Source organism: Leopardus geoffroyi, chromosome E2 (assembly GCF_018350155.1).
Source record: "Leopardus geoffroyi isolate Oge1 chromosome E2, O.geoffroyi_Oge1_pat1.0, whole genome shotgun sequence".
In the NCBI taxonomy this organism is placed as follows: Eukaryota; Metazoa; Chordata; class Mammalia; order Carnivora; family Felidae; genus Leopardus; species Leopardus geoffroyi.
The window spans coordinates 2485476-2589774 of record NC_059335.1 but is presented as its reverse complement, the minus strand read 5'-3'; the positions used below and the strand labels follow the sequence as shown (position 1 = coordinate 2589774).

Here is a 104299-nt window from a genome sequence, read left to right as displayed (position 1 = left end):
GGGCTCAGATCTTTGGAGAAACAGTCTCCTCTGAGCCCGCAGGTGTTAAATAAACCTCCGATCTACCAAAGTGTCCAAGTGACGCTTGATTTTTCCGCCAGCGTTCCAGCCTCGTTCCGTAACAATTCTACCCTCTTAAAAACCCCTCGTCCCCTTGGCTCGCACTTCTCCAGCTGGCTTCTCCTCTTCCTTCTCTGCCTCACATCCCCCTTTTGTCCCAGATTTCTAAATAGTGGCATACCTTTGTTACGGGTAAAAAAAAAAAAAAAAAAAAAAAAAAAAAAAAATATATATATATATATATATATATATCTGTATATATATATATATCTCAGGTTGTTAGAATGAAAAAAATATTTCATTAGGTTGTGCACACACAATGGAGTAATTATAAAACATAGAGACGATAAAAGAAACACTTTTAAAAACCTTACTGGGTGACTTAGCTCAGCATTCCGACTCTTGATGTCGGCTCAGGTCATGACCTCACAGCTCTGTGAGATCGAGCCCTGCATCCATCAGGCTCAGAGCGGAGGGAATCCTGCTTGGGATTCTCTCTCTGCCCCTCCCTCACTCACACACGCTCTCTTAAAATAAATAAACTTTAAGAAAAAAGGCTGCTTCCAATATCCAGAGATATTAGTTGTTAGTATGCTCTGTTTCTTACCTTTTAATAATTTAATTTTATTTGCAACTCGCAGAATTGTATTGACACTATTATAATTTTTTTTTAATTTTTTTTAACCTTTATTTATTTTTGAGAGAGAGAGAGACAGAGCACGAGCAGGGGAGGGGAAGAGAGAGAGGGAGACACAGAATCTGAAGCAGGCTCCAGGCTCCAAGCTGTCAGCACACAGCCTGACGCGGGGCTCGAACCCACAAACTGTGAGATCATGTCCTAAATTGGACACTTAACCGACTGAGCCACCCAGGCACCCCATGAACATTTTATTTTTTTTAACTTTATTTAGTTATGTAAGTAACCTATACCTAGTGTGGGGCTCAAACTCATGACCCCGAAATCAAGAGTCACACACTCTTCTGACTGAGCCAGCCAGGTCCCCCATTTTGAACACTTAAAAGAATTTCCCTTTTTTTTTTTTAAGTTTATTTACTTATTTTGAGAGAGAGAGAGAGAGAGAGAGAGAAAACATGAGCTGGGAAGGGGCAGAGGGACAGAGAGAATCCCAAGCAATCCCAATGTGAGGCTCGAACTCATGAACCATGAGATCACGGCCTGAACCAAACTCGAGTCAGATGTTTAACCGATTGAGCCACCCAGGTGCCTCTGAACATTTTAAATTCTAAAATAATTGATTTTAGGGCTAATTTGTATATTTTTTGTGACAACGTCCAGTAGATGGCAGCAAAGACCTCCCACCAGGTTGTGTTCGCTGGTTCTTCCACCAACGTTTCCAATAACCAGTGTTTCCACCGGAAAATAGTTTTCTACCAACGAATGAGTAGCTCTTAAAAAAGTAAATCTTTCTGCTGTTAGTGTGGGGCTAAATTTGATCCTTCATATGGTAGTTCACATGATTTGCAGTTTTTTCCCTTTACTAGAATTGCGTATTTAAAATTTTTCGTGAAATATTTTGTTATACAGTTTTTATTAATCCCAAAGTATTACACAGAGATAAAATTGTGATTACTGATAATGATCTTCTAATTCGACTATAACCTATTTTATTTGTTAATGCAATTTTATCAGATTGAAACTGTCATTTCCCATATTTTATTTATTTATTATTTATTTATTTATTTATTTAAATTTGAGACAGAGCACACACACACAGAGGAGGGGGAGGGGCAGAAGGAGAAAGGGAATCTTAAAAAAAATTTTTTTTTTTTAATGTTTATTTATATTTGAGAGAGAGAGACAGAGAGAGACAGAGTGCTATCAGGGGAGGGGCAGAGAGAGGGAGACACAGAATCCGAAGCAGGCTCCAGGCTCCGAGCTGTCAGCACAGAGCCCCACGCAGGGCTCGAACTCACAGACTGTGAGATCATGACCTGAGCTGAAGTTGGACGCTTAACCAACCGAGCCACCCCAGGCGTCCCTATGTCTTTTATTACCTTTTATTTACAATGACATCCCCAGATGCTAGCACAGAGCCCAGCGATAGCCCCGTAAACATTGTGTAGTCATTGAGAAAGAATAAGATAGATCTTTGTCTACTGCTCTGGCAAAATGTCCATCACAAACTGGTAACTGGAGAAAAAAGGAAGCGGGTTACTTCACTACAGACTTGATGGGTTCTGCATTTGCATATTGGAAACTGGGAACAGGTGTGTGCATCCATGCAGGCAAGTAAAAGGACTACAGCAAACTGCCAACAGGGTTAAGGTGAAGAGGGGAAAAAGGAGAGGAACGGGCAAGGAGATTTGAACTTTCTCTGTATTTCTAAAGCTGCTCTTTGGAAACAGTTAAGGTACTTTTATTTTAGTGTAAAAGCTTTCGGTGACTCTGTAGTGAAAAAGTACACAAACTTGTGTCTCACTTGAGACTCCAAAAATGTAAATGTTGAGCCCGAGTGTCGTCGAGATCCTGTTGGGAACCTGGGAGGTGGGGATCAGGGAAGCGAAAGGTGTGACTTGGAGAAAAGTTTGTCCTCTGGCCACAGAGAATAACACCCCACCCCCTTCCAGCAACTCCTGCCCTCACGCAAACTGGGAAAACAAAAACAGCCTCAGCATTCACAGGTGGCTTCTGCCTGATTGCAGCCTGATGTAACTCTCCTCTTGCTATTTCAAAGTTTTAATTCCCTCACAAGTGTTTAAATTTATTTATTCCCAAAGTTCTCTTGCCTGTGGCCCAAGAGGTTTTCCCTCTGGCATCTCAACGCCGCCCTCCTGCCCCCGAAAACAAGAAAGCTGTTTTTCCTGCCAGTCCCACGTTGGGTTGAGTGGATTTTAATTACCTAGCTGGCAGCAATGATGAAGAACACAGCCTCCCCTACTTTCAGGGTCCCTGTGAGGGTTGTTAGGGCGATTTTAATGAGCCCCAGAGCACGAGGCTCACTTTCTGCCTGTCGTGGCGCTAAATTGCCATCAGAAAGTTCACTCTGAAGTTCTGGAAAACATTGTTGATTGCCAGCCTCCAGGGTGGCCTGCTTCCTTTCAATGGCTTATTTTAAAAACAGTGATCATTGTCTGCTTCTGACCATAAAGATAATATACATATGTTTATCGAATACATTTTAAATACACGGGGAAAGAGTAATGGAGAATAAGCCGCCCATAATCCCATCCTGTAGAGACAGGTGGATTTGATATTTAGAGTGTGTCCTTCTGATATTTTTTCTATGTGTGTGTGTAATAGACACATTTATAGATACATGTATACATCATATATGTGTGTGTAATAGACACATTTATAGATACATGTATACATCATATATGTGTGTGTAATAGACACATGTATGGATACATGTATACATCATATATGTGTGTGTAATAGACACATGTATGGATACATGTATACATCATATATGTGTGTGTAATAGACACATGTATGGATACATGTATACATCATATGTGTGTTTAATAGACACATTTATGGATACATGTATACATCATATATGTGTGTGTAATAGACACATTTATAGATACGTGTATACATCATATATGTGTAATAGACACATTTATAGATACATGTATACATCATATATGTGTGTGTTTAATAGAAACATTTATAGATATATGTATACATCATATGTGTGTGTAATAGACACATTTATAGATACATGTATACATCATATATCTGTGTGTAATAGACACATGTATGGATACATATATACATCATATGTGTGTTTAATAGACACATTTATGGATACATGTATACATCATATATGTGTGTTTAATAGACACATTTATGGATACATGTATACATCATATATGTGTGTGTAATAGACACATTTATAGATACATGTATACATCATATATGTGTGTGTAATAGACACATGTATGGATACATGTATACATCATATGTGTGTTTAATAGACACATTTATGGATACATGTATACATCATATATGTGTGTGTAATCGACACATTTATAGATACATGTATACATCATATATGTGTGTGTAATCGACACATGTATAGATACATGTATACATCATGTGTGTGTGTAATAGACACATGTATAGATACATGTATACATCATATATGTGTGTATAATAGAAACATTTATAGATATATGTATACATCATATGTGTGTGTAATAGACGCCTTTATAGATACATATATACATCATATATCTGTGTGTTTAATAGACACATTTATGGATACGTATATACATCATATATGTGTGTGTAATAGACACATGTATGGATACATATATACATCATATGTGTGTGTAATAGACACATTTATAGATACTTGTCCATATCATATATGTGTGTGTAATAGACACATTTATAGATACATGTACACATCATATATGTGTGTGTAATCGACACATTTATAGATACATGTATACATCATACACACACACACGTGTAGCAACCCACATGAAAGGATACATGCACTATGTAAATATCAGCAGGTGTCATGATGGCCCATCTGTACCAGATGGTAAAGAAAAGCAAACCAGTTGCTTTGGGGGTTCCGCCCAAAAGGAAACACGAGATGAGCAACGGGTCTGAAGGCGGAAATTAAGTGCTCACCGTTAGCAGTCCGTGAGGTCTGTGGGGCGTCCAGGGAGACGCTTGGGGTCCACGGGATACTGAGGCATAGGGCCCAGGAGTGCACCCCAGACTCGGCCATCCACTCCGGAGGGGTTCATGAGCCCAGATAACTGAGAGTGTGGGGATCAGGTACCAGAGGAAGGACAAAGGGAAGGAAAAGCAAGGCCCAGGGGGACGGTGGGGGTGGCTGGGTCAGGACAGCACAGCAGAGTTTTGAGGGATGCTGAGGCGTGACAGTTCCTGGAAGCAGGTGACTCCTCGGGGCTGGAGGACACTGGAGAAGAAGCCAAGGGCTGATCTCCATGTTCTCAGGAGAAGTTATGGGAAGGACACGGAAGGCTTGTTTCTGGGACATGGACTGCGGAGTCCCTCCAGTACTGGACAGATGGCTGGTGTGCAGAAACTAGACGCCCTCCGTGCTCACCTGACTGGCAACGGGCCGCCTCTCACCCTGGTCCCTTCCGACTGTCCCCATCTGATCTTGCTGGACACAGGCCTGGGAGGACCCGCAAACCTCAGGCAGGCTTCAAGAACCTTGCCCCACCTCTCCCCCCTGGTGCTGTCCCTAGGGAGTTACAGGGGTGCCGTTTTGCATCAGTGAAGCCCACCCTTCCCATAAGCCCTCGTCCAGCCACCCGTATGGCCTAGACTCGTGTGCACACTGTGGGGACTGACAGACTGACAGAAATCAGAGTTCCCGCCCATGAAGACCTTGCCGTCTATGGAACGGAGGCCAGGGACACACAAACACATCCGCTTTGTGTCTCGAGGACGGTCATGGCACTCTCTCCCATCTCATGTGCTCTAAACTAGCCGGTTCCTGGTGGAGAAATGGATCCGATTTCCTTTTCCTTGTGTCTGAGGGTGGCGGAGGGGTCGGGAGGCGATTAGCTTGCACTCAACAGAAAGTGGCAGCAAGGATAATTCCCCCTGTTCCTTATTTGCACAGAAGGCCCAAGCTGGCCTCCCTTGTCCCGTTGCCCTGAGGCTGCCATGTTGTGACAAAGACCCAACTAGCCCATTCCACGCTGGAGACGCCCTGGACAACATGGAGAGAGAGAGGTGGCCGCCAACCGCCTGTCACTGGTACTTCTGGCTCCAGTCACCCTGTGAGAGAGCCTGAGCCAGACCACCCAGTGGGGTCCTCCCTGAATTCCTGACCTTCAGAAGCCACGAGAGGTACCTCGTTGCTGATTTGAGTCACTGAGTTTTGGGGTGACCCGTTCCTCCGTGACAGGTAACTGGAGCAGTGTTACATCTTCCCACCCTGCACTTCTGACCCCGCCCTGCCCCTGCTTTGTCCTCCAACGGTCCCCCCAAGGGTGTTCATCTGCACAGTCCAGAGGACATTCTCTTTCGGATCTGGTCTCTGTTTATTCCAGGCTCTCCTCTATCCTTCCTCGAATCTGCCCTCTGCCCTTCCTGCCTGTGAGAAGAACACATAAAATGCACGAAGCCCTGTGAGTTCCAAATTTTAGCGCCTGAAAATTCACACGTCTGAGGGGCTTTTTCAAAGTGTCTTTGTAAGGATTTTCATATTTGGGATTTGGGGTGTGTGCCCAAAGTGGAGGATGGGTTCAGATCCTGCCTCCCTCACCTACTGGCTTGATGACTTTGGATCATAAAATATCATAAATAAATATGAATATAAACAAATATTACAAAATGGTATTTTAGGCCTTTTTAAGTTTTTTAAAGAATCCTGTCACCTCCTATCTGCTCCGAAGGCACAGACGTTGTTCTGCTGGAAGAAAGTTTTTATTTATTTATTTTTTCTTTTTTCTCTCTCTCTCTCTTTTTTTTTTTTAAACGTTTATTTATTTTTGAGACAGAGACAGAGCATGAACGGGGGAGGGGCAGAGAGAGAGGGAGACACAGAATCAGAAGCAGGCTCCAGGCTCTGAGCCATCAGCCCAGAGCCCGACGTGGGGCTTGAACTCACGGACCGTGAGATCGTGACCTGAGCTGAAGTCGGACGTTCAACTGACTGAGCCACCCAGGCGCCCCTGGAAGAAAGTTTTTAAATTGTAGCTTCAAAAACTGGTAGACTTTGGGGGCACCTGGGTGGCTCAGTGGTTAGGCGTTTGACTCTTGGTTTTGGCTCAGGTCATGATCTCACAGTTTGTGAGATCGAGTCCTGAGTCGGGCTCTGCGCTGACAGTGTGGATCTGTCTCTCTCTGTCTCTCTGTCTCTCTCTGCCCCTCCCCTGCTCAAATGTGGTCCTTCTCTCTCAAAATAAATAAATAAAGGTGAAAAAAAACCCTTGTAGTTTAAAAAAAAAATTATTTCCATCAGCAGTTAAGGAAACAAATACATGTAAACAAAAATAAATCTTTAGAATATTTTCCACCAGTCTTTGGCTCTTGATTTAATTCATTTGTGGTTGGTAGAAACGAGCAATACTATGAAGAACTTTGCCCTTTCTGATCTGCTGTGGGCAAATATTTCTAAAATGCATCATTTGGACATAGCGTCCTGCAGAAGAGACGCTAGGGGCTAATGGAAACGCGTGGGTTTCTATGTCATGTGTGTCCTTCACGTTCTTCCCACTCTTTTCTGCCTCAGGGCCTTTGCACAAGCTGTATCCAAGATACTCCTGCCCCAGACCATCACCCATTCAGACCTAAACCCGAGGCACCACCGTGGTGAGGCCTTCCCGGAAAACCTCCCTCTGACGGAGCATCTCAATGCCCTCACTCTCTGCCACATGACCGTATTTTATTGACTTTCTTTGCAGCAATGACCAGGACCCAAGTCATATTATCGTTTGTCTTCTTACCCTAGAACATAAACTCTTTAGAGCCAGACATGGTGCATCCCCAATACCGAGACTACTTGGTGCATGATTTTGTGTTGACCTTACACTTTCTAGGCCTTAGTTTCGTCATCTATAAAGTGGGACCCATACCAGTTCCTATCTTGTAGGGTTGTAGGAGTTACTAGGTGACAAGACCCTTAGAAGGGTGTCAGGCTTGTAGTCAATGCTGTAAAATGCATTAGCTATTCCTGTGATGCTTCCATTCCTACTTCTCGGGAAATTGAGGACCAAAAAGGAAAAATAATATGTCCAAATTCACAGACCAGGAGGTGGAGGAGTTGAGGCTTGGTCCTACGGCTTTCTGATTCCACAGTTTGGCTCATTCCCATTACACAGTGCAAGCCCCTCCGGGCAAATCTCTTAAGCTCATCATTCCCTCGTATGTTCAGTGGTGGGGGGGGGACAAGAGAGTCCAATGGACCCTCCATCCAGGATAGGTGTGTGGGAACTGAGCAGAGAGCCAGCCCGAGCCTAGGAAGTGGGTTGTCGATGGCAGGACCTAGCCGTTGGCTTGAGATTCTTTGGAAGTTGGGGTAAGGAGGCCAGACTGCCCGGTGACAGAAGCAGGTCACACTAGCTGATGTGACCACCCGTGTGGGTGTAGTCTGTGGGAGTAACGGCCCCTGTGATGGGGACACAGTGTGCATCCCTCCCACCGTGACCAAGCTCTGGGATTGCTTCAGGAACTGCATGGAAGGATTGAGCTGTTTTCATTAATTTCCCTGTAAAGAGCTGGGGTGGGGTGGGGGGGGGCTGCTGCTGCTGCTGATTGAATTTTTAAATTGGGTTAGTTTTTTTTATGTTTATTTTTATATATATATATATATATATATATATATATATATATTTTTTTTTTTTTTTTTTTTTTTTTTTTTTTTCCCAAACGTTTTTATTTATTTTTGGGACAGAGACAGACAGAGCATGAACGGGGGAGGGGCAGAGAGAGAGGGAGACACAGAATCGGAAACAGGCTCCAGGCTCTGAGCCATCAGCCCAGAGCCCGACACGGGGCTCGAACTCACGGACCGCGAGATCGTGACCTGGCTGAAGTCGGACGCTTAACCGACTGCGCCACCCAGGCGCCCCTGTTTATTTATATTTTTGAGAGAGAGACAGAGCGTGAGCGGGTAGGGGCAGAGGGAGAAGGGGACAGGGGATCGAACTCACAAACCATGAGATCGTGACCTGAGTGGAAGTCGGACGATTGATGGACTGAATCACTCAGGCAGCCCCTAAATTGGGTTAGCTTTAACATGAGCAGTCACTAGGCCTGCACTTTTTTTTTTTTGTAATACAGGATTATATTTGGTTGCTATTTTGAGAAATTTTTAATGTATTTTCCCACACTTAAAATGTTCTTTTTAAGTTTATTTATTCTTTTGAGAGAGAGAGAGAGAGGGAGGGAGAGCAAGTGGGGGAGGGGCAGAAAGAGAGGGAGACAGAATCCCAAGCAGGCTCTGTGCTGTCAGCGCGGAGCCCAATGCAGGGCTTGAACCCACGAACCATGAGATCATGACCTGAGCTGAAGTCAAGAATCAGTCGCTTCCAGGTGCCTCTATGACAAAAACTTTTAAGTTTTGCCTGTAAAACTTTGCAGTTGATGAATATTTGAAGCCTTGGAGAAATGCTCAGTTTACAATGTGCATGTATAATAAAGTACTTTAAATACTTTATGCACGACATGATCACTTCTTAAGATCTGCATGCATAAGATACCACATATATCATGTATTAAATGTATGTACAATCATGATATGTCCATATATTGCATTCTTTTTTAATGTTTATTTATTTATTTAGAGAGAAAAAGAAAGAGAGGGGGAGAGGGGCAGAGAGAGAGAAGGAGACACAGAATCCAAATCAGGCTTCAGGCTCTGAGCTGTCAGCACAGAGCCCAATGCAGGGCTTGAACTCACGGACCGCAAGATCATGACCTGAGCAGAAGTCGGACGCTTAGCCGTCTGAGACACCCAGATGCCCCTGCATTCTTGATATACATACAGAGACACTATATGCACTGTTCCATGTGTTTTATAGATATATACACAATTAAGCTTTTCAGCAACCTACGAGATTGGAAATACCATTACCCCCATTTTATAGATGAGAAAACTGAGGCACAAAGGGGTTAAGTAACTTGTGCAGGGTACATAGCTAGTAAGTGTTTGGAACACGTATATGCCCAAGAATGTGAAAATAATATTTACCTCTGATCAGAAGTATGACAGGCGTTTTTGCTTGGTTTTCTGAAAATTACAATTTGTCTAGGACAGGGTTTCAAACTTTTCAGTGAAGAATCCAGTAGCAAATATTTTAGGGTTTGTGGGTCAGACGGTCTCTGTCACCGCTACTCAGCTCTGCCATTGGAGCAGGACAGTCCTCCTGCAGTATCTAAATAAGTGGGCTGTGTTCCAATAAAACGTTCTTTCTGGATGCTAGAATTCCCAATCCACACAGTTTTCACTTGTCATGAAATATTCTTTTGTCTCCCCTTCCACCACCCCCAACCACTTAAAAATATAAAAGAACACTTAGCTCATGGGCCCCATGATAACAGGAGACAGGCAGGATTTGGCCTTGCGGGGCATGGGATAGCAAGCAGGATGCCCAGCATTTTATCTAGATTGTTGCTTTAAGATAAGTAAGCAATGTGGGCAGGAAGAGCAGCACCTACGTCAGCAGCTGGCGGCAGGGGCCCAGGTGTGGGTACTTGCCAGCCTCCGGGCCAGCTGGAGGGCATGTGTGGGCAGTTAGCTTTGCCCTGGGAGTCTGGGAGGACAGCGGGTGACCAGAGTTCCTGTTTGCCTTGGAAGGAGAACGTCCGCCCCAAATCCCACCCCACGATGCGCAGATCCGAGCTGGTTCTGAGGATGCCCTTGCTGATTCTGCTTTTCCTGGGACTGGCAGAAGCCTGCATTCCCCGTGAAGGTGATGCCTGCACCCACTCCCCGTCTCCTCTCCATTTCTGCTTACAGTGGACAGGTTCTGTGGCTGGCTCTGGATAGCTTCCTGCGGTCCAGCCAGACTCGCTGCTTCAGGTGTTAGCATCCCTTCTCTCTCTTCCTGGGTGGAGATGGTCGGTGCCTGAGTCCTGGGTACCGACCGTAGCCCTGCCTCGGAGACAGACTTGCATGTGAATCCTGGCTTCCTCAGGGACTCTTGGTGGCTTTGGGGTTGAGACATTGCCTGAATACGCCTGACTGTCCTCATTGAACCAATGGGCATCATGAAAATCTCCAGTCCATTGGATTTCTGTGTGTCATTGATAAGGTTACATTTGCATAGTGCCTGGGAGTTGACATTATCATGGTTATGGAGTTGTACCGAGACCACAGATCTTTTTATTTTTTTAAGTTTTTATTTATTTATTTTGAAAGAGAGAGAAAGCTGGGGCGCCTGGGTGGCGCAGTCGGTTAAGCGTCCGACTTCAGCCAGGTCACGATCTCGTGGTCCGTGAGTTCGAGCCCCGCGTCAGGCTCTGGGCTGATGGCTCAGAGCCTGGAGCCTGTTTCCGATTCTGTGTCTCCCTCTCTCTCTGCCCCTCCCCCGTTCATGCTCTGTCTCTCTCTGTCCCAAAAATAAATAAACGTTGAAAAAAAAATTAAAAAAAAAAAAAAAAAGAAAGAGAAAGAAAGCATGAGCAGGGGAGGGGCAGAGAGAGGGAGGATAGAGTGAGAATCCCAAGAAGGCTCTGCCCTTCCATCCCCAGTGCAGGGCTCAAACCCACAAAATGTGAGATCACGACCTGAGCCAAAGTCGGACGCTTAACCAACTGAGCTACCCAGGTGCACCAAGACCCCAGATCTTTACAATATAAAGACACCATATGTTAGAAAGAGGACTTGAGAGTCTTGTCACAAAGCTGAGTTCCTATTGCCTCATTTGTCCGGCAAATAGTCGTTGAGTTCCTGGTTCGTTCCCTGTGCTCAATGCTGGGAACGCAGTGGGTGAAAAAGACAGACATAGTCTCATCTTCATGGAATTTGCATGTTACATGAATAAGCACATCACAGTGTGGCCGCTGGGAGAAGTCCTCTTTGGATAAGTGACATTTGAGGCAAGACGCTGATGGTGGGTGGGAGCTAACATCAGAGTTAGGGAGATGGTTCAGGGTGGGGGAATTGGCACGTGCAAAGGTCCTGGGGCAGGAGGACACTGGGTCCATTCCTGGATCTAAGAGAAGCCAGTGTGTCTGGAGCAAGGTGGACAGGGAGAGGTGCATGGTGGGTGGGGATTGTTACACATAAGAGTGGAGAGAAGGCAGAAACTAGCACACACGGGGTCTTGTGAGTCAGATCAGGGATGTGGATATTATAAGTGCCACAGGAAGCTGCTGAAAGGCTTTCAGAAAGGGAATGTCATATTTAGGTGTGTGTGTGTGTGTGTGTGTGTCTGTGTGTGTGTGTGTTTAAATGATCAGTGTTGGTCCTGAAGAACAGATTGGTCGGGAACCAGAACGGAAGCAAGGACACCAGGTAGGAGATGGTTGCAATCCTCAGTGCGGAGGTGAAGGAATCGGAGGTATCTAGGAGCAAGGGTATATAAGACTGAATGATAGATGAGGCTGGAGGTTAGGGAAAGAGAGAAGAAAGACTGCAATAATTTCATTCGTTCGTTCGTTCGTTTGTTCGTTCATTCATTCATTCATTCAGTTTCGCAGTTAGATAATTGAGGCTACCCGTAACCAAGATGTACCACAACTGATTGTTTTTAATGTTTTATTTATTCTTGAGAGAGAGAGACAGACAGACAGACAGACAGAGCATGAGCAAGGGAAGGGCAGAGAGAGAGAGGGAGACACAGAAATGGAAGCAGGCTCCAGGCTCTGAGCTGTCAACACAGAGCCCGACGTGGGGCTCGAACCCATGAGCTGTGAGATCATGACCTGAGCCGAAGTCAGATGCTCAACCAACTGAGCCACCCAGGCGCCCCTACAACTGATTTTTTTAACTTTATTTTGAAGTAATTTTAAGGTATTTTTTTTTTAATTTATCTATTTTTGAGAGAGGGAGAGACAGAGCATGAACAGGGGAGGGTCAGAGAGAGGGAGACACAGAATCTGAAACAGGCTCCGGGCTCTGAGCTGTCAGCACAGAGCCCGACGCGGGGCTCGAACTCACGGACCGTGAGATCATGACCTGAGCCGAAGTCGGCCGCTTAACCGACTGAGCCACCCAGGCGCCCCTGAAGTAATTTTAGACGTAGAGAAAAGTCACACAACTAGAGTTCCTAAACAGCCTTCTCCCAACCTCCCTTAATGTTACCATCTTACCCAACCTAGTATAGTGATCAAAGCCAGGAGCTCAACACCACTGCAAAACTACTACCTAAATTATAGACTGTATTCAAATTTCACTAGTTTGCCCACAAGTGAGGATCCAGTCCAGGAGCCCACATCTCACTAAGTCATGACGTCTCCCCAATCTCGCCTTTAGTCCTTAGAACTCGTGGCTGACTTGGCCAATCTTTCGTGACCTTGACCCTTCCCAAGAAGAGTCTTGGTCAGACACTCTGAAGAATGTCCCGTTCTGAGCTTGTCCGAGGTTATCTCACGATCACATGGAGGTTATGCAGTTTGGGCAGGAAAGTCCCAGAAGTGGTGCTATGCCCTTCTGTGTGCATTTCTTCAAGGATGTTGATGTGTGTCATTACCTGCGATGTTAACCTTGATCACTTGGTTGAGGTGGTGTCTGCCAGGGTTCTCCACAGTCCAGTAACTATTTCCCTCATTGTAATTAATGAACATCGCGGGGGGCGGGGATAGTGGGAGACTACGCACAATATCCTGTTTCTCCTCAAACGTTTGCCCACCAATTATAGCATCCACCTGTGGACCTTGCCAGCAAAAATGATCATGGTGGTAGTTGCTCTGTGCTGATTTTCTATTTCCGGTATTCCTTCTACATGTATTAATTGGAATTCTTGTGTAAGAAAGAGCTGACCCATATGTTCTCTTTATCTATTCGAGTAGTTACTTATATCATTGTGAACACATAGATATTTAATTAACAAAAAATAACATCACTTTTTGATGGGCGGGAGGGTGATGACCACAAGTTCTCTTTGGGACACGCTATGTGGGAAGAGTCTGTAGGAAGTTCAAGAAATCCACGGGGCGCCTGGGTGGCGCAGTCGGTTAAGCGTCCGACTTCGGCTCAGGTCATGATCTCGGGGTCCGTAAGTTCGAGCCCCGCGTCGGGCTCTGTGCTGACGGCTCAGAGCCTGGAGCCTGTTTCAGATTCTGTGTCTCCCTCTCTCTCTGGCCCTCCCCCGTTCATGCTCTGTCTCTCTCTGTCTCAAAAATAAAATAAATGTTAAAAAAAAAAAAAAAAGAAATCCATAGGTCACGAGTTCTGTGAGAGCAGGGCTTGAGATATCTTAACTCTGGACCAACACCTCTCTCCCCAGGCGGTGCTGCAAATGCCTACAGGGCAGGGGCGGAGTCTGAGTCACCCACATCACCAACACCAAGCATATGGCAGTGGTCAGAGTCTGTGCCAAATAAGTGTTGGTTGGGTGAATGATGGATGGATGGTGGGTAGACCTGAGTAGTGGATGGGTTATCTGTCCTCTTGATCGTGACAGTGATCTAACACCAAATTCTCTCCCTCCTTCCTGCTCCTGTTGGCATGCGGATGGCTGACACTTTTGCATCCAGTGGCCATTGAAGAAAAAAGTAAGAACTGTGTGAACCCCCAAGTTTGTATTCCCACAGCTAACTAACTCCTCTCAGATTCCTTCCTATGTCAAGACCCCTCAGGGAATGCTGGGGAAAGGTGGGACTCGGTCTGCCACACAGGCTTTGTCTTGGGGGCAGGGCATGACTCTAAGTGGTAAAGGCAGATAAATGCTCCAAGAAGGAATAAATAAATTAACTGAGATAAGTGATGTTAGCATTAACCCTATTCTCTCCCTTGCTTTTATTTTCCATGTCAATTCACCGATTCCTGGTTCTGTTGCCTTTCTAGTCAAACGTAAGTAAGTCCCATCTCCTTCTCCCTACCTCACTAGGGAGCCCTTCAACCCAGAGAAGGGGGCAAAAGGAAGAGACAAAAGTTCTGACCACCACATTCAACCAAGGCAGATTCTGGGAGATGCTCTCAGTCCCAACTCAAGCTCCAAACCCAGAATCTGCATATCCAAGGGGGCAAATAGATGGACTTCAGAGAGCCTTTGTAATCTTGCATAAAACTGAGTGAGAGAGAGAGAGAGAGAGAGAGAGAGAGAGAGAAAGAGGGCAGGGAACTGGTGTGGTTTTCTGGGAATATGGAATTCATAGATTTGATCAGATTTTCAGTAGGATCAGTGACATGCTCCAAAAAGTACAACCGAATTGGGTTGGATTGCATGTTTTAATTTGGTGGGTTTTAGACAAGAAAAATATGGTGTAGGGTGGCCAGGCTTCCCTCTTTCCCAAGTATTAACACTCCTGGTCTCCAGTTGAAAAGTGGGGATGATAATTGGTTCCTTCAGCCAACCTCCCAAAACTCAGATGGATGGGGAGAATTTGGATGCCCCAGGCAGCTGGGATCCCTGGGGGGTTTTGACTTTGGGGTAAATGTGTCTCCAAAGGGGTCCAGGACTCTTAGAATGGGTCACAGCTTCTCTTTCTGGTTCCTTATCCCGTCTTGGGACCTATGGGGTGCCATGAGGTACACAGGACGACTTGATTGATTTTGTATTCTCTCTGAACCTTTATTGGGAAAATGACCCCTGCCGGCCACCATCGGACCTCTCCTTCCCGCTGCTTGAACATCAACAGTGCTGAAAGGTAAGACTCTTGTTCCAGCTCTCTCAGTTCGGTTTGATTGCCCGTGTCAGAGGGAGGGTAATTTCTGCTGTCTTTCTTCTCCTGGCTGCAGCCCGGCTCCCAATCTAGAAACATAACAACTCCAGTACTAGATAGAATATCTTGAAAACAAAATACCATATCCCTTCCTCCCCTCTCCCAACCACACACACACACACACACACACACACACACACACACACACAATCATCTCTAAATACAAATGCAATTATTATTATCACTTACAACATATTACTATTTCTAACATGCCTTGGGCCAGGAATTAGGTTAAGTTCCATGACCCCTCTGTATGCATTCTTCCTTCATTGTTGCCACAGCTCCAAAGGGGACATAATATCTGCATTTTGCAGAGGCATTGTGAGTTCAGTGAGCGGCCCAGGATCACCCGGTTAGTAACACATATAACCAGGATGTCACATTCAACTCCCATGCCAATACTCCTGACGACAAGTTACTACCTGATTACTTTAAGTGATATGGAGGGTCATTTTGTGAATACAGAATACAGAAGCCTCCCCCAACAAACAGCAGAAGCCCTTGGTATGTACGAAACCTCACCCCAACCCCACAATGGGTGTTAACATCCCCATTTTGCAGATGAGGATGTAGGGGTTTACAGAGGAGGTCGGAGAGCTCTGAGGTTGAATTCTTGCACTCACTTACCAGCTGCATGAGGTGTCAAAAGTCCCATGATTTCTCCTGAGCGATCTTCACAGGCAACATGGGGCCAACGGTCTGATCTGAGGGGGGTGGCATGAAGTCACCGGAAGTAAAGACTGGGCACTTCTGGAGTCAGTAACGGCTTGTTCCCCCATCTCTTCCTACCATGGTGGGGGAATGGTCCCTCCCCTCCCCAGCTCACTGAAGCTCCCTCCAAAATCAAATGCAGAGACTCCAGCATCTCACAGAGGTCTGGGTCTCAGCCTCTAACCGCCCACCACGACCCATGGTTGACCCTGCTCCCCAGCCCGTTCCTGACCCTCAGTATCTCATCTTATGTTTGGTCTGTGGCGCCATCTCCGCGATCCCGCCATTCTGTACCGCGTCTGTGACCTTGGCTGCCAACTCCTCTTCTGCATGGGCTGCTGCCAGGAATCCTCGGTAAATACCATGCCACATTCGTGATGGCTTTGGACTGTGAACTTTGGTGGGCGAACCTTGAGCATGAATTTCTAAGCATCAACTATGAGCCTGGACCCATCCTTGGGTGATGGGAACCCAGAGATGGATCAGAGATGCTCGTCCTTGAGAAACTCAGATGCTGGTAGAGAAGAGACGCAAATAAACAGATTATATTTGACATGCAGGCTAGTGAAGATGGGGAAAAGGGACAGTGGTGGGTATTGGGGGACACCCTAAATCATGCCTGAGCCACCGTAGCCATACTTCCCAAAGAAGAGAGGTTGTTACATCTGTTGAGTTGGAGAAATCCATTAATTAGGAATATTTCTTTGTCTTGTACTTGCATACCATGTGGTATATCTTCTTCTTCAGGTATGATGAGCAGGTTGTCAACGGACGGTAAGTAGGGAGCCTATATCCTTAGGGTGTTTCTCTTGTCTACAAGGACACGCAGACTTAACAGAGTCATTGAGGTTATTTATTTACTTAAAATAAGTGTGTAATTATCAATTTGTTTATTTTATGTCCTATTCATTTGGGAAGAACCATTCAGAGAGCATCCAGTCCCATTTTGTTTCTCTGAGTTTTAAGGTGATAGAAATTTTTCTTGCCGTATGGCACAGTTGGAACTTTCCCTGGTAATTGTTATGCTGTAGATTTATATAAAAAAAAAATAGTATATGCATGTGTAAGAAGTTGAGGGGACATAAAATAAAAGTCAGAATCTCCTCATCCTGTCCCAGGTCTGTCTAGAAACAGCTATGAGTAGTCTCTGGTTTATTCTTAACCAGAAAGAGTAACACATATGTATGGATATCCTCAACCGTCTGGGTTAAAGAGGGTATGCATTTCAGTGGCAGAACTCATCTCTTTCCTTCAGATACCTGAATGATATTTCACTGACTCACGTCATTTAATGGGTCTTTTCTGTTTACGGGACTTTTGTTTACCTCTTATTTTCGTTTCAGTTTTGCTTCAGTTCATGTTTATGCCATTGTGAGCAGTGCTACAACAATATCCTTGCACTTTTTGGATTTTCTCATGTTTGCATGTACTTATGTGTGAGATACACTCCTAACAGGGAAACGACTGGGTCAAAGGGCAATGGCATTTAAAATATGGACAAAGGAGGGGCGCCTGGGTAGCTGAGTTGGTTGAGCGTCCAACTCTTGGTTTCAGCTCAGGTCATGATCTCATGGTTCGTGGGTTCAAGCTCGCGTTTGGCTCTGCGCTCACAGCTCGGAGCCTGGAGCCTACTTCGGATTCTGTCTGTCTGTCTGTCTGTCTCTCTCTCTCTCTGCCCCTCCTCTGCTTGTGCTGTCTCTCTCTCAAAAATAAATACACAAATAAGCATTAAAATAGAATAGAATAGAATTAAAATAAAATAAAATAAAATAAAATAAAATAAGACACTTGGACAGAGGATAAACAGATTTACACTCCCATCAACAGCCAACAAGAATGCTTATGTCTCCACACGTTTGGTCACACAGGGAATTATATAACTTTTTGATTTTTCAGTGGTGGGATGGCTGAAAGAAAATGGGTCCCCATTTTGTACAAATGGAGAGACTGGACATCAGTGGGGGTTCTTTCCCTCTCTCCTTCCCTTCCTCCTGCATTGCCTGCGGGGCAAATAATTCAGCTCTCCCTGACTCCCGTCCTCAGATAATCCATTCACATCAGCCCTCTGTGGACCAGACCACCCTCCTTGGAAGGGCAGCTGCACTTTGTAAAAAAGTAAAATGTGTTTCTTCTTCCAAGTGCCAAGCACCTGTCGGGAAGCAGAAGATCAATGTGATAAAGCCATTATTAGGTGTAATACCCTCAATCTGAGTCATAGGCTCACGGGGCTGGAGATCATGTGACCCAGTATACAGCTGGGGAAACTGAGGTCCACAAAGACGTAGACTATCAGGAGTAAAGTGGCAACTAACAAAAGTTTCATTAAGCACCTTAACAAAGCCAGTGTGTGTTTAGGGCTCCGCATGCATTGTTTCTTTAGCTCTTAGAACAGAGGTAGACGCCATCATCATCTAAAGTGACCCTGTTTGCCCAGGACATTCCTGGTTTTAGCATGAAAACACTCTCTGCTGGGAACCCCTCCGGTCCCGGGCAAGCCTGAATGCCTGGTCATCCTGTTAGAATTCCATTTTTACGACAAGGACATTGAGGCACAGAGAGGTGAGGTAAGTTGCCAAAGATCACAAAGCTAGTGTTTGTACAGCCGAGATTTGGACACGTGTCCAAGCCTTTCAGTGCTGCATGGCTGTTCTCAGGATGAAGTCTGAGGGCTTTCAAATCGCCTACAAGGCTCTGCTCCAGATACACTTGTGCCGTGGTCATCTTATATCATCGTGTCCCTATGTGAGTGTGTGTGTGTGTGGGTCTCTCGCTATCATTCCAAAGCCCTGGGCTCCTCCTCACCCAGGACCATGCCCATGCTGTTCCCTCTGCCTGGATGCTTTTCTCTCCCTGCTTCCAAGCGTCGTCACATGGTTAACCCCAATCACGTTTCAGGTTTCAGGCACAGCAGCGATGCCTCCAGGGCGTTTTCCCTGGCACCCCCACAAGGTCAGCCACCACCACCGGCTTACAGGCTCCCCCTGCCCCCTGCAGGTTTACCCAAACACACTCACCCTGCTTGTACCCCATAGATGACCCTTGTCACTGCTTCCCTGAGCATAAGGACCTTTCCCGCTTTGCTGTTCGTGTGTCCTCACATAGTAGATGCTCCTCCAAGATTTGTGGGGGAGATGGGGCGCCTGGGTGGCTCAGTCGGTTGAGCGCCGACTTCCGCTCAGGTCATGACCTCACGGTTTGTGAGTTCGAGCCCTGCATCGGGCTCTGTGGTGATGGCTCGGATCCTGGAGCCTGCTTTGGATTCTGTGTCTCCCTCTCTCTCTGCCTCTCCCCTGCTCGCTCTCTGTCTTTCAAAAATAAATAAACATAAAAAAAGAAAAAAAAGATTTGTGGGAGGGAATGATGGAGCAAACGGTGGAGTCTGAGTCTTCATCTGTCTCATCCCCAGTGGTCTTTCCACCACTGCTCTCTTCTGACCAGTCAGGGACACTCCTTTGCTGGTGTTTAGGATCCCAGTCTTTTTTTTTTAATGTTTATTATTCCTTGAGAGAGAGACAGAGCATGAGCAGGGGAGGGGCAGAGAGAGAGGGAGACACAGAATCCGAAGCAGGCTCCAGGCTCTGAGCTGTCAGCACAGAGCCCGATGTGGGGCTCGAACCCACGAACCGTGAGATCGTGACCTGTGCCAAAGTCAGACGCTTAACCGACTGAGCCACCCAGGCGCCCCTAGGATCCCACTCTTAATGCCTATGTCTCTCTCTACCCTACACCTCCCTCGGAACCTGGCTGCCTGCATTCTCCCCTCCAGATAGGACAGAAGAAGAAAGTGAGTACTGTGACCATTTTGACTTTGTGTCCTTGAGATCATACTCGTAACTTTCTGTGGGCAAGGGTGGGTGCAGACCCTGGTGTTTAGATATTGGCCTGGGGTCAGGAGCATAATCAGTACAGGCAGATTCCACCGAAGGATCTAAGCTGCAGTGTCCCGGCAGATGTTTAGCAACTGCCTCTTGGGGAGAAGGACAGGTGGGAAAGGGTACATGTCTCCTGCTCCTCCGAGGCAAAGACTTGCCCTAGAAGAAAGGTCTGGGACACAGTTGGGCTACACAAATGTTTCTTAAAGGAAAAGAATGTTCCCTACAACTGCTAATGCATGGTACTTTTGCTCATTGGAAGGAGTCAAAGAGAAATAATATTGGAGCATCTATCTCTGTCTCATAACGGCACTGTGAGCCAGATGAAGCCTAGGTTAGAAGACGTGGTTCCCCAAACAAGCGATAATCAGAAACTTGAAAGAACAAAACACAAATTTCTGTATTCCACCTGCAATTTTGGCATGAGAATACCAAAGAAAGGGATCTTGAAATCTGTTCTTTCAAAAGGTTTCTCAGGTGATGTGATTCAGATGGTTTGGGAACCAATGAACTAGAGTAGCAGTTGGCAAACTACCACCTGGCCCGCTGCCTTTGGTTTTTTTTTTTTTTAATAAAGTTTTATTGACACCTAGTCACACACATTCGTTTATGTATCCTCTATGGCTGGTTTCTGGTTGGCAAAGCAGTTGAGTAGTCATACTCAGATTGTGTGGCCTGCAAAGCCTAAAATAGATACTATCTGGCCCTTTACAGAAGATGTTTGTTGACCTCTGAGACTTTGATTAAAATTAAGAGCCCATCTCAGATCTACCTAACGAATCAGGACATCTGGGGTGGAGCTTAAGGCTCCTTGTTTGTAATAAGCTTCCCAGGTGTTGATTCTTAATACACATATGGACCCACCAACTTCAACTCAACAAGCAGATTGTTTAGGTGGGGCCCATCATGATTTATGGGGGTGAAGTGGACAAATAAAGTAGTGCTCCCCCCTTCATCTCCAGTATCAGCCTCAAGTCCCGCTTCTACTCGCCCCTTGAGAATGAGAGGTGGGGATTCACTGGTACCCACCTGCATTGGGTCACTGTCTGGCTCTCCTAGAGACCCCTAGGAACTGTATGAATCTCCCTTCTTTCACTTATAGAGCAAGGTAATGATATCCTTATTATTTTAAGATAGCTTCCCTATGACCGTGAGATAGCTAGGTATTTCATAAAATACAATTAAAACAAAAGGGAGTACACACACACACACACACACACACACACAAAACCCCTGATGAAATCTGAGTATGTTCTACAGTCCAGTTACTGGTATTGTGCCAATGTTAACTTACTGGTTTTGATACAGTACTACGGTCATGTAAGATGCCACCATTGGGAGAAGTTGGATGGTGGTTACACAGGACCCCTCTGTACTATTTTTGCAATACTTTGTGAGTCTATAAATAGTACACAATAAAAAGTTAAACGCAACTTTAAGATTACTTAATGAAGGAATAATGGAGTGTACTTGGGGAGGTATTAATGTTATCCTACTGTCTTGCTCTCTCTTTTCCATATTGATGTCCTGACTTCTGGTTCTGCGGTGCCCTACAGTGAAAGGTAAGTTAGTTTTCCCTTTTCTAGGGGTAACTGGGATGTATTTGGGTGCTATGAAGTATAGAAAACAAGAATGAGAAGGGGATCTTTGTTCTCTTTGATTCAGCGACCAGGTTGAGAGACACCCTCTGCTAAGGGAGGTCACAATCCACTGCCCCACAATCCACTGCCCCACCCCTACGGGACGAACTGTAGGGGTCCACATGACCCCTGAGGCTGCAGGGAAAACTGAGAGAGGGTGTCTGGGACTCAGGTGGGTTGAGGCTGCAGGTGTGACTGGGTATGGAAGCACATATGCATATAAGGTCCCCAGATTTGATCAGACTCTCAAAAGCCAACGACCACTGCCATAGAATACAAGGATGTATTGAGTTTTGTGTATGTGTGCAAAGAGCTGCTGGATAAAGAGATCTTGAGAGTGTAGCCTACTCTTTCCTCCACCTGTCTCTCACCTGACCCTCAGGAGATAGATGAGATAAAAAATGGGTCAAGGGGATCCTTTGCTGTTAATCCTCTTAATTTCTGGGGGATGAATCCCCAAGGAAAATGGTACCCAGGGATTCTAGCCACCTGGATAAATGTGTCTCCAAAGGGGATAAGTGTAAGTCAAAGCAACCCACCCTGGTCCCCACAGCATCCCATGAAATCTGGGGGATACCCTCCTTTCCCTCCTATGGGCGGGCCTCTTTTGAGAACCATCAGGGTGGGGTGAGCTAAGAAGGAACCATTAACACCTTCTTCGTCTTCTCTGTTTCTGTCGTCTTCTCTGTTTCTGTCGCTGCCCAATGACCCCTTCTGGATTCTCTCCTTGCTGCTCACATCGCAACAGTATTGAAACGTAAGATTCTTATTTCACATTGCTCCCCCATCCTCCACTTTGTTCCCTTTCTTATCTCTGCTAAAGGGTCCCTTCCTAGCCAGGGATCATCTCTTGGATAATTTTTTTTTTAACCCAGGGACTTGAAAAACTAGCTGTAATACTTTGACTTTCAAAAAGGTGGGGTATCCTCTGGGAACCAAATCAGGGCTCCCCACAACTTGTTCACAAAGTAGGCATTATTCACCCAAAGTGTGCAAGGTGCCGACAACATGGGGACACTAAACACATGGAGAGGGATGGTGGCTGCCTGCCCAGCCTAACCCTGACCCAATGCAAGTCCCTTAAGCCATTTGATTTCCTCTCTGACCCAGACAACGAGGCTTTCAAAGGTCTCCCCTGCTCACTGCTAAGTCCTAACTGATCACCACAAGCCACCTGGGCTCTGTCCTCATGCGTTCCCAGTCTCCCCATCTTCTTATCTGGTGATTTGTTTCCTCTTTATGGCCTCCTCGCTCATGACCCCATGGACTCAACACTCTGGACCTTGTCTGCCACCATGGTCTTGCCTCCTGGGACCACCCTTTTACCTGGATGGGTGACCTCAGAGATCCTAGGTAAGAATCTCACTCCATGCATGCCCTGGGATTTTGGTGAGAATATCTTGTCTAGTGAGAATATTCTTCGACACTTCAGTATATGCCAAGACCATGCAGGGCGGTGGGAACCCCAAAGATGAATCTGACATGCTCAGACTTGTACATGAGCTCATAGTCTACTGGGGGACAGGTGGTTATTATGCAATATGGATCAACGTCCTGCCCACGGTGGCAAGGAGAAAAGGTGCCCGCAACCCAGCAGGGCTTCTCGGAGGAGAGCTAGCTTGTGGCGAGCCTGTTGAACCTGTTGACCCGAGAGCACTTGTCATGCTGCTTTTTGTAATTCAGTCTGTGTGTTGTCTTCCTTAGGTTTGCTGAGCCTCCAGGTGCTAAGCGGTAAGTAGTGGCTGTGCTGTTTGGGTCCCACTATTTGTTCTCACTCCTGTGCACAGAAACACAGAGCTCTTTGCTTTTTTAATTAGTGTTGGAAGAGCCTTTAGATATCACCAAACCCTACGCTCTCTCCTCATCGTTACCATCATAAATGGTTTAACATTTTTGTCATTCATCCAACAAATGCTGGTTAATATTATCTCCTCTGTGCTAAGTCCTGTTCTAGGCGTTGGGGAGATAGCAGGGGACGAAACAGACAGAAATCTGTGCCTGGATGGACCTTGCATTCCAGGGAGAAGAGAAAGAAAACAAATAAATAGGGTAGTTCAGTCAGTTAAGTGTCCGACTTCGGCTCAGGTCATGATCTCACGGTTTGTGGGTTCAAGCCCCGCATGGGGCTCTGTGCTGACAGATCGGAGCCCGGAGCCTGCTTCCGTTCTGTGTCTCCCTCTCTCTGCCCCTCCCCTGCTCGTGCTCTGCCTCTCAAAAATAGACGTTAAAAAAGAAAAAAAAAGAAGGGGGTTAAGAGTCTGTTGGATGTTGATGAGTCTTAGGAAAACACTGGAGAAAGGAAGAGGGAAATAGAGCTGGGACACGTTGACAGGCGTTTAGAGGGTGATGATGGAAAGTGACATTTCAGCAAAGACCTGAAGGAGGGAGCCAGTCGAGTGCACAAGAGTGCTCCAGGCACAGGGAACAGCACGTGCACAGGCCACAAAGGAGGAGAGTGCCTAGGAACAGTGCAGGGAACAGCGTGAGGGAGGAGAGTGGCTGGGAACCGAGGGACAGCAAGGAGACCAAGGAGGTCACTGCATCCCCCTCCCTCCCCAGGCACTAGAAGCCCTTATCCATCCATCTCAAGCTCCCTTACTGATTTCCTCTCCTCCTCCTCCATGTTCATCTTTAGAAGAAACAAATGATTGCAAGGAAGCAGGTAAGTCATGGATCCGCTAAAATCCAACAGCCCCATGGAGAAGACCCCAGGTAACCGCGGGCACAGCTCCAGTACCTGCGAAGGCGTCCTTCTGAAGGGCATCCAAAGCCTTCTGTTCCTTTGTGCCACTCGTGGGTGCCAAGGAGGCCCCACCCACTGAGGTAGGTGTGGGAAACATTCCTGTTCCCCCTGGAAATAACACGTAAGTCCCGAGCGTCAGGGCTGCGTGGCCAAAAAACCAAGAGAGGGGAAACCAGGCAATAAGAGCGAGCCTCCAGGGGACCCAGAGTTTGGCCATAAGCACTTTAAAAAAGCTTATGATTATTAAGTTCACAAAAATAGATGAGTCATTTCACCAGAGAGTTATAATTTGTTTTAAAAAAAAAAAAAGTCAAATGGCCATTCTAGAATTGAAAATATGTAACTGAAATGAAGAGTTCAGGGGTTGGGCTTAGCAGAAAGCACGATTAGTGAGCTAGAAAATGGGTCAAGAGAAATTATTCTAAGTGCAGAACAATGCACTTAGAATAGAATAGAAAAGTACAGAAAAGGGGCGTCTAGGTGGCTCAGTAGGTTAAGCGTCTGACTCTTGATTTGGGCTCAGGTCATGATCTCACGGTTCCTGAGTTCGAGCCCCATGCAGGGCTCTGCACTGACATTGTGGAGCCTGCTTGGGATTCTCCGTCTCTCTCTCTCTCTGCTCCTGCCCAGCTCTCTCTCTCTCTCTCTCTCTCTCTCTCTCTCTCTCTCTCTCTCGTTCTCTCTCCAAATAAATAAACAGTTTTAAAAAAATTAAAGAAAATAGAAAAAAGCATAAAATAAGAGACTTATGAGAACTGGTGAAAATTTGTAACACATGTGAAATGAGAATTTAAGAAGGAAAAGCAAGAGAAAATGAAGCTCAAGTGATAGCTCAAGAGTTAATGGGTAAGAATTTTGTGTCCTGATAAAAAAATAACCATCAAGCAACAGATTTTAAAAGCTCTGAGAATGCCAAAGGAAATGAATATAAAGAAAACCACTTCTAGGAACACTGCCACAAAATAGTTTAAAACCACACAGGGAACATTTTTTTTTTTTTTAATGTTTATTTAGTCTTGAGAGCGAGAGAGAGAGAGAGACAGAGCATGAGCAGGGGATGGGCAGAGAGGGAGGGAGACACAGAATCCGAAGCAGGCTCCAGGCTCTGAGCTGTCAGCACAGAGTCTGATGTGGGGCTCGAACCCACAAACTGCGAGATCATGACCTGAGCCGAAGTTGGACATTTAACTGACCGAGCCATCCAGGTACCCCTGGAATCCCCACCTTATTAATATAAAGAGGGAAAAAAATCATATTATCATCTCAACAGATACAGGAAAAAAAAAGATAAAATCCAACAGTCATTCCTGGTTACAAAATAAAATCCCAGCACACCAGGGATGGAGAGAACATCTCCATATGACAGAGAGAAGCCCCCCGCAAACTCACAGGGAACAACCTGTTCGATGCGGACATCGTGACAGATTTCCCAGCCCCCAGCTCGTGAATGGACGGCTTTCCGGGTCACCACTTCTATTGCCCATCGTACTGGGTGTTCCATCCTGTTCACGTCCTATCCAGGCAAGAGAAAGGACCTGGAAGTCAGAAAGGAAACTCATTTTACATAGATGTTACTTTGCACCTACAGGGTCCTAAAAGGCTTATTGCAAAAATTTGGGGCTCTCTGTATGTAATACTTGAACAAGATGTTTCGGATGACAAGGGCAGGGAAGGACGTTGGGGAGGTGAAAATCACATTAGGTCTGAAGCGGGGAGGCCGCATGCTCATATCTGGGTGTTAGAAAGACCCTCCTGGCACCCTCATGGAGGCCGGAGGAGGCTTGAGGGACAGAAAGGTGAGCAGGAGGCTGGTGAGGAATCGGGGAGGACAGCACGTGTAGCTGGCTGCTTGTCGGGTGGACAGGAGGGATGGGAACCGGCAGCAGGAGACCAAAATTTCAGTTCAGGGCATCAGGTGGAGATGTGGGGCAGAGAGGTCAGGAGGGGACTTGTGCTGGGAACAGAGATTTCGGAAGGGCAGGGATTTCTGGATGGGGACGGGCATATCCTCAGCGTGCATCCTTCCCACCGGCTTCTCCCAGGGAAGATTTCCCTAGCCACTGCCACCTCCACCAAGAAACCACCCACGAAACGGGCCAGATGGAACTTGTTGAAATGCACTTATATGATGGTCACCTTCCTGTTTGTGTCCTACAACAAAGGAGACTGGGTAAGAAGGAGCCTGTTACCTTTGAGGGGGGAGGAGGAAGGGGGCAGGGAGGAGGGAGGGGAAGGGAGGAGGGAGGGGGGCAGGGAGGAGGGAGTGGGGGCAGGAAAGAGGGAGGAGGGGGACCAGGGAGGGGGGAGGGACAAAGAGGAGGGAGGAGGAAGGGGGCAGGAAGGAGGGGGACCAGGGAGGAGGGAGGAGCAGGGAGAAGGGAGGGGGTAGGGAGGAGGGAAAAGGGAAGAAGGATGGCAGAGACAGAGACGGAGGGCACAGAGAAGGGAGGGAGTGAAGGAGGTGCCAAGCAAGGGAAGGGGTAGGAAGGAAGACCCCCCCACTCTGTAAATCGAATCACCCCTCCCTCACTGTCTCTCTCCACTCCCTGCCTCCATCCCTCCATCACCAGGCTTGGCTAGGAGACACTCCCTTCTGCACTAACACGGCCTCAGAGACTCCTCTGAAATACTACCATTCATTCTCTCTCTCTCCCTCTCTCTCTCTCTCTCTCTCTCTCTCTCCATGTAAATAAGGTAGGTTCTTAAGGACCAAGTCATTTACCAAGCAGTAAGTAGAGGTCTGGGGGTAGAGGTTAGGGGGGCGGAGGCATGGGAGTATTACCTGCAAGAAATGGCCAGTAATCATTCATTTCATCCGCAAACTCAAATGTTTACACATGCAGCAGGTCCCTTGCTGGATGCCGGGACTACAAGACCCCACAAGGTCCCTGGACCCCACAAGCTCACAGGATAGGGGCAGGACAGAAACAAAACAGTGAGCTCCAGGAAAGGGAGCGAATCAGGGGATCTGTCAGAGCAGGCAAAGCGGTGGGCTGCTTTACTGGAAAAGGCGAGCTGAGCTGGCGGAAGCAGCCTGCCTTGAGAGCTGCAGGGACAGCCGTCCTGGGCAAAGGGAACATGCAAGGCAAAGACCCCGAGGCTGAACTGCACTGTGGGCCTCTGAGGGACCAAAGGAAAGTCTGCATGAGTTGGGAGAGCCAGAGGGCGTCCAGGTCACAAAGGGGCCCCATAGACCATGGCGAGAAGGAAGTTTTATTCTAAGTTTGGTGGAGAGCCATCCGCAAGATGTGACGTCAAGTAGGAAAGGGTCAGTCTGGGTGCTGAATGAGGACAGGGCAAGAGCGGAAGCAGAGAGAGGAGAGAATGAGGGCCGAGTGGCCGGCAGAATACCTGGTGATGAGGTAGTGGAGATGAGGAAGACCACCTCTATAAGAAGTGCTAATGGGGGGCGCCTGGGTGGCTCAGTCCTTTGAGCGTCAGTATTCAGCTCAGGTCATGACTTCATGCCTCATGGCTCTTGAGTTCGAGCCCCTGAGCCCCTCGTAGGGCTCTGTGCTGACAGCTCAGCTCAGAGCCTGGAGCCTGCTTCGGATTCTGTGTCTCCCTCTCTCTCTCTCTCTCTGCCCCTCCCCTGCTCACGCTCTGTCTCTCTCTGAAAAATAAAATAAAAATGCTAGGATTGCATGTGAGGGACGAGGAAAATGGCACCAACGAGATGAGCCTCAGGCTTAGACTTGGGCCCTTGGTTAGACCGGTGGTTCTCCAGTGGGGTAACCTTGCCCCCCAGAGGGCACAGCAGCATCTGGGGATACTGTTGGCTGTCATGACTGGGGACGGGGTGCTACTGGCCTTTAGTGGGAGGAGGCCAGGGATCCTGCTCAGCATCCTGCGTTGCATAGGCCAGCTACCCCCAAACAAACAGTGATCCAGCTCAGAATGTCAGTAGCGATCAAGCTGAGAAACCCCAGGGGAGAGGACGGCGTTACTGATGAGGATGGGAAGAGCTGGCTGGAAGATGGGACAGAAGGTGGGAGGCGAGGGCGATAGACCAGCAGGCCCTCAGGGTGTCACAACAACAGGGAAGGGGAGAAAGCCAGGGGAGGAACTTGACCTACCTCACCCCTCCTGTTTCTTTCTCTGTTTCCGGTTCACTTCCTCGTCAACCACCCAAGTGTTACTGTCACTCCTGCAGCACGGCAGTGGACATCAGGTACGTGACGGCCAGAAGGGCATTTTCTCCTCCCAGCCCCTGGTAACCACCACTCAACTCTCTGTGTCCGCGTGGCTTGGCCGGTTCTGGACGGATAGAGTCATAGACGTGGAACCACACACCAAGTGGCCCGTGTCACGCTTTGCGCTTTCCAGGTTCATCCAGGAGGTGGCAGGGGTCACGTGTCCGTTCTTACGGTGGCCGAGCAGTCTGGGTACACCTCATCGGCCGGCGAGACCACATTTCGTTATACGTCCCCCAGAAGGGCATTTGGGGTGTCTTCTGCCTTTTGACAGTTGTGAATAGGGCTGCTGTGGACATCTGTGTCCAGGCCTCTGTCTGAACACTTGTTTTCGGTTCTTCCGGGTACACACTTGGCCGCGGGGTTGCTGCTGTTGAACTTGATTGGGGAGCTCAGCAAGCTTTTGTTGAGTGACGATTCTATGGTGGATCCTTGAGTAGCTAAAACGGCTAAATGGTGAATTTTATGCCATGTGGATTTTACCTGTTTTAAAAACCTATAAAAAGTGGGGGAGGCTGTAGTTTGAGGACCCCCGCACTGCGCTGTGAGACCCTCTGGGAGCAAGTCCTCCGGACGGATGTACCCCGGGGACCCCAGCACGCACAGCAGACCCTGTACACTCGCTCCCTGCCCCAACCTGGCGAGGTTCCAGTGTGCCAGGCTGGGGGTACCGGAGCCGGGGGCGCGGTGCTGCAGGGGGCACGGAGGGGCCGGGGGCGCAGAGCGGCCGGGGTCACGGAGAAGCGGGGTCACGGAGGGGCGGGGTCTCAGAGGGGCGGGCGCCCCGAGGGGCCGGGGTCATCAAGGGGCGGAGTCACAGAGGGGAGGGCGCACAGAGCTGCTGGGATCACGGAGGGGCTGGGTCACGGAAGGGCCCGGGGTCACGGAGAGGCGGGGGTCTTCGAGGGGCGAGCACACCGAGGGGCCGGGGTCACGGAGGGGCGAGCACCTCGAGGGGTCGGGGTCACGGAGGGCCGGGGTCACCGAGCTGCCGGGGCACAGACGGGCTGCGGCGGGGGAGGTCCTCGAGGTCCCGGAGAGCGCCCTCTGGAGGGTGACTGGCAATCAGGTGAGTGTCCTGGAAGGCCGGACGGTGACAGACGGAACTGGAGGGGCGGCCTCCTCCCTCCGCGTGGTCGCAGGAACCCTTCGGAGGGGGAGGCACCTGCTGGGAGTGACCAGGTGGAGCCCCCTCAGCTCAGACCCCGGGACGCGCGCGCGTTCCAGTCGGTGGAACCATCGAGCGGCGGCGCAGAGCGAGGCACATCTACCTTTCTCCCCGCCCTCTTCCCTCCCCCAGGAACGACCCCTGCTGCTCTTTCTAGCGACCCTGCTCCGTCCCCTCTGGGCGGTCGCCAGTCCTTCATCTGCCCGCTAGTCTCTCCTCCAAGAACCCTGTCTGCCCGGGACCGCCAGTTTGGAGAGTGACGGACTGGGTCCTCTGAGGGGTGACACCTGTCTCTGCAGGAAAGTGTCCCTGAGGGTCCTGAGGAGGTGGACCCAGGGCGAGCGAGGGCCCTTAAGGGGCTTTCCACACCGCTGTCCCTGGCCTCTTCCCACCTCCCCCCCCCCCCCCACTGTTTCACTAATTAAATGTACACTAATTGAGACCGTGAGGGCTCAGTTCTTCCATTCATGCGACACTGAGAATTAATACCTTGGGGGGGGGAGGGGCCAAGAATCATGTATACCCCTTAATTCTGGCAATCACCCCATGAAGAATTCTGTTATGCTGTCCCTGTTACAGGTGAAGAAACTATAGCCCAGAGGGATCGATAACTTGTCCAAGGTCACACAGATGACAGGTTTGACTCATTCCAAAGTCTTTGTGTGTGTGTGTGTGTGTGTGTGTGTGTGTGTGTGTGTGTGTAAAGATTTAGGTCTCCCAAATGAAGAAATAGGCATCTGAAGATGTAGTGATCTCGAGACTAGGCTATGTCCCAACTGTCCCACCTGCGTGGACTTTTGCCCATGTTTGAGGATGTCCATCGTCCTGGTTGAGAGCTTGGGCTCTAACGAGGAGACGGGTCTCTTGAGTACAGATCCCGGTGCCACCCCGTACTGGATTGTGACCTTGGGGAAGTTATTGTCTCTCGGTACCTCATTTTGTCATCTGCAAAATGGGGGTACTGACAGAGTAGAAGCCCTCTTATTATCATGATCAGAACCGGTCATTTGTTCATCACAAAGTTCATTAAAATGGCTAATGAAAACTACTTTAAGGGGCGCTAGGGTGGCTCAGTTGGTTAAGCGTCTGACTCTTGATTTCGGCTCAGGTCAGGATCTCACTGTTCATAGCATCAAGCCCCAGATTGGGCTCCATGCTGATAGCGGGGAGGCTGCTTGGAATTCTCTCTCTCTTCTCTCTCTGCCCCTTCCCCATTCATGCTATCTCTCTCAAAATAAATGAACAAACATTAAAAAAAAAAACTACTTTGAGACATACAAATGTACACTCATTTGGTCTGATGGAACCGAAGTTTTGTTTTTATTTTTATTTTTTATTTTTTTTGTTTTGTTGTTAGTATGTGTCTACAGACCTACAGTGTTCAATTTGTCCTTTCAAGGAGGAGCAAAACGACAAGCATTCTTGCAGAGTGGTTGGAAGGTAGAAATTTTCTAGACTAAAACAAGTGAAAAAGTCCATTCTTACAGCTGTCTAACCCATTCGAATTTAATACATTTTTGTCGTTCTGCTATTTTTTTAAGATTTTATTTTATTTTAAGGAATCTCTACACCCAACATGGGGCTCAAACTGACAACCCTGAGATCAAGAGTCACACACTCCACTGACTGAGCCAGCCAGGAGCCCTGGTTTAGGCATTTTAGAAAGCACTGTGCCTGCCATGGGCTTTCCGAAGCCCTGGACACCAGCCATGCTTCTGAGAGAGAGGATGGGGAACATCACTTAAAACTCGTGTCTGCTGGGGCACCTGGGTTGCTCAGTCAGCTAAGTGTCCAACTCAGCTCAGGTCATGATCTCACGGTTCGTGGGTTTGTGGGTCCGAGCCCCACATCTGGCTTTGTGCTGAGAGCTCAGAGCCTGGAGCCTGCTTCCATTCTGTGTCTCCCTCTCTCTCTGCCCCTAACCTGCTCACATGCTCTCTCTATCAAAAATAAACATTAAAAAAAAAATGGCATCTGATTGGGGTGCCTGGGTGGCTCAGTCCATTAAGCACCAGACTCTTGATCTTGGCTCAGGTCATGATCTCACGGTCAGTTGGGGCTTGTCCAGTATGATGAGACACTTGCCAGCAGGCCAGTCTGAGGACCCAGATGGGGTCCTCCAGGACCAGCCAAGAGGGTCCTTGGCTGCGCACAGGATAGAAACTAAATGTGAGCTGGCAGGCTGTGAGAGCAGACTTTATTGAAGGTAGAGAGAGAGTGTAGGTATAGACACAGTGTGCAGGAGACTCAGGAAGGTGAGAGCCTCGGTTTTGCTTGAGGTTCGGGGTTTTTTATTGAGGATTGTGGTCTGGACTACAGGTCCTCTCAGGCATCCAGGAACTGGTTAGAGCAAAGACCAGGGCTCAGGTGTTATTCCCTGGAGGCAGATCTGGGCGTGGAGTGGTTTAGCCCCAGTGGTAGAGGTCTAGAATGCGCATATGACGGCTTTATTGGGTCATTTTCCCCTGGTCCTTCATTAGATTTTGCCAGTTCCAAAGAAGTGATTAACTCCTTGTCCCCTACAAGGAGGACATACATTATTTGCAATACGAAGCATGTGTGAAGTTGGGGGTGCAGGCCCTAGCAAGAATAGAAAAGGGGCAAGCAGCAGGTTTTTATGGAGTTCTTCGGTTTCTCTATCTCAAAATGTGATTATGTTTGTTCTTGGCAAATAGGATGCCACCTTTCCCGTCCCCCTCGTGGGAAATCCACTTAAAGGAAGAGTGGGAAGGCAGTCAATAAGGAAACAAAGGCTTGACTATACTCTTCAGAGGGTGATTGCACACACTGAGGGTAATTTCACATGCTTGAGCCCCAGTGACTACTTGAGCATGTAAAACTAGTTTTCCAAGTCAACTAAAATCCTGAATTAAAGGGGGTGGGGGTTTCACTGGGTTGGCACAACTGTGTCTGAGCTCAAGGAAGCTGTCATCATTTCTTACAGCAATTTGCATATGGACCGGGTTGCTACTTTAATAAAAAGAACGCGTATCTTTATGACCTTTGTACATCCAGTCACCTTCCCGTCTTAAAAAAATTTTTTTTAACATTTATTTATTTTTAAGAGACAGAGCACAAGCAGGGGAGGGGCAGAGAGAGGGGGAGACACTGAATCCCAAGCAGGCTCCAGGCTGTCAGCACAGAGGTTGATGTGGGGCTCGAACTCACGAACTGCAAGATCATGACTTGAGCTGAAGTCACTTAACTGACTGAGCCACCTGGGCGCCCCCAATCACCTTCCCTTTGATGGTAGTGCTGGTGGTGGTGAAGTGGGGCTCTCTTAAACTTTATCTAAAACTGAGTTTTGTTAATATGCCAGCTCATCTCAGCAATCAATGTCAGATCCCCCCCCCCCCAAGTTTTACTGAGGTATAATTGACATATAACATTCTATTAGTTTCAGGTGTACAACATGATTTGGTATTTGTATATATTGAAAAATGATCACTGCAATAAGTTTACTTAACCTCCATCACCACATGTGTTACATAATTTTTTTCTTGTGATGAGAACCTTAAAGATCCACTCTGGTAGCAACCCTCAAATACCCAGACATCAGATTTTAATCACCTGGTGAGAGTTTATGAGGTGCCCAAGTTATGTGAAAATAGGACCAGTGCTTGGAAAAACCCCTTAATTTCTTTTTTAATGTTTATGTATTTTTGAGAGAGAGACACACAAACAGAATGCAAGCAGGGGAGGGACAGAGAGAGAGGGAGTCACAGAATCTGAAGCAAGCTCCAGGCCCTTGAGTTGTCAGCACAGAGCCTGACGTGGGGCTCAAACTCACAAATCATGAGATTATGACCTGAGCCAAAGTCAGATGCTTATACAACTGGCCACCCAGGTGCCCCTAGGAAATCCCCTTAAAAAGCAGTGGTTCTTCAGCGGGGCTGAGTTTGCCTCCGAGGGGACATTTGGCTGTGTCTGGAGACCTTTTTTGTTGTCAAGATTGCTGGGAGGGCTGAGGCTGTTGCTCTTGGCCTCTAGTGGGCAGAGGGATGCTGCTCAACACCCTACAATGCACAGGACAGCCCCCACCCCAAGGAATAATCAGACCCAAATGTCAATTATACCGAGGTTGAAAAACATGGGTTCACTTCTTTCTCTACTTGCTCAGAACATGAAGTCTGCGGCCAGCTCCCTGTTTGGTCATAGCTGTCTCCCTGGCACTAGCATTTATCAGACACTTAATAACGACCTGTTAGATGAATCAACGGATAGCACGAACCTGTCATCAAGGCCCAGAGCAGGCAGGGGGAGGTGGGATGCTCCTGAGAGCTCAAAGGGACCTAGTTTGCCTGGAGGCAGGCTTGACATGGAAAGTCTAGGTTTCCAACCAGTGCGGAGCAAACAAAACAAATGGGGAGCAAGTAAAAACGAGTGAACGACCTGCAGCGAAGTCTCTGAGCACTTTCTGAAAAGAAAGCACCCGGGGCACCTGGGTGGCTCAGTTGGTTAAGCGACTGACTTCAGCTCAGGTCATGATCTCATGGCTCATGAGTTCCAGTCCCATGTCAGGCTCTGTGCTGACAGCTCAGAGCCTGGAGTCTGCTTTGGATTCTGTGTCTCCCTCTCTCTGCCCTTCCCTTGCTCACTCTCTGCCTCTCTCTCAAAAATAAATAAACATTAAAAAAAAAAAATCTTTCAAAACTATAAAAAAAAAAGAAAGAAAAGAAAGCACCCTAAACTGACCAGTCAGAGGAGTCCCTTCCGCCCCGCTCCCCGGCTCCGCCCCGCTCCCCGGCTCCGCCCCGCTCCCCGGCTCCGCCCCGCTCCCCGGCTCCGCCCCGCTCCCCGGCTCCGCCCCGCTCCCCGGCTCCGCCCCGCTCCCCGGCTCCGCCCCGCCCCCCGGCTCCGCCCACCGCTCAACCTCACGCCTCCCATCTCAGGCGCATGCGCCCACTGCCTTCCCTCAGGGCTCGGCGCGTGACGTCACCACGCAAGGGGCGGGCGGCGAGCCAGAGGTATTACCATGGCGACCGCGGCCAGCTCAGCTATGCCCGCTGTGAGGGCAGAGCCCTCTGCAACCGACCCCAAAGCTCGCGAACGGGTCGGCCACTGTGCCAGGACCTGGCAAGCTGGGCCAGGGAAAGGAGGCGGGGACGCCTGAGTCGGAGACCTTTGTCACTCCCAGGCACCTCCTGTTTCTCTGCCCCTTTGAGTCTACGACACCCAGAAGTTTCTGGGCCTCGCTTTCCTAGGCCGTCAGTCTGATGGTCGCCCTGGAGACAGCCAGACGCCGGAAGCTTGACGCATAAGGCGGGGCCAGGCTGGAAGGAGGATTCCGACTGGCAGAGATGCCACACCGCAGGCTTTGAACGACAGGTCGGGGGCGCACATGCGCGTTGAGTTGGCCGCGCGCATTCGCGGTCCGTGGTGTCCAGGGGTCCGCGAGCCTCGGTCGCCTGGGCAGTGTCGCAGGTCGCGCTGGTGGAGGGACGCCGAGTCTGCGCAGGCGGGGCCCCCGCTCCGGGCCTCGGTCACGAGTCCAGAAGTGCCGGCTCCAAAGAAGTGCCTCCGGAGGTGAGTGCGACCCCTGGTTATCCCCGGGTTTCCGAATGCAATGCCCAAGCTCCTAGTAACAGCCCCCACTCACCGACATGTGACGTCATAGCTCCCATCCAGGGGGAGAGGGCAAATTTGAAGGTGTCGTAGATTCTGAGTCGCCCACTTGTACCCCCCCCCACCCCCTCTGCGACGGGGAGTTTGGGTTGGGACCCTTTCGTCCTCTGTAGGCCTCAGTTTCCCCTTTTGTGAAATGATCTTTGGAGTTACTCTGCCCCTTACTAGCTCTGAGACCCCGGGCGAGGTGCACACACTCTGTGCCTCGGTTTCCCCCAAATTGAGGGGGATGATAGAATTTGACTCTCTAATGGAACCTTAGGACAGTGCCCCGCACACCGTGACCTCTCAAGTGTTAGTGTCTGATTGTCATCGTCGTCATCTTTGGTTTGGGGATTTGGACAAGTCCCTCGCCTACTCTGGAGTCTCGGTGTGTTGATTTGGGAAATGGACGTAGTGGGTTTTGTGAACGTTAATCTTGCTTCTCAGCACACAGCCAATGACTGTCTAACCGGAGGGATGCTACGGGGTTTGGTGGTAGGACCCTGTAATTCCAGAAATCTGCCCTTGTCACCTCCGCTGCTGCACGACCCTGGTCAGTTCTCGTCCTTGAGGAGCTCTGAGTTTCCTCAAGTGGAAAATTATGGGGACGGACTTCTTTTTTTTTTTTTTTTAATTTTTTTTTTCAACGTTTATTTATTTTTGGGACAGAGAGAGACAGAGCATGAATGGGGGAGGGGCAGAGAGAGAGGGAGACACAGAATCGGAAACAGGCTCCAGGCTCTGAGCCATCAGCTCAGAGCCTGACGCGGGGCTCGAACTCACGGACCGCGAGATCGTGACCTGGCTGAAGTCGGACGCTGGGGACGGACTTCTAATTCTCACTCTGGTCCAAGCACTGGCCCTAACTTTGCTTGGGCAAGCTGTTCTGTCCATCTTCGCGTCATCTGTAAAATAACCAGGGGGAGCTCAGTTGACTTGGAGGTCACTTTGAATTACAGTCAGAAGATCTGGTGTCCCTCTCCTCACCCCACCTTACCCTCCCTTTGTATCCAGCATCTTATTCTTAGTCTCAGATATGCCTTCATTGCCTTTCTTTTAATGTTTATTTTTTAATGTTTATTTATTTTTTTATAACTTTTATTTTTTTTTAAATATATGAAACTTATTGTCAAATTGGTTTCCATACAACACCCAGTGCTCATCCCAAAAGGTGCCCTCCTCTATACCCACCACCCACCCTCCCCTCCCTCCCACCCCCCCCTCCCTCCCACCCCCCATCAGCCCTCAGTTCCTTCTCAGTTTTTAAGAGTCTCTTATGCTTTGGCTCTCTCCCACTCTAACCTCTTTTTTTTCCTTCCCCTCCCCCGTGGGTTTCTGTTAAGTTTCTCAGGATCCACATAAGAGTGAAAACATATGGTATCTGTCTTTCTCTGTATGGCTTATTTCACTTAGCGTAACACTCTCCAGTTCCATCCACGTTGCTACAAAGGGCCATATTTCATTCTTTCTCATTGCCACGTAGTACTCCATTGTGTATATAAACCACAATTTCTTTATCCATTCATCAGTTGATGGACATTTAGGCTCTTTCCATAATTTGGCTATTGTTGAGAGTGCTGCTATAAACATTGGGGTACAAGTGCCCCTATGCTTCAGTACTCCTGTATCCCTTGGGTAAATTCCTAGCAGTGCTACTGCTGGGTCATAGGGTCGGTCTATTTTTAATTTTTTGAGGAACCTCCACACTGTTTTCCAGAGTGGCTGCACCATAATGTTTGTTTATTTTTGAGAGAGAGACAGAGACAGAGCGTGATTGGGGGAGGGGCAGAGAGATGGAAACACAGAATCTGAAGCAGGCTCCAGGCTCTGAGCTGTTAGCACAGAGCCTGTCGTGGGGCTTGAACTCACGAACCATGAGATCATGACCTGAGCTGACGTCAGATGCTTAACCGACTGAGCCACCCAGGCGTCCCTAATGTTTATCTATTCTTGAGAAAGACAGAGTGTGAGTCTGGGGTGTCCCAGACTCTGGGGTGTCCCAGAGTGTGTGTCCCAGTGTGGGTCTGGGACAGTGACAGAGGGAGACACAGAATCCAAAGCAGGCTCCAGGCTCTGAGCTGTCAGCACAGAGCCTGACACCAGGTTCGAACCCACATACCTCCAGATCATTACCTGAGACGAAGTCTGATGCTCAACCGACTGAACCAACCAGACGCTCCAGTTTTGTTTTTTTTTAATTGTCTAGCAAAATTGGGCTAAATCAGGTTTCCCTTGCCCTGTCTCTGAAATCAGGGTTTAACTAGGTCAGTGCCCCCCTCATAACCTCTGGAAGCCCAAATCCTGTGGTCAGGAAGTTATTTTTTCATTTCTCTTTCAGGCTTTCTCAGTGAAGAGGTAAGTTTATCTGTAGCAGCTTAATGCTTACCAATCCCTTTTATCAGGTTATATCTGTTTTCGTTGTATTTACTGTTAGGACTATCTTTAGGGCAGGTGATACTGGGTTTCCATTTGGGGCAGTATATGTTCATCTTAAAAATGAACTTAGGGGGCGCCTGGGTGGCTCGGTCGGTTGGGCGTCCGACTTCGGCTCAGGTCATGATCTCACGGTCCGTGGGTTCGAGCCCCATGTCGGGCTCTGTGCTGACTGCTCAAAGCCTGGAGCCTGTTTCAGATTCTGTGTCTCCCTCTCTCTGTGACCCTCCCCCGTTCATGCTCTGTCTCTCTCTGTCTCAAAAATAAATAAACGTTAAAAAAAAAAATTAAAAAAAAAATGAACTTAGTACACAGGGACACCTAGGTGGCTCAGTGGGTTAAGCATCCAGCTTTAGCTCAGGTCATGATCTTGTGGTTTGTGAGTTCACACTTGATCTTAGCCAAAAGGCCGAGAAGCGATTGTGGTTTGTGAGTTCAAGTCCCGTGTTTGGCTCTGTGCTGACAGCTCAGAGCCTGGAGCCTGCTTCGGATTTTGTGTCTCCCTCTCTCTTTTCCCCTCCCCCTCTCTCCTCTGTCTCTCTCTCTCAAAAAAAAAAAAAAAAATGTTAAAAAGATTTTTTTAAAAGATTTTAAAAACAAACAGTACAGGGTGACTGGCTGGCTCAGTTGGTGGAGCATGTGACTCTTGTTCTTGGGGTTGTGAGTTTGAGCCCCATGTTGGGTGTAGAGAGCACTTAAAAATAAAATCTTCGGGGCGCCTGGGTGGCTCAGTCGGTTAAGCATCCGACTTTGGCTCAGGTCATGATCTCATGGTTCGTGAGTTTGAGCCCCGCGTCGGGCTCTGTGCTGACAGCTCAGAGCCTGGAGCCTACTTCACATTCTGTGTCTCCCTCTCTCTCTGCCCCTTTCCTACTCATGCTGTGTCTCTGTCTCAAAAATAAACATTAAAAAAAAGTTTTTTTTAAATAAAAAAAAATCTTCAAAAAAACCACAACTTTGTACATTCATTGGTTCTCAGTCTTGGTTTTACATCAGAGCCATTTGGGAGCTGTTAAAGAACATAATATTGTGTGGGGCGTCTGGGTGGCTCAGTTGGTTAAGTGTCCAACTTCAGTTTAGGTCATGATCTCACAGTTCATGAGTTCGAGCCCTGCATCAGGCTCCATGATGGCAGTACAGGGCCTGTTTGTGATTCTGTCTGTCCCTCTCTCTGTCTCTCCTGCACACACACACTGTGTGTGTGTGTCTCTCTCTCTGTCTCAAAATAATAAATTTTAAAAAATAATACTGTGCTCAGATCCACCTCTGGAGATGAGTTCAAATTGTGGTGGTTGTGACCCAGTACACTGTGTTTTAAAACTCCTGGGGCGCCTGGGTGGCGCAGTCGGTTGGGCGTCCGACTTCAGCCAGGTCACGATCTCGCGGTCCGGGAGTTCGAGCCCCGCGTCGGGCTCTGGGCTGACGGCTCAGAGCCTGGAGCCTGTTTCCGATTCTGTGTCTCCCTCTCTCTCTGCCCCTCCCCCGTTCATGCTCTGTCTCTCTCTGTCCCAAAAATAAATAAACGTTGAAAAAAAAAATAAAAAAAAAAAAAAACTCCTCAGAAGATTCTAACGTGTTAGGTTGGAGAAACACTGACCAGGTCATCTATAAAGGTCTGTTGTGCTCTAACTCTCATTCATGTTTTCATTCCTAAGTCCTAAAGAGGTCTTTGTCTACTTTGGCTTCCTTCATTCAGTAACTAACCCCTTCATCTAAATAATTGTGAAGGTGTTCCTTGCAAGGCTCCCCAAAAGGTGCCAGTTTGGCATGTGGACTATTTTGAGTTGAAGGCAGTCAAGACCCTGCAGGCTCAGGAGAAACTTACCCCTCCCTTAACTGCCTAGAAGAATCTAAATTGGGGGTCTTTCCAGAATAAGCGTTATTACCAGAGATAAATATTACCTGAGTGACCCATCTGTATGGCAGGGTAAACATCTTCTTACCAAACATCTGTTCTTATTGCCCTGCTCCCCTTTGAAGCCCCAGCCCCCGATCCCACTCCTTAGCTCAGGATGGCATGGCTACCTCATCTTACCTTTCTGTCTTGAAACCTCTCTCTTTTATGTATGTGGGGATCCCGTGTGTTCAAAATTAAATTGTTTTTCTCCTATTAATCTATCTCATGTCAGTTTAATTCTTAGACCAGCCAGAAAAACCTTTGAAGGGTAAAGGAAATTTTGTCTTCCCCAAGATATTTTTTATAATAAAACTGTAACTGTAAGTATGGTGCTTTCCTGAGTTCTGGGAGTCCACTAGCCCCATACTAGTGGGACCCTCTGAATTTGTAGCCAACTTGTGCAGAAGCCAGGAGCCCTGATGTGGGGCTGTGTTGTGCCTTCAACCTATGACCCCCAACCCCAAATAATCTAGTTCCCTCTAATGCTGTTATGATTTATCCCCACCCCCCATTAGGTCTGATCTAGAATTAGGCTGGTAGTGTTCCAACTACAGCACTCCTGTGGAGGGTGGGCTGGGGAAGGTATTGGAAGAGCCTGTTGTTACCCGCCCCTCCCCCCCCCCCCCCCCCCCCCACTTGGGCAAGAAGTCATTTGATAATGATTGGGCTGCCTTTTTTTTTTTTTTTTTTTTTTTTTTTGAGAGAGGATGCAAGCAGGGGAGGGGCAGAGAGAGGGGACAGAGGATCTGAAGCAGGCTCTTCGCTGACAGCAGAGAGCCCTAAGTGTGGCTCGAACTGACAGACCACCGGATCATTACCTGAGCCAAAGTCAGATGCTCAACCAACAGAGCTACCCATGTACCCCAATAATAGCTGGGCTGCTTAAAAAAAACAAACTGACCAGTGATCTGGACCATGCTCCTGCTTTATTAATGCTGATGTGAGCTGCCATTTGGAGTGTTTCTCATAGACCAAACAAAATACCGAGACCTGGACCTCACTTCGCTCCCAGGCGGAACCTCCCCTGTAGGTTCTTTGGCTGGTCTAATAATTAAATTGATATAAGACAGATTAACAGGAGGAAAACAAAAGCTTAATAACATACACACCTCCTGTGCACACGGGAGAGACGCAGGGAAACAGTAACTGCGAAATGGTGGAAGCCATTGCCTTCAATATCATCTTCAACTGAAGACAAAAGATTTTCCTGGGCGTTAGTTACGGGAGGGCACCAGGGAAAGCACAATAAGCAAGAGTGGGTTGTAGTGCAGACTGAAGTCCAGCCTTTCCCATTGGTCCAGGGTTTCCTAGAGATTAAAAAGGGGTAGCCTCGGGGCGCCTGGGTGGCTCAGTCGGTTAAGCGTCCGACTTCAGCTCAGGTCACGATCTCGCCGTCCGTGAGTTCGAGCCCCGCGTCGGGCTCTGGGCTGATGGCTCAGAGCCTGGAGCCTGCTTCCGATTCTGTGTCTCCCTCTCTCTCTGCCCCTCCCCCGTTCATGCTCTGTCTCTCTCTGTCTCAAAAATAAATAAAGGTTAAAAAAAATTTAAAAAAAAAAAAGGGGTAGCCTCTACTCTGTTTTTAGAGCTTGTCTTGCGTCTGCCGTGTCAAGGAGGCACACCTGGAAGTGGCGTCCTTTACCCCCTTCTGTGCTGTCTTTCCCCTCCTGCCGCTTGATCTGATGCATCCTGTTGTGAGTCCACACAGTGCTTGCCGACCTGCGTCAGGATCTTGGCTCTGTGGCTACCTGGCTACGGAGGTGATGGCGAGCAGTCCTCCTGTTCAGGACGGTGGGTTATGTCACCTCCCGGGATTATCACAGAGTAAACAGGCTAATAACTACAGCTCTTAAAAACAGTGCCCGCCACACGAGTCCAATAACCGTTGGTGGTGGTTTCAGTTGTTTTTCTTCTGATAGTAAATGTGAAGTGGCTGGCGCCTAATTGCTTACCAAGATGACACATAGTATCTGTTTAATACAATTCATATTGCTAGTAGTAGCTGCCATGTACTGAATATTCACACTATGTGCCAAAGTGGGTAAAGCACTTACGTTACCGCACCTTCGCTGTAGCCCCACGAATGTAGTTTACTCTCGACAATCCCCGTTTCATCAGCAAGAAAATCCAGCCCAGAGCGGGCTGTCCCACTTGGGCAGGGCCACAAAACAAGTGTATAGCCTGCTCATCTGCTGAATGTCAGAACCTCCTGTTAGCCTTGCTGTTTTCTACCTCCGATGTTACAGTGATTACATAGCGATATACATGTGTGATTTATAATAAGAAATAATTTATTTGGTCTTCATCCCCATTTCTGGCACAGATCTCCTAAAACCTTGGAATTTCCTTGGAATTGAGTGATGAAGGTGCCTTGAACATGTTCATGAGGTGACTTTCTGAAAGCACGTAGGGATGGGACTGGTTGCCAAGAGAACTGACCAAGTCCTGGAGGGTTGGAACTTCCAGCCCCCACCCCCCTGATCTCTGGGAGGGGAGAGGAGTTGGTGGTTGGATCAAACACCAATGGCCAGTGATTTAATTGATCATGCCTATATAATGGAGCCGCCCTAAACCCCCAAAAGCATGGGGTTCTGGAAGCTTTCAGGTTGGTGAACGTGTGGAGATGTGGGAGAGACCCAGACACCCTTTCTCTGTACCTGGTCCCGAGCATCCCTTACATCTGGCTGTTCTTGAGTTCTGTGCTTTTATCATAAATCACTAATCTAGTGAGTAAAATGTTTCTCTGGATTCTGTGAACTGCTCTAGCAAATTCATTGAACCTGAGGAGGGCGTCGTGGGAACCTCTGATTGACAGCCGGTTGGCCAGAAGCACGGGCCAGTCTTTTGGACTGAGCCCTTCACTGTGGGATGTCACGCTATTTCTGGTAAGGTGTTAGAATTGAGTTGAATTGGGGGCGCCTGGGCGGCTCAATCGGTTGGGCGTCTGACTTCGGCTCAGGTCATGATCTCGTGGTCTGAGTTTGAGCCCCGCGTCGGGCTCTCTGCTGACAGCTCAGAGCCTGGAGCCTGTTTCAGATTCTGTGTCTCCCTCTCTCTGCCCCTCCCCTGTTCATGCTCTGTCTCTCTCTGTCTCAAAAATAAATTAACGTTAAAAAAAAAAATTAAAAAAAAAAAAAAAAAGAGTTGAAATCGTAGGACCCCCAGCTGGTGTCAGAGAACTGCTTGTGGTGGCAAGTGGCGAAAAAAAACCAAAAGGCATTACAATTGGTGTCGTTTGGAACATGTAACCCCATTCTAGATTCCTGGGGCCCCATTCCCCCAAGAAAGATCCCTTCTTTCTTTTGACTCTAACAAGACCTTGACAGAACAACCAAGGGTCTGCACAGCACCCTTATAACATTCCCTTTACCTCATGCAGTTTGGAATCACGTGGGGGGCTCCATCCCAGACACTGGGCTTCATTTGGCCCCAGGTGGTGCTGCTCCAATTTTTTATTTTTATTTATTTATTTATTTATTTATTTATTTATTTTAAATAAAAAAAAAATTTTTTTTTAATGTTTATTTATTTTTGAGACAGGGAGAGACAGAGCATGAATGGGCGAGGGTCAGAGAGAGAGGGAGACACAGAATCTGAAACAGGCTCCAGGCTCTGAGCCGTCAGCCCAGAGCCCGACGCGGGGCTTGAACTCACGGACCGCGAGATCATGACCTGAGCCAAAGTCGGACGCTTAACCGACTGAGCCACCCAGGCGCCCCCCCAATTCTTTAAAGAAATGGTATTTGTGTGACTGGATGGAGGTGTTAGCTAACAGTGGTGTTAACCATTTTGCAGTATAATTGTATCCAGTCAACACACTGTGCACCTTAAACTTACACAGTATCATGTGCCAGTGATAATCAAGCTGGAAAGAAGAAAGAGTTCCTCAGGTGCTCAGTCCAGATTGGGAACCACAGGGGTAGAGATTCTTCTACCCCAAGAAGAATTTCCTCGTTCGTTCCTGCACCTCAGAGTCCTTTGGGGTGAGGTGGTGTGGGCAGAGGTTGGGCAGACAAACGAATGGGCAGCCGTGAGTGTGAAAAGCTCTGAGATGAGGAAAAGTATAGGATCCTGAGGGACCACAAGCTAATAAATGCTTCCTCCACCCAAGCGGGGAGAGGGGAGGCAGAGGGGGGGTTACCCCAGGGAGGATTTCTGGGAGGAAGTGCAGTGCAATCTAAAGGAAGGGAGAGATCGGATGAAAGTGGGCATAAAGGGGATACATCACTCTGCCTGTGTTCCATTAACACCGGCTGTGAGGGAGGCTAAGAAGGGTAGCCTTGACTCAGGGTGGCTGTGGACCAGCTCAATGTCAGGGTTCCTTCACTGTTGGGAGCAACCAGCAGAACTGACGGTCAGATGCATCTGCTAATAATAACCAAGCAACTGTGGTAATAATATAGCAACTAAGTGCCATTTGCCAAGCACACACTGTGCAGCAGAAGTTAGGCTGAACGTTTGACACCCAGTATGGCCTTGAACCCTTGTGGCCACCCAGAGAGATGCTTTGTCCGGTCTTATAAATGGGGCCTCTCTCTGAGCCTCAGTCCCCCCCCCCCCCGCCACCATATAGGAGGCACAACTCCCTATGTACACTTGTGAGGATTTAAGGAACTCACATCTGATGCTCCCAGCACACAGTAGGAACTCAGCAGATGGTAGTTGCTTTTCCTAAAGCTATCGAGTGCCATCTAGTGGTTGAGCAGCACACAGCCACGGTGCCACCTGGTGGCCACATCCCGCAATTGCTCGGCCGGGCTGAGGGGTATTGCTTGCACGCAGGCGTTCTCAAACTAGGCTCCCCGTGCGGGGCAGGCAAATGCTGCAAGTGAGGGGTGCTGGCAGGGTGTGAGACATAGAGAGCGATGGGGATAGTTGTGGACGGAATCCATCCCACATCTCCAGCAGAGTGCTGCTATGTGGGGATGCAGACTTACCTAGAATTCCCCTAAATTGTGATTTTTTTTCACCCCAAGGAACGCCAATTCATGTGGAAGGCGTCTCTATTTTTAGAGATGGGCACTAATAGAAATTGTTTTGCAAACACTGTGTTGGCCAGACACATCCGGAGTCTGACTATAGCCCATGACCCATCATTTTTGTGACATCTAGTTATATGGTCATGTATGACTTTTAAAATAAATCTTAACCTCACCCCCATTTTTGGTGATTGTGGTGGTTAATTTTATGTGTCAACTTGACTGGATCATGGGCTGCTCAGATACTTGGTTAGAGATGATTTCTGAGGGGCGCCTGACTGGCTCAGCACTGGAGTATGTGACTCTTGGTCTCGGGGTTGTGACTTCAAGCCCCACGTTGGGTGGAGATTACTTAAAAATAAACTCTGGAAAAAAAAAAAAAGGTGATTTCTGTGAGTCTGTGAGGGTGTTTGCGGAAGATCTTAGCATTTGAATCAGTAGACTGAGTAAAGCCAAAGACCCTACCTTCGCGGTTTCGATTACCCAATCCACTGTGGGCCTGAATAAAACAAAAAAAGGCTGAGGGAAGGGGCAAATTCTGTCTCAGGCTGACCCCTTGGTGTGGAATTTACAACACTGGCTTTCATGGGTCTCCAGCCAGCAGATGGCAAGCTGTGGGTCTTCTCAGACCCCATAAACACATGAGCCGATTGGTCCTAAGAAGCACTGTGTGTTGTATGTAAGCAATGAATCATGGGAATCTACTCCCAAAACCAAGAGCACACTGTATGTTAGCCAATTTGACAATAAATTATATTTTAAAAAAAGAAAAAAAAGAAATCTCTTTATATATATCCTATTGGTCTGTTTCTCCAGAGAATCTTAAGTTGTAGTGGTTTTTTATTAATTGCCTATTATGTGCCCCATGCTTTACCTGCATTATTGTCGTATAATTTTCCCTGCAACTTAAAGGATAGTGATTATTAGCTCAACTTTAAAATCATCAGTTTATAATAGGAACCTTTATTTAGCTCTGAGCACATGTTAGAGATTTTGCTAAGTGCAATATATTGATGACTTCATTGAGTTTCTATACCAAGTTCTTAAGGTGGATTCTGTTGTTATCCACATTTTGCAAAGGAGGAGACAGGCACAGAGAGGTTGAATGCCCCCCTCCCTATTTTTATAGGTGGTGTTTTGACTTTTTTTTTTAAATTTTATTTTATGTTTGAACATGTAAAATGTCCACATGGTTCAAAAGTCACATTTTTTTTTATTTTTTTAAGTAATCCTTCCACCCAACGTGGGGCTCTAACTCACAACCCCGAGATCTAGGGTCACGTGCTCCACTGAGTCAGCTAAGCACCCCAGTTGACACTCATTTATACCTTCCTAATTTTACTTAAGAATTCATTCTGGAAATATTCTTTAACAGGTGCCAAGTTTATCCAATCCTTTCTGTGTGTGTGTGTGTATGTGTGTGTCTACATCCTGGTCAACAGTGATTACAGACTTGTAGTTTTTGGCATTGTCATGAGGAGTACTCCATGGTTGTTTAAATTTATTTTTGATTTCTAATCAAACTTAGCAGCTTTTTACTAATCATTGATGATTCAGGTTTTGCTTCTGTAAATTGCCTGTCTGTATTTCATTTTTTCATTTTTCATTTTCATTTCTTTTTTTTTTTCAAATAAGTCATTTGTTTTTTTATTGATTTTTGGGGGTATTTTGTATAATCAGGTTGCAATTTCTCAGCAACAAACAGGCTATGTATGATGGGGTCATCCATCCATCCAATCCATCCAATCCATCCATCCCAAGTTAACATATACTCTAATAATGATTTTGGGAATAGAATTTAGTGATTCATCACTTACATATGACACCCAGTGCTCATCCCAACAAGTGCACTCCTTAATGCCCCTCACCCTTTTAGCCCTTCCCTGCACCCAATACCCTGCCAGCAACCCTCACTTTGCTCTCTTTATTTAAGAGTCTCTTATAGTTTGTCTCCCTCTCTGTTTTTATATTATATTTGCTTCCCTTCCCTTGTGTTCATCTGTTTTGTATCTTAACGTCCTCATATGAGTGAAGTCATATGATATTTGTCTTTCTCTGACTATTTTCGCTTAGCATAATACCCTCTAGTTCCAACCATGTAGTTGAAAATGGCAGGATTTCATTCTTTTTGATCGCCGAGCAGTATTCCATTATATATATACATATATACATATATATATATATATATATATATATATATATATATATATATATATATACATACATACCATAGCTTTATCCACCTATTAGTCAATGGATATTTGGGCTCTTTCCATACTTTGGCTATTGTCAATAGAGCTGCTATAAACATTAGGGTGCATGTGCCCCTTTGAATCAGCACTCTTGTATCCCTTGGGTAAATACCTAGTAGTGCAATTGCTGGGTCATAGGGTAGTTCTAGTATTAATTTTTTGAGGAACCTTCATTCCAGAGTGGCTGTACCAGCTTGCATTCCCACCAGCAATGCAAAAGAGATCCTTTGTCCGCATCCTCACCAACATCTGTTTTGCCTGAGTTGTTAATGTTAGCCATTTTGACAGGTGTGAGGTGGTATCTCATTGTGGTTTTGATTTGCATTTCCCTCATGATGAGTGATGGTGAGCATTTTTTCATGTGTCTGTTAGCCATTTGGATGTCTTCTTTGGAAAAGTGTCTATTCATGTCTTTTGCCGATTTCTTCACTGGATTATTTGTTTTTTTGGGTGTTGAGTTTGATGAGTTCTTTATAGATTTTGGATATTGACTCTTTATCTGAAATGTCGTTTGCAAATATCTTCTCCCATTCTGTCGGTTGCCTTTTAGTTTTGCTGATTGTTTCCTTCACTGTGCAGAAGCTTTTTATTTTAATGAGGTCCCAGTAGTTCATTTTTGCTTTTGTTTCCCTTGCCTCCGGAGACATGTCAAGTAATAAGTTGTTGCGGCCGAGGTCAAAGAGGTTGTTGCTTGTTTTCTCCTTTAGAATGTTGATGGCTTCCTGTTTTACGTTTAGGTCTTTCATCCATTTTGAGCTTATTTTTCTGTATGGTGTAAGAAAGTGGTCCAGGTTCATTTTTTCTGCATGTCACTGTCCAGTTTTCCCAGCACCACTTGCTGAAGAGACTGTCTTTATTCCATTGGATATTCTTTCCTGCTTTGTCAAAGATTAGTTGGTCATACGTTTATGGATCCATTTCTGGGTTCTCTATTCTGTTCCATTGATCTGAGTATCTGTTTTTGTGCCAGTGCCATACTATCTTGATGATTACAGCTTTGTAATGCAGCTTGAAGTCTGGAATTGTGATGCCTCCAGCTTTCGTTTTCTTTTTCAGGATTGCTTTGGCTATTCGGGGTCTTTTCTGGTTCCATACAAATTTTAGGAGTGTTTGTTCTAGCTCTGTGAAGAATTCTGGTGTTATTTTGATAAGGATTGCATTGAATATGTAGATTGCTTTGGGTAGTATCGACATTTTAACAATATTTGTTCTTCCAATCCACGAGCATGGAATATTTTTCCATTTGTTTTGTGTTCTCTTCAATTTCTTTCATAAGCTTTCTATAGTTTTCAGTGTATAGATTTTTCACCTCTTTGGTTAGGTTTATTCCTTGGTATTTTATGGTTTTTAACGCAATTGCAAATGGGATTGATTCCTTGATTTCTCTGTTTCTTCATTATTGGTGTATAGAAATGCAACCGATTTCTTTACATTGATTTTATATCCTGCAACTTTGCTGAATTCATAGATCAGTTCTAGCACGTTTTTTTGGTGGTCTTTTGGGTTTTCCACATAGAGTACCATGTCATCGGTGAAGAATGAAAGTTTGACCTCCATCTGGATGATTTGGATGCATTTTATTTCTTTGTGTTGTCTGAGAGCTGAGGCTAAGGCTTCCAACATTACGTTGAATAACAGAGGTGGGAGTGAGAGTGGACATCCTTGTCATGTTCCTGACCTTAGGGGGAAAGCTCTCAGTTTTTCCCCATTGAGGATGATATTAGCGGTAGGTCTTTCATATGTGGCCTTTATGATCTTGAAGTATGATCCTTCTATCCGTACTTTCTTGAGGGTTTTTATCAAGAAAGGATGCTGTATTTTGTCAAATGCTTTCTCTGCATCTATTGAGAGGATCATGTGGTTCTTATCCTTTCTTTTATTAATGTGATGTAACACATTGATTGATTTGTGGATATTGAACCAGTCCTGCATCCTAGGAATAAATCCCACTTGATTGTGATGAATAATTCTCTTAATATATTGTTGGATCTAGTTTGCTAGTATCTTGTTGAGAATTTTTACATCCGTGTTCATCAGGGAAATGGGTCTGTAGTTCTCCTTTTTAGTGGGGTCTTTGTCTGGTTTTGTAGTAAAGGTAATGTTGGCTTCATAGAATGAGTTTGGAAGTTTTCCATTTCTATTTTTTGGAACAGCTTCAAAAGAATAGGTGTTAACTCTTCTTTAAATGTTTGGTAGAATTCTCCTGGAAAGGCATCCAGCCCTGGACTCTTGTTTGTTGAGAGATTTTTGATTACTGATTCAACTTCCTTACTAGTTATGGATCTGTTCAAATGTTCTATTTCTTTCCGTTTCAGTTTTGGTAGTTTATATGTTTCTAGGAATTTGTCCCTTTCTTCCAGATTGCCCAATTTGTTGGCATATAATTGCTCATAATATTCTCATATTATTGTTTGTATTTCTGCGGTATTGGTTGTAATCTCTCCTTTTTCATTTTTTATTTTATTTATTTGGGTCCTTTTTCTTTTTGATCAATCTGGCTAGGGGTTTATCAGTTTTGTTCATTCTTTCAAAGAACTAGCTCCTGGCTTCATTGATCTATTCTTGTTTTTCGATTTCGGTATCATTAATTTCTGCTCTAATCTTTATTATTTCTTTCTTTTTTCCTACTGGTCTGGGCTTTGTTCTTTTTCCAGCTCTTTTAGGTGTTAAGTTAGGCTGTGTATTTGAGACCTTTTTTCCTTCTTTAGGAAGGCCTGAATTACATTATACTTCCCTCTTATGACCACCTTCATTGTGTCCCAGAGGTTTTGTTCTGTCGTGTTTTCATTTTCGTTGGTTTCCATGTACTTTTTAATTTCCTCTTTAATTTCTTGGTTAACCCATTCATTCTTTAGTAGGATGTTCTTTAATCTCCAAGTATTCATGGTCTTTCCAGTTTTTTTCTTGTGGTTGATTTCGAGTTTCATAGCATTGTGGTTTGAAAATGTGCATGATATGATCTTGATCCTTTTGTACTTGTTGAGAGCTTATTTGTGACCTACTGTCTGATCTCTTCTGGAGAATGTTCCATGTGCACTTGAGAAGAATGTGTATTCTGCTGCTTTAGGATGAAATGTTCTGAATATATCTGTTCAGTCCATCTGGTCCCGTGTGTCATTCAAAGCCATTGTTTCCTTGTTGATTTTCTGCTTAGATGATATGTCCATTGTTGTAAGTGGGGTGTTGAAGTCCTCTACTATTGTATTATTATCAATGAGTTTCTTTATGTCTGTGGTTAATTGATTTATATATTTGGGTCCTATCACATTGGGGGCATAAATATTTATAATTCTTAGATCTTCTTGGTGGATAGACCCCTTAATTACAATATAATCCCCTTATTCTTCTCTTGTTACAGTCTTTGTTTTAAAATCTAGTTTGTCTGATATAAGTATGGCTACTCCAGCTTTCTTTTGATGACCATTAGAATAATAGATAGTTCTCCATACTGTTACTTTCAATCTGCCGGTTTCTTTAGGTCTAAAATGAGTGTCTTATAAGCAGCATATAGATGGGTCTTGTTTTCACAGTGGGTCATTGTGATACCCTATGACTTTTGATTGGAGTATTTATTCCATTCACATTTAGAGTGAGTACTGAAAGATAAGAATTTAGTGCCATTGTGTTGCCTGTTGAGTTGGTGTTGTTTCTGGCAGTGTTCTCTGGTCCTTTCTAGTCTTTGTTGCTTTGTTTTTTGTTTTGTTTTGTTTTGTTTTGTCTTTTCTCCACTCAAGGGTTCCCCTTAGAATTTATTGCAGAGCTGGTTTAGTGGTCATGAACTCCCTTTAGTTTTTGTCTGGGAAATTCTTTATCCCTCCTTCTATCCTGAATGACAGCCTTGCTGGATAAAGGATTCTTGGCTGCACTTTTTCCAATTCAACACATTGAATATATCCTGCCATTCCTTTCTGGCCTGCCAATTTTCTGTGGATAGGTCTGCTATGAACCTGATCTGCTTCCCTTAGAGGTTAAGGACTTTTCTCCTGTGCAGCTTTCATTTTTTCCTTGTCTGTGTATTTTGTGAATTTGACTATAATATGGCTTAGTGATGGTTGGTTTTGTGGAATCTAATGGGAGTTCTCTGTCGTTCTTGAATTTTGATGTCTCTGTCCTTCCCCAGATTAGGAAAGTTTTCTGCTATAATTTGCTCACATAAACTTTCTGCCCCCTTTTCTCTCTTTTTGTCTTCTGGAACTTCTATAATTTGGATGTTATTCCTTTTTAATAAGTGACTGAGTTCTCTAAGTCTTGTATTGTGATCTTTTGCCTTTGTTTCCCTCTTTTTTCTGCTTCATTATTTTCCATAATTTTATCTCCTAAATCACTGATTTTATGCTCTACTTCATCCACCCTTGCTGTCGTGATTGCATCTTGGTTATAGCATTTTGAATTTCATCCTGACTAGATTTTATTTCTTTTATCTCCGCAGAAAGGGATTCTATGCTTTTTCAACCCAGTTAGTATTGTTATTATCATGGTTTTAAATTCTAGTTCAGACATCTTGCTCATATCTGTGTTGATTAAGTCCCTGGCTGTCATTTCTTCCTGTTCTTTCCTTGGGGTGAATTCCTTCATATTGTCATTTTGTTAATTATTTTTTTACATTTTATTTGTTTTTGAGAGAGAGAGACAGAACACAAGTGGAGGCGGGGCAGAGAGAGAGGGAGACACAGAATCCAAAGTAGGCTCCAGGCTCTGAGCTGTCAGCACAGAGCCCAATGCGGGGGTTCAAACCCACAGACTGAGATCATGACCTGAGCCAAAGTTGGATGCCCAGCCAACTGAGCCACCCAGGTGTCCCTTGTCATTTTTAAGAAAGAAAAAAATATTAATAAAATAAATTAAAAAAATTAAAAACAAAACAAAAAATTGAATAAAGGAAGCTAGATCTTAGGTGTGTTTTGAAAGAAGCTTATTGAAAGAAGCTCAATAGGATAGAGGAAAAAGGGAAAGAGAAGAAAAAAAGTTAAGTAAATTTTTAAAATTAAAAAAATTTATATAATAAAATAGAATAAAATGAAGTAAAGAAAATGAAATAAAAAATTTGAAAAATAAAAAATAAAGTAAGAAAACAAAAACAAAAATAAAAATTTCTCTTTCTGTATCCAAGAATGAGGAAGAAAAAAAGAAAGGGGGGAAAAAAGAAAAAAAAAAGGAAAAAAATAATTTAAGCAAAAACAAGCAAAGAAAACGAATAAACGAGCCAGCAAACAGAATGAAACTTGAATGACGTTACATCCAGTTTCCCCTAGGACTGAAACTATGAAGGGTTCTGTAGTCCATACTCTAAGTGGGTGGAGTGACTTTGGTGGTCTTCTAGGGGATGTGCTTGGAGGGCGCAGTTGGGTGGGGAGTGGGGGGGGTGGGGGTGGTGTAATGGCCCCATTTTCCACTAGGTGGCGCTGCTTAGCTTACTGGGGTGGACCAGTGTAGTGCACATGCGGGCGGGGGGAGGGAGAGGTGGAAATGACTTCACCCAATTCCCTAGTCTCCAGCACAGGAACTTGGTTCACTCGCCACCCCATGATCAAGCACCCTACCTTTGTCTCAGGCCTCCGTTCACTTCCTGCCTCTACCCTGTCAGTGTCCAAGCTCTGCCTGCTAGGTGGCACCTCCCTCCAGAGTTTTATCTTAGATGGGGTTGTGTTTGAAAACCCCCACAGACCCCTGTGGCTTGGACCCGTGCCAGCCCTCTGGGGGAGGGTCTTACAGATCAATGGCCAGGTGCCAGCTTGCCCCAGAAAATGTTCATGCAATCACATAGCAGCAGAGGTTCAGAGATTAAGTCAAATCATAACACACAGCTGGCACCAGTTGTCACTGCACTCTGGTGTCTTTGTCCCAATACCAACAAATGCGGCTGCTCTCCAGGGTCCTCTGGGACCTTTGCCTGTGATGAGGCCAGGCTGTATGGCTTCTACCAAATGCACTACAAGTAGGGGAACCATTTCTCCCTGTGTGGCGCACAGATCCCTCAGACCCCACTGCCTGCTCCTGGCGATTTGTCCTATTTCCTTGCCAGAGCACTGCCAGGCACTGAAATCTGGAACTTCAGACTCTGTGCTCCACTGTTTATAGAATGCTGGTGGCATCGAAACCCTCTCCTTTCTTCTCCTCAATGGTTTTGGGGAACAGATTTCTTGTTCAGTCCCCTCTGAGTGTTTTCACTCTTTCTGTCTCTTTCTCTCCAGCTGCTTTCAGGGGAGTGCTTTTCTTGCACAATCCCCAATGCGCCACACTCTCCACTTTCTCTTTCTCTGTCTTCTCTCTGCAAAAACAGTTTCCTACCCTCCACGGTTTTTCTTTCTCCCATTTCACCTCTCTGCACCGCAGATGGCCAAGTTCTGTGCCTCAGGTTATGCAGATTGTTGTGTTAATCCTAAAATCAGTTTCCTAGGTGTTCAAAATGGCTTGGTGCTGATCTAGCTGCATTTCAGGGACAAGACAAGCTCAGGGCCTCCATCCTGCTCCACCATCTTAACCCGATCCTGATGGGGTCCTTTTGTTTCTGGTGTCTTGGGCCTTTTCTTTAAAGACCAAAGGGTGTTCCTTTGGATGAGGGAGGATCACACAGCACTTGGGGGCAAAGATACAGCCAAGTGACCTGGCGCTGGAGGCCACGATGGAGAAGATCCCCACAGCCAGAGTGGCCTTGCCCTGGGCGCCGTGGCGACTTGGGAGGAGGGCCACCCAGACACTGCTGGACACCAGCATACTGAAGGTGAGGAACTTGACTTCACCGAAGGTGTCAGGCAGGTTTCTTACCCAGAAAGCAACAGCAGGGGTCCCAGGATCAAGAAGCCCAGGTAACAGGGCAGAAGGTGGACACAGTAGGAGGCGGCATCAGAGCCCTCATTACACTGGATGGTGATGTGGCCGAGTGAAGACTGAGGGTCCTTGTCCAGGAAGTGGGGAGACATCCCCAGGCAGACCCCAAGAGGACCCCTTGAACGAGGAGCAGAGGAGTGAGCTGTGCAAGGACCTGCTCACCTCTGGACCCTGCTTGTTGACCCTGACTACAGTGATGGTCTTGACTGAGATGGGGGACAGGGCCGCCGTGAACCCAGCTGCAGATGTGGTCTGTTGGTTGGATGAGGCAGGTGGCAGCAGTGGGGCAGCCAAGGAAGAGCAAGGGGCAGAGGAAGCAGAGCATGGGGGAGACAGGAGGGCATTGCTGAGGGTCCGCTTGTTGGCTTTGACCAGGGGGGTTTCAATGCCTCACAAACACCACCAGGGTCAGAACGGAGAGGGCAGTTAAGGACAGCGTGAGACATGCTAGAGTCAGGCCAGGAAAGTCTCCGTTTTGGGAAGGCAGTGGTCCCCTTTCTTATTTGGATAATGACCCTCGGGCAGAGCCTGCAGTGTTTGTGTCTGGAAGGAACAAAAAGATTGTCACTCTCTCCAAGACGGGGCATTGCACATTTGATACGATGCAGATAGCCAGCCCTCTCACCCCCACCACCCAGGTTTGATGGTTTTTCTCTTTTGTAGACTGTTCTTTTTATTCTTTTGTAGAGAGAAAGAGAAAGCGCAAGCGGGAGCCTGCTTAAGATTCTCTCTCTGTCTAGGGGCGCCTGGGTGGCTCACTTCGTTAAGCTCAGGTCATGATCTCACGGTCCGTGAGTTCGAGCCCTGCGTGGGGCTCTGTGCTGACTAGCTCAGAGCCTGGAGTCTGCTTCGGATTCTGTGTCTCCCCCCTCTCTGCCCCTACCCCACTCATGCTGTGTCTCTCTCTGTTTCTCAATAATAAATAAATGTTAAAAAATTTTTTAAAATAAATAAACATTAAACAATTTTTTTTTTATTTTTTTTTTCAACGTTTATTTATTTTTGGGACAGAGGGAGACAGAGCATGAACGGGGGAGGGGCAGAGAGAGAGGGAGACACAGAATCGGAAACAGGCTCCAGGCTCTGAGCCATCAGCCCAGAGCCCGACGCGGGGCTCGAACTCACGGACCGCGAGATCGTGACCTGGCTGAAGTCGGACGCTCAACCGACTGCGCCACCCAGGCGCCCCATAAACATTAAACAATTTTTAAAAGGATTCTGTCTCCCTCTGCCCCTCCCCGACTTGCATGCATGCATGCTGCAAATAATGCTTTTTAATATTTTACTTTTATGGATTACTCTTTTTTAAATTTATAATAAAATTGGCATTTCTTTGCATCAAGAAGGATGCAGGGTACAACAGTTAGGGCGGAGTGAAAGAAAACATGGATGCCAGGGAGAGCATGAATGAAACCTCTTGAATGCCTGGACACCAATGTAATAGATCCCCTAGACTTCCCAGTACCCTTTGTCTTTTCTCTTCTGTTCAAAGGGTGTCATTTGCAGCAGGACATGCTGTGGTGGTTAAATATCTCATCTCTGAGTTAAAATTCAAATCCCACTAATAACCCTTCTGAGAAAGCTGCTCAATTGGAACGTGCTTCCGTTTCTATGACAACCACCCACACCACTGTGCCTTCGTCCCACCTTTTACCATGCTGGATGGACGTACTTTAAAATCAACAATGTATCTCCCTTCTTGGCTGGCTTGCCCCATTTATCTGGCACTGAACACAGCTAGGTTAAATAGGAAGAGAGAATATCCTTCCGTAGCATTTGTTGAAATACGTTACGTCACTGAGTAATTCAGAAGGCCAGACAGTTGTTTCTGGTGTCTACTCGTACATCTTTCTTTTTAAAAGCTGTGTTTAAATCCAACCCGAAGCATGGAAACACCATAGGTACAGACCTCTATCTTTTTTTTTTATTTTTAATTTTTAATTTTTTTGTTTTTTTTAATGTTTATTTTTGAGAGAGACAGAGAGACAGAGACAAGTGGGGGAGGGGAAGAGAGAGAGGGAGACACAGAATCCAAAGCAGGCTCCAAGCTCTGAGCTGTCAGCACAGAGCCCCATGCGGGGCTTGAACCCATGAACTGTGAGATCATGACCTGAGCTGAAGTCGGATGCTTCACCGACTGAGCCACCCAGACGCCCCTTTTTTTTTTCATTTTTATTTTCAACATTTTTTTAACTTTATTTTTGAGAGAGAGAGAGCGCGCGAGCACATGTGCACAAGCAGGGGAGAAGCAGAGAGAGAGGGACAGAAGATCCAAAGCAGACTCTGCACTGAGAGCAGCAAGCCGCATGCGGGGCTTGAACTCATGAACTGCGAGATCATGACCTGAGCCAAAGTTGGACTCTCAACCAGCTGAGCCACCCAGACGCCCCAGACAGACCTCTGTCTGACAGTCAGCCACACATAAAAGAATGGAAAGTCCAATAAGGCTTTCTTCTGAGAATACTCCGTGCACTATTTCTATTCTCCTCTCCTGGCTGGTACAGGGGGGTGGGACTCACGGCTTCTGCAATCCCCAGGCAAGAATGAAGGCACAATACCTCGCTACCACAGATTCCTCAAAATGAGAATTTCTTAGAAAAATTCCAGGAGAATCAGAGTTCCTTCTTAAGTGGATGGTACTATTGTGGTTGTTTTTTGTTATGGTAGCGATGTATAAATAATGTTTCTGAGACAAGATTTGACTGTCATCCAAGAATCTGAAAGGTTGGTTTGGTACATGATGACCACAGGGTATGAGACCTTAATACAATTTCTGATATTTTACTATGTGGTAAGAAAACTGCCAATGATAACAGGAAATTGAAGAAGAAGAGAAGGATGAAGAAGAGGAGGAGGGGAAGAGTCAAGACAATAATACCACGTTAGGACTTAGTCTGTTTTCACCCTTCACATCTATTCCTCAGTCCTTCCCCCAACTTACAAGGAGAAGACTATAGTTTTCTTTATTTTGTAGTTTAGGATAAGGAGGCTCAAAAAGAATTTGACTTTGTATAAATAAGTAAGCTCATGATGCTTGTAATAGGGATGTAATTAAGCATAATGATGGGGGTTTCAGGACTACTCACCTGAGGAATTTTGTAAAGCCCCAGATGTCTTGCCATGGGACTAGAAAGAGCTGAACTTGTTGTTCCAACCACTGCAGCCAGAGGGGGGCTGCCCCAACACCTGTAGTTAGGAGTGCAGCCCTTGTAACCTGAGTGCAGATTGACCCTGGAGTCCCAAAGGGAGACACCCAGGGTGAGGTTGGGAAGCAGACTGGCATCTCTGTTGATCTCCTCAATGGCCAGCGCAAAGCATCCAGCCCCTTCAAAGGTTGTCCCCAAAAATCTGAACAGGAACATCAAGAACTAGTCAGGAACCCATTAGAATAATAAATTCAGTATAGTTGCAGGATGCAAAATCATGAACTATCAAAAAGAGAAGTTAAGAAAACCATCCTATTTACAATAGCATCAAAAAGAATAATATATCTAGGAATAAATTTCACCAAGGAGATGAAAGGCCTGTATGCTGAAAACTATAAGACACTAATATAAGACATTGAAGACAGGGACCCCTGGCCAGCTCAGTCAGTGGAGCATGTGACTCTTGATCTTGGGGTTGTAAGTTCAAACCCCACGTTGGGTGTAGAGATTGCTTAAAAATAAAATCTTAAAAAAAAAGATACAATTTTATTCTTGGGAATTTCTGGGGCTTTCTGTGTCTTTCAATAGTATTGTTAATACCTTGGTTCTCAACGATGATATAACCTTTTGTCTTTTTATTTTTATTTTTATTTTTTACTCCATAGATTTTTTCTTAAACTTTTATGCTTACTTGGAATCTAATTATGGTTTCCTTTTCACCTTATTGGTCTGATGAGTCTTGGACTAGCATCCATTATATTATATTTGTGTATTACCCATAAAGATAAATAGCATAGTTGGGAGAACTGACCCTCTACTCTCTGTTGTTCTGATAGCTAAGAAAGTGGTCATCTAGCTGTCCAGTGGCCATTTAGCCTTTTGTAAAACTTGCTACTATTCACCTGTGGTTTTTAGTACCCTCTACTTCTCTCTTACCTATAAAAATTCACGGAACATCAGAGTGGATAAATCCACACATACAGCGTACTTACTACAACATTCACACACAGTTCATTGTCCACTCCTGTTTGATTGTACAATTCTATTCACAGCACAACTTTGCTATTGTTGTGCTGTGAGTGGGACACAACATAACAAAGGTTGTAAGTAACCTTCGTTCATTTTAGGAACTGTCTGAAAGGCCCATCTCTTTGACAGAAATCATTATACAACAGTTTAGAGGTCAAGAGTCTTTGAACTCCTTACCTCAGATGACTGACTTTGTCATCACTTTGTCTCATCATTCCAAAATCATTGTATCATGCATGATTCCTACTCAATCCTTAGGAAAACTCTGCATTGAAAGTTCCACTTAAACCACCTTCAAATCACAAAAGAAAAGGTCCCAACTTGCCCCCTTCACGCAGAGGCTAGGAGACATCATTGAGGAAGTGCTCTGTCATGCTGGGATTGGAGGGAGCTTGGCTTTATCTCATGGACGGGTCATCTTGCTGATATCTGGGGATGCTATTTGACAGATGTTAGGAGGGTGAACATACATGCAGGTAGGTTGGAGCAGGATTAGTAAACTAGAGAGAGAACGGGAAAATAAAAGCATGCTCCTGCTTAATCAGCAAGCATTCAGAGACAGAGTGTGATTGGTCTTCTTCCATTATGTCCAAAATGTCATTTAGAACAACTCTATTTGGTGGAATCAGAACACTAACAAAAGAGTAAAGTAGTGTTTACTGGTCCTATTCCTTTAGGATCATAGGAGATTATTCATGATATTTTAGGGCAGCTTTTCAAAACCCAATAGACATTTTAATTAATTAATTAATTTATATTTATTATTTTATTTTAGAGAGAGAGTGTGTGAGTGAGGGTGAAGGGCAGAGGGAGAGAGAGAGAATCTTAAGCAGTCTCCATGCTCAGCATGGAGCCCAACACGGGGCTCGATCCCATGACCCTGGGATCGTGACCTGAACCAAAATCAAGAGTGGAACGCTCAACTGATTGAGCCACCCAGGTGTCCCTGGACATTTTTAAATTCAATAAAGGCAGTCCAGAGGCTCAGTTGAGTTTCTGATAGCCTCAGATATCTAGAGAAAGAATTGGAATCCAGGTCCCAGACAAGGAGGGAGCTGGAGTCACCTTTCTTGGTCCCCAAGAGCCAGGGAAACCAGAAGAGGACAGACCTTTGCAGTCACTTCCTCAATCCCCCAAATTAGTGACGAGGCCTCAGGCTGTCAGAATCTCAGGTACAGACTTTTTCAAAGATGATTATCATTACCTTTTGTGATATTTACAAGTAATTTCGCAACACTGAGAAAATGTTTATTATTCATTGTGACATAGAGATCATGAACTGTTAGTACTGTAAAGCTCATTTGTTGGATGATTATATAAATTTGTATTTCTTGAGCACCTGGGTGGCTCAGTCAGTTAAGTGTCTGTCTCTTGATTTCGGCTCAGGTCATAATCTCAAGGTTTGTAAATTCAAGCCCGGCATCACGCTTTGTGCTGACAGCACAGAGCCTGCTTGGGATTCTCTTCTTTCTCTCTGCCCTTCCCCTGCTCGTGCACTCTCAAAATAAATAAATAAATTAAAAAAAATTGTTTTGTATTTCGCAAAGGAGTATACTCTTGTAGACACAACGCAAAGTCACATTGTCCCAATTACTCAGCAAGAACATCTTTAAACAAATTTTTTTTGTAACGTTTATTTATTTTTGAGAGAGACAGAGACAGAGTGCAAACAGGAGGGGCAGAGAGAGGGGAAGACACAGAATCTGAATAGGCTCCAGGCTCTGAGCTGTCAGCACAGAGCCCAACGCGGGGCCCAAATCCACAAAGCGTGAGATCATGACCTGAGCCAAAGTCAGACGCTTAACCAACTGAGCCACCCAGGCACCCCAGGGCAAGAATGTCTTTGAGGAAGACAATGATATGACAAAACCGAGCAAGGAAATGGGGTGTTTCCATGGGTGGAGGACTGCTCTGAGGACCAGGCACAGGGACAGGCACTGCACACATTATGTCATTTCTCCTTAATCTTTATAACCAATACTGTATGATCTCATATGAGAGTGAACCAAACAGAAACAAGCAATGAGACTGTTTCACCCAATGTCACATCACTGGAGGGTGAGGGTGTTGAGGAAAGCATTCCTCATGACTCTGATGCATCACAAAGGGTTTCAGAGGGCTAAGGGCTTGTTACAGGGGCTGGCTCAGTGGGAGGAGGGTCCCACTCTTGAGCTCAGGGTCATGAGTTCGAGCCCCATGTTGGGTATAGAGATTACTTAAATAAAACTTAAAAAAAAAAAATGGTTTATCACAGGCCTAGCACAGGAATTACCATGGAGGATCCTTAAAACTGACTTTACAAATGAGGTGTGCCCACTCTAAAATCCCCTTCTGCCCACCTCTGTGAAGTCCCACAATCCCCCGGGTCACCTTCTCTCTGGAATCTCATACATTGATTTTTCAAAATCTTCCCATGTTGATGCATTGTCAACAATTGTCTGTAGGGCAGAGCATGACAGCACTTTCCAGCATTAAGGCTATGAGCTCATTTAGTCTTTAAAACTTGATGTGTATTAACTTGTTTACCTTATCCCAACCCAGTGAGGAAGATGTTATCGTTACCCATAGTTCGTGAATGAAAAATCACAGGCATTGTCCTTACTAATTGCTAGAGCCACTGTATCAACAAGTCAGACATGGGATTTGAACGCAGTCTATAGATAAAGCCTGCGTTCCTGACCAATGTGCTACCGCCTGACCCCTAACAGGTAAACCTTGGTCCCTCACACAGACGCTAGCATGTAGACAGTCACCAAAAAAGTGTTGAGTGAATATATAAGCACAGATTGGCCCCAATCCCAGTAGACGATTTGGGATGACAGTCAGCAGATGTGATTTCCCATTGCAAACACAGGCAGGCTCCTCCGTTCCCCTTCATCATAGTGTGTGGGGTGCGCCTCTAGAGAACCCAAACTACTCCTAGCTCGTAGGACTCTTCCACGGTTCGAATACATGTTTGCCACAATCTCAGTTCATCCACCATGGTGTGCTCACTTCCAGAACACTGGGTGCATGTTACTCAGAGCGGCATCACTGACCTATGAGGTGTTGGATGCACATTTAAAAAAAATTTTTTTTTTTAATTTACACCCAAATGAGTTAGCATATAGTGCAACAATGATTTCAGGAGTAGATTCCTTAGTGCCCCTTAACCATTTAGCCCATCCCCGCCTCCGACAACCCCTCCAGCAACCCTCTGTTTGTTCTCCATATTTAGGAGTCTCTTATGTTTTGTCCCCCTCCCGGTTTTTATATTATTTTTATATTATTTATGTTCATCTGTTTTGTCTCTTAAAGTCCTCATATGAGTGAAGTCATAGGATATTTGCCTTTCTCTGACTAATTTCACTTAGCTTAATACCCTCATGTTCCATCCACATAATTGCAAATGGCAAGATTTCACTCTTTTTGATTGCCAAGTAATACTCCATTGTGTGTGTGTGTATGTATGTATACACACACACACACACACACACACACACACACACACACACACACACACCACATCTTCTTTATCCATTCATCCGTCAATGAACATTTGGGCTCTTTCCATACTTTGGCTGTTGTCGATAGTGCTGCTATAAACATGGGGGTGCATGTGTCCCTTCGAAACAGCACACCTGTATCCCATGGATAAATACCTAGTAGTGCAATTGCTGGGTTGTAGGGTAGTTCTATTTTTAGCTTTTTGAGGAACCTCCATACTGTTTTCCAGAGTGGCTGCACCAGTTTGCATTCCCACTAACAATGCAAAAGAGATCATCTTTGGCCGCATCCTTGCCAACATCTGTTTTGCATGAGTTGTTAATGTTAGCCATTCTGACAGGTGTGAGGTGGTATCTCATTGTGGTTTGATTTGTATTTCCCTGATGATGAGTGATGTTGAACATTTTTTCATGTGTCTGTTAGCCATCTGGATGTCTTCTTTGGAGAAGTGTCTATTCATGTCTTTTGCCGATTTCTTCACTGGATTATTTGTTTTTTGGGTGTTGAGTTTGATAAGTTCTTTATAGATTTTTGGATATTGACCCTTTATCTGATATGTTGTTTGCGAATATCTTCTCCCATTCTGTCGGTTGCCTTTTAGTTTTGTTGATTGTTTCCTTCGGTGTGCAGAAGCTTTTTATTTTAATGAGGTCCCAGTAGTTCATTTTTGCTTGTTTCCCTTGCCTCCGAAGACGTGTTGAGTAAGAAGTCGCTGCAGCCTGGATGCACATTTTTAATGTGTGGGAAGCACACTCTTGCAATTATTTTGGAAAAGTGATCCTTAATTAGTACCGTCTATACGGATGTCATCAAATTTGCATTTTCCAAATTTAGGTAGGAGGCAGAGTCATGAGTAAGACGTAGCAGACAATCATGGAAGTTGACCAGGAGTCGTGTTTCGTAAGAGGGCATGGGAAATGTTGGTGCAGGCATGCCTAGCCCCCTGTCATCTTGTCCCCTTCTCCTGTGCCCCTCTTCCCGATTCACTTAGCAGAGTTCTGCAAGGTGGTCTCCAGGTAAAGTGAATGAGGGAATAGTTTTTGATGAGCGTAAGGTCAAAGATGGCCACCATAACAACATCAGCAGGCCTGTCAAAGTGAAGCCTGAGAGCCCCTTGCTCAGGTGGGCTGAAGGCAGGCACAGAGCCCACAAGACAACACAGCAGAGCCTCAAGGGGCATCCTCCAGGAGCTGCCCCTCACCCCACAGAGCAGGTGAGGCATCCTTTCTCAGGGAGGCTGGTGCTCCCTTCAGCCTTGAGGAAGCTTCTGAAAGCAAAACTGGAGTGGCTGCTGTTTTTGTGAAGAGTCACACCACACAGTGTGTCTTTCTCTTGGGTCCTTGCTGTAGTCATCGGCTTTGAAGAACCAGATGACTGATGCTCCTGTTTGTTTATTTTGAGAGAGAGAGAAAGAGCTTAAGCAGGGAAGTGGCGGGGGGGAGGGGGGGGCGATATCCCAAGCAGGCTCTGTGCTACTACTGCACAGCCCAATGCAGGGTCGATCTCACAAACCGTAGATCATGGTCTGAGCCAAACTGAAGACTTAGACGCTTAACCGACTGAGCCCCCCTGACGCTCTCCTAGAGGTTTTAAAATTTTTTTTTTTTTTTGAACGTTTATTTATTTTTGGGACAGAGAGAGACAGAGCATGAACGGGGGAGGGGCAGAGAGAGAGGGAGACACAGAATCAGAAACAGGCTCCAGGCTCCGAGCCATCAGCCCAGAGCCTGATGCGGGGCTCGAACTCACGGACCGCGAGATCGTGACCTGGCTGAAGTCGGACGCTTAACCGACTGCGCCACCCAGGCGCCCCCTAGAGGTTTTAATTAAAGGTGGAGTGTCTGTTCCCATAGCCATGAGCTTTGAGTGAAGCATAAAACCCCAAGAAAATGGCTGAACTTAGGGCATCTATGTATTTGGGAGAGCCCTGAAACCCCAAGGACATTAAAACGTGCTGCAGGCCTGTGACCTCCACCTTCTTCCTGGGTAGACCCAAGAAGAAAATAGAAACAGAGATGGCAGCTGCTTACCAGATTAACACACAAGAGGTAATGCCAGTATATTTAAAAGAGAAAAGGCACGAATGGTTAAGGGGATTGGCTAAATTAGAATGTATTGCAAAATGTAGAACTGTGAATCCATTGAAAAGTTTTGTGGAACAGGAGTTTATATATGTAAAGCAGGGCTCCTCACTGTTGAGATTCTGGCAGGGTAACTTCAGGAGAGAGCTGTCATGTCCACTGTGGGATGTTTAGCAGTACCCCTGGCCTCCACCCACTAGAGGCTGTAGAATAGAACCCCTCCCCAAACTGTGTCAAGCAAAAATATCTTCATATGTTGCCTTGTGGCCCCTGAGGTTTAGAACCACTGGTGTGTCTATACATCTATACATCCACTTTGGCTCCTGAGCGCCAACCACAAGCCAGGAGTCAGTCTAGGACTAGTAATGTGATGTAATGTGCTAGTAATGCATCACACACGTGAAAATGGCAATGGTGAATAAGAAGTCAGTTATTCAACTATGCACAACAAGATGCAAACTGCCCATTATTCCTGCCATCAGGAAAACAGTACTGCAAATACCATCTATGCTTGTTCATTCTCTCCAGAATCCATTTCATCCCTCTGGATGAAAAGGGTGCTATTGTTGAATCTCTCCTTTGGGGAGCATGGGGAAATGGGCCATCTCTTTCAAGTTCCAGAAAGAGGATCTCATGCTTCCTGAATACTCAGTTGTCTGCTTGCATGTTCTAGTAACATCTGAGGATGACACTGAATGATGGGTTTCCTGGGCTATGAGCACAGTTCCTCTCCCCGTGCTTTGCCCCACAGACAGTGGGTTGGAAGGAGGGGTGTCATGCCTCCTTTGCCACCTGCTGACTTGCCCTGCACTCCCCAGAGCTGCTGCTGTTGCAGTTTTAACCACTTTCTCCAATAACTGTGGCTCCTTCCCTGGGGCTGCCTTCGTGGGAGCAGCTGGGAAGTCACCCTGATTGCTCCAGCAGGGCTAGGCTGGGAGAAGCCCAGGTCTGTGCCTGGCATTTGGTTTCTGTAGGAGGGAGTCCAACTGGAGGAACTGAACCATCAGTGATTAGGGGACCCAAAGCTCTTAAATGGTTCCAATCACTTTTGCTTCTGCTAAGTCATTACACTTAGAGGAAAGGTAATTTATTTATTATCAGATAGAATTGTGGTAAATGGGTAAGTGTGACTTCCCACTATTTAGCCTTATTAATGTGGTCTGGGTTTACCATTGGGAAAAGTGATAATTGCTTATTTTATTTAAATGTTTATTTATTTATTTTTGAGAGAGAGCGAGAGAGCGAGTAGGAGAGGAGCAGAGAGAGAGGGAGACAGAATCCCAAGAAAGTTTTGTGCTATCAATGCAGAGCCGGATGTGGGGCTTGAACTCACGAACCGTGAGATCATGACCTGACCTGAAACCAGGAGTTGGAAGCTTAACCAACTGAGCCACCCAGATAACTGGTTATTTTAGAAAAGTGGGGGTAATGTAAGTTATCAAGATAAATATTGAAAATAATTGATTTTTTTAAAAAAGCTTATTTATTTTGAGAGAGACAGTGGGGGAGGGTCAGAGAGAGAGAGGGAGAGAAAATCCTAAGCAGGCTCCTCACTGTCAGCGCAGAGCCCCATGTGGGGCTCAGTCTCACAAACTGCAAGATCCTGACCTGAGCTGAACTCAAGAGTCCGACACTTAACCAACACTTGAGCCACCGACACTTGAGCCACCCAGGCGCCCTGAAAATAATTGATATTCTATATAGATGGCCACTGTTAACAACTTGGTCTGTTTCTTCTCAGTTCTGCTTTCCTGAGCAAGTTTATATTGAAGGATGTTCGTGTAGGCCAAAAGGTGGAGCCTGGCTGGGCTGCCATGATTTCTCCTGACTTCCCGGGATTCTGACCAAGGATTAATAGCCTTCCCAGGGAAACCTTTGGGACAGCCTATCTCAGCCTTTATTTCTTCAAAATTTTCCTATTCAGGGTGAGGAACAGAATCTTTTTTAAATGACCGTATATTCGGTTAGGTTACAAAGAATGCATCAGTATGTCCAAAAATTGAAATTACAAGTGTCATTTATGCTCACAAGGCAAGAAATGAAGAGATTTAAAGGAGAACATGAAAACCTAAATAAAGGATGCTTACAACAGGAAATTATAAAACATTTCCATTAAACAACTCTAGGGTAAAAAGGAAAACATGAATGAAAATTATGAAATTTGTACAATTTCAAAACAAAGTTAAAAATGAACATCAAAATTATAGGGGCACCTGGGTGGCTTAATCAGTTGAGGATCCGATTCTTGATTTCCGCTCAGGTCATGGTGTCAGGGTCATGGGATTGAGACCCTCATCAGACTCCCAGTACAGAGACTGCTTGAGATATACTCTCTCTCTCTAAAAAACAAAAACCCACATTATCTAAATTGCATGAAATTCTTTCAAACCATCTTATGTGATGACATAATGGATAAACTATCAGAATATTCTTAAATTACAGTGTGTTATATGAATGTACTCTACTTCTATTTGCTTATTTACTGTAAGGGTCGTTTATTTTACTGTGATCTCCATGACTTTGGAGACCACCTCTATTTTGTTAGGATTCTATCATTTTACATCAACTTGGCAAAATACTTGGTACATAATAGAAACTAAAATATTGGATAAATAAAAGAATAAGTGAAATGAAATAGACAAAAATGGCTTAAGATAAAGCTCTGGAATATCATTGTGACTTTGTGTCAGAAATTTCTGGTTTGAACCTTGGCTCCCAAAATTTCACTTGTCAAGAAACAGTGTAATGTCTTCGAGCCTCAGTTCTGTATGCCTAAACTAGCAGTATTCATTTATCCATGCATTCATTCCTGAATTCAGTTAGCAGCCTCTTGGCCAGTGGATGCCCACCCCACAGTGAATTCCGTAGGGAAAGCACCTTCCCAGACAGCAGGTGCTAGCTTCCAGGTGTCAGCAGAGGTACCGCCAGCACCACCAGGTACTGACGAATCTCCCAGTTCAAGAAGCAGCTTGCTCCAGGGAAAAAAAAAAAACCCGAAGGGGTGCAAAGAGCAGGGGTTTTGGAGTCAGCAAGACCCGGGTTCAAAAACACGCTCTGATCTTTACTAGCTGTGTGACCTTGGGTGAGTTAACCTGACCTCCCTGTGCCTCCGTTTATGCACCTGGAGACCAGAGAGCTCAGAAGAAACAACAGTAGGGTTAAAAGGATTAAATAAAACTTTAAGCGGAAATGACACTTTTGACCTGGGGCAGCAATGTGCCAGCTGCTAGCAGTGGTGGTAGTGAAAGTCCTAATACCCGTTAGCTGCTATTTTGATGATCACCACCACCTTGTCTCACAAGTGGGAATGCAGAAACTAGTGCCTTACACATTTATTCTTAGTACCTAGTCCCAGAGGGCACCACCACAAACCCAGCGTTTCCCCCACACGTGGTGCGATGTAGTGCTGTGTAGTAAGAAACAGGTATTTGTTCTTCGCCCCTTTCCGGCCTGGAGCTCCCCAACCCTAGGAATTTCCTAAGTGCTGAGAGGGAAGGCTCTCTTTTGTTATGTTAACGAACAGGAAATCGAGGGAAACTCCTTTGGTGGGGCTGGTTGCCAGGGGAACCAAGCCCGCGGGTGAGGGTTCGAACTTTTAATCCCACCCCCTGACCTCGGTGCGAGGGAGAGGGGCTGGAAATTGAGTTCCATCACCATTGGCCAATGGCTTCATCCACCGTGCCTTTGCGGTGTAGCCTCTTCCGAAAAAGGACGCGGTTCAGAGCGCTTCCGGGTCGGTGAACGCGTGGAGGCGCTGGAAGAGTGGAAGCTTCACCCTGTGCCTCTTCCAGGGCCATTTCTGGGTTACGTCCTTTTGTAACGCTGGTGACTGGTAAGTAAGACGCCTCTCCCAGGTCTGTGATCCGCCCTTGGCATATTAAGCGCTCGGAGGAGGGTCCCCAGAAACTCTGACCTACAGACCTGGAACTGGGGTCCGGTTTTGGGGGCGGGAGGGTAGGCGCCGTCCTGGGGGCTGAGCCGTCGCCAGCGAGATAGGGTCAGAATTAGGGTGGATCGTAGCACACGCCAGTGGGGTCATTGTTCGACGGCGGGGAGAGTCCACACTGCGACTGCAGTCAGGATTGTACACACACGCCTATAAAAACGCAAAAACAGAGTCTCCACAAAATTAGTCACCGTGGTGTCACGCACACAAACATACGCTTGCACAAACGGTGGTTTCTGTGCACACACCCATTCGGTTTCTGTGGTTCCCTACACACACACACACACACACACACACACACAGAGTCATCCAGAGTCAGACGGTAATTTAAGGTTCTGTAGGCTCACCTCTGCCGTGGTGCCAAAGCAGCCAGAGACGACACACCTGCGGGCACGAGCATACACACTCAACCCCGGTGTTTCCCCCTCACACACGCAAAACACAATCACAAACACAGGGCCTCAGAAGATACAATGGCACAAAATGGGCCTCACGGACTCAGACGTACCGTCACAACCCGGGACTCACGCCCAGGTGCCAGGGGCGGGTCCACACCGCACACCTCTCAGAGAATCCGGGGGACGAGGCGGTCACCTCAGATGCAGCCACTGCGCGCGCGGCCGCCCGACGCTCCTCTCCGCGCGCCGCCGCGTCCCCACGCGTCGCAGGGGCTCCCGGGAAATGTAGGCTGCGGGCCAGAGAGGCGCAGCGCAAAGGACTCTCGGGACCTTCGTTCTACGTTGGCGCGAACGAGATTCTACTTCTGGCCTGAGCATCGTTCCTGGGCCCCTCTCCCCGGTCTTTTCGACTCCGGGCCGGACAGATCTCGATACGCGCAGACCGGGAGTCTGCCCCACGTTCTGGGCCTGGCCCCGCTGCGCCCCGGAGGCTCCTGGGGGTTGCGGACTGAGTTCGCAGTGCGCACGCGCAACCGCGGGGGAGCCCGGCTCCCAGTACCGCCGAGCGCCACAGTGCAAGCCCATGCACGGGAACCTGCGGGTGTGCTAGCCGGTGAGGGAGGCCACCTGCGGAGGCCGGGTTTGGTTCCTTGGCTCGCAAAAAGGCCCTCGCGCCTCAGGGCAGCCACATGATTTAACTGGAGAACCGTGGCCCCGGGAGCTCCAGGTACACTCTGTACGTGCGCGCGGCTCTACTGCTGCGTGGGTTGTGCTGGGGCGGGGCTCGGCCTGGCGCGCGCTTCGGTGCAGGGGTTGCGGTGGCGTGCTTGCGTAAGTGTCTGTTGCATGTGAGGGGGCGGGCCTCAGGCTCAGCGTGTGGGGAGTCCCCTCGCCCCCGCCCGAGGAGAGTAAGCGCGTGCACGCCGCGTGGCTTTGTTTAGGGGCGGGGCCCGGCGCGCTCGGGGAGGTCCGGGGGCGGGGCGGTGGCCTGCTACGTGTTGTGCGTGTGAGGGGGCGGGGCCGGCGGTTGCCCCTGGGGTCTCCGAGGGGAGTGCGCAGGCGCGGAGGGGCACTGGGGGTGCGGGGTGCCGCGCAGTTGTCGGAGTGGTCTCCGCCGGGACCCGACCCGGGCGGACTGAGTTGAATGTGAGTGTGTGTCTGTAAGACTGTGGGGTTGTGTGTTTGCGTGCGGTCGTGAGGGGGCGCGGGGGGCGCGGGCCGGGGGTTGCGCGGGTCATGACTCAGTGTGGATTCCTGACGAGGCCTCGCGGGGTCGTGAGGGGTCGTGGGCCTGGGGCGGCGCAGGGTCGTGACGCAGTGTGGGTTCTGGCGGGGCTGCGCGGGTCCTGAGGTGGGGTGAGGCTGCGGGTCCGGAGCGGCGCGGGGTCGGTCGCGGGCCCGGGGCAGCGCGCGCCAGTGGCAGCGCTGAGGGGAGCACCGGGTCTGGGACGTGAGGTGGTCGGCGTTCTGCGTCTTGTGTGTGTGTGTGTGTGTGTGTGTGTGTGTGTGTGTGAGAGAGAGAGAGAGAGAGAGAGACAGACAGACAGACAGACAGACCGTGGGCAGGTGGGCGCGCGTCCGAGGACCACCGTGCGCCGTGGTCGTTTGTAAGACAGGAAAGATGTTTGGACAGCCAGGAGTGGGTATGCGGGTGCTGCTCCGAGGCCTCGTGCTGGTGGGGCGCGTTTGTGTGCGCCCCAGACCGACGGGGTCGTTTCTCGCCGACGGCTGTGCGACTTGGGCGGGTGAGAGTGCGTGTGCGGTCGTCTCCCTTTCCCTGTGCAGGCGTCCCTGTGGGAGGGTTCCCCGCGGTCACGCGGGGGAGACACCCCGCCCGCGGCTTGGCGCCGCTTAAGTAAGCGTCGTGTCGGGGCAGAGGTAGGGGTGCGGTGGTGAACGCTGCCGTTTGCATTTCCGAGCTTGGGGGTGCGCGGTCGGCCTTTCCCAGCTGAGGGGCGCTGCCCCCCGTAGCCAAGCCTGCGAGCCTGCCTTCGTGTGTATTTGAAGTGGGGGGCAGAGCCTTGCTGGCCTCTGGGACCGGTCTCCTCTGCAGCAGCCCTGGGGCTCCAGGTTCCATCGCTCACTAGTCGTGTGACCCCGGGAGAGGTCACTCCGCTGGCCCTCAGTTTCATCTCTAAAACAGGGACGGTTCATAATGCCGGGCTTGGGGTGAGCCTGGAGTAGAAGGGTGCCTGGCCCAAGTAAGCCGCAGTGGGCGATAATTGCTTAATGATTAGCGTAGTCACCCCAGGGGTCTCACACCCAGAAAAAATCCGAGGGCGGAAAATCCGAAGTTGAGCCTCGGAGTAGAGGTTTCAGGCCCACCTAGAAAGTAACCTTGAAGGCCAGGTTGGAGCTTAGGTCCGGAGTTTAATAGTCGGGTCTTGGGAGGGCAGTAGCAGGGTGCATGAGGGGAGACCAGTGGCTCAGGGTCTTCCAGGATGGACATGTCCCTGGGGAGCTTGTGGGGTGAATAACCTGGGTCGGAGGTGGCAGAGCCTGAGGGGAAGGATTTGCTGATAACACAGGGGTCTGGAGATTTTTTCCGTGTCTGCCCAGGCGTCTTCCTTCTTTGAGTTGTGGATTCTTCGGGCCAGATAATTTTTGTGTAGGGGCGGGGGCGGCGCGCTGCCCTGCCCTGCCTACTGTAGGATGTTTAGCATTATCTCTGGCCTCTACCCATCAGATGGCGGTAGCAGAGCCCCCTTCCCCCCACGTGTGAAAGCAAAAACCTTTCCCTACGTTGCGGGGTGTCCCCTGGAGGGCAGGATCGTCAGAGCTGTGACGAAGTGTGCAGATAGGAAAGAGGGCGAGGGGCTGGAGGAAAGAAGACATAAGGATGATGTTCTCTACCCGAGAAGAGAATGTGTCTGTGGCCTGCCCGAGTCACTCACTCCGTAGTCCAGCGGCTGCCATGGGTCAGGCACTGTGCTAGTTAATGAACAAGACAGGTTACTCTCCATCTGGGACTGGCATTCAGGAGGAAGACGGTTCAGTTTATGACAAGCAGTGGCAAGCGTTTTGTTGGGTAAAGCAGGGTGATGGGATTAGGGACTAAGCACAGGATCAATACCCAGGCTTCCCGTGGGCATCTCATTCGGTTCCAAAGCCAGTAGTGGCCACCATCAGTGACTTGGTGGTATCCTTTGGTGGGGGAATCCAAGAGTTTGCCTTTGAGGTCATCATAGGCTTTTCTTCTTCAACACTGAGGTGTGGGTTTCTACCGGAGAGGTCAGACCTTCAGCCCCACCCCACGGCTCATAGAGACTGGGGTAATGGTTCTAAACTGTGGCTTCCCATTAGCATCTCCTTTAAAAAGAAATGCCCAGGGGGCAACTGGGTGGCTCAGTTGGTTGAACCGCCCGACTTCAGCTCAGGTCACGATCTCACAGTTCATGGGTTTGAGCCCCATGTCGGGCTCTGTGCTGACAGCTCAGAATCTGGAGCCTGCTTCCATTCTGTGTCTCCCTCTCTCTCTGCTCCTCCCCTGCTTGCACTCTGTCTCTCTGAAAAATAAATAAACATTAAAAAAAATTATTTTTTTAATTTTTTTTTTCAACATTTATTTATTTTTGGGACAGAGAGAGACAGAGCATGAACGGGGGAGGGGCAGAGAGAGAGGGAGACACAGAATCAGAAACAGGCTCCAGGCTCTGAGCCATCAGCCCAGAGCCTGACGCGGGGCTCGAACTCACGGACCGCGAGATCGTGACCTGGCTGAAGTCGGACGCTTAACCGACTGCGCCACCCAGGCGCCCCTTAAAAATTTTTTTAAAAATAAAAAGAAGTGCCCAGACTTGGTTCTCAGAGATTCTGATTTAATTAGTCTGCCGTTGGGCACAGCCATCAATATTTACTAAAAAGCTCCTGAGACATTTTAATGTGCAAACAAGGTTGAGAGCTGTAGCTCCGAGAGCTTACTTGAGTAATAAGGTAACTTAATTTGGTAGAGGAAGAGGAGGAGACATGAGTGACAAGTGCTTTCAATATTTTATCCAAGACAGTCTTGACAGCTGTGCTTTCCTGCATTAGGGACGTTCCTAGCCCCGTCCTACAAGTGAGGAAATCTGTTTCTGTGCGAAGCCCATATTTTCTGTTACAGTTAGACTAGGGTCCTTAAGGAAAGTATCTTGTTATCTTGGCCTCTGGGACTGGCAGGATCAGAGTAGGGGTGATCGTCAAATATTTGATAGCTGGTACAGCAAAAGCTGATTTTGAAGGGAAGCAATGAGATTGCTCATTAAGTGCCTGGTTCTCAGGTACATTAGGACCTGCCCCCAATTCAGTGCTCAGCACAGCCCCCCAGGATCACAGAGATGTTGGGGCTGAGAGGAAGAACCCTAGTTGTCTGCTCCTGAGGAGAGGCATGGCCGCTGCCCAGTATGTCTTTGAAACCTGTTCCCATGCTGGTTTTTGCCAACCTCACTTTAGGATCAAGTAGTTAGCTTTGTATTGGGGCGCCTGGGTGGCTCAGTTGGTTGTCTGACTCAGGTCATGGTCTCATGATTCGTGGTTTTCAAGCCCCACATCAGGCTCTGTGCTGTCAGCTCAGAGCCTGGAACCTACTTCTGATTCTGTATCTCCCTCTCTCTCTGCTCCTCTGCTGCTTGCACTTTGGGTCTCACAAAAAAAGGAATAAATGTTAAAAAAAAAAAAAAAAAAGTTAGCTTTGTATTAAATTTAAATTGCCAAGCCCTTTCCACACTACGTTTGAGTCTCAGAAGACAGGCTAGGTGTACTGTTCTCCCCTGAGGTAGTGTGGGATGTACACGATTTTATTTGTGTTGCTTTGAAGAAGTAGTTATATGTGCATGAAACATGATGCCAAAGTGCAGATGGGATGGGGGGATGGTGAATTTTTGAGTTTTCTTTTCCCATACCAAGTAACTTAGGTCCTCTCTTCAGAGACGGTCACTGCTGCCAATGTCATGATTATTTTTCCAGAACATGTCTGCCTTTTCGAACATATATATTACGTTTTCCATATTTCGTTTTCTCTAAGTGGTTTTTCTGTTCCCTTTTCACTGTCATTACATCACATCCTGGAGATCATTTCACGCAATTCGTGTACAGCAGATTTCTCCATCTTGGCACAGTTGACGTTCTCTGCTTTGGGGTGCTATCTTGTGCAATGTAAGGTGTTGAACAGCATCTTGGCCTCTGCCCACTAGACGCCAGGAGCACTACCACCACCACCCCATCTGTGACAACCACAAATGTCCCCAAACATTGCAAGTGTCCCCTGGGTGCAAAATTGTCCTCAACGAAGAAGCAGTGATGTGGTGTTACTTTGTTCCTTTTAAGATCTACCTGGTGTCGCATCATGTTCACGTAACACTCGCTTAGCCATTTCCCTATTGATGGGCAATTTGGTTGTCTCCAATCTCTTGGTAACTTACATTTGTTCAGCACTGGCACTGTTTTAAGTGTGTTACGTGCTTTCACTCATTTAGTCTTCAGAACAGTTGTGTGGCGTCAGTTGCTTGCGTCATTTGCCAGCGGAGGAAGCAGAGGCCCAGAGAGTACACTAGGGAAGGGTAGCAGAGTTAGAAGTTGAACCCAGACAGCCTCCAGGCACAAGTCCTTCACCGCAGGACCATACTGCCTCTTCCTATAAGTCTTGCCACACTGGACGCTCTTATGTGTCGTTTATATCCACATGCAAGGACTTCCAAAGACAAATACCAGAAATGAGGTTTACTATGTTGAGGGGGTGTGTGCCTTCAGGTTTCAAAGATGTTGCCAAATTATCCTCCTTTGAGGTGGTGGCAGTTTCTCTCCAGTCCGCACTCTGTGAGAATTCTACCCACAGCCTTTTCAGTGGATCTCAGGCTTCCTTGGTCTTTGGGATGCTTGGTGTAAACTGAGATAAAAGTGAGAAGAGAAGGAAGGGAAGAAATTACCATGTGCCTGTGTCTGAAAATAACTCTTAAAAAGGTAGTTCATGTAAACTTCTAACAGCTAATGGTGAGGTAGGTTTTCTTTACTCCAGTAATCGGCAGAGGCAGACTTTGAATCTGGAATAATCTAATACCAAACTGCTGTTCTTTCTTCTCCAGCATTGCTGGGCTCCTCAGAGAAAATGGTTTTGTGGACAAGGATTGTGCTTTTCTAGATTGGGTTGCATGGCTGAGTTCAGGCAGCTATGAGAAACCACAGGATGGACATGATGCCACTTCCTGCAGTAATCTGTTGTACTTGAGGAATTGGAAGGGGAAAAAAAGCCAAGGGATGTACTGATCTGGTAAATAGTTTAAAGTATGATTACATTAACACAGGCTCAGGTTTATTATGACGTAGGATGCCAAAGTCATGTGGATGTTTCAAAACGAAATAGAACCAACCAGCAGTAGTTTTCTATAATGAGGAAAGTGCCTTGGGGTGTGTCCCACAGAACTAGGCGTTACCTCTATGCTTTGGGAATGATAATTAAAAGTAGGAGAACTCCCAGGCAAAGAATTGAGCTTTATTTTCAGGCTGTGTGGCTGCGGAGTGCTGGGGCTGGCTCACACCAGTTCACAGACCTGTTCTGTACACCTTTCCCCAGCTGTAAGCTCAGTGACATCAGTTTGGTAGCTTACAGTGGGGCCCTAATGGGAGTGTTTACACCATGGAAATTGGCAAGGGCCACAAATCACTTAACACACCCCTGCCCTGGAGTCTAATGCAGAGAGAATTCAGGCATCTAAGACTTTTGGTAGGCCCCCTTGTCTGAGGCTGAAAATTTCAGGCTTCTTCTCTTCATGGCTTGGTCTTTCTGATGACCACACCCTGTCCAGGAGCCCACCCAGAGTCACCTCATTGAAACAAGAAACATTCCTAGTGTTCTTATCGCTTAAGCATTTACAAGGGTTTTAGGAGTTCCGTGGTACCAAGGAGGAAGGCAGAGACCAGTGTATGCCTTTTTAGTTCTCTCACACTTAGTGCGTTAGCAATGAGAGCTGCAGAGAAAAGAGAAGTCAGGGCTGGGCAAGGGAGACTGGGAGTGGTAGGTAGGAGGGCGGGAGGCAGGTTGCAGTGTTACTAGACAGGTTAGGGTGAGACTGGTAGAGAGTGAGATTGGAACAAAGAGAGAAAGGAGTGAGGAAGTGAGGCAGGGCTGTGGTAGCAAATTCTGGGACTGGCAAGGAGGCCTGCATGAGGAAGGAGAGAGATGTAGGATCTGAGTTCAAGTTTTGTTAAGCCTCAGGACAACTTCAGTAGTTCTGTATTGTTCTTGTTTAACGGGAGAAAAATGGCAGAGAGGTTCAGTAACGTGGCCGTGGTAACACAGCTAATGAAAATAGTCATCACACTTGGGTGGTCTGACTCCAGAGTGATGTTTGACACAGCCCTTCTCTCTGACCCAGAGTGGCTAGTGGGATATGTGGATCACCCTCAGCTTGAATCCGGGCTCTGCCAGTTCCCAGCCTTATATGACCTTGGGCAAGTAATCCCTGCTTCTCTGTGCTTCATTTTCCTCGTCTGGAAATGGCACTAATGAGAGTACCTGCCCCAGCAAGTTAGGAGCGAGGATTAAATGATGATCTTCACAAAAGTGCCCTGTATTTATTCATCTTAGTATTAATCTTAGGATTGCTACTCTTGCTTATTACTGCTTCTCTCTCTCTCTCTCTCTCTCTCTCTCTCTCTCTCTCTCTCTCTCTCAATGTTTATTTTTTAAGAGAGACTGAGGGAGGCGCAGAATCCAAAGCAGGCTCTAGGCTCTGAGCTGTTAGCACAGAGCCCAATGCAGGGCTTGAACCCACGAGCACTGAGATCATGGCCTGAACCAAAGTTGGTTCTTTAACTGACGGAGCTCCCCCAGGTGCCCTGCTTTTCTCTTTTAAATTTTTTTTTTTTCAACGTTTATTTATTTTTGGGACAGAGAGAGACAGAGCACGAACGGGGGAGGGGCAGAGAGAGAGAGAGAGAGAGAGACACAGAATCAGAAACAGGCTCCAGGCTCTGAGCCATCAGCCCAGAGCCTGATGCGGGGCTCGAACTCCCGGACCGCGAGATCGTGACCTGGCTGAAGTCGGACGCTTAACCGATTGCGCCACCCAGGTGCCCCTCTGCTTTTCTCTTTTTTTTTTAATTTTTTTTTTTTTTCAACGTTTATTTATTTTTGGGACAGAGAGAGACAGAGCATGAACGGGGGAGGGGCAGAGAGAGAGGGAGACACAGAATTGGAAACAGGCTCCAGGCTCTGAGCCATCAGCCCAGAGCCCGACGCGGGGCTCGAACTCACGGACCGCGAGATCGTGACCTGGCTGAAGTCGGACGCTTAACCGACTGCGCCACCCAGGCGCCCCTGCTTTTCTCTTTTAAAGAGAAAAGTGTAATAACCAAACATTCTTCTGGCTAGGTTCCCTTAAACAGTACAAGGTCATCTTCTGACTTGCATTTTGTAATTTTTTTTTTTAAGTTTTTTTTATTTGTTGAGAGAGAGAGGGGGAGAGAATGATCTGGAGAGGGGGACATAGGATCCAAAGCAGGCTCTGTGGTGACAGCAGAAAGCCCAATGTAGGGCTTGAAGTCTTAAACCATGAGATCATGCATGACCTGAGCTGAAGTTAGACACTTAACTGGCTGACCCACCCAGACTCCCCAATGACTTGGGATTTTGAATCAAAACATGACCATTTTCAAACTTGAAACTTAATTATGGCCTTGGTTTCATTTATCTTCCCTAACCCCACCCTCAAGGGAGAAAAAAAAAAAGAACATCTGTAGAGAGAAACATTCCTATTTCCGTCTTCCAGACCGTATGCTGCTATTCCTTTGTCATAGAAAAAAAAAAACAATTTGTGACGTATCCACTTTTGTTGGCACTGGGGTGTGATGATGGTATTCTTCAGGTGTGCTGAAGCATTTAGGTGTGAACTTCTATCATGTCTGTTACTTTGAAATGATTTCAGAAAAAAAGGAAAATGTTAACACTTGGTAAAAAGAAATCAGGTGTTCCTTTTATTGTTCTTTTTCCTAGATTTCAAATTTTTCGAAATGGAAATTATACTCCTATTTCTGCCTTTCCTAGACCCTGGCCTTCTCCAAAAGACAAGTTTAGAGGGCTTGGAATGACTGCTATTAGAAGTGTTTCTCTGTTAGATGATTTTGGCATAAAATGGTTACACTCCACTCCCACTTTCAGCATGCAAGGAAGCATTCTGGACTGGTTATTGATTCAGTCAACAAGAATTTCTTGAGCACTGCTCTGTGCCAGGCATGTTATTAGCTCCCAGAACAGTGAATGCAACAGTCAAAGTGCTTGTTCTCATGGAGCCCAAGTTAAGGTGAAGGAGATTGTTCCTACATAAACATAAACAAGCCGTTTTCAGGAGGCAGCTTGTGCTATGAAGGAAATGGGGCAATAGAATGGTGTAGACTCTAGTAGAGAGTAGTTGTCCTGTGGAAATGTAATGCAAGACACACAGTTTTCAATTTTCCAGCAGCAACATTGGAAAAATTAAAAAAAAAATCATTACAGTTAATTTTAGCATATTTTAACTTAATATATTCTAAGCATCAACTTGTAATCAATATAAACAATTACCAATGAGATATTTTACATTCTTTTCATACTAAGTCTTTGAAATCTGTGTTTTTTATACATGCAGTGCACCTCAATTCAGATACATAATTTACATTATTTGATCTGTATTTAAATTTCATAAAACTTACCATTGGAAAAGTAGATTCACACAGCCAGTTTCAAACATCCTTCAAAGTTTTACAGTAAATTGAAGATTAGTTTTTAATTTTATTTTTTATTTTTTTATTGTTATTTTTTAATGTTTATTTTAGAGAGATACAGAGTGTGAGTGGGGACAGTGGGGGCAGAGAGAGAGAGGAAGACACAGAATCCAAATCAGGCTTCAGGCTCCAAGCTGTCAACCCACAAAAGGCAAGATCATGGGGCTCAAACCCATGAAAGGCAAGATCATGACCTGAGCCGAAGTCAGATGCTTTAACTGACTGAGCCACCCATGCGCCCCTTTATTTATTTTTTTAATTAAAAAAAATTTTTTTTTAATTTTTTTTGAGAGCATGAGTGGGGAATGGGGACAGAGGGAGAGAGAATCTCAAGCAGGCTCCACTTTCAGCGTGGAGCCTGATGCAGGACTTGATCACCCCGGGGTCATGGCCTGCACCAAAATCAAGAGTCAGACGCTTAACCAACTGAGCCACCCAGGCGCCCCAGTATTTAATTTTAGATAACTAGGAGCGCCTGGGTGGCGCAGTCGGTTAAGCGTCCGACTTCAGCCAGGTCAGGATCTCGCGGTCCGTGAGTTCGAGCCCCGCGTCGGGCTCTGGGCTGATGGCTCAGAGCCTGGAGTCTGTTTCCGATTCTGTGTCTCCCTCTCTCTCTGCCCCTCCCCCGTTCATGCTCTGTCTCTCTCTGTCCCAAAAATAATTTTAGATAACTAAATTTTAATTCATTTATTTTAATATTTATTATTTTATTATGACTTTAGTAATAAATTAACTGAAATTAAATAACATTAAACACTCAATGGCACTAGCCTTATTTCTAGAACTCAGTTGTCACCAGTGGCAAATGACACACATGTAGAAAAACAGGTTCAGAGTGATAGAGGGGGCCTAATCCAGGCCACTGAAGTCTCTGCTGGATTTACACATACCTGCCTAATGAGTTCCTTCTTCAGCTCCTGTGTCCCCTCCACCCCTCACCAGCAGACACAGTTCATTCACCACATAGCCACCCAATAAATTTTGTTAAATGTTAAGTCGGATCTATCACTCTTCAGACCCCTGCTCCCTCAGTGATGTCTTATCACACTTAGGATCAATTCCAAGTGCTCCTGACCGTCTTCATGACGTGGCTCTCTCCTGACCTCAGCCATCTCCTAGGCCACCACTCTCCGCCTCATTCTTCAGCACACCATTCACTTCCCTGTACACACCAAGCACGTGCCTGCTGTAGGGTCTTTGCACCTGTTGTATCTCTACCTAGAATGTTCTTCTCCAAGTGCCTCACACACTACATTCAAACCTTAACTCAATGTTGCATCCTCTGAGAGGCCTCTCCCAACCACTCCATCACTCTACCCCTTCCTCTGTGTGTTTTTTTTTTTTTTTTTAAATATAGCAATGATCTGAGCTGACACTGTTCTGTATGCCCCACTGTTCTGTATTGCCCATTCCTGTTGGAGTAAAGTACATGGGAGCTGGTATTTCTCTGCTTTAACTCTCCTTTTTCCCCAACACCTGGGACATGCTTGGCACATAGTAGAAACTGAACAAATGCTTGCCAAATGAATGGATAGGTGTCTTCGTGTCTCATTTGCCTCCTGATCTGGAACCTTTTGTTGTCTTGGGAGCAGATAGCATTGGCCATTGCCCTTTCCCAACCCTGAGAAGGGGCAGGGATGCCGCAGAAATTGTTCTGTCATCCCTCCGTGTGTGTCTATGCACGTGTGTGTGTGTGTGTGCGCGTGTACGTGCATGGGTAACCAGGGGGAGGGGCCAGGGGATTTGTATCCTAAAGACTCTGGGAACACCCAAAAGGACCTGTTGTCCTCATGATTTCTCTTCTCCCCCAGCCCCACCTTTTCAGCCCTCTGCCCTTCTTCAAATGCGGACCCTCAACGGGGAGGAAAGGATGCCTGCTGCACGAGGGAAGTCCAAGTCCAAGGTAAATAGCGATTCTTCTTGGGGGTAAGTTTCATCTTATAAGACATAGGCCATTTGCTTTCCTTCCATGGAAACTTCTTACCTGACAGAATCCCATCCAAGACCTGTTTCTGTTTCCTCCCATCACCATGGAGGGTAGGAGCATAAGAGCTCTAGCACCCCACGTAACCACTCAGTGCCTGCCTCTCCTTTTTTCTCAGTGTACCCATGGCCATTCACCTATTTGTTCAGCATCTTCAGGGTGTCTGCCAGCGCTATTCCTCAGACAGAAGAGGGGAGCCACCATGATTTCTCGAGGTAGACCTGAGTGCCCAGGCAAGACCTCTGAGGCAGAGGAAGATTTGAGGTTGTGCTCTAGAGTTAATCTGTTAATGTTGCTTTGTTTTCACTTGTACAACCCATACGTACAAGGAGGAAATCTCTCTGTGTGTAAGAAATTCCACATAATCTTATATTCAGATTGGGTTTGTTGGAATCAGGCCAGTGAGTCAGCCTCCTATTAAAAAACATGCTTCACCACTTAAAAAAAAATTTTCTTTTGACGTTTATTTATTTATTTATTTATTTTTAATTTTTTTTTTTAACGTTTATTTATTTTTGAGACAGGGAGAGACAGAGCATGAACGGGGGAGGGTCAGAGAGAGAGGGAGACACAGAATCTGAAACAGGCTCCAGGCTCTGAGCTGTTAGCACAGAGCCCGACGCGGGGCTCGAACTCAGAGTGCGAGATCGTGACCTGAGCCGAAGTCGGCCGCCCAACCGACTGAGCCACCCAGGGGCCCCTGACGTTTATTTATTATTGAGAGACAGAGAGAGATAGAACATGAGCAGGGGAGGGGCAGAGAGAGGAGGAGACACAGAATCCGAAGGAGGCTCCAGGCTATGAGCTGTCAGCACAGAGCCCGACGTGGGGCTCGAACTTACGAACCATGAGATCATGATCTGAGCTGAAGTCAGACACTTAACCGACTGAGCCACCCAGGCGCCCCGTGCTTCACCACTTTAGATGATGAACTGATTTTCTACAGTAAACACCTTGAACGCAGTTTCTCTAACAAACATTTTTGCCCTATAAGTTATGTGTGTTCGTACTCTGTTGTTGTTATAACAAATTTCTGCAAACTTGGCTGCTCAATCAGCATGTATTTATGGCACACAGTTCGTGCATGGGTCAGAGGTCAGGCAGAGTGCAGCTTGGCCTGCCTTAGGTCTCATGAGGCTGAAATAAAGGTGTCGCTTGGCTCTGTGGTCCCATCTGAGGTTCAGGCTCTACTTCTAAACTCATTGGTTATTAGCATATTCAGTTTCTTCTTTCATCGTGGTCCCCTTCCATTTTCAAGCCAGCAGTAGCAGGTCAAATCAGGCTTCAGAAATCCCTGACTTCCTTTCTGTTCTCTTCCAGCTACAGAATATTCCCCACTGTTAGGGCTCCTGTGATTACATCACCCACCTAGATAATCCAGGATAATCTCCCTATGTAAGATCAACTGATTAGTAACCTTGATTACATCTACGAAGAATCTTGGGCCTGTGTAGTTTAGTCACATGCTCTTTAGAGAGTATGTGGTTAGGTGCATGAATCAGAAGCCAGCTGCTCAGATTGAATTCCATCTCCTCCATTCACTAGTTGTGGATCTTCCATAAATCACCTCCCCTTCTGGGCCTCCTGTTTATTCATCTGTAACATTGCTATGATCCTCTCAGCAGTGCCCCAGTCACTGGCTAACATGAGTCAGTACCTGTAGGGTACTTAGAAAAATGCTTTGCCTTTGTCAGTGCCCAGTAAATCCAAGTTGCTATGCTTTTTATGTGGCAGTCTATTTATTTTTTAGAGAGTGTATGAGTCAGGGAAGGGGGCAGAAGGGGAGAGAATCTTTTTTTTTTTTTTTTTATGTTTATTTATTTATTTTTGAGAGAGAGAATGAGCATGGGAGGGACAGAGAGAGGGGGAGACACAGAATCTGAAGCAGGCTGCAGGCTCTAAGCTGTCATCACAGAGCCTGACGCGGGGCTTGAACCCACGAGCTGTGAGATCATGACCTGAGCCGAAGTCGGACGCTCAACTGACTGAGCCACCCAGGTGCCCCTGGGAGAGAATCTTAAGCAGGATTCACCACATGCAGAGCAGAGCCTGATGCTGGGCTTGATCCCACAACCTGGGATCGTGATGTGAGCCAAAATCAAGAGTTGGATGCTCAACTGACTGAGCCACCCAGGTGCCCCCGTGATAGTCTTTTTTTTTTTTTTTTTTTTTTTTTTTTGATGTTTACTTATTTTTGAGAGTGAGAGCAGGGAGGGGCAGAGAGAGAGGGAGACACAGAATCTGAAGCAGGCTCCAGGCTATGGGCTGTCAACACAGCGCCTGACATGGGGCTCAATCCCACAAACCATGAGATCATGACCTGAGCTGAAGTTGGATGCTCAACTGACTGAGCCACCCAGGCGCTCTGACACAGTCTTTGATAATAGCTAAATCATATCATATTGTGTTGTATTTATTTTATTTAATATACCTGCCCCTCTTGGCCTCAGAACCCCAAATGTTTCCTGAAAAGATTCCTGGCACCATTTATGTCCCCTTTTAGGAACAAGTTCCTTGTTGTCTCTAGCCATGTGGAAGCATAAGCCCATGATGAAAGGACATGTGATTTTCTGTTTCAGGTGCCAGTGACATTTGGGGATTTGGCCATCTATTTCTCCCAGGAAGAGTGGGAGTGGCTGAGCCCCATTCAGAAGGATCTGTATGAAGACGTCATGTTGGAAAACTACCAGAATCTGGTCTCACTCGGTAAGGCCTGCCCCCGCCCCCCACCACCATAATCCACAACCAGCCTATTGTGGGACATAAATTAGTCTAGTCAGGAAAACAGAAGCCACTACAGTTTTGCTTTATTGTTTAACAGCTGTATTGATGTGTAATTCACATATATATACAATATATATAATTCAGTGGTTTTAAATGTATTTATAGAGTTGTACATCCATCACCACAGTCAGTTTTAGAACATTTTTATTACCCCAAAAGAAATCCCAGACCCATTAGCAACCACTCTTCATTTCTCCTTGCCCACTAATTCCTTTAGATTAGGCAAACACTAATCCACTTTCTGTCTCTATGAATTTGCCTGTTCTTGGCTTTTCATAGAAATGGAATCATAGGTATGTGGTACTTTTGTGCCTGATTTCTTTCACTTAACGTAATGTTTTTGAGGTTCATCTGCATTGTAGCATATATCAGTGCCCCTTTCTTTTTATGGCCAATAATATTCTACATTTTATTTGTCCATTCATCAGTTAATTGGCCTTTGGGCAGTTTTTAACTGGAGCTATTATGAATGTGCTGCTGTGAACATTCGCGTATGAATATTTTTGTGGACATGTATTTTCATTTCTTCGGGGTATATACCTAGGAGTGGAATTGCTATCATATGGTAACTATATATGTAACCTTTTGAGGGCACCCTCAAAATTTTTGAGAGAATTTTTTTTTTTTTTTTAATTTTTTTTTTTTTCAACGTTTATTTTATTTTTGGGACAGAGAGAGACAGAGCATGAACGGGGGAGGGGCAGAGAGAGAGGGAGACACAGAATCGGAAACAGGCTCCAGGCTCTGAGCCATCAGCCCAGAGCCTGACGCGGGGCTCGAACTCACGGACCGCGAGATCGTGACCTGGCTGAAGTCGGACGCTTAACCGACTGCGCCACCCAGGCGCCCTTTTTGAGAGAATTTAATAAAAGGAATCAGCAGGTACTGTTAAAAGGTAACTAGTGGACACAGCTGATTCATAGATGATAACTGTAGGTTGCAGCCACCACCATCATTGGGCTAGGCATACAAAGGGGAGAGTTTGGGGTTTTTAGGACTTGAAGGGACTCACACCTCTGAAGGAAGAGAGGTGTGCTGACTAATCTGTTACAGTCATGAAGAGTCAGGCTGAGGCTTGTTCTGAGAGTGCAGGAAAAAGAAAAATGAAAACCAGCAGAGCCCCTAGTGGTGGTTGCTGGTTGGTTGTTGGTGGATGCTGATAGGGAGCTGCTGATGAAGAAGTGTGGATTGCAGAGCCCCAGCCCCTCGACCCAAAACAGATCAAAGAAGGTGGGAGTGGGAGCTAAAGGCAATAGACTCAGGAGTTTCTGGCCTGACTTTTCAAGACCATAGTTGGCTTTGTAGAGTTAGAAATGAGCACCACCTCTCACTGTAACTGAACTTTCATCCTCCTTTTCCGCCTGCCCTTTACGTCTTCTGTGTACCCTTTGTGGTCATAAACCCCCGTTCCCATTGACATGGGGCTTGGCCCTGACATCTGTGGCATCCACATCCTGCTCAGTTCTGATGTTTTTCCCGAATGCAGGACTTTCCTTTCGGAGACCAAATGTGATCACCTTATTGGAGAAAGGGAAAGCACCTTGGATGGTGGAGCCAGTGAGAAAACGCCGGGGCTTGGGTGAGTGACAGAACCAAAGCCTATACACTGCCATTGTGTGTAAGAGCGCCCTGCATCTTGAGGGGGCAACCTCTTGATATTTGAGAGCTCCCAGTTTCCTTACCTTAAAGGCCCCAGGCCTGAGAAGAAAATTCCAGTCTCTTTTGTGCAAGCTCTAGAAGGAGAATAACCAACATTTAATAAACCTTTAGTAGGTAACAGACATACTTTAAGTATAGGTTCCTCCCAGTCCTCTAAGGTAGGTATTATTATTTCTGGTCTATATATGAGGAAACTGAAGATCAGAAGAGTTCAGTGACTTGCTTACGGTAACCCAGCTAGGAAGTGGCCTTAGAGCTAGGTTTGAACCCCAGTTTCTGGTCTCAGAAGCTCAGTTCTTAATGCCCTCATCCCAGCCTTCCCTGCCTCAGCATTTCCCTTCAGAGAAAGCATATTCCACCTTCTCTCATGATAGTATTTCTAACGATAATGTTCAAGCTCACGTCGTTCCTTCATTCTTTTAAAAAAAAAAAAAATTTCCACAACTGTTCACTTTGACTACTTTCCAAGAGCTCATTCTCTTTTCTGATAGATTCTTTTTTTATCAGGTTATTTTTACTTACTTAAACAGTCTTATAAGAATTTTTTAGTTGTAAAAAAATTCATAATATTGAGTTCATTTTAACCATTTTTAATGTATAGTTAAGTGTATTCACAGAACTTTTTCATCTTCTAATAACTTCTGAAACTATACTCACTAAACACTAATTTCCCTCCACCCCTCCACCCAGCCTTCAGTAGTCACCTTTCTTTATATTTCTCTGATTTTGATTACCGTGGATACTTTGTATGAATGGAATCATACAGTATTTGATCTTTTATAACTGTTTTTTTGTTTTTTGTTTTTTGTTTGTTTGGTTTTTTTTGCTGAGCATAATGTCCTTGAGGTTCATCCATGTTGTAGCTTATAAGTGACAGGATATTTCTTTTTTAAGGCTGCATAATACTTCATTATATTTATCACATTTTTTGTATCCATTTATCAATGGATAATTGGGTTGTTCTGCTTTTGGCTACTGTAAATAATACTGCAATGAACATGGGAGTACAGACATGTATTTAAGATCCTGATTTCAGTTTTTTTGGATATGTATCCAGAGGTAGGATTGCTGGATCATATGATAATTTTATTTTTTATTTTCTGGGGAACCTCCGTACTGTTTTCCATCGTGGCTGCACCATTTGTCATTTCCACCAATAGTATACAAGAGTTCCGGTTTTTTGTCAACACTTGTTATTTTTTGTTTTTTTTGATAGTGGCCATCCTTACAGGTGTGAGGTGATACTGTGGGTTTGATTTGCATTTCTTTAGTGATTAGTGATGTTGAGCATCTTTTCATGGGTGTATTGGCCATGTGTATAAGTGTCTATTCAGGTCTTTTGCTTGTTTGTTAAAATAGGGTTGTCATCTGTTGTGGAGTTGTAGTTCTTTATTCTGTGTATTAGTCCCTTATCTGATGGATGATTTGCAATTATTTTCTCTTATTTCATAGATTGCGTTTTCACTCTCTTGATTGTTCCTTTTGACATGCAGATGTAGTCCTATTTTTTATTTTGTTGCTTGTGTTTTTTGGTGTCATATCTCAGAAATCAATGCCAAATCTAATGTCTGAAGCTTTTTCCCCAATGTTTTATTCTAAGAGTTCAGTAGTTTTATTTTATTTATTTATTTGTTTATTTATTTATTTATTTATTTTTAATGTTTATTATTTTTGAGAACGAGACAGAGAGAGAGAGCAATCGGGGAGGAGCAGAGAGAGGGAGACAGAATCTGAAGCAGGTACCAGGCTCTGAGCTGTCAGCACAGAGCCTGATGCAGGGCTTGAACTCATAAATCGCGAGATCATGACCTGAGCCGAAGTCAGACACTCAACTGACTGAGCCACCAGGCACCCCAAGAGTTCAGTAGTTTTAGATTTTACGTTTAGGTCTTTAATCTATTTTGAGTTAAAATTTTTGTTTTTGGAAGAGTGAGAGAGAAGGAATCGCAGGTAGGCTCCCCGTGGTCAGGACAGAGCCCAAGTGGGGCTCCAACCCACAAACAGTGAGATCATGATCCAAGCCGAAATCTAGAGTGGGATGCCAGTCAACTGAGCCACCCAGGTGCCCCCCCACCCTTGAAGTTTATTTTGTTGTTGTTACTTGGGTTTTGTAGGGTTTTTTTGGGAGAGAGAAAGAGAGTGAGCAGAAGAGAGGGGCAGAGGGAGAGAGAATCTTAAACATGCTCCACCATGCTCAGTGCAGAGCCTGATGCAGGGCTTGATCCCATAACCCTGGGATCATGGCCTGAACTGAAATCAAGAGTCTGTCACTCAACCCCCTGAGCCACTTACACCTTATATATAAAGTGTAAGGAAGGGTCCAAGATCATTCTTTCGCATGTAGATACCCAGTTTTCCCAGTCCTGATTGTGAAAGAGACTGCCCTTTCTTCTTGAGTGGTATTGGCCTCCTTATTGAAAATCATTTGACCAGATATGCAAGTGTATATTTCTCGACTTTGTATTCTCTTCTGTTAGTCTTTATATCTATCTTTTATCCACTACCATATCATCTTAATTACTGTTGATTTGTAGTGTGTTTTGAAGGATTTTTTAAATTATTTATTTGTTTTCTTTTAGAGAGACCATGTGAGCTGGGGAGAGGGGCAGAGGGAGAGAGACAGAGAATCCCAGACAGGCTCCACACTCAGTACAGAGCCTGATAGGACCCTCGATCCCATGACCCTGGGATTATAAGTGCAGCGAAGTCAAGAGTTAGATGCTCAGCCAGCTGAGCCACCCAGGCGCCACAGGCCCTGCTTTTTTAGTATGTTTTGAAATCAGAAAGTGTGAGGCATCTAACTTTGTTTCTTTTTTTCAAGATTGGCTATTTGGGGTCCCTTGACATTGTATATGAATTTTAGGAATTTTTTTCTATTTCTGTAAAAAATGTCATTGGGATTTTGATAGGAATTGCATTGAATCTGTAGATTGCTTTGGGTGGAATATTAAGTCTTCCAGTCCGCATGCACAGGATAGCTTTCCATTTATTTGTACCTTTGATGACTTTTAGCAGTGCTCTGTAGTTTTCCATGTACAAATTGCTTGAGTTAAATTTATTCCTGAATATTTTATCATTTTTGATGCTATAGTAAATGGGATTGTTTTTCTTGTTTCCCTTTCTGAGTAGTCATTGTTAGTGTATAGAAACACAACTGATTTGAGTCTTGATTTTGTATCCTGCTGTTTTATTTGATTGGATTTGTTTATTGGTTCAAACATTTTGTATGTCTGTGTGGAATGTTTAGGCTTCTCTACAAAGAAGATCATGTCATCTGTGAACAGGCAGAATGTCACTTCTTTTCCTTGTTTTAATGCTTTTTATTTCTTGTTTTAAAAAACTGCTCTGGTTTGAGGCACCTGGGTGGCTCAGTTGGTTAGGTGTCTGACTTTGGCTCAAGTCATGACCTCACGGTTCATGAGTTTGACCCCTGTCAGCACAGAGCCCGAAGCCTGCTTCGGATTCTGTGTCTTCCTCTCTCTGCCCTTCCCCTGCTTGCATTCTGTCTCAAAAATAAATAAACATTTAAAAAATTAAAAAAAAACAACCCCACTGCTCTGGCTACAACTTCTGGTACTATGTTGAATAGCAGTGGTGAGAGTGAGCATTCTTGCCTTGTTTCTGATCTTAGGAAAGGGTTTTAGTCTTTCCATGTTTACTGTGATATTTGCTGTGGGTTTTTCAATTATGGATTTTATTATGTTGAGGTAGTTTCTTTCTATTTGTAGATTGTTGAGTGTTTTTATCATGAAAGGGTTTTGAATTTCGTCAAAAGTTTTTTCTGTATCAATTGATCATCATGTGGCTTTTGTCCTTTATTTTGTTAATGTGATGTATAACAGTGATTGATTTTCCCATATTGAACTGTCCTTGCTTTCCAGGTGTAAATCCCACTTGCTCGTGTGTGTGATCTTTTTAATGTGCTGTTAAGTTCAGTTTGCTAGTATTTTGTTTAGAATTTTTGCATTAATATGCATCAGAGGTACTCATCTGTAGTTTCCTTTTCTTGTGTTGCCTTTGTCTGATTTTGGTATTAAGGTAAAAGTAGCCTCATATAATGAGTTTTATCAAGTATTCTTTTTGCTTCTGTCCTCTGAAAGAGATGATGGAGAATTGGTATGAGTTCTTTTAAATATTTGTTAGAACATCAGCAGATGCATCTGGGCCTGGTGCTTTCTGTTTTGGAAGGTTATTGGTTCCTTTTTTTTTTTTTTTTTTTTTTTTTTTTAAGTTTATTTTGAGGGAGAGAAAGAGCAGGAGGCTGAGAGAGAGCCTGTCAGCACAGAGCCTGATTCAGGGCTTGAACTCCCATGAGATCATGACCTGAGCCAAGCCCGAGTTGGATGCTTAACCAACTGAGCCACCCAGGTGCCCCTATTGATTCAATTTCTTGAATAGATAGAGGCCTATTCACATTTTCTGATTTCTTGTGTGACTTTTGGAATACTGTTCCTTTCAACAAAATGGTCTCTTTCATCTAGGTTATCAAATTTAAGGCCATAGAAGTTGTTCATAGTTTTCCTTTATTATTCTTTTAATTTTCATGAAATGTGTATTTCTGTCGTGTCTTTCATTTCTGATATTAGTAGTTTGTGTTTTCTCTATTTCTTGGCCTAGCTAGAACCTTATCAATTTTAGTGATTTTCAAAGAACCAGGTTTTGGTTTCATTGTATTTTTCTGTTGATTTCTTGTTTTCAATTTCAGTGAGTTTTGCTGTAATTCTTATTTTTTTCTGCTTATTTTAATGTTTGTTTTTGAGAGAGAGAGCAGGGGAGGGATAGAGGATCCAAAGTGAGCTCCGCATTGACAGTAGTGAGCCCAATTTGGGGCTCAAACTCATTAACCGTAAGATCATGACCTGAGCCAAAGTCGGACGCTCAACCAACTTGAGCTACCCAGGTGCCCCTCTTCTGCTTATTTTGGATTTGATTTGCTCTTTTAATGTTTTCCTGAGAAGGAAACTTAGATTACTGATATTATGTATTTATTTTTTAAGTTTATTTTTTTTGAGAGACCGAGTGTGCGCCAGCAGGGGAGGGGCAGAGAGAAAATCCAAGCAGGCTCCATACCGTCCACGCACAGCCTGATGCAGGGCATGATCCCGTGAACTGTGAGATCATGACCTTAACTGAAATCAAGATTTGGATGCTCAATGGACTGAGTCACCCACGTGCCCCTCATTTTAGATCTTTGTTCTTTTCTAATGTGCTATATAGTGCTATAAATTTCCCTAGGATAAACACTAGTTTCGTTGCATCCCACAAATTCTGGTAAGTTGTGTTTCTGTTTTCATTTAGTTAGAATATTTAAAAATTTCTTTTGAGAGTTTTTTTTTGTTTTTTTTTTTTTTTGTTTTTTTAATTTGACAGTGCGGGTGCATGAACAGGGAAGGTGCAGAGAGTGAGGGGAGAGGGATTCCCAAGCAGGCTCTGCTTTGTCAGCACAGAGCGTCATGCAGGGCTCTATCTCACAAGCCATGAGATAATGACCTGAGCCAAAATCAGGAGTTTGATTCTTAACTGACTGAGTCACCCACATACCCCTCATGTGTTGTTGAAAATGTATTATTTAACCTCCAAGTATTTACGGATTTTCCACTGATCTTTCTGTTACTGATTTCCAGTTTAATTTCACTGTGGTCTGAGAGCACTGTGTGATTTCTGTTCGTTGTTAAGGTGTGTTTTAAGGCCTAGAATGTTGTCTGTCTGTCTTGGGGAATATTCTGTGTAAGCTTGGGGACAATGTGACTTACTACTGTCATTGGATGAAGTAGTCTGTAGATGTCAGTTATATTCAATTGAAAATGGTGTGGTTGAGTTCCCCTGAATTTTCTGCTTGCTCAATCTGTTCATTTATGAGGGAAGGATGTTGAAGTGTTTTAATAACTATGATAGTGGATTCATATATTTCTCCTTGCAGTTTTACAGTTTTTGTTGATTGTAGTTTGATGCTCTGTTGTTAGGCATATACACATTAAGAATTGTTATGTTTTCTGAAGAATTGATTCTTTCATTATGTAATGCCCCTCTTTATCCATGATAACTTTCCATGCTTTTAAGTCTGCTCTGTCTAGAATTAATATAGCTACTCCTGCTTTCTTTTGATTAGTGTTGGCATGGTATATTTCTCTCCATTCATTTACTTTTTAAAAAATTTATTAATGTACTGTTTAATTTACATCCAAGTTAGCACATGGTGCAACAATGATTTCAGGAGTAGATTCCTTAATGCCCCTTACCCATTTAGTCCATCTCCCTTCCCACAACCCCTTCAGCAACCCTCTGTTCTCTATATTTAGGAGTCTCTTATGTTTTGTCCCCCTCCCTGTTTTTATATTATTTTTGCTACCCTTTCCTTATGTTCATCTGTTTAGTATCTTAAATTCCACATGTGGGTGAACTCGTATGATATTTGTCTTTCTCTAATTTCACTTAGCATAATACCCTCTAGTTCCATCCACATAGTTGCAAATGGCAAGATTTCATTCATTTTGATTGCTGAGTGATACTGTGTTGTGTATATATACCACATCTTCTTTATCCATCCATTCATTTACTTTTAATCTATGTCTAATCTATATCTAAAGTGGGTTTTTTACAGACAACACACAATTGGTCCATGTTTTTTAATTCACCCTGACAGTCTCTCTTAATTGTTACAGTAATTGTACTGTTGACATTCAAAGTGATTACTCATATAGTTGGATTGATATCTACTTCTATACATAATAAATATTTTTTATTGTCTTTATTCCTGCTTTTGTCTTCTCTTTTTCTGCTTGTTGTGGTTTTATTTTGTTTTTTGTTTATATATTTTTAAGTAGGCTCTACACCCAGTGTGGGGCTTGAACTCAAACCCTGAGATCAAGAGTTGCATGCTCCACCAACTGAGCCAGCCAGGCGCCCCTCTGCCTATTGTGTTTTTAAACGAGCATTTCATATGATTCCAGTGTTATCAATTATACTTTTTTGTTTTTTAAGTGGTTGCCTTAGAGTTTACAGTATACCTTTACAACTAATCCAAGTCCACTTTCAGGTACCAGTATATCACTTCATGGGACTGTGCCTTATAATAACAAAATAATGCTAATTTCTTCCTCCCATCACCTGTATCATTGTTATCAGTCATTTCATTTATATATAAATATGATAAGCATGTATATATTACATGTACATACATAAGATGAAAAGATGACCAAACATTATTGAATACACATTGATGCTATTATTTTGAATAAACTATTACTGTTAGGTCAGTTAAGAATAAGAAAACTAGGGGTGCCTGGGTGGCTCAGTCGTTGGGTGTCTGACTCTTGGTTCCAGCTCAGATCATGATCTCACAATTTGTGAGATCAAGCCCCACGTCGAGCTCTAGGCTGACAGCATGGAACCTGCTTGAGATTCTCTGTCTCTCAAACTTTAAAATGAAAATGATAAGAAAAATAAAGTTTTTTTTCTTTTTTTTTTTTCTTCACTTATTGTTTCTTCATTGCTCTTCTTTTCTTTCTTCTTTCTCCTAGTAGTTTCATAATACGTTTGTCACTTTTTTGTAGTTGTCCCACGGTCTTTGGATATTCTGTTCTCTTTTTTTCAGTCTTTATTTACTGTGCTTTCCAAGTTTTAAGGGTTCTTTTTTTTTTTTTAAGTTTATTTTAGAGAGCAAGAAAGCACATGAGCATGAGCAGGGTAGGGGCAGAGAGGGAGAGGGAGGATCCCAAGCAGGCTCCACACCATCAGTGTAGAGCCTGACACAGGGCTCAGACTAACAAACTGTGAGATCATAACATGAGCCAAAATGAAGGGTCAGATGTTGAACCGACTGAGCCACCCAGGAGCCCCTGATTTTTAAGAATTCTAATTTACCAATAGAATAAATCCTTTAGCTCTCAGAATCTTTCTTCAGCTGTGTTGAATTCTGTCCAAGTCATTCTTTATTTCTGTTACAGTGTTTTTGATCTCAAACATTTTGTTTTGGTTCTGAGAATTTCCATCTCTCTGCTTACATTGCCCATCTGTCTAATACACTGTATACTTTATCATTAGAGCCCTTAACATATTAATCAATTTTAAATTTCTGGTCTGAGAATTCTAGCATCCCTGCCATATCAGTCTGATTTTGATGCTTGCTCTTTCTCTTCAAATTGTGTTATTTGCCTTTTGGTATGCCTTGGAAGTTTTTTTTTTTTTACTTGCCAGAGGTGATGTACCAGGTAAAAGGAACTATTGTAAACAGCCCTTTAGTGATGTGTGATGGGTGAGGTGTGTCTTTTAGGGAGCCTTTGCCTCTGGAATGTGAATGTCTTCAGTTTCTCAGTGCCCCCCCCCCACCAAAACCCTATCCCTTTAGGAGGGACAGGATGGCTAGAGGCCGCTGAAATTGGAGGCAGCCGTTTGTACTCTCCCCTGTCTTATGGATCCAAGAAGAGTTGTTGGTTTTAACATCTGTTTAGCTTTTTACTTGTTAGGATGAAGTTGTGCTTTCCCAGCTGCTTACATGAAGAACCGCAAACCAGAATTCCAGTGTTTTGTTAGTTTGTTTTTTTAAGATTGGATTTTAAGAATACATTTTAAAAATTTACAATTTCATTGGGATGTAATGTACATATTGTAAAATTCACTTAAGTGTATAATTCAGTGGTTTTTAATAAAGTTGACAACTTGTTTAGCCATCACCATAATCTAGTTTTAGAATATTTTTATCACCCTAATAAAATTCTTCATGTCCATTTACAATTAAACCCTAGTCCCACCTCCAGCCCCAGGCAACTACTAATTTACCTTCTGTTTGTAGTTTACCTTCTGCCTTTTTTGGACCTTTCATGTAATAAAAGTACATTCATCTAATGAATAACCTATGGAGTTTAATATGGTATGTGGTATGAATTTATCCTACAAATAAAACTTTGATTTATTAATTTCAAATCACAAGCTTTCCTGATTTTTAATTACTAAATATTTCTATAAAGCCTTTTGGCATGTTAAAATTACAGTAAGATACTACAAAGTTTTTCTTCTGGTTATCATCATTGTTATTATGTTTGATGATGATTGATATTGTAGTTATCATTGATAATAACTGCACAGAAACTTCATTTTTCCAGTATAGGAAAACAAATATTGAATTTCTTGGTGTCTTTCAGACTCAAGGTCTAAATATGAGACCAAGAAGTTACCAACATCTCTGTGCAACAAATCTGGGCAAAGCAGCTATCAGAAACCAGTTTCTGCATCACAAAAAGTTGCCGTAGGAAAGAAAGGCTGCAAGAAAAGTTCAGTCCTAGTAAAACCCAAGAAAGTGCATTCAGGAAAGAAATCTTTAAAATGTAATGACTGTGGGAAAACCTTTGGTCAAAGTTTATCTCTTAAACTTCATCAGAAATCTCATACTAGAGAGAAGCCTTATGAATGCAGTAATTGTAGAAAAGCTTTCAGGCAGATCTCATCCCTCATTCTTCATCAAAAAATTCACAATGGAAGGAAAAGCCATGAATGTGATAAGTGTGGAGAAAACTTCATTCAAAGAACATCTCTTATTCTACATGGGAAAGTTCATAATGGAAAAGAAATCTTTGACTGTGGGAAGGCCTTGAGTCAGTACCCAACTCTCACTGTGGGCCAGAAAATTCACTTTGTTGAGAATATCCACCAGTGTGGAAAGTGTGGGAAAGACTTCATTCGAAAGTCATCCCTTTTACTTCATAAGAAGATTCACAGCAAAAAGAAATTACATAAATGCAATAAATGCGGGAGAGGCTTCAAAAACAAATCAGCCCTTGTTATACATAAAAGAATTCACACTGGAGAGAAAACCTATGAAAGTGAGAAGACCTTAAGTCAGAGTCCACTGCAGAAAAGTCACCATTTAGAGAATCCTTATAAATGCAGAGAATGTGGAAAATCCTTTAATAGGATTTCATCCATTTTGCTTCATCAGAGAATTCACACATCAAAGAAACCCTACAAATGTGATAAATGTGACAAGGTCTTCAGGCGCCTTTCAACCCTTATTCTACATCTAAGAATTCATAATGGAGAGAAACTCTACAGATGCAGTAAATGTGAAAAGGTCTGTAATCGGCATTCATCCCTTATTCAACATCAGAAAGTTCATACAAGGAAAAAGAAACTGTTTGAATGTAAGGAATGTGGGAAGATGTTTTCTGGAACTGCCAACCTTAAAATACATCAGAACATTCATTCTGAAGAGAAGCCTTTCAAATGCAATAAATGTAGTAAAGTTTTTGGTCGTCAGTCATTTCTTATTGAACATCAGAGAATTCATACTGGAGAAAAGCCCTATCAGTGTGAGGAATGTGGAAAAGCCTTCAGTCATCGAATATCTCTTACTCGGCATAAGAGAATTCATACTGAAGATAGACCCTATGAATGTGATCAGTGTGGGAAAGCCTTCAGTCAGAGTGCACACCTTGCTCAACATGAAAGAATTCACACTGGAGAAAAACCATATACGTGCAAAACATGTGGGAAGGCCTTTAGTCAACGCACATCCCTTATTCTACATGAAAGAAGTCATACTGGAGAGAAACCCTATGAATGTAATGAATGTGGGAAGGCATTTAGTAGTGGCTCAGATCTTATTCGGCATCAGAGAAGTCATTCTTCAGAGAAACCATATGAATGTAGTAAATGTGGGAAGGCATATAGTCGGAGTTCATCTCTGATTCGACATCAGAATACACATTCTGAGGAAAAAGCCTAAGTTTGTTTTAAGTATGTGAAAGCGTAGAATGAGGCTATAAAAGTAGCAGAGACCAAGGCATGGGAAAAATGCCTTTGTCTATAACCTAAATTTTGTAAAAATGGGACCGTCTTGGTGATGTGTCCCACTTTGAAAGCCAAAGAGCAAAAGTCATTAGGGTGACTTTGACCAGACAATTTGTGATCAACCGAGGCAGTGATGTTACCATAGGTCTTAATTTCAAAGCAGCAAGTTCAGATGACTGGATCATTTTTAATGAAGACCACTCTTCATTCCATAAGACACTGATATTTTATTTGCAGTGTAATTTAGAAAGCTGTTTCATTAGTCACATACAACAAAGTGGAACCACAAAGCCCATATTTATAGATGGGGCTTTGAGCCTTATTTAAGGTCACATGAAGAAAGAGTTTTAAGTTTGTCCCTTAGAACTAGACTATCATGTATAAGAGATTTCCTGGGCAAAAGAGGGTGCTACTTTCAGCTGACAGAAAATTGTGGGTGAGAAAAAAGTAGAGTGAATCTTCAAGTGGATAAAGATAACACTCATAATGTGTGTGAATCAGTAGAGTTACTATCATACTGTCTCCATGAATATGAAGATACATAATCTTCATGGTATGAAAAATCTTAACAAGCCTGAGACAGGCTAATGGGAAAAAAGAAGCCAGGATATACTGAAGAATGGGAACTTAAGAGCAGGGAGAAATTATTTGTTACTGTTTTATTTGAAAAGAAATTTGTTTATATTTATATGAATAAACAGTGGTATTTTCATGTAAGAACAGTGGTGTGCAATAAGTGACTGGTGGAGAATGAGATGCCATTCCCTAAATGTGTCCTCTCAGAATTTATATGTCAAACCCCTAACCTCTAAAGATAGGGACCTTTGGGAGATAATTAGGGATAGATGAGTTTATGAGGGTACATCATGATAGGATTAGTGTCTTTAAAAGAAAGGATGCCAGAGAGCTTGCTCTCTAAGCCATGAGAAGATACTACAAGAAGGTGGCTGTCTGCAAGCCAGGAAGCTAGCTCTCCCTACCATCCAACCATGTGGCACCCTGATCTCCAGAACTGAAGAATAAGTTTCTTTTGTTTAAGTCACCCAGGATATGGTATTTTGTTATGGCAGCCCAAGCTGACTAATACATGGGAGGAAACTCTGGATTTATGTACCAGTCTCTTTTCCTGTCAGCTAATCACCATATGTAACAGCTTTCAGTCCCTGTTTCCCGCTTGTACAAAGTATGTAAGAAATAAAATCAGAGTTCTTTTTGTTACTGGGTTATATACGGTTGGAGTATTCTGCAAAAACCATTTTTGTAAACACCCGTATCTTGCTAAGATAACTGCGAAATGTATAACCATGAGAGTTACGCCATTCTAACTTTGACCATAACTGAGAAAATAACATCCAGATTTGTGAAGGGTAAGCATGCATATAGGATAATAGAACAGTTAACTTTTCATTTACACTTGTCATAGTACTGTAAAAGCATAAAATATCTCCAACACTTGGAGCAAATGGGTGAGCAAATTAACAGAATGCTCATGGAGAGGCAGGTCTATTCTTCCTCCCCTTCCACACCCCTGGCTTTGTTAATTTCTTTGCCAACCTGCCATAGAGATTGGTTCCAAATCAATGGTCACAAACCTACTATATGTAATATAAACTAATAAGACATTGTACTTGCCTGCAGACGTTTAGAGTTTTCTAGGGAATACATAATATTAAAATGTGGAAACATGTATAAAAGACACAGATAATAACCAAGAGGAAGATGGTGAGCTCCATTGTGAGTGGAGGACATGGGAACAGGGATTACTTGGAGATAGTGACCATATTAAAGGAAGAACAGGACTCAGGCTGACTAGGCACTTAAGAGTTGGAAGGCTACTGAAGGCAAAGAGAGAAAGTACACATGCACAAGATAGTGGCAGAAGGTTGTAGAGTATTAGAGGAGTGGCAAATTCCAGTATTTAGTATAGTGACTGGCACATTGAAGTGGTAAGTACTAGTGAGATCTTGAGTGAATAAATGAATGAAAATGTTTCAGTATAACTGGATTTTCTGAGCCATAGTTGTCAGGGAACACTTAAATCTGAAGGTGACTCAGACATTGAGATAAACCCTTGGGAAAATAGGCTAAGGAATCACTAGGGATGTTTGAAGACTCTGGTGAACTCAGGGTAACCACAGCAGCAACCAAACTTAAACCTAGTCCAGTTCTTGTCTGTATTAATGAATTCTTCCCTCCCCCCACCCCATCCACGGCTTAACAGAAGGAATGACATGACCATTTCCAGAAATCTATTTACCTGTTTTGGTTCTACACACGATTCCTAGCTTTTGGGGTCGGGGATGGGGGGAGAATTACAAAGCATGCAAAACAAGAATAATCTACACTTTCCATCCCCACCAAGTGACAAAGCACTCCAGAACTACTCAAAGTGACAGCTGTTGGGCTGACAAAATTTTAAACAACTATAATATGTTCAAGGCTGTAACCAAAAAGATGCACAGCAGCCAAACTACATGGGTCATTTGAGCAGAGGTGGAACTATATGAATCATGGAAATAATAGAAATGAACACAGATGAACACGTTTTCAACAGGTTCATCAGTATACTTAAGTATGCTTGACACAGCCAAGGAAACAATAAGTGAACCTTGAAGGTAGGTTTTTAATCCAAATATATTTCTTAAATTATAGCAAATGCAAATGGTCTAAACACACCAGTTAAGAGATGGCAAAACAACTGAATTGAAAAGCAGGACCCAGCATATGCTAGCAGAAACTTTAAATATACAGGCATACGTAATTAAAAGTGGGGGAAAAGATAGAACACGCAAACACTGATGAAAGAAAGTTGGAATCACGATATTAGTGTCAGATGAAGCAGACATTAGAACAACAAATGTAATCAGGGATAAAGAGACATAAAAAGGATCAATTTCCAGGTAAACATAACAGTCCTAATTGTACATGTATCAAACTACAGAGGTAGAAATTACACAAATGAAAAAAGAACAGAAAGGGTAAATGGATCAATCCACTATTACTGGAGATTTCACCATTGTCTCTCTGCTATTAATAGAACAAGTAGTATATAGAACCCCTGAACAACAAAATTGACCAAGTTAACTAGTTGACATTTATAAAACATAAGAGAATACATTCAAGTACACATGAAGCATTTTACCAAAACCATAAAACAAATCTTAAGTTCTAAACAACTGGTTGTATAAATTGTATTCCCTGACTATAGCAGAACTAAACTAGCAACAACAGTAAGATACCTGAAAATATTTGGAAGGCTTAAACTACAAATGCCTTTTTTTTTTTTTTAACGTTTATTCATTTTTCTTATAGAGACTGTGAGTGGGGGAGGGGCAGAGAGAGAGGGAGACACAGAATCTGAAGCAGGCTCCAGACTCTGAGCTGTCAGCACAGAGCCCGATGCGGGGCTTGAACTCACAGACCGTGAGATCACGGTCTGAACTGAAGTTGGACGCTTAACCACTGAGCCACCCAGGCGCCCCTCCTTTTTTTTTTTTTTTTTTTTTTTTTAAAGACCTGTTCAGATTGTTCTTGAGAAAACTTTTGATCATTCCAAGAAAATTTCCCATTTCATCTAAGTTCTCAAATCATTTCCATGAAGTCCACAACATTCTCGTAACCATTTCATAACTGTAGAATTTGTGGTGATGTCACCTCTGCTATTCCAGATATTGGTAACTTGTGTATTTTCTTTTTTTAGTAGTCAGTCTGAAGATTTATTAGTTTTATTGACCTGTTTTTGCTTCCTATTTCATTGATTTCTTTTTATTATTTACATTCTAATGCTAATGTGGAAATTTGTTAAGGTGGAAATTGTGTTAATTTGTTAATTGTGTTAATTTGAAGTCACTGGGAGCTTTCAAAATTTTATAACTTAGTGTAGTGTATTCCCTTCTAAGCACTGTGTTAGCTGCATCCCACACATTTTGACATGGTGTGTTCTAAGTTTCACTCAATTTTAAATACTTCCTTGTTTTCCTTTTTGATTTCTCTTTAGACTCATGGATTACTGTTTAGGTCCAGCTACTTGGAGATTTTTCAAGTATCTTTGTGTTACTGATTTCTAATTTAATCCTTTCTAGTCAGAAAACGCATTTTATATGACTTGAGTTTTTTTAAGTTTATTGAGATATGTTTTAAAGCCTGGAATATGGTCTATTTTGGTAAATATTCTGGATGCAGTAAAATAATTTATATTCTATTCTTGGGTGAAAGGTTTTTAAAATGTCAGGTCAAGTTTGTTGGATAGTATAGTTCAGGTCTTCAGTATCCTTACTGATTTTCTGTTTACTTGTTCTTATGACAGATGTGTGTCAGAATCTCTTATAATTTTGGATTTGTCCATTTCTCCTTGTAATTCTATCAGTTCTTTTCCCAGGTAATTCAAGTGGTTTCCTCACATGCATACTGTGATCAGCGTTCAGGTAAAAACTAGAGTTTTTACACAAAAGATTCTGATGTCTAGGTGTTTTTTTCCTCTAAGAGCTCTCAGGCACTTCATCCTGAGAACGCTAGCCACCTCAGTCAATCTCCCTGGCTCCCAGACCCATCTCAACTCAGGGAGACCATAGCCTGGAAACTCTCCATGCAGTTATTTGGGGGAAATCACAGTACTCACCTCATTTGTTTCCCATTTTTCAGGGATCTCTGTCTCATTGCCTGATGTCCAGTGTCTTGGATACCAAGGTTTCATATATTTTGTCCAGTTTTAAGTGTTTCAGATGAGATGATAAACTGTCCTCCTCCCCCCTCCCCCATAATTCCATCTTCACTGGAAGTTTATATCTCAAATTCACATTTAACAAGAACAGAATGACTATGGATGTAGGAATAAAAAAAACTGCAATTAACATTCTTGTGTACATGCTTTTGAAAACTTTCACCAGTATTTTTGGAGAAGTTCCTGGATCAAAAAGATAGGCAAATTCTAATAGATCTTTAACTTGCCCTTTCTATTCAAACTACCAACACTCTAGAATGAAGGATTTTTGGATGAATTTTTATGTACCTTTATTCAGTGCTGCCTACATCTTGCCCAGCAAGTTGGGATATACTGGTATAGTTTTTCAAAATTTCTTCTGCCTACTTTTTCTCCATTATGCCAGTCTTATGAGAGGGCAGAGGGTGCCAGAGATCCTGGCATGTTCATTTAGTGTGGCCCTGTTGTTTCTGTATTAAACTTTTCATAGTGTGTGATGTGAGATGGTCTCGATTTATTTTTTCTTTTCTTTGAGAGCAAGTGTGACTGGGGGAGGGGCAGAGGGAGAGAAAAGTTCTTAAGCAGGCTCCACACCCAATGCAGAGCCCAATGTGGGCTTGCTTTCACAACTGAGATCATGACCTGAGCTGAAATCAAGAGCTTAACTAGCTGAGCTACTCGGGCGCCCCTCCCTTTACTTTTTCAATGGGGCTGGCTTTTTTCTTTTGTCATTTCATTCAATTTTGGTAGAAGGAAGTTCTGTTAAGTCTGAATCTTCTGTTCCATAGGGTCTCTGAAAGACTTTTAAATTTTTGAATAGAGGCCCCCGGGTGGCTCAGTTGAGCGTCGGTTGAGCATCCGACTTCAGCTCAGGTCATGATCTCAAGGTTGGTGAGTTCCTGCATCAAAGTCTGTGCTGACAGCCTAGAGCCTGTAGTCTGCTTTGGATTCTGTGTCTCCCTCTCTCTGCCCCTCCCCCGCTCCTGCTCTGTCTCTGTCTCTCTCGAAAATAAACACTAAAAAAGGGGTTTTTTTTTAATTTTTTTAATGAATAGAGCTCTTCCTGATCTAACTATTTTTCCAAGGACAGTGCTCCAGACTGGCAAGAAATTTGTTTTAGCCCGGTGATTCTCAAATGTTACTGTGTATTCAGATCACCTGGGGATTTTGTAGAGCTGCAGATTCTGAATCACTAGGTCTGGATTAGGGCCCAATATTCTGGAATTGTGAGAAATTATCAAGTGATGCTGCTGGTCTGTAGCCCACACTTTCAGTAGTATTTAGCCTTTCTTTACCTTACAGTCCTGCATATCATTGGCAGTTTCTCTCCCCTCTGACATATGATAGGTTATAAAAACCCAAGTGTTTCCTCCTTAAACCCTTCAGCTACTCACCCTTCCACTCTGCAACCGTAAACCATTTAGGGAGGCTTCTAAAGTGAGACTTTTTGAGGTAATACTGTGGTTCTAATCAAGACACTTTTCTTTTGCCCTTCCAGATAGGACATTGCTTTGGAAGAATTTTATACTCTGATATTACAGCATCAGTTTGCTCTCAGGATTCTTACCACATTTAGCCACATTTCCTTATGGATTTTGAGGCTCAGGATTGTAGATATTTCTTCACTTCATCAAAGATGGAGCTCCCATATATGTTTCTTGTTGCTTTAATTTGGTTTCAGAAAGGAGAAATGGAGAGACACATCTTGGTTCCACCTCTTTATATTCAGGAGTTAGTAAATACATTTAAAATCTCCTCATAAATATGTATGATTTTGCCTCCTTAAGGGTATGTACCACTCGACCACTCACAGACACAGTGGAAGGGTGGGGGGTGGGGAGGCGGAAATGAAGTTTCTTTACTTGAAGGCAACCCTCTTTGTAGATCAGGTCTGCTGTCCTTTATGTAAACAGCTTTACTTGCTGTTGGTTGCCTCTGACACCTGTGAAGGAAGCCTTCTTTGGAAGGATTTAAAAGGAACTCGCCTGAAGTCTGGCATGAATGGTCCAGGAGATGAGGCTCAACCACTGGTCTCTTGATGTTGAGGTTGTCCTGTCTAGCATGCAGCCATTTTAAGATTACTGGCAAGATAGCTAAATTATAAGCTTACAGTGTACCGAGTCCAGTCCACCCATGGAAATTTAACTTAACCCTTGCTACAGGGTCTGAGGCAGCACCACCTCATCAAACACACTCTGCAGCAAATATTGGAATATTCGCACACTTAGTGAATCGATCAATGTCCTTGTCAGGCCAAATTTTTTCTTTATGGGAAGTGACTCTCAACCTCCCTCCACCTTGTCCCCATTCCATGGGAATTTTGTGAACTGGTCAATCCAGTGATCCAGTCCCACTACCAGAGGCATGTGCACTTGACCCAGACTGGCCAGAGTATCCCATACCATGGACCTAGTGAGCGGTCCAGAGAACCAAATTCTATTTTAGAACAAATTCTATTTTTCTTCTCTGATTGACATGGAGACTAAGAGAAAGATCATTTTCCTTTTGAGATTAAAAGCTGGCAGGACCTTTTAAGTCTAATATCAAGAGGCCATTTTATTTCCCCCACCAAGAGAGAGCCTGCCAGAGAATGAAACAACTAATCTCTGATAGTCTGAGTGATCGCCTAAAGCTGCACCATATACACACTATACCTTTCAATTTCAGGTCCTAAAAATTCCTTTTTCTAAGCTAATTGGAATTAGGTTTCTGTCAGAATCCTAATCCTAAATTGCTGCTTTTCCATTTATCAACTTTATAGACTCTTTAGTAATATTTCTTAGGAAAGATAAGAATTTAACTCATCCCACCATATTACCTCCTCTGTTGTATTTTACCTGGAAATACAGGTAACCTGTTTCTTATTCTGTTGACTTTAATTAGATCTTCTGAATCTCCTCTATGAGAATATTGCCCCTCATCCTTCCTCAATCTCTTATTATTACCATCAACCTCCCACCATCAATCTGTCAGCTACATTTTGCCTGTTACATTAAGTAGACAGTAAATAGTCCTATATACATGCAGAGACAAACTTAAATGACTTGTCTATATATTGTCAAGTTGGAAATAAAATAGCACTCAATCATTATCATGGTGTAAATATTCTCTGAAGAGTTGGAGCCGAGCAGTGTGTGAAGATTACATTTCCTCCTCTATAGGTCCGATGTTATCCCAGTATGCACTTAGAGGAGTCTCTTCCTGGTATCAGTCAAATGGATTTTATTTTTTCATATCTGTTTTCCAAAATCATACCGCATTTCATGGGGACTTTATATTCAGACCTGATAACTGGTATGGTTTTTCAAAGCCAATAATTGCCTGTCTTCCTAAGAACAAACTTTTATTCTTCACCATATTGTTATAATCCTCCAACTTCGTACCTACTTCATGTAACCTATTTCAATCTTCCTGAAGATTTTCTTCATTGACTTCCTGGATTTGTAGCCTAGAGTGATTTGGTCTGATTGTTGTAGAACCATCATCCTAGTCATCCTCAGCACCACTTTCCCAATCACATGTGTTTATTGAAGTTTTTCCTGCTGCCGCCTTCCTGTTTCATCCAAATTTTGCTAAAGCTAATCCTTTAGTACCCTAATAAAGGATAAATGAGAGTAAACTGAAGCAAACTACACATACAGAATATCAGTGTTTGGTCTCACGCTTTATTGTTGTTTGGGTATAGACTTCTAGATTCAAAGTAATTTTACTTTGTAACTTGGAAGGTGCAGCACATTCTGTATTATCTAATATTGCTGACAGGGAGGAGGCTAATGGTATCTTGAATGTTCTTTTTAGAGACATTCACATTTTTTTAAAGCTTTTTGAAAAGGATGGTTTCATCTTCAGTATTCTGAAATTTCACAAGCATATTTCTGGATGTATTTTTTTCCCATTGTAATTGTTTTTGCCAGTTCAGCCCAACACTTGGTGAACTATTCTAAGCTGAACATTCATAACTTTCTTCAGTTTATAAAGGTTCTTAATCATTTGATACCCTTTCTCTGTAAACTTCTGTGGAACTCCTATTAATTGAATGTCCCTTTTTGTTTATAATTTATGAGCTTGGAAAGTTTCCTGAATTTTCTTCAAAAACTTCTGTTAGGTTTATTACAGTAATAACATTTTTTTCATTCTTAGGAGTTCTGATTTGTTTTTTTCTACAAAACAGACGATTTCTTTCTGTGCTATTTTTTTCTTTAAAACGATTTAAAAAATTTTTAACTCCAGTATAGTTAACATTGTTGCATCCACTTCAGGTGTACAGTATTATCTAATTTTTTTAAATTTTTTTTTTCAACGTTTATTTATTTTTGGGACAGAGAGAGAGCATGAACGGGGGAGGGGCAGAGAGAGAGGGAGACACAGAATTGGAAACAGGCTCCAGGCTCTGAGCCATCAGCCCAGAGCCTGACGCGGGGCTCGAACTCCTGGACCGCGAGATCGTGACCTGGCTGAAGTCGGACGCTTAACCGACTGCGCCACCCAGGCGCCCCTCTAATTTTTTTTATATAGATTCCCATAAATATGGGAATATTTAGGTTCAAATTTAATATAAATTTTGTTTTCTTCTGTTATTACATAACTTTCCCCACTGTAGGTTTATTTCGGTCTCTTGCTTCTTATTCTGATAGTTTTCATATGTTATGATCCTTAACTGTCTGTTCAACATTTAGGAATGATATGGCTTGGGGCATCTGGCTGGCTCAGTTGGTAGAACATAAAACTCTTGATCTCAGGGTTGTGAGTTGAGTCCCATGTTGGGTATAGAGATTACTTTTTAAAAAATCTGATTATGGCTTGATTATTCCAGGTAGCTGTATATCAGTTTCCCTGGATGGGAAAGGTTACTGGGATCTCTGTATGCTTGGGAAGGACTGGCAAGTCAATGA

General features: G+C 44.9%; 2 protein-coding genes and 3 long non-coding RNA genes across 14 annotated transcripts; 2 read left to right on the top strand and 3 right to left on the bottom strand.

Annotated features, from left to right (window-relative positions):
• The first annotated feature begins 16105 nt into the window (after nt 1–16105).
• EDDM13 (epididymal protein 13) lies at nt 16106–30130 on the top strand. Of its 4 annotated transcripts, XM_045440404.1 has the most exons (12): nt 16123–16229; nt 16412–16420; nt 16814–16840; nt 19833–19850; nt 21495–21500; nt 22327–22335; nt 22923–22931; nt 23283–23309; nt 24214–24240; nt 26364–26491; nt 28455–28492; nt 29815–30130. In XM_045440404.1, the coding sequence occupies exons 1-12, from the start codon at nt 16157–16159 to the stop codon at nt 29837–29839; spliced, it is 396 nt and encodes a 131-aa protein (XP_045296360.1). In that variant the 5' UTR covers nt 16123–16156; the 3' UTR covers nt 29840–30130. The 4 variants fall into 4 exon arrangements, with proteins under 4 accessions (XP_045296358.1, XP_045296361.1, XP_045296359.1 ...); XM_045440402.1 differs by lacking the exons at nt 28455–28492; nt 29815–30130 and adding an exon at nt 27165–27426 and having other exon boundaries at nt 16106–16229; XM_045440403.1 differs by lacking the exon at nt 29815–30130 and having other exon boundaries at nt 16112–16229; nt 28455–28538.
• Nucleotides 25500–28507, bottom strand: LOC123577956. The gene is made up of 3 exons (XR_006702166.1): nt 28398–28507; nt 25711–25856; nt 25500–25545 (listed from the first exon to the last, which is right to left on the bottom strand). It is a non-coding gene; the product is annotated as an uncharacterized LOC123577956 (long non-coding RNA).
• Nucleotides 30131–35010: 4880 nt separating the features above from the next.
• ZNF667 (zinc finger protein 667) lies at nt 35011–95926 on the top strand. Of its 5 annotated transcripts, none has more exons than XM_045440251.1 (5): nt 35011–35208; nt 79308–79399; nt 82060–82186; nt 83751–83843; nt 93064–95926. In XM_045440251.1, the coding sequence occupies exons 2-5, from the start codon at nt 79340–79342 to the stop codon at nt 94641–94643; spliced, it is 1860 nt and encodes a 619-aa protein (XP_045296207.1). In that variant the 5' UTR covers nt 35011–35208; nt 79308–79339; the 3' UTR covers nt 94644–95926. The 5 variants fall into 5 exon arrangements, with proteins under 5 accessions (XP_045296207.1, XP_045296205.1, XP_045296203.1 ...); XM_045440249.1 differs by lacking the exon at nt 35011–35208 and adding an exon at nt 67149–67249; XM_045440247.1 differs by lacking the exon at nt 35011–35208 and adding an exon at nt 68377–68488.
• On the bottom strand, nt 62037–65683 carry LOC123577976. Its single transcript, XR_006702188.1, has 2 exons — nt 65631–65683; nt 62037–62719 (listed from the first exon to the last, which is right to left on the bottom strand). It is a non-coding gene; the product is annotated as an uncharacterized LOC123577976 (long non-coding RNA).
• On the bottom strand, nt 65705–68211 carry LOC123577946. Of its 3 annotated transcripts, none has more exons than XR_006702150.1 (3): nt 67872–68211; nt 67072–67513; nt 65705–65750 (listed from the first exon to the last, which is right to left on the bottom strand). It is a non-coding gene; the product is annotated as an uncharacterized LOC123577946 (long non-coding RNA). The 3 variants fall into 3 exon arrangements; XR_006702152.1 differs by having other exon boundaries at nt 65709–65750; nt 67339–67513; XR_006702151.1 differs by having other exon boundaries at nt 65737–65754.
• Nucleotides 95927–104299: the final 8373 nt, after the last annotated feature.

Coding starts and splice junctions, on each gene's coding strand:
- EDDM13 (XM_045440402.1), top strand. CDS start 16,157: ATGGTCCCTCCCCTCCCCAGCTCACTGAAGCTCCCTCCAAAATCAAAT. Junction 24,241..26,363: donor AAATGATTGCAAGGAAGCAG/GTAAGTCATGGA, acceptor GGCTTCTCCCAG/GGAAGATTTCCCTAGCCACT. Junction 26,492..27,164: donor CCTACAACAAAGGAGACTGG/GTAAGAAGGAGC, acceptor TTACACATGCAG/CAGGTCCCTTGCTGGATGCC.
- ZNF667 (XM_045440251.1), top strand. CDS start 79,340: ATGCGGACCCTCAACGGGGAGGAAAGGATGCCTGCTGCACGAGGGAAG. Junction 82,187..83,750: donor CCAGAATCTGGTCTCACTCG/GTAAGGCCTGCC, acceptor TCCCGAATGCAG/GACTTTCCTTTCGGAGACCA. Junction 83,844..93,063: donor GAGAAAACGCCGGGGCTTGG/GTGAGTGACAGA, acceptor GGTGTCTTTCAG/ACTCAAGGTCTAAATATGAG.